General features: G+C 37.1%; 7 protein-coding genes across 18 annotated transcripts in view; 1 reads left to right on the top strand and 6 right to left on the bottom strand.

The window, feature by feature from the left end:
• Positions 1-19,346: 19,346 nt before the first annotated feature.
• Positions 19,347-21,783, bottom strand: LOC135789038 (transcription elongation factor A N-terminal and central domain-containing protein). The gene has a single exon (XM_065298613.1). It carries the CDS (start codon positions 21,574-21,576, stop codon positions 20,500-20,502), a length of 1,077 nt encoding a protein of 358 aa, XP_065154685.1. The 5' UTR covers positions 21,577-21,783; the 3' UTR covers positions 19,347-20,499.
• Positions 21,784-22,190: 407 nt separating this feature from the next.
• Positions 22,191-34,982, top strand: pwp2h (PWP2 small subunit processome component). Its single transcript, XM_065298544.2, has 21 exons — positions 22,191-22,333; positions 22,541-22,653; positions 22,769-22,863; positions 23,001-23,100; positions 23,189-23,332; positions 23,504-23,639; positions 23,882-24,153; positions 24,694-24,837; positions 24,971-25,041; positions 25,130-25,266; positions 25,341-25,489; positions 27,977-28,124; positions 28,278-28,428; positions 28,528-28,708; positions 29,622-29,769; positions 30,233-30,341; positions 30,487-30,552; positions 32,471-32,689; positions 32,775-32,925; positions 34,507-34,581; positions 34,781-34,982. The coding sequence occupies exons 1-21, from the start codon at positions 22,316-22,318 to the stop codon at positions 34,962-34,964; spliced, it is 2,811 nt and encodes a 936-aa protein (XP_065154616.1). The 5' UTR covers positions 22,191-22,315; the 3' UTR covers positions 34,965-34,982.
• A 1,817-nt stretch (positions 34,983-36,799) lies between these two features.
• Positions 36,800-37,983, bottom strand: LOC135789029 (nicotinamide N-methyltransferase-like). The gene is made up of 3 exons (XM_065298601.2): positions 37,756-37,983; positions 37,480-37,687; positions 36,800-37,329 (listed from the first exon to the last, which is right to left on the bottom strand). Exons 1-3 carry the CDS (start codon positions 37,910-37,912, stop codon positions 36,891-36,893), a joined length of 804 nt encoding a protein of 267 aa, XP_065154673.1. The 5' UTR covers positions 37,913-37,983; the 3' UTR covers positions 36,800-36,890.
• A 6,747-nt stretch (positions 37,984-44,730) lies between these two features.
• LOC135746070 (nicotinamide N-methyltransferase-like) lies at positions 44,731-47,585 on the bottom strand. Its single transcript, XM_073815178.1, has 4 exons — positions 47,382-47,585; positions 47,101-47,308; positions 46,369-46,922; positions 44,731-44,958 (listed from the first exon to the last, which is right to left on the bottom strand). Exons 1-3 carry the CDS (start codon positions 47,536-47,538, stop codon positions 46,481-46,483), a joined length of 807 nt encoding a protein of 268 aa, XP_073671279.1. The 5' UTR covers positions 47,539-47,585; the 3' UTR covers positions 44,731-44,958; positions 46,369-46,480.
• Positions 47,586-49,983: 2,398 nt separating this feature from the next.
• On the bottom strand, positions 49,984-53,075 carry LOC135789019 (nicotinamide N-methyltransferase-like). Its single transcript, XM_065298590.2, has 3 exons — positions 52,816-53,075; positions 52,523-52,730; positions 49,984-52,387 (listed from the first exon to the last, which is right to left on the bottom strand). The coding sequence occupies exons 1-3, from the start codon at positions 52,973-52,975 to the stop codon at positions 51,949-51,951; spliced, it is 807 nt and encodes a 268-aa protein (XP_065154662.1). The 5' UTR covers positions 52,976-53,075; the 3' UTR covers positions 49,984-51,948.
• A 3,228-nt stretch (positions 53,076-56,303) lies between these two features.
• On the bottom strand, positions 56,304-75,285 carry LOC135746105 (glycerol kinase). Of its 4 annotated transcripts, XM_065264604.2 has the most exons (21): positions 75,000-75,285; positions 74,091-74,164; positions 73,725-73,831; positions 73,547-73,624; positions 73,037-73,116; positions 70,869-71,006; positions 70,680-70,789; positions 69,937-70,003; positions 69,196-69,213; positions 68,149-68,184; positions 66,255-66,322; positions 66,058-66,100; positions 65,888-65,968; positions 63,914-63,992; positions 63,728-63,824; positions 63,405-63,489; positions 62,996-63,116; positions 62,721-62,864; positions 62,192-62,278; positions 58,420-58,506; positions 56,304-57,804 (listed from the first exon to the last, which is right to left on the bottom strand). In XM_065264604.2, the coding sequence occupies exons 1-21, from the start codon at positions 75,090-75,092 to the stop codon at positions 57,794-57,796; spliced, it is 1,704 nt and encodes a 567-aa protein (XP_065120676.1). In that variant the 5' UTR covers positions 75,093-75,285; the 3' UTR covers positions 56,304-57,793. The 4 variants fall into 4 exon arrangements, with proteins under 4 accessions (XP_065120676.1, XP_065120677.1, XP_065120678.1 ...); XM_065264605.2 differs by lacking the exon at positions 69,196-69,213 and having other exon boundaries at positions 75,000-75,284; XM_065264606.2 differs by lacking the exon at positions 58,420-58,506 and having other exon boundaries at positions 75,000-75,283.
• Positions 75,286-80,144: 4,859 nt separating this feature from the next.
• Positions 80,145-144,179, bottom strand: part of mast2 (microtubule associated serine/threonine kinase 2) — a 185,850-nt gene continuing 121,815 nt past the window's right edge. For 2 of the 9 annotated variants that reach the window (XM_065264987.2, XM_065264992.2), the window contains 27 exons: positions 142,978-143,009; positions 116,798-116,889; positions 109,155-109,230; positions 107,730-107,750; positions 107,056-107,134; positions 106,112-106,266; positions 101,769-101,844; positions 100,272-100,481; positions 97,538-97,639; positions 95,798-95,930; positions 94,570-94,637; positions 93,764-93,867; positions 93,455-93,663; positions 93,234-93,372; positions 92,945-93,077; positions 92,673-92,838; positions 92,290-92,391; positions 92,038-92,160; positions 87,909-88,018; positions 87,615-87,769; positions 87,217-87,509; positions 86,857-87,063; positions 86,327-86,553; positions 86,119-86,241; positions 85,903-86,039; positions 85,627-85,811; positions 80,145-85,469 (listed from right to left, as the gene is read on the bottom strand). In XM_065264987.2, the coding sequence (XP_065121059.2) occupies positions 83,515-85,469; positions 85,627-85,811; positions 85,903-86,039; positions 86,119-86,241; positions 86,327-86,553; positions 86,857-87,063; positions 87,217-87,509; positions 87,615-87,769; positions 87,909-88,018; positions 92,038-92,160; positions 92,290-92,391; positions 92,673-92,838; positions 92,945-93,077; positions 93,234-93,372; positions 93,455-93,663; positions 93,764-93,867; positions 94,570-94,637; positions 95,798-95,930; positions 97,538-97,639; positions 100,272-100,481; positions 101,769-101,844; positions 106,112-106,266; positions 107,056-107,134; positions 107,730-107,750; positions 109,155-109,230; positions 116,798-116,889; positions 142,978-143,009 (5,412 nt within the window). In that variant the 3' untranslated portion in view covers positions 80,145-83,514. Of the gene's footprint in view, positions 85,470-85,626; positions 85,812-85,902; positions 86,040-86,118; positions 86,242-86,326; positions 86,554-86,856; positions 87,064-87,216; positions 87,510-87,614; positions 87,770-87,908; positions 88,019-92,037; positions 92,161-92,289; positions 92,392-92,672; positions 92,839-92,944; positions 93,078-93,233; positions 93,373-93,454; positions 93,664-93,763; positions 93,868-94,569; positions 94,638-95,797; positions 95,931-97,537; positions 97,640-100,271; positions 100,482-101,768; positions 101,845-106,111; positions 106,267-107,055; positions 107,135-107,729; positions 107,751-109,154; positions 109,231-116,797; positions 116,890-130,532; positions 130,677-138,090; positions 138,262-139,460; positions 140,004-142,977; positions 143,010-144,179 lie in introns of those variants that run through there. The other 7 variants (XR_012336970.1, XM_073815180.1, XM_073815179.1 and 4 more) reach the window with 7 other exon arrangements.

Genomic DNA, 144,179 nt, shown 5'->3' on the forward strand with positions numbered 1-144,179 from the left:
AATATACGGTATGAGGAAAATCATGTGGTTTTTTAACCCTAAACCACACAAACATATTACATTACAACAAATATACAAAATAGCATTATTTTTTGCAACGTAATAGGAGCTTTTTAAACACACTGTAAATGATTCATTAGCAATTTGAGGCTACTTTAATTCACCCAAAAATAATGGTAACCACACAGTTGACGGTACCCACTGACTTCCATAGTAGGAAAAACAAATAAAGTCAACTGTGTGCATCATTTCTTAAAATATCTTCTTTATTGTTAAACTGAATACAGAAACTCATATAGGTTTAGAAAGACATGAGGATGAGTAAATGCTGACAGAATTTTTTGGATGAATATACCTTTTAAAAACGCTAATATGGCATATAGTTTTGATTACATTTTTGGCCACTACATAACTCTCATACATCATAAACGTAACATTACTATTATTCTTAAATAAGTAGACGTAAAGGTATTACAGCGCAAGAATTGTCTTAGCAAAGTACATGCGTGCCATGTCCAAAGGTAGAGCTAAAATGTGTTTCAGCACATCCACCTCCTTAAGACACACAAATGGCTCAAGTACAGTTTAGTCTTAACCTTTTAGTACCATACTAACATCCTAAAATTACTAGTTAAGACGTATGCACCCTCCAAAAGCCTGTTTTTTTCAGTAAAGTAAAAGGCAAGTGAATGGTGACTTGTGGTACCATCCACAAGCGGCAACAAGTCACTCTCACACACCATTACCTTGATCATGATATGGACGGATATATGGAGGATCCATCACGGTTGATATATTTGAATACATTTAACAAAACATCATTACTGTAAAACACTTTTAACTCTTTAGGTTTTACACAACATGTAGCATAACAGTGCTGTACATACTTTTTATTGCAGTAGTCACCTGATTCACAGAGAGCAGCAAACCAAAGAACTGTAAAACATATACTATACCAATCCATTATATAACCATTCATAACGTTTGTTCTGTGCTTACTCAGGCGTATTCGTGTCATGGTGTCACTATGAGGTATTAGGGGTGTATTGTGCTCACATGAAGCAGAACAGGTTAACAGCTCATTTCCTCTCTCAGCTGCTGGTCCTCCATCAATGCAGAGTCCTGCTGTTCTGTATGAAAATCACAGGGGCTTTTGTGTTTGCATAAGACTATTGTTGTGTACGGTAAATTATAAAATGACCTAATAACAAGCTGTCACAACAAACTGTATTGCAACAAAACATCAAAAATTGAACACACAGTGCTTTTTGTAGTTTTGAAATGTGGCTTGTATCACCCTACACATTTCCTCCAGCAGATTTAGCTTTTTTATTCGCTTCATATCAAGCATGTGCTTCATTAGCTAAAGCTCAGAACAATGCCAGGCATTTCAGATCAAAGCCTATCAGTGCTTGCTGGACACTCCAGCTGATGGGCAGGTCGGGCAGTGATTATCATTAGCTTCTTTACCAGCTGGGTGGCAAACATCACCTCCCCACTTTGAGCACTCATGAGCCTAAAAACAAACAGAAAAGACAATGTATATATTTATACAGTATTAAAACCATATTACGTATCCAATCCTATACAGTATTTCCAGATGTGTTGAATATCATGTCCCACAAACCAATGCGTCATTTTGAACTTTCAGTTATTGTTTAAATAACCGTGATTAGTAACATTGATTCTTGGTTCATCATTTGATATACTGGAAAAAGTTATGGCAAATTTAAAAATTAAAAATATTTATTACTATTTCAGAGATGTTGATGTGACAACATCATGCAATTTATCAATGCATAAACAATTTCTATTAAAATACAACATAAATAAATAAATGATGATATACAGCCACAGAGTTTTTTTAAAGACCATTTCAATGGCCTATTCAGTTTTTCTAGATTTACTATTAATATGAATGTGTTTAAAGGTGCAGTTTGTAGAATCCACCGTTAGAGGGCGCATAATCAAAACAATAACAATGACGTAGATTAATGACGCTCTGAAGCAGTGTGTAATGACAGGATTTGTTGTCTTTAACTCAACTGCTGATGGCCATCAATCAGACGGGAACGAGAAATCACGTTGACGGGTGAAGTAAAGTAATTAAGTTTTATAAATGTTTTACAACAGTTGTCCATGAAACTGTTGTCATGTGGTTTTAACGTCAGTAAAGGTGGAAACAAAGGGTCACGTGCATATTAACGTCATTGACAGGCGACTGCACTGCCCTGTGTCACTGTTTAGAATGGCAATTTTCTCACGATTTACAAGTAGTTGGAGATATTGTAAGTAATCAGCTGACCAAAATATATAACACTGGACTAGTGATTTTTGGATATTTTACTGTAAATATCTTACAAATTTCAAATTATTTTTAAGTTTTGTTTCATTCTGTCAACTGCAAACCAACATTTCTGAAAAATTATTAATAAAAATTATGTTTTCATTTGCATTTGTTTACTGAAAATTGAAATGGGGAAAACATGGTCAATATAACAAAGAGAGATGCAGCATTTTCCGATCTTCAATACTACAGAGAAAACAAGTTCAATTCATTTCAATTTAATTATGCTGCACATTTCAAGGCAATTCGGGCATTTAAGCCAAGTCAATCAGTCTACAAAAATATGATTTCATCCCTGTTTTTATGTGGATTTTAAAGTACTGCATGAGTAATTGTGAATAATTGGAGTTGGAAACTAAAGCCCTTTTCACACAGACATTCCGTAAAATACACGGGAAAGGCATTCTGGATTTTTCCGGGATTGTTAGATTTTTTGTTCATTCACACTGCCAAGATTACCCGGGATCTGATGGTCCCGGAAAGACACGTAACCTGGGGCACGTTCAATCTCACACCGGTGCGCAACGTTTTGCTACGGTTTCCGGGTTGAACGACATGTTTCCTGGAAACGGTGTGCAACGGAATGCAACAGGTTTTAGAAGCAATTTCTCTTGTTTGGTGGGTGTGTCAGAAATGTCAGCCCAATCAGTGGCAAGATGTATAAAACCACGCGGTAGTAAAGAGACAGCTCGCTCAATGGGTTCAAGTTGGAATGTTGTCTTTCATTCTGGACGGCAAGGTCAGTGACTGTAACATCGAGGGTATTTTACAGTATTAAACACACATTTATAACGATTTCATCAGGCTTCAGAAACATTTAAAAAAGAACACAAAGAATGGCCTCTCAGCTACCGTAGTTGCAACTCTTGCGTCATCACAACAGGGTGTTCAATGCATCACCGTTTCTGTTTAATAAACGTTGTGCAACGTTTTGTCGGGGCTGAACGCTGCCCTGTTGAAAGTCCCGCCCTCTCTTCTACGCAGTGTCTGAAGTTTGCAAATTATTTATTATTTCTCTCTCCAGAAACCACTCGTGTGCATTTTTGTTTATGATAAGACTATGAAGGAGCGCATGAACGCACAGTTCTATGCTGGTGAATGATCTCAGCTTCTGAGTGGATATTTGACGAGCTCCCTGATCTCTGCTTTGATACAGTTTTCAGACATTTCTCATCATGATTGTTTATATGCATTTAAAACCGGCATTTTGAGGAGCTGAACGATATATCTTGTTGGGATGACGTGCGGGTATTTTCGTTTATTATAGCTCAAATGAGCATGTGACGCGATATTCTTTTATGCTGCTGCAATGATGTCCGTTTCCACGCAGTAAGTGACGAGCTAACTTACCTGATATCTGCTTCAGTCCAGTTTGCTGACATTTATCGTCGTGAATGTTGTAAATCCCTCATTGGTTGAACCAACTTCATGTTGCCATGACACGCGCGTCCTCACTACGACACGTGCGTCATTGTTTATGCGTCTCATTAATCATTTCCTGATAACTGTTTCAATCTAGTTTGCAACATTTCTCGTGGTGAATGTTTATATGCATGTTATATCTCATTGTAAGGAGCTAAACCATAACTTGTGTTGTGATGACGCGACACGTCCATTCTTTCGGCTTCTTGTTCACACAGAGGGTTATCCGTGTATCTGACTAGGTCCTCTTTCCGGCAACGATCCCAGAAGATTAATGGACGAGTTTGTGTTCACACAGACGCTTGTCTGGCAATTTTACGGGTATTTTCTGGGACCAAAGGTCTGTGTGAATGGGGTTTAAAACTCCGAAGTAGGGAACATAAAACCCATGTTGCTACATCGCTGGCTCAACAGTTCAAGGTATTCACTTGTTTTGTTACTGTTGGATACTAGGTTATCAATACCATTGTGATCCGCTCTAAGGAAATGCACCTTTTGGAAACTTTGAAAAGATTTGCTTCACGTTTGTATGGAAACTAATGATGCCATGCCATTTAACGTTGTTTTATTAATGTATTTCGGGAGGAGCAAGTCAAATAAGCCACTCAAGTATCACCAGCTGTCTACATTTTTGGTGGCGTGGGGTGGTTCGGCTCTCCTGATTTTGCCAAGTGGTTGATGTTTTGACATTATGTTGACCCTGGGACAACATTTCAATCAACCAATCAGATTTGAGAATTAAGTTTAGAGTTTGTTTTAAGTTTAAGCTTACAACCAGGATTAGCTGTTTCTAGACCATTGTTTTTCACTTATCATGTCCCTCTGATTTTAGGGTTTGGTTATGGTTGGGGTTTGAGGTGGGTTTAGGTTTTATTTAGAAAAATGTTGCCCTGAGGACATCTCTCACTTGGCAAAATCTGTTCGAGCCTCTACCTTCAGGCCAATTACCAAGCTCAGAGCCCTCTCCTCGGACAGCACGTCAAATTTGCTTACCAATTTAATCTATTAAAGCTATTTGTAAGTGTGAACTCGTGAATTAGTTTTTTGTATCCACAAACCAGCAAAAGTGCTTACAGAAAGTATAAAAAAGGACGAGTTTACACAGAGAGGACAGGAAAATGTAAGAATTCGTCAATGGAATAGAGAAGAGCTTAGAGTTTAAAGATGGTTTAACAGCTGGCTGACTGTAATAGAGTCGTCTTTGATAGACAGCATCAGTTTCCTCAGGGGAAGTCTAATCAACCTCTGAATAATTTATACAAGTAATGAAACCACCAGTGAACACCACACACACACACACACACACACACACACACACACACGCACACACACACACACACACACACACACACACACACACACACGCACGCACACAATAAATGCTCTACGCACGGAGTGAATATACTACTGACACACAGAATTTACAGAAGTGAGATGTAGGATTGGGGAGGGTCTGGGTTTAACATACCTTGCCTTAGAAGAAATCACAAACTGATGAGATGCCTGAAAGCATAAGGACCAGGCATCATGGTGACAGGTCACTTAAGTGACACAGGACTTGAGATTCACCCCTGATGAACAAAAATACAAATGAAAGGAAAAAGTTATTAAACTATAACATGATACAATATGAACTGAATTCTGATTTATTAGAGCCAGGAATTAAAAATAATTTAAAGTCAAATACAAAATCATATCTTGATAAAATGAATTCTAGTTTGTGAATTAGCATAACTTCCAAGTTACAGGAGCATAATCCTGTGTTTGATTGTTATGTTTTTGGACTACCAAAGTGCCCACATATTAACAAAATAAAATCCTATCTGCAGTATAAGACTATGAGCTTGACTCCATGCAAGCTTGCAAAATGCTGAGAAACTCAACGGTTGCTTCGCTCCCAGCGCTCTAAACTGTGCAATGTCCTATTTATTCACATTCAGACAGCTTTCATAGGCAGCGTAACGGAATTCTGTTTGAAATATAAACAGGGAATGTCTTTGTGGACCAGGCTCGACCAATCACATTCCCCACCCACGCATAAAATTGTGTGACGATGAAGGTATCAAATAACATTGTTTTCAACAATTAATAGGTGCTCTTTAAATAAGGAGACATCTAAAACTTTCTGAGAGGGGATACTCGGGGACCAGGATTGGGAAGCACTGTTCTATGGCATTTTGAGGCACCTTTATTTTTCATTTATTTTATTAGTGTATAGTACTCACATCCTGGTGCAGTTTCTCAAGGTTTTCCTGCAGTTTGTAGAAGGATTTATCCATGCAGTCACAGGACAGCTCCATGACCTGATGTTGAACTTGATTTCTCATATACAAATCTCTTTGAAAGATTTCTACACAGCTCTGCAGTCCGCAAATGAGATAGCGTTGTATTTCTAGTAGTAATAATGAGACCACTTTAAAGTCTTTTTGTATTTGTCATTACTGTTTTCGAGCTCACCTTGGGAAAACGCTGCTTGTAAACATGATTCATCATGACAATCTCATGGTCAAAGGATATGGGTTAGCGCCCAGGGCTGAAAAACAGAAGCACAAAGAAAAAAGAAGACATGGAGGAGGTTGCAGATATTGCAGAAGATGTTACAGTACCTGAAATATACTTTAGGAAGGTCAAACCTATAGATCATGTCATTTCAAAGGCTTTCTAGCAGAAATATTAAAGTACCCTATGATGTAATCTGAGTGACATGACCGATACGCCTGTTTTGAAATATCTAAGAAACATTGTGTGGTGTTTGTGTACGTTTGCTTGTTATAAAGGGAACCATATTACAGATGCAGCTATGACTGTATGAGTCACTCGAGTTAATAAAGGTAAACTGGTCACGTGACCCTATGGATGAGGTAATGGTGTAGTCATCAATCGAAGGCTCGTGCTCTCTATTAGCCCAACAGATTGAATGAACACATACACAGCAGGGTGCTGTTTAGCAATGTGCCAACAAACACACTAACTTGACTCATCTACAGGTGTGTCAATAACAAGAGACAGGGGAGAAAGTCAAATTTTTTACCTACTTGAGAGCCATTTCAATCAAAAATTACCAACATAGGTACACTAGGAAAAGGTTAACTGTGACAGAGATTGATTCACAGCCGAAGGGAGCTGCATTAACAATCACACTGAGAATATTTCTCCTGCTGAGTGAGCGACAGACAGAAGAGCAGATGAAATAAAACCAAGAAAATGCCTTGGAGCGATCCATCACTTTTATTAAGAATTTAGTCTGAGCAAAAAATCAACAGGAAACTCCTGCAGCGCAATAACATTCTGTATTCAGACAGATGAATATTAGCAAATGTAATTATTTTTCTCTGCATGCTTAAAACTGTAAACCGGCACATCACTTGACCTGCAGTGTTTCTGCTGTGGATATAAAAATATCTTAAGGCTAGTTGAATCAAGCAAATATACTTTTGCCTGCTAGATGATAATGATGTGATTAAGTGAGAAGTGATGCATACTTGCTAAATAATAAGCAATTATAAGTAAATATTGAATTTTTGTGTCCTAACCAGTTGCATTTTGTTGAAGTATAGCCATTTAAGAATAGCATCCTTCACTAAATATGGAATTGCTGTTTTGGAAATTAATGTTTTACCTGGCAGTTCATACTACTTATCAAAGTTTTGCAGCATTTCTTTAAATTTCTTTTACACTGTATTGAATGGCTTTGCAATGTATTGTATTACACTGTCAGTTAAGGAGCACCATCTGATACTGGCTGAATCCGAAATCGCATACTTACTGTGTAGGTACTGAATTTCACTGGGTACCTACTTAACGTGCGCTAAGGCAGTATGTACGTTCGCGTTAAGTATGGACAGAATTCACCATGTTGACGTTATCATGTGACATATGACGTAGTAGACTTGTTCGAGTTCATGCGGAGCCACAAGAACCCACAGGAGATTGACATCACAATACCGCGAGAGCAACTCGAAATCAGACTTCTCCGTATGATTTCTGGACTCGCTCTCACGGTACTTTGATGTCATCCAGCTGTTGGTTCTTACAGCGGTGCATAAACTCGAAAAAACCTAATAACAGACATGAAAACGTATGCGTGTGTATGAGGGGCAGGTGCACTAACACCTGATTGCATCAGTAACTTGACAACTCTACTACGGTCTCTGTCAGTGTTACAGATATATTACATAATTTTGTAGTGGACAAAAATAAGTAAAACAAGCAGATTGTCATTTTATATCTATTGTCACATGACAGCTGTGCTTGAATACAAACTAGACAATGCAGGCAATGTGATTATATACATTTTAGTGAAGCAATCTCTTGTATTTACTTAAAACAACAGGAAACATGAATAAAAAATGAATGAATAAAACCATCACAATAAATGAAAACGTATAGAAGTGAATCCCATATGAAACAAAACTTTATTCAAATGTATTTTTCTAACAAACCATCACATATTTACTGTCAGCTCAACACAGCTGTGACAATTCTACAGCTTTATTTTCATGAATCAGCTGAGCACTTTAATTGTGGTATATCCAGGGTCTGTGCGTGAAGTCTGGGTGCTGAGGAACAGCCCTGTGTGTGTATCGATCTCCGGTCGATTGCTTTGCTTTCCCGTGGCATCATGGGAAAGCTGGGATAGAACAGGGGGGCAGGGTTTCATATTTTATTGAAGCTTCCCCGGGCGCCGCCATTGCTTAGCGCACACCCACCTGCTGTTAGCATCCCATTGACTCCCATTCATTTTTGCTTCACTTTGACAGTGAATAACTTTACATCTGATGTGTTTAAAGACTCCAATTGTCCTTTAATTATTTCTAAAGAAACACGAAAATGTATAAAAGGCTCCATTACCTTGTATCTTACGTTATGTCCCAGTAGAAGCAGTTTTTGTAAAAATATGCTAACGATTGCGTCATAACCTGCGACTCTCTGTCGCACAGTAGAGAAATTACTGTATGGACAGGAGGAGAAGCTCGGAGGCAATCTTTTACTGTCTATGAGCCAATCGGGTGGACATGTAGGCATAAAATCAAGGGAGATTATTAATCAGAATACTTACCCAAATGTGTTCCTGTTCTTGCAAGATTCGACGGGTGATTCAGATTTCTCTTGGCACGGCTATTAGAGGACTTACAATTGTCACACAGGTTGCTCACGTGATATCTACGTCATCAAGCTCAGTTTGAGTCTGCGCAGTACGCTCGACACCCAGGAAGTGGGTGCTTCCAATTGACTTCACCATAGACAGTAAAAGAAATGGACACAGCAACCCCATTGGATTCAACGGAGACAAGTGAAGTCAATTAGAAGCACGCACTTCCTGGGTGTCGAGCGTACTGCGCAGACTCAAACTGAGCTCAATGACGTGGATGTCACGTGAGCAACCTGTCTGGCAATTGTAAGTCTTCTAATAGCCGTGCCACGGGAGATCTGAATCACCTACTGAATCTTGCAGAGACGGCGAGCGTGAACAGGAACACATTTTGGTTAGTATTCTGATTAGTAATCTCCCTTGACTTTATGCCTTCACGTCCACCCGATTGCCTCATAGTCAGTAAAAGATTGCCTGTGAGCTTCTCTCCAAGTCCATACGGTAATTTCTCTACTGTGCGACAGAAAGTCGCAGGTTATGACGCAATCGTTAGCCTATTTTTACAAAAACTGCTTCTACTGGGACATAACGTAAGATACATGGTAATGGAGCCTTTTATACATTTTCGTGTTTCTTTAGAAATAATTAATGGACAAATGGAGTCTTTAAACGCCTCAGATGTAAAGTTATTCGCTGTCAAAGTGACGCCAAAATGAATGGGAGTCAATGGGATGCTAACAGCAGATGGGTGTTCGCTAAGCAATGGCGGTGTCCAGGGAAGCTTCAATAAAATATGAAACCCTGCCCCCCTGGACTTCACTTGTCTCCGTTGAATTCAATGGGGTCGCTGTGTCCATTTTTCTTACTGTCTATGGGATAGAAGTGTCCATCCGATGCACGCTTCAGAATCTGGGCAGACTCAGTAGGGCATCCGGGGATTTCTCGCCTACTGATTTTATGGATACTGAGGATTCGGACGTACTACTCTGTTCACGTGCTGTTTCCCCTACTACATTTTCAGTAAGTAGGCGGTTTCGGACAATACTTAAGTACACGTGCCTCTGAATCTCGCGAGAAATAGTCCAAAATCCCGCTAATTCTCGCCTACCCTTTTACGTATACTGAGGTTTCGGCAGGGACGTGCACAGACATTTTGAGGGGCAGGGGCTCAAGTGAAATAAAGGGCACTTCTCATAATTATGTATATATTTTTCTTTTTTTTAAAACAAAAAGTATATATATTAACGCAATTCTGACTTCCTTTTTTAAAAAAAGATTAAAAAAGTTAATTAATTTTATCTTCCTCAAACTCACGCAGTGAGTTTAATTTTCAAAATATGTCTACAAAATAATCAGTTCACACAGACACCATGGTCTCCTTAGTAGTCTAGGTTTATAGAGCAGCAAAGGAAGCCAATGTGCATGTTTTGAAAACATTAAATTACACATTAATTACAAATTTGTTAAAATGCTAAAAACAAAGTTGTGACTGCTGAGTTTGCGCTACATTCCAATAAATGCTATATCATATGCTAGCGTTTAGCTGATTAGTTGTTACTCAAAATGTATTTTTGTCAAAATGTATTTTTTTGTTTTTCTAATAAGGGCTCAAAATATAAGGTCTGTTTACTAATGTGAGCTGGCATGAGCCTCAGGGCAGAGCAATCAGAGCAGAGCTCAACATTATTATTCATGACACTTTCAAATAGGGCAAAAATAGACCATTTAATTAACAAATTCTAGGGTTGTAAATAGACATGTAAAAACGTTTCTGGATAATTTTTGCACTTAATAAAGCAACATACCTTCTATGTAATTGTCAAAGAACAATTTAACTTATTATGACAACACATCCTATGGCACCTTTAATCTTAGGTTTCATATTTATTAGGGTTATACATGTCAGAAACATAGATTAGGCCTATTTTATTTGTATTTTATATTTTACTTTTTTGTGATGTCAGTGAAAATTGAGACTGGTCAAGTAAAATACTGAACCATCAGATTTCTTCCCAATCTACTCCAGCACTCCACTATATAACACATACTTATTTAACAGCCATTACAAAAAACGCAAACAAAAAAGCTTACTACTGCAGTTAGCAATTATTTTATTGTTTGTGCTTTATTATTTTCTGAGCAGTCTGTTTAAACAACAAACACTAAACGGATACAAGTTTGCAACTCTTCAGGTTAATATGGGATTGCCATGGAAAAAAATGTCCCTGAATCGTTATGTGTAACAACTTGTCCCATATTTTGTGCATAAAACTGTTAATATAAGAATGCTTTCTTCCTCACACACTTACCGGTAGCTGCCTGCATACATGATCGCGTCTCGTTCAGGCTGAGCTCTGGCGCTTGAAGGGCGAATTATGCAGCACAAGTGTAGACAAACCAATCATAAAGCGAAATAAGTTAGAGAGGCGGGACTAAGGAAAGGTGAAGCCAATCATATAAGCGATGTGAATTTTGGAGGCGGGACTTATCTGTTAACCGTTTGTGTGCCACAAATAGCGCTATTTTTCTTTATATAAGAGTTTAAATCTCATTTAAATGATTCCTGAATAAATTCATGTTAAATTAAATAAGCAACAAGTAAAAAAACACAAGAAACAGACAGACATCAGTTGTTATATGAATAAAGATCATATTATTATAATTTTTTTTTAAAAGCACCCCAGAAAAAAGGGCACTTTCTCTCCAGGAATAAAAAGGGCAGGTGCTCAAGCCCCCTTTGATGTCTATGTGTGCACGTGCCTGGGTTTCGGACATACTATTCGTTCGCCTACTGCTTTTTGCCTAAAGTTATTATTCAAAGTAATGCATTTCAATATTAAGTTACTCCCAAAATGCATTACAATATTAAGTTACTCCCAAAAAAGTAACTAATTGCATTATTACTTAGTTACTTTTCATGAAAAATAATGCTTACGTTTCTTTTGCGTTACTTTTTCTTGGCTGAGGTTTGATCTCTATCAGGCTTTGCAGGTGTTTTTTATGACTGATCAGTTCTGCATTCAGAAATTGCATATTTCATCACAAAAATGTCCAGCTCCAGTCTGCCATTTCAGTTTCTGACTCAAACTGTTCCCACACAGGCGTGTAGGCATAATGTGAATTTTAAGTTTAATTCTGTAGATAATTTTTTTATCAAATTAATTAAACTAAAAAAGTAACTTACTAAGTACGTTAGGTTACTTGTTGCTTTAGTAAAGTAATATTACGTAATGCATGTTACTTGTAATGCATTACCCCCAACACTGGAAATAATCGTGATGAGGTTAAACAATGGAGATGAGACAAATATTAAATTATTGTGACAGCTACTTACTAACCCAGATAATAGATGCGCATGCCCAGCTGACAGAGAAAAGATCTTAGAACGTTCTCTGAAAGTTCCCAATGTTCCCAAAAACTTTCTGCCAACATAAAAAGTGTGCCTTTTTTTAACATTTTAAGAATGTTTCTGAGTTGTCTGAATGTTAAAGGAATGTTACATTCCACCATTTTCAAATGTTACAACAATGTCACATTTTAATGTTCAAACAATGTTTAAAACAATTGTTTTCTATATTTACTTTTTGCTTGTTATGTAAATAATAGAGAAACATTGCATTTTATAATTTTTAAACTCTTATAAATGTTCGATAAAAATATTGTTGCAGAAAACTTTTGTGGAGTTTAGATGTTGATGTTTTGATTCATATAAAGTCATCATTGTGGCGATCAGTGTTTGTTTAAGTTGCACTCTTGACATTTTGTTTGTTAGTTTTCCCCTGGTTGCATTCACTTTGTGTGTCTAAGCACATTTCTTATGGTAATGTCAAGTTAATAGTGCAATTCTGTGGTTGTTTATACATAATAGTAAAGATCATCATCTAATTAATTGATATACTCACTCATCAAAAGTTTATTTTTTTGTCAAAATGAGATCCAGCACTTTCACAGCAGTTTGGATTTTTAGGAACTATGGACAAAAATTAACCGGTGGTGTGCACAAACATCTAGAATCAGAGTATGAATCTCAACAATGATGACAGTAAAATGAAAAGCTCCACGCTGCAATGGACTGCAGCATGGATAAATAATTAACTTTTTACAATTTTGTTTGTCACCATTGTTGAGATTCATACTCTGATTCTTGATGTTTGTGCGTCCCAAATACTTAAAAATCCAATGTAAGCATTACTTAGAAAATGATAATTGCTGATAATTATTTTCCAAGTAAATCCTACTCCGCAAACAGAAACACCACACACACATTTGTATGAGATCACCAACAAAGTGTAAGACAACAAAACATTCATTTCAGACATTCTGATTTCACATTCTTGATTTATTTGGTTGAGTCTTATCAACTCTTGGCTTGGATAGCCTAGAAAAATCCAGACTGTCTGTTTTATTTTAGCATTAAGCTCTTTGTTTGAATTATATTCTAATCTCCAGCTACCGCTACCATATGACTTGACATACGGATGATGGATGATGACCACTGTATGTTGTGCTCATTTTTCTTCATGTGTACGCATGTGTGAATTTAAGAGAGTTGGGACACTGAAAGGAAAAGAATGATGGAAAGCGTTCTGTGTCCGCTGCATGAAGCAACATCTCTGTCAATTCTCTCTGCATGTCTGCTTTCCAAGAGCATGAAATTAGCATAAAACCGCTCCATTTCCTCATGTCTAATTAACCAGCACGAGACTGAACTGCTGTTCATCCAAACCTCTTCCCTTTGTCCAGGCTCCCCTCATCCTTCTTTCTTTTTGTTCAGTAAAACATACGAATGGATCCTGCGAAGCTGTAAAAAATTGCCAACTGGGTTCTTTTCCTCATCCAATATTTATGGATCTAATTCGGAAGTGCTGAACCCCTACTGAGAGAGTCTAGATACAGAAAGTAAGGCCAGTGTTTCCTGAATAAGTCATCGTAACAGAGACAGAAAGGTATAGATGTGTTTACAGATAAGCAGCTCATATGGGAGGTAATTCACTTTCCTAGTGGTTGAGAAAAAATAAATCAGTCCGTCAGGTCAGGAGTGCAAGTGACTGCTGGAGTCATACAGCTCTGAGAGAGAGGATAAACCAGATGAGATAAAGACAGATGGGTAAATCTCTCAAGATCATGTCAAGGTCACGTATTACCTCTAAATTAAAAGAACTGAGAGGAATTTTATAATGAATTAAAATTTCCATGAAGAAAAAATGTATAATCTGAATAAAGAAGTTTTTTAAGAATTAAAATAAACATGACTTATAATAATTGAAATATGCAAAATGAACTACTATAAAAATATGACAATGATGTATAAAGCCATTTCAATATAAATTAAATATCAGTTTCACATTATTTAAAGGTAGGTTTGGAAAGTGTACCTGTCACTTAAATAATGCCAAAATCATAATGGCCCTAAATCTTTATTTTATGTAAGGAAAAGAGATATATTTTTAATCTGGGGATTAAATATGACAATGACATTTTACTGACAGGTTTTGTAAGAATCACTGTGATGGCAGAAGAGTGAAAAGGCATCAATGTGAAGGGCAACAGGCTGAATAATACGTCTGCTACCTCTGCCGATGGAGTCTAGAGAATAAGGTGTGTCAGTTTCCTGTCAGAGCTGAAGATTTGGCCTTTAAGAGGGAACGAGAGCCCGAGGGCCCAGCTGACATCACACACACTCACAACTTCTTATTCTGTTAAAGAACAACTTTTGATTGCTGTGAAATGGGCGCCGTGTACCTGAGACTCCGTGAGCGGGGCCGCATGGCTGGAGATCTCCTCCCGTCCTCATCCGTGATGCTCTCTGCGCTGAGGTGTTTGAAGATTAATGTGCAGCTCATCTGTGGTGGGCTAGAAGGGGAACTGGTGCAGCTTTACCTGAGATGAACATGATGACTGTGAGAACAGAGAACGAGGGGATTAGCAAACAGCACTCTTTACGTGAAAGTGACGTAATGGTCAGTTCAGATGTTCTTAAATAGATCTGACTGGTAACTCTGATGGATTGGATCATGAATGGAAGCAGACACAGGAAATGATGTCATGAAGTGGGATAATCATTGGCTGTCAGCCCTGCTGTGTACATGACTAAGGAAGAAAAAAGCATTAATAGAGTTTGTAAGTGCTGATCTCTCTTTTAAGCTTTCTCACTTTCTGTCTGACCTTTAGTTACATGCTGTGACAACCAGCCCACAGCACACACACACACATTCTGGTTTCCATGTTTTGTGGGGACATTCCATAGACGTAATGCATTTTATACCATACAAACTGTATATTCTTTTCCCTTACCTACCCCATTCCCTAACCCCAACCAACACAGAAACCCTTCTCCTACTTCACATTTTCAAGAAACATCAATCTGTTTGATTTATAAGCTTGTTTCCTCATGGGGACATCAAAATGTCCCCACAAGGTCACAAAAACACTGGTATTCCTATCTTTGTGGGGACAATTGGTCCCCATAACGTAATAATTACCAGGTACACACACACACACACACACACACACACACACACACACACACACACACACACACACACACACACACACACACACACACACACACACACACACACACACACACACACACACACACACACACACACTCATACATATCATTATCAAAGACCTAATTCATAACATCCTACTACACTGCAAAACATTATTTTCAAGAAAAAAAAAATATTAGTCTTGTCTTTCTCTTAGTCTTGTTTTCAGTAAAAATATCTAAAAAATGCTTAAATTAGGATGCTTTTTCTTGATGAGCAAAACAACCCAAGAAAATATGTCTAGTTTTTTTACTAAATTTTACTACATTTAAGTGATTTTGTGCATAAAATAAGCCAACAAATCTGCTAATGGGGTAAGCACATTTTTCTTGAATTTTCTTGAATTTAGTGTTTGAGAAAAATGTTCTAGATTTTTTTGCTAACCCTATTGGCAGATTGTTTTGCTTGTTTTATGCACAAAATCACTTAAATTTGATATCCATACATACCTTTCTCATCTTCACTTATTGGGAGCAGTTTACTAGCTGGAGACATTTACTTCCAGTCTTTGTGCTAAGCTAAGCTAGCGGCGGCTGCGTCAGACAGAGTTACAGCACGCACGGAGATGAGAAAGGTATGTATGGACTTATCTAACTCTGGGGGATACGGTGAATAAGCTTAATTCCCAAAATCTGGGCGTGTTCCTTTAAGTGAATGTGTGCTTAAAACAAGCAAATAATCTGCCAATGGGATGAAAAAAAAATTTTTTATTCAAAAAACCCTTAATTCAAGAAAAAAAATTCTCACCCCACTTGTAGACATTTTGCTTGTTTTAAGCACACATTAACTTAAATGTAATATTTTTTGTCTAAAGACTAGACTTATTTTTTAAGTCATTTTGTAAAATCCATCTTGATTTAAGAATTTTTATATATTTATACTGAAAACAAGACAAAAATACTAAATAAGAAAGTCAGTTGCAGTGTAGTGCTTACTTTACACAGAAAAAAATAAGACCATAAATGATGCTAAATACTGACAAAGGTTTGAATAAACTATTACTGTGGTACTGTTTGTCTTATATCTATACTGCTTTTTGTCCATTGGATGGCACTGTTGGTCCATGTCTGACTTGATAAGCATGAGGTCATCTTGTGTAAAATTATGTCATCGTTATAACGTATACTCGTATACTCACTCTCATGTTGTTACAAACCTGTATACAGATCTTTGTTCTGATGAACACGAAGGAAGATATTTTAAGGAATGTTTGTAACCAAACTGATCATGAGTCCCATTTACTTCCATTGTAGGCAAAAGCAATACTATGGAAGTGAATGGGGCTCACGAATGATTTGTTTACAAACATTGCTCAAAATATGTTTCTTTGTGTAGAATAAATAAATGTATAGAGGTTTGTAACCACATGAGAGACATTTTGGGTGAACTATCCCTTTAAAGCCAGATTTTGCTGCCTAATTACCAATGCAGATTCATTCATTAGCATTCTTTATGCCATTATTCATAGTCACGGTGAAGGATTATGGGATACTACGAACTAATTGAAAGCGGGGGGATTAATAAGCAACAGATGAGAAGCAAACTATGACAATTATACTCGCAGGAGTAAGATATTTTACTTGCTGTAGACATTTAGTATTACAATGAATTGAATGTATACTTGAAAGTTTATATCACAGATTTTTTTTTGTTATTTGTTTATTCCAGAACATTACAAACAAGTACACATTTTAATTTCAATCTATATAAATATACAGTACCTTATTGACCTATAATGCCATTTACCTGCTGCAAGCTGACACAAAAGAAAAGTGCAGCATTGTTTGGGGAAAACTTGTGTGTAGTCCAATGTACAGGATGATGTTTTCTTTATTGTATTTATCAAAGCCTTTCAAGATAACAAAACTCTTAAGGAGAGTGGGCTTGTTGGACAGGCTCTTTGAAACCAGAAATACAAAGAAAACATGCATGCTTTTTCTGTTCTTTAGTGTAGCTCTCTTAGAGACCCCTCTATCAAAAATGCCTATTGCATAACAATGAAATTTAATGATCTGTAGACCATGAAACAAATATCTTTTTATTAACTCAGGCTTAACATCAATGGATTTCGATTGACATTCATTATCAGTACTTCAATAAAATAAAGTACGTTACACAACCTGGGCCTTTCACATTGTGTACATCTTTACATCACAATTTAGCATAAATTATTTAAAGCATTATATATTATATTAAGATTAAGGGGACCATTACTGCTATAACTTGTGTTACTGCATTAAAGAGCAGGGATTCGGGCATCATCAATCAACTCAGTCTTTTTAAACAATGGGGAGCTCCTATCTGGACTATGTGGTATGGCCTGGGTCACAATCCCGCTATGTATTAATCATGCATTAATGCATTCGGCAAGCAGCCCGTGCCAAATCTTAAATATTAATGAGAGCATAACTCATTGTCAAGAAGTGCCTGTAAGAACAGCTGCGCACAGCTGGACTGGAGCACAGAACAGTGTGGATCCGTCACACACTGATGTAGAGGAAAATCCCATCACGGAGGGACTTGGAGAACATAGTAGCGAAAACAGTGTGTTACAAAGCAACACATTTGATTATTTTACATCAAAAAAGCTGTTGTGGTTGTGTGTGGCTGTACAAATCCACTGTATGTGTTTCTCTAAACATTTGAAATAATTTAGCCTGCTACTTCTGTGGTCACATTAAATTGTTGCTTATGACTTCAATGTGCTTAAAAATAAGGTGCCTTATGAGTTTTGTTCTCTTTTAGATTTGTTTATTTAAATAATGCAAAAATGTAACTTCCTAATTCCAGCTGACCTTTTAGCAGCATAACCAAAAACAAACACCTTATTTAAGCATCACAGGTGGAAAATACCCTCATAATTGCACAATATAAAGCAGGTTTTGAATTAAAAGTCTAGTGTCAAGAATTTGTTATTTATCCTGCAATGGATTTGGGCTGTCAAACTGAGCTACTACTTTCTTATGGCCTGTCTGTGTGCGCAAACTGATAATTTAGTCCATTAAAGTATAGTTAGGGTTGATAGACATCAATGCAGTATAATCTGTGTGCTGTTTGCACGCTCACATCCTAAACTCAGTTAAAAACAGATTCTGTTATCTTCTTAATCTCTCTCTCTACTACACACAGACACACTTTATCGAAAGGTTGATGGCTCTGAAAGAAGATCTCTTATTTCCTATTCATGCTACGTTTTGTCACAACAAAGTGGCACAAGCAAATTTTATTTAGTGTTTAATCATAAGCTTCAGCTTTATTAAAGCATTACTCTGACAACTGCAGTGATAGTGATTGATCATAACACTATTAACTTATTTTACTAAATGACATATCTCTGTGATATATATTAATGTGATAATTGTTTTAATGTGAGACATTAGAAAATATTCTAAAGAGAAACTAACAGGGTGTTTGAAGCACTATTCAATGCTATTTTTGTGTGTAAAAATATATCACATTTTTTGGTATCTGTATGTTACAGCTTCACATGCATTGTTCGGGTGTGATTTGGATTTATCATTTGTTTTATTTTGCTTAATCACATACAACTTTACGCCTTTAGTTTTAAACTAAACTGAAATCAAGGCACTAACTGGCATCATTTGAAAATAATAGCCCTTTTTTTTCCTCTTTAGCATCTAAATTTTTCCTGTGGAATCATCTTCCGATAAAATATTTATTCACGCTTCATTTTGTTAAAGAGCTGAAAGAAAAAATAAAGGTCAACTGTAAGGTAATTGTGTTGTTAAGTCTTTTGTCCTGGCAATTTAGTATTATTGTTTGCCTACTTCACATTTACACTGCAAATACACACGTCGATGCACAAATAAAAATCACTGATCTGCAGTAAAACATCAAGGTTATGCTACACTGCTATAGTCTGTGTTTGTATATGGGATGGTTTTGACTATTTGTGTCTTGAAGGGAAAGGTAAAGGGATTTTTTAGATGTATTTCAAATAAAATGGAAAGTACAAATCTGCTAATCCCTATGGTGGTACAATGGTATTACATTTTAACAATGTTAAACAAAAGTAAACAGTGAAAAGTTTTTAATTAAACTTTCCATAAAGGCAGGGTCCATGATTTTTGAAAGCCAATGTTGACATTTGAAATCACCTAAACAAACACGCCCCTACCCCAATAGAATCTGGACCTTCTGTTGATAGACCCGCCCCACACATACACAATCCAGACAACGATGTCAGTAGAAACGCCCCTTACTGCTGATTGGCTACAAGTGTGTTTTGGTAGTCGGCCTGACTGCCTTTTCCAAAGCGTTTTACAGAAATCATGCACCCCGCCTTTAATGCTTATAGGTTTACATTGCACTGTGTATCATAGTAAATAATAAATATTACACAACTGTTGCATTATATGAATCATTAAATCTTTATGATTTACGTTTTTAAATATAAATCTTTAACAATATACGTCTTTAATATACATCTTTTGAAAAAATATTAAGCAGCAAAACTTTTTCCAACATTAATAATCAGCATATTCAATATTAGATTTCTAAAGGATTGTGTGACACTGAAAAAGCTGCTTTGCATGACAGAAATAAATTATATTTTAAAGTATATTAAAATAGAAAACTATCATTTTAAATTGTAACAATATTTTACAATATTGTCTGTATTTTTAATCAAATAAATGCAGAGTTGAAAAGCACAGCTCTTTAAAAACTTTACAAATAGTAATGTGTAACTTTTGGGTGATACTGTAGACATTCATATATGTTTATCAGCTAAATCCAGTCCCAAAAGATATAAAAAAAGAGGCTGAAAATATTTTACAAATGCATTTTTGAAAAAAATATATAACTTAGAAGTCTGACTCTGCATAACATCATGTGTAAAGCCTGGGTCAAAATGTGTCATCTTAAAATTTATTTTGTGTATTTTAATAGTCCTGTGGATCATGTACTAAAAACTATGCATTAAAAACACATATCTTTCATGTCAAAACCACCCTGAATGCATTATGAAGGTTTATTGCACAACCATAAGAAATTTAATCTGATTGAAAAATTTGTATGTGTGAATTATTACACAGTTATCATCAATATACGTAAACACTTGCTCAAAGGCAAACCCAGCTACTGTGGTACCACTGCTCTCCACAATTAGCACAAGTCATAAAGGTCATCGAATCATCATCCGTACTGCCACTCCGTACCCATGACGGCAAGAAGAGCATTCCTCTTGAGATCTGTGTCACCCTGCAGTCCACACCATCACAGCGTCTGCAGCTAACTTTGTTGGTTGTTGTCCCTTCAACCACCTGTGGTAACTGATGCTCACTGATGCCCAAAGTGGTGTATGTTTCCCTGATCTGTCGAAGTTCAGCCCCTGCCATTTCCTCTGAAGACATGCGGGCAAATGCATCTGGAGTCAGGTGTCCTGACATAAGCCCTTGGCGTAGATGAGGGTTTTTTGGGTTCTTTAGGTTGGCCACCTTGCTCCTGATGCAGGACTTGTACTTAAACAGATTAGATCCGTGAAGACCATGGACGTGTGCTTCAATGCCCTGGGCAAGGGCTTTGTGTTTGTCCATATGATCCAAGCCTACTTGTTGATTTGGGGTAACATTAAGAGCCTGGAGAATCAGCTGGACACATTTGGTTCTTAGCTCCATGGAGCCAGAAGAAGTGCTGTAAGTACTTGGAAGAGGAAGTACGGAGGAAATATCTACACTACTGACTTCACATTTGTCTGGTTTTGCATCCTTTTTTATATCGTGTTGCTGTGTGCTGCATGTAAATGCCTCATTCTCATTCCCATTTAAGCATTGAGATCCACTGGTTACTGAGGGAATTTCCAAGGACACATCAACGTCAGGCAGGTTATGTGTCTCTAGTTCTTTGCCCTCACATTCGTCTATGTTGTTACTTTTCAGCACAGGTGACAACTTGTACAACTTCTTCCATTTTGAGAGCAAGCTCTTTGCTATCGTTTTAGCACTTACGACTGGACAGAACTTCAGGAGCTTATAAAGGACCCTGACAATTTCTGTGGTCTGAATCTGTTCTGACGTGACAGACGTTTTATTCAGATCTGTCAGTAATGATACAATATCTTCATAACTGCCATCGTTTTGCAACTTTTCTATCTGTGTGGCATAATGAATGATCTCTTTGGTGTCCATGGCCTTATACATTAATAATAATCGTTGCCTTCAACAGCGTTTAGCCTACATGGCACATTCGTTTATGAGAATAAATTGCTGCAAAATATAAATTAAATCCCTGACTAACGCAACGCCGTTACCTTCAAACAAACACGTGTCTTTTCGGTGAAACATTCATGAGTAACAGCCTGTTTTTAAAGAAACAATTGCGCTCCTACAGCCGCCGCCATGTCTGAAATAATCCAATGCATTGTAATGTAAACATAACAAACTGTCCTATAGAGGGCGTAGTTGTATCTTTATATAAAAGTCACATTCAACTGGACATTCTTCAAGTTATTAAGATCGATTTTCTACGTTTTTACTGTACATTTATAACACTAGATTGTATCCGTTGTTTTAGTTTACGTACATTGGCATTTGCTTACCCAAGTAGTCTAATGAAACAGTGCTGTGAATGAGTTTCTTCAACTTCGCACGAAAATGCATATTTTACGTAAAGTGTGTTTTTGATATACTAACCATAGTTAAACCATGCTAATTGTAGCTTTACGAACTTTAGCATTTTTACTATTATATGGCTATGACTTCTTGACAAATTTGTGTATAATTTTGGGGACTTTTATGTTCTACTTTAGGGGGCTTTTAGTTTGTAGTAACCCGGAAGTGACTGTAAACACGTGTGCTCATGTATTTAGAGTTTCTCACGTGTGGAACGATGGATTTTTGATGCTTACTGGATAGTTTATAACATAACATCTCAGAAAACATGAAGTTTGCATACAAGGTATGATGAAAGCTATTTTACTCTTGATGTTATTCTGAATACTTGCATTGTTTTTCCTTAAACATTTAACTTAAGTGAGATATTGCCTGTTGGATTAGAAGAAGGTCTAAGTTATATCAAATAAAATAACTAAACAATACATTTAATGGTTTATTCTGTGCGTTTGATATATAACGTTTGAATTGAAGTTGTTTATATTTCTTTTAGTTTTCCAACTTATTAGGGGCATTTTATCGCCACGGGAACCTGTCTTTCTCTAAGGATGGAAATTCTGTCATCAGTCCAGTCGGGAACCGCATCTCTGTCTTTGATCTGAAAAAGTACGAGTCTCTATATTTTATAATCTCCAATCAGAATGTTTTTAAAGCCAGTCTTAATTTCCAAGTGAAAGATTGCTGATTTTAGTTAAGGAATGTTTTTTTCTTTTTCCTGTAGTAACAAATCAGAAACTTTACCAGTGTCAACCACAAAGAACATCACTTGTTTTGGAATCTCTCCAGATGGGAATCTTGCCATACTTATAGATGAAGGTATTGAAAAGTCCACCATTCTCCATGCATATTTTTTTCTGTCAAGTCATGTGGGGTGTTCAAAACTTAATAATAATTTCAAACTTTGAAAAAGTCTTTTGCAAAGAAATGTTTTTTACACATAATGTTTAATTCAGATGGAGCAGCCGTTCTCATCAGCTTGGTCACTCGGGCAGTACTTCACCATCATCACTTCCATAGTCCCGTTCACAGTGTGTCCTTCTCTCCTGATGGAAGGTCAGTTATAACACACAGATCTTTATCATCTTCATAACATGACTTTGCTCTTTTGACATTTTCCTTTTTCATGTTTCTGTATTTAAAGGAAATTTGTAATAACAAAGGAAAATGTGGCTCTTATGTACCACGCACCTGGAAAAAACCGAGAGTTTAACGCATTTCCGTTAGACAAGAGTTATTATGGACCGTTTGATGAGACGACTTGTATCGACTGGACAGATGATTCCAAGTGTGTAAAAGCTTTACTCTATATTCTTTCATTTGATGTACTGTATTTTTCACAGTGCTTCTTTCATTTGAAGCGTTAACTTAAGTATGAATCAAACAACTAAAATTTGTTGAACTGTAATTTAACACTATTTAACCAGTTACACACTCACTTTTCTTCGGTGGTAACTAGGTGCTTTGCTGTTGGAAGCAAGGACATGACCACTTGGATCTTTGGGGCAGAGAGATGGGCAAATCTCATCTACTACTCGCTTGGTGGACATAAGGACATCATAGTGGGCTGTTTCTTTGAAAAGGACAGCTTGGATGTAAGTTTGTATAAAGTCTGATGTATTTTTGCAGAATGGGGGTAAATTAAATATTAGACAGGATATTTTAGAGCAGTTGACACCAACATGGTGCCCGTGGGCACAAGGTTGCCCACGTGGAGTCTGTGATTTGCCCGCCAAAGAAGCCAAGCTACTATAAATAATCTGTTATACTTATAAAATTAAGGCTATTAATAGAATGACATCTCTATGTTTTTACCTTTAATATTTTGCTTTTGCAGATGTACACAGTGAGCCAGGAGGGCACTTTGTGTGTATGGGAAAGTGACACCGAGCTCGAGGACTTACGGAAGGGACCAAAATACTCTGAGAGAAAGAAGATGCAGGAGGAGAAAAAAAGAAGAGATGAAGAAGAGGAGGCAAATGAAGATGCTGATATTGTGGAAAATATAGGCGAGGATGGAGAGTCCAGAGGAGATGTGATTAAAGGAAGTGCAGATGCACCCAAAGAAGTGGAAGGCATCAAAAATGTCCGCTACTCGCAGAGGAGCAAGTGAGTTTGTTTCATTTCATTTCAGGGGATATTTGAGGCATGTTCACACCATGACAAATGTTCGGTTAAGTGCTGTAAGCATTTTCATTTCAATAATGGTGGTTTATTCTGTGCAAACGAATACATAGATTTTTATAATGCAATTGCAATAACTGTATTTGTGATATTTAGTCGTATTTGCACTTGCGCAGGGCTGCCCTTGTGTGTTTTTTCTTTTCAAATTTTGAACAATGAACATGATTATGATAAACACCAGTCAATGCAAATGAAATAATTTATGAAAATTGGTAAAAATGAAATTGTGTTAGCATGTTGACAAGCAAATAATATACCATGGCACTGCTGCTGTATTTCTGTGTGTCCATAAGCACCATCTACTGTAAGAGAGGGATTTAAGACAAATTGTCTGGAAAACCGGGCTGAACTTGCATATTGAACCTGTGTGCACATGCCTTTAAACTGATTATATAGCATGATAAAAGCTTTCATATGTTAATAATAATAACACACACATGTGTATTTCTTGTTGTGTTCAAACAGACACTATTTTAACAAAGAAGGAGATTTTAATAAGTTGACAGCTGCTGCCTTCCACAAGAAAACGCGCATCCTTGTGACAGGCTTCGCATCTGGAGCTTTCCACCTGCATGAGCTGCCAGAATTTGACCTCATTCACTCACTCAGGTGTGCTATGTTTTATCATGAAAATCTGACTTTTTCCATGTTTAAGTGCTATAATTGGGTCCAGTGCTTCTATCAACCTAGAAAATGTGAAAAAGATCAACCCGGTAACTTATACGTATATTATAACATCTAGTATTTCAGATCAGAGGATTTCTGCTATTGCTATGAATCCCACTGGTGACTGGATTGGATTTGGCTGTTCAGGTATTATTCTCAGCCACGATTTTTTTTTGTTAAAGCACAACCATGTGCTATACTCTGCTGTAATTTCTTACTCTGTCCTTTGTTAAAGGTTTGGGACAGCTGCTGGTTTGGGAATGGCAGAGTGAGTCTTATGTGTTTAAACAGCAAGGACACTTTAACAATATGAACTCTTTGGCTTATTCACCCGATGGTCAATATCTTGTTACCGGAGGAGATGATGGGAAGGTGAGTTCTCTGACGCTAAAGTTTTGTTTAGGAAATAAAAAAGTAAGAGATTAAGTGAAACTGCTGCTTTGCAGGTAAAAGTGTGGAACACCAACAGTGGCCTCTGTTTCGTGACGTTCACTGAACACACCAGCTGTGTCACCAATGTCGCTTTCACCTCCAGTGGCTTTGTGATCGTCACTGCATCTCTAGATGGCACTGTTAGAGCGTTTGACCTGCACAGGTATCACATTAATCATTTTGAACTACACTCATTGTGCAATGCCTGCTTTTTGGATTCCCCTATAATATTTGTTACTTTTAACCTTTAAGGAAAACACCACCGTTTTTCAAAATATTTTATTATGTTCGTACCTCAACTAAGATAAATGAATACATACCTATCTTTTATCAATGCATACACATAATCATTGTACAGTGCGTCATGAATGTGTTAGCATTAAGCCTAGCCCCATTCATTTCTTAAGATCCAAACAGGGATGAATTTAGAAGCCACCAAACACTTCCATGTTTTCCCAATTTAAAGACTGTTACATGAGTAGTTCCATGAGTAAGTATGGTGGCACAAAAGAAAACTTGAAGAGTTTTTTTTTAAGCGGATAAAAATATTGTATGGCGGAGAAGCGCTTAGTTTGCAGCACTTCAAACTCTGAAGAAGTAATATTGACGGAAATTTAAGCGAGAGGGGGAATAGTCAGGAGTAGAGGTCGACCGATTTATCGGCCGTGCTGATAATTTGGCAGATTTAAAAAAATCTGATTTGGCCAATTTTGCGGCAAAATTAGGCCAATTAATAGGCAGACGCATCTGCGGGTACCTAAGCGTTACTGTAGAACTCGTGACGCCGCCTCCTGCTGCAGCTTGCTAAAGGCTGTGTGTTAAAGACTCTGCAGACATGCCTTGTTCACAAACAGCTGTAGTAAACGATGGCGGGATCGCGCGAATTAAGCACCCAGTACAACAGCGCGACGTGCAGTCACAAAGATTAGGCTCATTTCATGTGATTAATAAGTGATGATCTTTGTTTGCGTGACCGAGTGAGCAGGCTGCGCGCGCACCCTTTCTGTCTTCAAACTGTCTCTCTGCTCTCTCCCTCGCGCATATTACTCAAAACAAAAGGTCGGAAAACCAAATTATATCCAGCGAGGAAATCGTGTTGTTACAGTAACACTTTGTTTACAGTTTTGCGCTGCTCAGCCTGGATTAGCACACAATGCGTCCGATTAGCGAACTGACTCCTTTGAACCAATTCGTTTGAATAAACGGTTGAAACAACAGTGAACTCACAAGACGTCACTGTCAGCACATCAGTCATTGTAGCGCCTCAGAAATGAGAAAGTAAATGTGTTTAGAAAGATTTGCCCTAAATAACAACCTAAACTAAAAAACTTAAGACGTTTACTATGTTAACTTTACGATTATTAATAATTTATCGGGTCTGACAAAGAAGGATTTTATCCTACAAAGCTATAAAAGCCATGGTAAAAAACTGATCAAAGAGCAAGAAATGAAGACAACAGAGTGTCAGGTAGTTTCTGTATCTGTATAAAAAAATGTTGCCAGCCAAGCGCCAGTATTTTTTATGATTTTCACAAAAGTTTTATGCCTTCCAGAAAATTTTCTTTTTTAAATATATACACATACAATAAAAGAACAGACCCTCTGCTTTCAAACAAAATAACTTTTAATTGTTCTCTTTTCATCACCTCTCAAATATGGATAGATTTCTTCAAAAATGTCATATTTTAAGAAAAAAGCTGAGAGAATTGCATTTTTGTAAAGGAATTTTGTTAGAGATCAGATTCAGGGAAATGATACACATACACAGAGTTTAAACTATTGAAAATGTAGTTTTTTAATATATTACTTACTTTTAACGTACAGACATCTATTCAGCCTGCTATTCTGTGCTATTGTTTAGTTGAATAACTTGCCTTTCCAGATGAAATGTCTGTTCTTTGGCTTGGATTTTGTGAAATAATTTTCTAAATAAACGCGACGTAAAGTCCACTGTGACTTATATATGTTATTTCATCTTAATGACGCATTTTTAAATGATGCAGTTTATATTCCCGTATGGTTTATAGTATGGTTTTAAGTATGGTATTTTTTAATAAATTGGGTAAGAGCAATTACATATTACCGTAAAAACTCGCCAGGGGCAGGGAAATGTTTACCCTTAATTGACAAAATATCTCGTCAGTGGCGTGGAAAGAGTTAAGAGTGCCATATAAATAGTATATGCATTGTTTTGATGGATTAATCAAGAGATACGTCACAGGCTTGCCTTCTCGGATATAATTGCCACGAGGTCAGTCATTTTCGGATGCGGAGCCCTGCGTGTGCGCTCCGCTTTGACGTCATTTTTGCTGCGCATGCCAATGCGCTCATGCGTACGTGTTGAGTATAAACAAGGCTTTAGGAAGAGCAACACGATTCATATATGTCGTGTTGATGTGAAACTGAATTTCCGCGAACATGCTTTGGATACTATTACTTTGTACATAAATGACGATGTGTAATTAATGACTGTATTTTCAGTTTTGCGTGAATTAACCCATTAAACATTATTTTTGTGCACCTACCATCCAATAATCACAATTTACTGTGTTATTTTTGATATGAGATATTAGATTACCTGTAAAGATGTCAATCTGAAGATAATGTTACCTATACTGCTCTGCACTACTGACTCTCTCTGTTCTCTCAGATACCGAAACTTCCGTACCATGACATCACCACGACCGGCCCAATTCTCCTCACTTGCGGTAGACAATAGTGGGGAGTTGGTGTGTGCAGGTTCTCAGGACTCCTTTGAAATCTTCCTATGGTCCATGCAGACTGGACGACTGCTAGAGGTCAGAAACCACTGAATTTAGTGTGATGTGATAAATGCATGTCCTTTTGTCTATATAGTTGTCAATAAACAGAAATTTGTTAAATAATACTGTAGTTACTGGCTGCATCACTTTGTGTAATTCAGTTCTTTGTAACGCTTTACTGTCGAGCAGGTGCTCAGTGGTCATGAGGGTCCAGTCAGTAATTTGTGCTTCAGCCCAGTCCAGTCAGTGCTTGCCAGCGTGTCATGGGACAAAACTGTCCGGCTGTGGGACATGCTAGACAGCTGGCAGACCAAAGAGACTTTGCGGCTCACCTCTGATGGCAAGTTGACGTTTAACTATTCACAGAGAAATAAACTGATTGGATTGGAAAGAATATGATGTGTTATTTTAAGATGTCTCTGCACCTTTGCTCATTCAGGACTCGCTGTTACATATCGTCCTGATGGTCAGGAGTTGGCAGTGGCCTCTCTGGATGGGACGATCACATTCTGGAACCCTCAGACTGGAGGACAGACTGGCTCTATTGTTGGCCGCCATGACCTGCAGGTGGGACGTAAAGAGACTGACAAGATCACCGCTAAACAGTCTGCCAAGGGAAAGTAAGTATCAGTGAGTAGCAAAGAGGTTGGAAATGAAAGAATTAAAGGAAAACACCACCGCTTTTCAATATTTTACTATGTTCTTACCTCAACTTAGATGAATGAATACATGCTTATCTTTTTTCAATGCGTGCACTTAATCTTTGTACGGCGCATTGTGAATGTGTTAGCATTTAGCCTAGCCCATTCATTCCTTAGGATCCAAACAAGGATGAATTTAGAAGCCACCAAACATTTTCATGTTTTCCCTATTTAAGGACTGTTACATGGGTAGTTACATGAGTAAGTATGGTGCCACAAAATAAAAAGTAGCGATTTTTTTAAGTGGATAAAAATGAGAACTATATTGTATGGAGGAAGAGCACGGAAGAGTTCACAGGAGTGATGATGTTACTGCACCAGAGGTCGAAGTGCTGCAAACTAAGTGCTCTTCCGCCATACAATATAGTTCTCATTTTTATCCACTTTAAATCACCACGCTTTAAACCTGGCTTCTTTGGTGGCTTTTAAATTCATCCCTGTTTGGATCCTAAGGAATGAATGGGGCTAGGCTAAATGCTAACACATTCACAACGCACTGTATAAAGATTAAGTGCACGCATTGAAAAAAGATAGATATGTATTAATTCATCTAAGTTGAGGTAAGAACATAGTAAAATATTGAAAAACAGTGGTGTTCTCCTTTAAGGCTGGGGGAGGATATCATTTACTGATGCAAAATTGAAAAGCAATGGCACATGTCTACTACATACAGACAGAGTCACCTTACATTGTTGCTAAAAAATAAATGTTGGCATTTTTGGTAGTTGCTTTGCCTCACTGAAATGACAACAGAATGAATTTAAAATATTTTATACCTGCTATACCTAGGTGAATGTAGAAATGGCATTAATCACTTATTTTCACTTTGTAGTTCCTTCACGTCCTTGTGCTACTCAGCGGATGGCGAATCGATCCTTGCAGGTGGGCAGTCGAAGTTCGTGTGCATTTATAACATCAAGGAGCAAGTCCTGATGAAGAAGTTTGAGATCTCTTGCAATCTCTCTCTGGACGCTATGGAGGTACACATTTGACAGTTTTGCTTGAAACGACATTGACAAAAATCCCATTTTGATCATATTGTTAGGATTTTTTAATAGTAAATAAGTTCAATAATAGTTGAATATAATGTCATTAACTCATCTTTTGTCAAAATAGATCATTGTGTCAGGTTTCTTTAACATAATTGAGATGAATACATAGATTAAAACCTGCTTCATTCATCATTTCCTTGTTAACACGCCCATTGATGCATTAGTGAAGTGACAGGCAGGTGAAATGTAAACCGTGCACTAAAAAGAACATTACTTTTTTGGGTTTTATGGCAGGTCTAAAATCTTATTTATTAATATGTGTATATATATTCATACAGTTATTTTGTAAAGTCGCTGGCTTTTATAAAATTTTAAGCAATGGGAATATATCCAAGTATTTTATAATCAACACTTTTAAGAATGAGTTCATGTCACGTTCTTGTGTTTTCAGGAGTTCCTCGACAGGCGTAAGATGACAGAGTTTGGTAATCTGTCTTTAGTGGATGAAGGTGCAGGGGATGGAGACGGTATACAGCTCAGTCTTCCCGGAGTCAAGAGAGGCGAGTCCACACCTCATTTATCAATGTTCACTTTCCCATCAGTTTAGCTAAGCTTTATGCTTTAAAGAGCATTGAAGGTACAATTGAATATAATGTTACTGACTTTTGCTTACATCTCTCATTCCTTTCTCTCCTCATCTCTTAGGTGATATGAGCTCCAGACACTTCAAACCTGAGATCCGGGTTAGCTCTCTCTGCTTCTCACCTACCGGTATAGTTTTTGTTTATACAGCACAACACATTAAAGTCTTGATAAAGTCAGATATAAAAAGTGTTCTGAGTTTGAAAAATTAAAAAACATGAAATCAAATTTGAAAGATGGAAAAAAACAAGTAAATTAAATAAATTATCTAAATCTTCCCAAAAATATTCAGCTCACTCTCTGCTCACAAGTGGTGGGGGCGTGTCCTCTGTCTGTGCTGAAACCACGCCCACTTGTGAAAGCTGCCGTATCTCTCAACTTTCAAATATCACTAGAACTTGAATGGATGCTCGCGATTGTGTTAGGGGTGGGGCCACGATGGTGGCTCAAGTTAAGCATTGAGCCACTGTTTTAGGCTCGCCCTAAAAAATTCGGAACTTAGTAATGGTGAAAAACTGTTTAATGATCTAACTCTGCAATACAGTACTACATAGTTTACAGTATTTGTGGTGTGTTTTAGCAATACATTTCTAACCTTTATAAAAACATTTTTTAACCCTTTAACTACCTCTCAACCAAATGGTTGAGCACATTTTTAGGCAAAATATTTTATTGAAAGGAGTACCTAAGCTGGTTGAGCTATCTCTACCATTTGCCTGAGGTATGTTTTGCCAAAAACTCTACTAGATGTCAATCAACATTTCTTCTTAGATGGATGTCAGAGACACAGAAATCACTCATGCCATGTGAACTGTTCTTGGTGAAATTTTGCAAGGAAAGCATATTTTTTGACATATTACACTGTAAGAGCCCTAACTTTACAAAATTGTTACTTGATGCCATAAAGAAACTTTAGTATGTTCTTAATAATTTTTAAAAAACACAGTTGATTTGTCACTTTATGGTAAAAGTCGAGAGCTAAGCTAATGTCTTTAAATCATCCATTTCTGTAGTCAGAATGTACTATTTATAATATTCACCCAGCTCTACGTATCCACTAAACCCACTGCATCCCTCACTCCCACTTTTCTATCAAATAGTCTTCAGGAAATTAGATCCTGGTTCTCTCAAAATTTTCTCAAGCTTAATAATGATTAAATTGAACTCCTCCTTATTGGCATAAAATCCATTCTTTCTAAAATAAATGACCTTTTATCTCTATCAAAAGTTCATCTGTGTCCCCCCTTCCCCACAGGTTAGGAGTCTGGGTGTCATCCCAGATAGCACTTTGTTGTTCCAGTCTCATATTAATAACATTTACTAGGTCACCATATTTCTATTCTCTCGTCTATGTCCATCTCTCTCCCCAAACAGTGACGAAATTCTGGTTCATACCCTGGTCACCTCCCGCGTAGATTATTGCAATTCTCTTCTCTATGGTTTACCTGACGACATCCATTCATAAATTACAACTAGTTCAAAACTCTGCTGCCCGCATCATTGCCAGAACCCCCTCTATCGGTCATATTACACTTGTGCTGCACCAACTTCATTGGCTCCCCATCAAATACCGTATTATTTACAAGATCCTTCTCCTTACATTCAAAGCTATTAATAATCTTGCCCTTCAGTATCTCACCGAGTTCATACATATCAAGACACCCTCCCGTTCTCTCAGGTCTTCTTCCCCTATCCAGCTCATTCTTTCACCTACAGTTCTCGTCTGGTTACTATAGGGGTCTAGAGCTTTCAGTCGCCTCTCTGCGCAACTACATTCAACACGCTACACTCTTTACTGATTGTTTGTTGGAATCTGTGTTTTATTGTTGATTTTGTAACGTGACCTTGAGTGTTGAGAAAGGCACCCATAAATAAAATGCATTATTATTATTATTTGCTGAGAAATAGACATTTCTGATCATTCATAGCTCTGAATATGAAACCCAGGCAGTTAAAGGGTTAATGTTGACTTCAGAGGGACTTTAACAGAGATATACTTTCATTAAATAATGAACGGCGTGAAGTTTTGGGATTCTTTTCCATTCAGGGCGCAGTTGGGCAGCAGCTTCCACTGAAGGTTTGCTTATCTACTCTCTTGATGCTTCACTCGTCTTTGACCCCTGTGATCTGGATATGGATGTCACACCAAAAAGCATCCGGCGACAGGTGAAGAAAAAAGAGTGGGCATCTGCAATTTTGCTGTCTTTTCGCCTGAATGAAATGCCACTCATAAGAGAGGTCCTGGAAGCAGTCCCTTATGACCAAAGTATGACACTTTTGAAAATTATTCCACTTTGTCACATTCAAAGCACAACATTTTCTTTATATATTATTGTGTGTTGCTTCTACAGTTACAGTGATATGTAGCTCACTCCCAGATGTGTATGTGGATAAGCTTTTAAACTTTGTGGCCACAACATTGGAGAAGTCCAACCACCTGCAGTTCTACCTCACCTGGGCGCAGTGTCTGCTCACCTTACATGGACAAAAGCTCAAGAGTCGGTCAGTACGATAAGTCATATATTTTACTACAGTTTAGACAATTATTACTTAAAGGGATAGTTCGGCCAAAAATGATATTAAACCCATGATTTACTCACCCCCAAGCTGTCTGAGTTGCATATGTCCATCGTTTTTCAGACTAACACATTTTCGGATATTTTAGAAAATGTTTTAGATCTTTCAGTTGATTAAATGTAATGTTACAGGGTCCACCCATTGTCCACGACCTTCAAGTCCAAAAAAAGTGTGTCCATCCTTCACAAAATAAATCCAAACGGCTCCAGGATTATAAACAAAGGTCTTCTGATGGTAATCCGCGCGGTGTTGTTGTAGAAATATCCATATTTAAAACTTTATTAATGAAAATAAATACCTTCCGGTAGCGCCGCCATCTTAGTCGCGTCCGCATTCAGGATTGAGAGCTTACGCAGCCTACGGAGGCTACTCTGCTCCGTGCCCCCGCAATCCGAATTTGTCATACGTCACTAAGAAAAGTGCGTACATTACGCTAATACTCTCTCCTGAATACAGGGGAGTCTAAGATGGCTACCGGAAGGTATTTATTTTCGTTAATAAAGTTTTAAATATGGACATTTCTACAACAACACCGCGCTGATTACCCTCAAAAGACCTTTGCTTATCATCCTGGAGCCGTTTGGATTTAATTTGTGAAGGATGGACGCACTTTTTTTGGACTTGAAGGTCATGGACTATGGGTGGACCCCGTAACATTACATTTAATCAACTGAAAAATATCCGAAAATGTGTTTGTCTGAAAAACGATGGACATATGCAAGTTGGACAGCTTGGGGGTGAGTAAATCATGGGTTTAATATCATTTTTGGCCGAACTATCCCTTTAAAATTAGATTTTTACTACAGATAACTAAACCAACAAATATTTATTTACTAATGGCAGGAAGATAGAAATCTCTTTTATTTTCATAAACTGTTGTTATTCTTTAAATCTGTTATTTCAGGTTATATTTGAGAAGCTCAGATCCAAAAACTGTTAAATGCCACCTCTTTCAAAAATGAGAGAATAATATTAACCAAAATGCTCTGCACAGTTTATATGTTTATCAAATACTGGTTTGTTAGCATTTAAAAGTCCATTAAGAGTCTGATAAAAAATGCTTATTTACAAGATAACATGTTATACACACTCATCCGACCACACACACAGTAAGACTGTTAAAGGTGCTCTAAGCGAATTGAAGCGTTTTAGACCATAAAACATTTTTTGTTACATACCGGAAACATCTCCTCACTATCTGCTTGCTGCCTGTCCGCTGATCAAACTGTAAAAAAACGCGATCTCTGTAGACAGCCCAGGCTTCACAAACGGCAATATCAACAAATGGCCAAACCTAGCAGCACAAAACAAAACAAACTATTCCAGCCAATAAATGACAAGAAGGATTTGGGGGTGGGGGTTGGGCGCGTTCATGAAAGCACGGAAGGGAGGGGGAGGGGGAGGAGTTAGCTACGCTCCGTCTGTTTGAAAACAGTTTCAAACGTCAACAATAACTAACGTCTCGCAGATTCGCTTAGAGAGCCTTTAATGTATCTCTTTTTTCAGATCTGGAGCAGTACTGCCTACTGTACAGCAGCTATTAAAGAGCATCCAAAAACACAGTGATGATATGTCCAAACTGTAAGCTTGTCCATATTTAATATTTTTCCCATACATTTACTGGTTAAACATTTTTCATGTTTTTTTATTGCAAACAGATGCATGCATTTCGTTTTCTTTTATAAGTAATTTTGTACCATATAAACAGTGGTTATTTTATTTTTTAACAAAACTATTACATTTATTGCAATATTACAAAACAATTTTCTTTACTTCCCAGTTGTGACTGGAACATTTACAACATTCGCTACGCTGCTGCTCTGTCCAAACAGAGTGGGATGAAAAAAATAGTAACAGAGGTCCACAGTGATGAAGAAGAGGAAGAGGAGTCATCATCAGAGGAAATGGACTCTGAGGATGATGATGAGGAGAATATGGATGAGTCTATAATAGTGGAAAACTGAAATGTAGATTCGGATGAACCCTTTTAATGAAACTTTACAGAGCAAGCACAGCACCCGAATAAATGGAAAGCAGATCAGGGCCAGAACAAGGAGCGTTGCTTACTGCAACACCACGCATCCTGAGGATTACTGTTGGTGACATGGAAGTGTGAGGCCCATCTTACCCCCAAAGCATCATGGGAAAAGTTATTTGCTTATTTAATACTGATGTTATGCATGGACACTTCACCAAGTACTATACTGTTATTGATTTATACGCCCCAAAAATACACACAGCTGTATATGATGGTCCATTTGTAAATATATGGTGACATATAGGTTTTCTATATTATTGAGGTGACTCGTCTTGCCCTTGTTTTATTAAGTTTTCAAGTTAAGTCTTCAATTTGCACTGCTTAATATGGAATTATATTCTGAGCATCTATAGCTTGTAAATTTGCAATATGTCAATATGATGGTTAATAATTAAAGGGAGGTCTTGTATACCAAGCTTTATAGGTCATACTTTCAAATAACCATCTAATCATAGTTTTCACTATTGTCTGTCACCAAAAGACTCCTCAAATCATTTCACTTGTGTTTTTGTTATTTCCCATATGTTTTGGCCTTCTGTTATTAAAATTAGTGTAATGCTTGAAAAAGTTCTGCATAGTCTCCAAAGCTTCCTTTTATAAGTGTTATTTAAAGGGGATAAATCATGAAAATCTGATTTTTCATGTTTAAGTGCTCCCCAGTGCTTCTATCTACCTAGAAAATTTGAAAAAGATCAACCCAGTAACTTAGTTTTGTTCTTTGCAATCACGTAAAAGATTAGGTCATTGAAATTTGGCTCCCCTTGTGATGTCAGAAGGGGATAATACTTATTATGCCGCCCCTTAAAACCATGCGCTGCCATTTAGTGCAGAGAGAAAGAGACAGAAAATTAAATTTTAACAAACCACTATCATTGTGATCAGTGTTTAAGTTTCATCAGCTCATTAGCATTTTAAAGGACACACCCGAAAACGGCACATTTTTGCTCACACATACAATGTGGCAATTTTAACATGTTATAGTAAATTATCTGTGGGGTATTTTAAAGCTCACATACGCATTCTAGGGACAGTTAAAGACTTATTTTACATCTTTAAAAACAAGTCTTGTGACATGTCCACTTTAAAAAAAATATATATGTAAATGTATTTCACAGTAATGTTTATTACTTTCCAAATGTTTATTTACATAGTGCATTTAAGAAGAAACTGGCTTAAACCATTTTATTTCAAAACCATAATAAAAAGCAGTTATTGAGCAGATAACATCTCTACAGAGTTTTCCTGAATAGCTGTTTCATACCGCCATGCTTTATTTTATTTAAAAAAAAATTAATGTGTGATTGCGAGATAGAATTTGAACATTTCGGGAGCCCCATTTACTTCTAAAATAGGAAAAAGTATACCATCATGTAAATGGGGCTCATGAACGGTTTGGTTACAAACATTTCTCAAAATATCTTCCTTCGTGTTCATCAGAACAAAGACATTTATACAGGTTTGTAACAACATGAGAGGGAGGAAATGACATAATTTTAATTTGGGGTGAACTATCCCTTTAAGTAGCTGCTAAATTATTTCTTGTATATGGTAAAAATTAGTCTGTTAGTAAAAATGGGATATATTATTTTACTTTTTGATATTGATATGATATCTTAATTTTTTTAAATGAGGTTTTAAACCTACTTTGGTTTTACCGGTAGCATTTTTACATATTAACTAGTTAAAGATCTTTGGGCTCGAAATTCATATGGCTGGGTACCCTACTTTTTACTGTGTGTATGTAAACGATTGTAACCACCACCTATTTTTGATCCAGGAAAACCCTGAACTAAAGTGCTGCTAATTTAAGTTAAGCATGCTACGCTGATTTTGTTCTGTTTTGTTAGTTTCTCTATTTGGTTTGCAATTTAGAAGATTTGTTTGCCACAAGATAAAAAACAGCCTCAAAGTCAGACACAGAGTTGCTTTTTGGGTCTTCTGCAGGCAGTATGTTAAACTCATGGATAGAGAAGCCTGCACCTCTAAGTGCTTCCTCAATATCACACTGACTCAATTTAAGACAGGAAAAGGACTGTTCATTCACCTTGTAGAAGGTTTCACCCAAAACACCTATCATGACGAGAAGTCCACCAGGACGCAGGAGCTTGCTCAGCCCATGTAAAGCGTGACGGTATACCTGAATGTCTTTACATGCTGCTTCCAGGCACAGGGATGTAATGACACAGTCAGCTGGTTCCAGTGTGTGCGGATAGAACGGATTCTCCAACCGCACATCACATTTTAAGACTTTTTTGACTCGTTGCCTCAGTAAAGCCTCCAAATCAGACGGGCTGTATAAATGAATTGAAAGCGATATGAATAAATTCTATCAAAATGCCAGGAAATATGGCTCATTGTTATTTTGCCAAGACTTGTTTAAAGACGAGAACGATTTTTTATAAACTGCCCATGGAGAATAAACACACCAAATATAGGCTCACCTTTCACCATCCAGTTCACAGACGTGCTGTAAAATAGGTGTCCAGTCTAAACAGCCGTCTTGATTTTCCAACCATTTTTCGATTTCTCTACGATTATTATCGACGAAATCAGACAATACAATCTCGTCATAATGTTGAGACGCGCTCAAGACGCTGTATATATTTGGCCCGCTACCAACATCAATCAGCCTCTGGCCTTTATGTTCTCCTATAGAACAAACAATTGCCTAGTAACAAATTTTATAGCGGTTTAATTGACTAGGATTGCTTGCTTACCTGCTGAGAAAATTCTGCTAAGGCTTCTCAAAACGAAACTAAGGAAATTTTCCTCAGAGTGACCGCGGGGGCAGGAATAGAAATTCTTAACATATGCACGTGAGTCAAAATGCACCTCATAAAACTCTCCCTCAGTAAAGCTCAGGCATTCACTCATTATTACCAAAACGTATGTGATGACTTCTTTTGTTGTTTATTAAAGCAACTGGGATTTCCGAAAGTCCAGACTTGCGCAACTGACACACACTGAGTGAGAGGCTGGATCCGTACACTAACCAATGAGAATTACAGATCAAAATAGAATTTGCTTAAGATCATTTTACTCAATCATTAATAACAAGTCTCTCTCTGTTATTTGTGTGTCACGTTGTCGTGTCAGTGATTCTTGGGAATTTGGATAAAACAGGTTTAAAGAGTAACTAAACCCCAAACCAACATTTTTTAGTTAATGATCTGTAATGATGCTTTATTAGTGCTGTTCATTGATTTTAGTAAGTTTTTTGACATTTGGATATAAAGTGTTTCAATACAATATATGGTGTAAAAACGTCTGAGTGCTGCCCTCTTGAGGTTGAACAGTGGCTACTGCAGTTGAATTTTCCTATTGGATGTTGGGTCCAAGAAATGACTCGTGACGTAAGCAGGTTCAAGCTCACCACGCCCTTGTTACGATCTCACCACACACTTAGTTCGTCCCCTATCTCCGTTGGGATCTGCCCACTTTTCTTGCATTTTTCAAATATTGCAGTGGGTGGAGTCAGGCTCTGACCAGGGGTTTAGTTACACTTTAAAATTTGAAAAAAAAGTTAGTTAAATTACAAAATCTGAAGGTAGGCCTATATCATTATAGACCAAAGTCTTGGCTGTTCAGCAATTTACCGGTGCAACCTCCCCTATTTGTGTTTTTTTTTTATAAAATAGACTTTTATTACGGTGGCCGACAGGGGTTGCTGCACTGCAACGAAAGAAAACACATGCAAATAGAAAAAACACCAGCAAATCAAGAAAACATCTTCATCAGTTTGACAACACATACGCTGCAGATCTCGCAACACATCCAAATACAGAAACGCATTGCAAATATCACAACACAAACAAAAACAGAAACGGGTTCCAAATCTCACAACACGAACAATAACAGAAACGCGCTGCAAATTTCTCAAAACACGACCAATAACAGAAACGCGCTGCATTAACAGAAACGCACTGCAAGTAGTTCAAACGACAACGGAAGTGTTTCAGGGGGGGTCACAAAAAGTGATGCACCGGTCTGAGAAGTGTTTTCGGTTTACATTCAATTCGTCCGTGGAGCTTTTGTGAGTTTACATCGATCAAATGTAAGTTTTTCTTGTTTATTTTAATATCCTAATCGCATATTTGTTTTAGCCTTTCCATTATTATTAGACTATAGACTTAAATAATTTGACGAAATACATAATAAATTGTGAAATGTTGTGTTAGCTAAGGTTGGCTTAGTTACACAAATGTCACTAGATAGTGTTCTAGGAGGACAATAAATACCACATTCTTCATTAAAGGCGCTCTAAGCGAATAATGTGCGACGTCACTTCCTGTTGATGTTTGAACTGTTTTCAAACAGACAGAGCGTAGCTAACTCCTCCCCCTCCCCCTCCCTTCCGTGCTTTCATGAACGCGCCCAACCCCCACCCCCAAATCCTTCTTGTCATTTATTGGCTGGAATACTTTGTTTTGTTTTGTGCTGCTAGGTTTGGCCATTTGTTGATATTGCCGTTTGTGAAGCCTGGGCTGTCTACAGAGATCGCGTTTTTTTACAGTTTGATCAGCGGACAGGCAGCAAGCAGATAGTGAGGAGATGTTTCCGGTATGTAACAAAAAATGTTTTATGGTCTAAAACGCTTCAATTCGCTTAGAGCACCTTTAAAACAAGTAAAAATAAAAACAAGTAAAAATAACGTGTGTGTGTGTGTGTGTGTGTGTTTCTATGTGAGGTTTTTGTGCTAATAATAGCTTATAGAACGTCTAACCGAACGTCCAACCAAACGTTCTATGTGTGTGTGTTATTTTCAGGCAGCAAACATACTATTTATAACTATATACAATAGTGTTAATTCAAGTTTTTTTCATATTTTATTAGTTTTATATAATCTTTTTTATAAACTCTTTTATTATGTCTCAAACTTGTTCAATTTATATTGTGTGCTATGTGTTTTACAAATAGTGTTCCCCTCAGTAGTCTTTCTCCCTCTCTACAGGCTCTTGCAGTTCAATTCTATGGTGCTACCATATCACACTATGCATCTGGTTGCTCTCAATGTAATAACAGGTCCTTTAGCTTTCCTAGAAGAATAAAAAGACAAAATACAGAATAATTATGTTAAATCTCATTTACCAGCCCAGAGAATATGCCTAGCATAAGGCTGGAGACATAATAATTGTAAAAATGAACAAAGCATTTACTGAATAATCTGAACAGCGACTTTCTCAGTGTTCCTATACCATGCAAAGTTAATGTACAATTAATGACATTATGGTCCCATGACATAAAAGACTTCGAAAACTATTTGTAAAACACATAGCACACAATATAAATTGAACAAGTTTGAGACATAATAAAAGAGTTTATAAAAAAAGATTATATAAAACTAATAAAATATAAAAAACAACTTGAATTAACACTATTGTATATAGTTATAAACAGTATGTTTGCTGCCTGAAAATAACACAAACACACAACGTTTGGTTAGACGTTCGGTTAGACGTTCTATAAGCTATTATTAGCACAAAAACCTCACATAGAAACATGCGTGTACACACACACACACACACACACACACACACACACACACACACACACACACACACACACACACACACACACACACACACACACACACACACACACACACACACACGTTATTTTTACTTGTTTTTATTTTTACTTGTTTTAATGAAGAATGTGGTATTTATTGTCCTCCTAGAACACTATCTAGTGACATTTGTGTAATTAAGCCAGCTAACACAACGTTTCACAGTTTATTATGTATTTCGTCAAATTATTTAAGTCTATAGTCTAATAATAATGGAAAGGCTAAAACAAATATGCGATTAGGATATTAAAATAAACAAGAAAAACTTACATTTGATCGATGTAAACTCACAAAAGCTCCACGGACGAATTGGATGTAAACCGAAAACACTTCTCAGACCGGTGCATCACTTTTTGTGACCCCCCTGAAACACTTCCGTTGTCGTTTGAACTACTTGCAGTGCGTTTCTGTTATTGGTCGTGTTTTGAGAAATTTGCAGCGCGTTTCTGTTATTGTTCATGTTGTGAGATTTGGAACGCATTTCTGTTTTTGTTCGTGTTGTGATATTTGCAACGAGTTTCTGTATTTGGATGTGTTGCGAGATCTGCAGCGTATGTGTTGTCAAACTGATGAAGATGTTTTCTTGATTTGCTGGTGTTTTTTCTATTTGCATGTGTTTTCTTTCGTTGCAGTGCAGCGACCCCTGTCGGCCACCGTAGAGTTATTACTCAAACAAAAGCCTAAGCCTAAATAGAAAAAGTAATGATTTTTTTATTTAATAAAAATATTTTTGTATTAAGAGAGACTATTACTTTAATAACTCAACAGCACTGAAGAAACATATTGTAAGAATATTCATTTAAAACAAATAAAACTCCGTCTGACAGTGGTGACACTAATCTGACAGTGACAGTGGCCTCATTACAACATACAATTCCAAAATGTATACCACTCAAGTCAATGGCTTCTTGCTTAAACTTTATGTAAATATTTGGTCCAAAAAATAACAATCCTGAGCACTGTGATGAACAAATATCAAATCATACATTCTTAAAATATATAAAACCTGACAGAAGAGACAAAAAACCTGACGGTGGTGACATCTGACGGTGGTGCCAATAACCTACTCTTTCACATGAAATAGATGAGTTGTTCACATTAGCCATCTTGTTTCTCCTCTGTTGCTAGCTACTTCAGACCTCTTCTTAAAAATTATACATTTATTTCATAATCTAATCTTATATTTTTTTATACAAAGATGACGGTGTTGACAGCCAACATTGCAAGGTGGGGCCCATGTGGGCCTCATATGGGCTTCCTATGTGGGCCCTATGGGTTTGTCCATGGGTTCCACTATGGCCCCGCCTGGGTTGCCCACATGAATTTGATATAGAAACTGAGTGGGGCTAATGTGGGGCCAAGCTGGACAACACACATGGGGCCCATATTGGCCCCACCTAATGAAGCCCACATTATTTACAAGGGCCCAGTATGGGTTTTTAATACTGGACTGGTCCCATATTATGTAATAATTTAATGCTTAATTGTAATTTGCTTAAATAATATATCTGTTTTAAATTGAAAATCGATTAAAGCAAAAAAAAATTCAGTTCGGTAAATATCAGTTTTCAGCATAAATATTTAACAGTTCATTCATCTGTAACATCAAAAAACATGAAGAAGGTGCAATATGAGAAATCAAATAAAAAAACTGTAAAGGTTCAATATATCAAAATACTTTATTGTCAATTTATAACAATACAATGCTAAAATAATCATGAACATTTCAAAACTGCTAAGGCAGGTAATGACTAACAATTTAACATTACACTTTAAATAAGCATTAAAGAAGTCAAACTCTTAAAATACTTGAGACTCAAAAACAACACAAATATTGCTCACTGTTCTAGAAATGCTCTTAATTCCGATCATCAATTTATCTCTACTCAACAGTTTTATGAGATCGTAGATCGTAATGAGGTCTCCTTATACGAAACACCTGACTCCACTCATCAGGCTTCTTTCAGAATGTTTGAAACATTTCTTTAATTAACACACTGATGAACTTCATGATGACATTTCTTATTTTCACTCATGCTCAGTTTTAAAATTAATAATTGGCAGGTAAACATTATAAATATCACAATTAAATGTAAAAAATAATGCATTTTTATTTGAAATGTTTTATACGGATCAGATCCTATCTGTGATATTATTTGTTCTTTGTATAAAAGTGCCAATCAACCAAAAGTTATTATTTTAAGATTTTAAATGTATTAAGATGTATTTCAAGCATAAAAATGTTTTGCCCACATAGGTGCCATTAGGGCCCCACATTGCCCATGTGAAGCCCATGCCCACATGTAACCCATGCTGCCTAGATGGGACCCACGTGGGGCCCACATATCAATGTTGGCTGGGGTTATGGTTGTCACAGTAGCAGTGTCCAAACATATGAACAAGTTTAAGAGAAAATAGCAAACATACAGGAGCTTGAGTGATCTTGAAGCATGCAGTAGAGCTGAAGGTTTGAAAATGGGGTCCTCAGGAATGCAGTTGACCCTGTAGTTGTCTGATTTTATTGCTTTTTATAAATATCTGACTGTGGTGACGAATATGTGGGACACATTTTGAGCAATCACAAAATAATAGTAAATATTGTTCAAAACTCACTGTTTGTAGTTTTTAATACATATTACAATGTACTCTTTCATGTGGTAAATATATTATTCAATTCAATTATTACTTTCGGCTTTTTTAATCAAGTTGAAATGATTATCTCTTAACCGAGGACAGCTGATTTTGTAGGCAATGGGACAGCATATAATCATTAAATTAATAAAAAATAAAAATAAACCTATAAAAGAACCTTACATATGTGCAAAGGACCCCCAGATTATAACATTTATGCTTTTTCTTCATGAAAATGTTATTAATTTACAACAAAATTAGCACTTTTCTTAGTGGGACATGTTTTTGCCAAAGTTTCAAGAATCAGTGGTGTGTATGTATGTTATGTGTTGCTATGGTCCCCCCATCCCTTGTGGGTCTCGCTACACTGGGTGAATGGTTGCGGTGGGACTAATAATCCACTGTATATATATTGTAAGACTAGTCTGTATTGTAAGATATTGTGTGGGGTATTGTGTGGGGGGGGGCAAAAAAGCCACAAACACTGCAGAAAACAAATTAAGTTCAATACTGGCTACTTTTTTGTAAAACATTTTTTATGGTGCATTTCAAGCATTCATAAATACAAATCAAATGCAAATCAAGGAAGTACCTTTCAGAGTACATTATAAAAACAATTAAATTTGCAATTGCATTATTTCAAGTTTGTCAAATAAATTCATCATTTCCCCCTAATAAATTATTTCTGGCAATGGATCTTATGATATTTTACTATACAAATATTAAGTAGGAGAAAGAGAGAAAATCAGGTAACTGTTAAAATGTTGTTCAGTTAAAAGTAGATTTTTTTAACATCCATCATCATAACATGCGTAATTTCAGTGCCATGACCAAACATAAGACAAAAATGCTCTACAGTTAAAACCAAAACAGTATGTTTCTCCAAATAAGATGACACAAACCCTGTTTGTAATTCCTTCTATATTGACTCACTGCTCATGTGACGACATTTTTAATGGTCTTTCTCAAAGAAGTAAAAAAATACTGTCTAACCTATGCAGTAGTGCAACTTCTATTTAGCAGGGCCACAGTGTTTTGGACTAGTTAACTTGACTTTGATTTCTATTCACAGTATTTTTGTGAATAAAATGACAAACTTTTCCCACAAATAAATGTAAATGAAATTATTAAAGAGAAAAGACATTACACTATTTACATAAGATTGTACGGTTCCCTTACATTTCCCAGACAGGGTTTATATTAAACCAGGACTAGGCCTTGGTTATATTGGAATTTTTACAGATATACTTTACAAAAAGTTAATGGTGTATGTCTTGATAAAAAATATGGCACAGATATTATTTAAGATATGTCAGTGCAAGTTTTAGTTAGGACAACTCAAACAATACATTTTAGACTTGAACCGATCTTTTTAAAGTGGACTAAATTGTACTATTATTATGTCTTGCTCTTTTAAACTAAACTTAACTAAAATGTCATCGCCATGCACAGACACATCTGTGACTGTTACCACCACTGAAAAATTTTGGGGTGAACCATCCCTTTAAGTAGCTGCTATTTCTTGTATATGGTAAAAATTAGTCTGTTAGTAAAAATGGGATATTATTTTACTTGTTGATAATGATATGATATCTTAAATTTTTTTTAAAGGATTTTTTAAACCTACTTTGGTTTTACCCGTAGCATTTTTACATATTAACTAGTTAAAGATCTTTAGGCTCGAAATTCATATGGGTGGGTACCCTACTTTTTACTGTGTGTATGTAAACGATCAGTGGTGTAGTCTAGATTTTTGTAGTGAGTATACTGTGATTTTTCCCTCTCACCCTTATGCTTACTCGTCCTAGCGCGACACCTCATAAGGAACACCACACTCACAGATGCATACAGTATCATGTAACTGAGAGCATTCTGAAAGTGTACTCATAAACACATAAACTGAATGTGTTCTCTTTTTTAAGAAAAAAAAAGACTTTAGAGCCAATGGGTTTACAGCTGGGGAAACTGGACTGATTTTTAGACTGGTTTAGTGTTAATCAACATCTAACTCAGGGACAAAAGTTATTTAACTGTTGATTAAAATTAAATAAATCTTCAATCTGTGGCTAACACATGCATTGAACGAGAACAAAATATCCACTCTTTCAACAGCTATTATCTGACAACTATTGATAACATACCATGTGTAATTTAATGGTGTAAATGTTTTTAATTAATACACATTTAAGATGACCATGAATTAACTCTAATTTGCATAGTCATTGATATAAAAGCTTATTTTTGCATTTAATATAAGCATTGTCTAAAAATGAAAATAGGCTTATACTTAATTATTATTACAAGACCATCATGTAGCCTAATATTAGACACCCAAACCAAAGTGAAGAAAATGATATTTAATTTGCAAGTCTTAACTGAACATCAACGCAGAGATGAATTTCCTCACAGAAGTTTAAGATCATATACATCTTGAACGTAGATATAAATGAACACAGAGAAGGGAAGTTTAACACTGTGAAGCACAAGCAAACATAACTGAAGGCAGCTAAAAACCATCAGGATATTATCACGAGCTTATTTTATTGCATTTGGAGCCTTACCTCCAGATAAAGCAATAAACTGGACTGATGATATAAATGTTGTTTACTCACATGTGCGTTGTAAACTCTATGGATTTTATGTTGCAGCACTCGTTCACTTCTCTGGACTGTTTGTTTACAGTGTCGCGTGAGCAGCTACACTGCAGGTTCGACTTCATTTGGCGCTAAGCAGACCTCTTGGTGATGTCAAAGTACCGCGAGAGCGAGTCAAAGCAGATTTCTCCATGTGATAACTGGAGTCTCTCTCGCGGTACTTTGCTGTCACTCACCAGTCTGCTCCCCAGTTACTTTCGCGTCACTATAGTAATCTGATTTCATAGAAATTCATACGCCGATCGGATCGCGCAGTTCGGCATGAAGTATATAGCCTACTATGTATTTCAACCCGCTAAAGTAGCAAGTGTAGCATGCTATGGTCAATGCTTCACATCTATATTATGACTAAACTTTAAAAATGTCACAAAACCATGCTGTTACGCATCCTCGCGCTATTTTTAGTGGGTATACGCAAATCCTTGATAATTTCTAGTGGGTATACGGCGTATACCTGCGTATCACGTAGACTACACCACTGTAAACGATTGTAACCACCACCTATTTTTGATCCAGGAAAACCCTGAACTAAAGTGCCGCTAATGTAAGTTAAGCATGCTAAGCTGATTTTGTTCTGTTTTGTTAGTTTCTCTATTTGGTTTGCAATCCAGAAGATTTGTATGCTACAAGATCAAAAACAGCCTCAAAGTCAGAGACAGAGTTGCTTTTTGGGTCTTCTACTACAGGCAGCATATTAAACTCATGGATAGAGAAGCCTGCACCTCTAAGTGCTTCCTCAATATCACACTGACTCAGTGTAAGACAGGAAAAGGACTGTTCATTCACCTTGTAGAAGGTTTCACCCAAAACACCTATCATGACGAGAAGTCCACCAGGTCGCAGGAGCTTGGTCAGCCCATGTAAAGCGTGACGGTATGCTTGAATGTCTTTACATGCTCCTTCCAGGCACAGGGATGTAATGACACAGTCAGCTGGTTCCAGTGTGTGCGGATAGAACGGATTCTCTAACCGGACATCACATTTTAAAACCTTTTTGACTCGTTGCCTCAGTAAAGCCTCCAAATCAGACGGGCTGTATAAATGAATTGAAAGCAATATGAATAAATTCTAACAACATGCCATAAAGTATGGGTCATTGTTATTTTGCCAAGACATGTTTAAAGATGATGGTAACGTTAAGCAATCTGAGAACTATTTTTTATAGCTTATTAAAGCATAAACACACCAAATATAGGCTCAGTAAACCTCACCTTTTACCTTCCAGCTCACATACGTACTGTACAACAGCTGTCCAGTCTATACAGCCGTCTTGATTTTGCAACCATTTTTCGATTTCTCTACGATTATTATCGACGAAATCAGACAAGACAATCTCGTCATAATGTTGGCACGCGCTCAAGACGCTGTGGATATTTGGTCCGCTGCCAACATCAATCAGCCTCTGGCCTATATGTTCTCCTAAAGAACAAATATTTGCCTAGTTAGAAAATTTAAACCTAGCGGTTTAATAAACTAGTGGTTGCTTGCTTACCTGTTGAGAAAATTCTGCTAAAGCTTCTCAAAACGAAACTACGGAAATTCTCCAAAAATTGACCGCGAGGGCAGGTATAGTAATTCTTAACATATGCACGTGAATCAAAATGCACCTCATAGAACTCTCCCTCAGTAAAGCTCGCGCATTTACTCATAATTACAAAACGTATGTGATGACTGCGTTGTTTGTTAAAGCAAACTGCGCAATTGGGATTTCCGAGAGTCTATGCTTGCGCAACAGACTGAGAGGCTGGACCATTACACTAACCAATGATAAGATCAAAATAGAATTAGCTCAAGATCATTTTACTCAATCATTAAAAATACGTTCTTGTGTTTGTCAACAGTCTTGTCTATATATGTTTTGTGGTGCTGTGGCTCCCCTTGTGTGCCCGGGGTCTTGCTACACTGGGTCAATTGTTGCTGTGGGACAAATAGTGTGTATATATATATAACACAATAACACAAACACTGCGAAAAACAAATTAAGTTTAATACTGGCTAAATTTTTGCATTTCAAATATTCATAAATACCAAAAAACTACAAATCAATCAAGTACCTTTCAGAGTACTTTACAAAAACAATTAAATTAACAATTGCATTATTACAAGTTTGTCAAATAAACAAATGTACAATTTCCCCCTAATAAATTCTTCCTGACTATGGATCTTATGATATTTTGTTATACATATAGTGGAAAACTGAAATGTAGATTCGGATGAACACTCCTAATGAAACTTTACAGAGCCAGCACAGCACCCATCAATGGAAAGCCGGTCAGGGCCAGAACAAGGAGTGTTGCGCACTGCAACACCACACATCCCGAAGATTACTGTTGCTTACATCTCTATGGAAGTGTGAGGCAAGTTGTGCCACTTTTTCTTGACCTCTAGCCATGTCACCCCCCCCAAGCATCATGGGAAAAGTTATTCACTTATTTAATACTGATGTAATGCATGGGCATTTCACAAAGTATTAAACTATTATTAAAAAAGATTTGTACGCTCAGACAAATACACACAGCTGTATATGATGGTCCATTTGTAAATACATGGTGATGGTTTCCTATATTATCGAGTTGACTCGTCTAGTTCTATTAAGTTTTTAAGTTAAGTCTTCCATTTGGACTGCTTAAAATGAATCATATTTTGAGCAGCTATAGTTTGTAAAATTGCAAAATGATAATATGATGATTAATAATAAATGAAAACTACATACCAAGCTTTATAGGTTATACTTTCAACTAACTCAGATAACCATCTAATCATAGTGTTCCCTATTGTCTGTCAACAAAAGACTCCTCAAATCATTTCACTTGTGTTTTTGTTATTTCCCATATGTTTTGGCCTTCTGTTATTAAAATGAGTTTAATTCTTGAATGAGTTCTGTATATTCCCCAAAGCTTCATTTTATAAGTGTTATTTAAAGGGGGCATATCTTGAAAATCTGTAAGTGCTATAATTGGGTCCCCACTCCCCAGTGCTTGTATCAACCTAGAAAATGTAAAAAAGATCAACCCAGTAACTTAGTTTTAGTAAAACATTCTCTGCAAGCATGTGAAACAATAGGTCATTAAAACTGGGTTCCCCTTGTGATGTCAAAAGGGGATCTTATTATAATAATACCGCCCCTTAATCTCCACTATTCAACCATGTCGCTGCCATTTAATGCAGAGAGAAAGAGACAGTTAAAGGACACACCCAAAAACAGCACATTTGTGCTCACACCTACAAAGTGGCAACTTAAACATGCTATAATAAATTGTGTTGGGTATTTGGGGCTAAAACTTCACATATGGACTCTGGGGACACCAGACATATTTTACCTCATAAAAAGTCTTGTGAAATGTCCCCTTTAAATAACATAAATTTGGAAATTTATTACGCAGCAAAGTTTATTACTTTCCAAATGTTTATTTACTTAGTGCATTTAAAGAAGCAAACAGCTTAAATTTTATTTCATTTTTATTTCAAAACCATAATAAAAAGCAGTAATTTGAACAGATATCAGGGTTTTCTTGCATTGCTTTTTTATTCTGCCATGCTGTATTTGAACATTTAATGTGTGATTGCGGGAGAGGGGGTGTGCATAGAGTCCGATTCACAACTTAATGACTCATTTGAACTGATTCATTTGAACTGATTCATTTTAATGAACGGTTGACTGATCGATTCAACACCAAACTCATGAGACGTCACTGCCAAATAACAAATCAGTAACTCAGAGCACCTCAAAAATTAGAACGTAAGTGTGCTTCACACATTTAGCATAAGCATTAGGTAAGATTTAACCTAAATAATCCACAGTATTTACGACATTGTGTAGTAAATTGCATATAAAACTGTTTAGTTTATAGTACAGTTAGGAAAAACAGAACAAAGCTTAAGTTGTTAAAGGGAAAGTTCACCCAAAAATAAAAATTCTGTCATTATTTTATCACTCTTATGTTGTAACAAATCTATATAAATATCCCTGTTCTGATGAACACGAAAGAAGATATTTAGAGGAATGTTTGTAACCAAACCATTTAGGAGCTCCATTTACTTCCAAAGTAGAAAAAAGAATACTATAGAAGTGAATGGGGCCCATCAACGGTTTGGTTACAAACATTCCTCAAAATATCTTCCTTCGTGTTCATCAGAACAAAGAAATTTATACAGGTTTGTAAAAACATGAGAGTGAGAAAATGACAGAATTTAAATTTTTGGACGAACTATCCCTTTAACTAGCTGCTAAATTATTTCTTGTATATGGTAAAAATTAGACTGTTAGTTAAAATAAACAGTATTATTTTACTTTTTGATATTGATATGATATCTTCTTTGGTTTTACCGGTGGCATTTTTACATATTAAATAGTTAAAGATCTTTGGGATTGCAATTCATAAGGGTGGGTACCCTACTTTTTAACTGTGTGAATGGAAAAGTTTGTCGCCACCACCTAAAACCATTTTCAATCCAGTAAAACTTATCTGATCTAGTGGCCACTTAATAATGTGATTTAACTCTTTCCCTGACACTGACAAGTTTTCACTCACCCAATTTATGAAAAACTGAAGCCGAAACGTTATTTACTAATTTTAAACTCTGTGTATGTTTTGATAATCATTCTCTGATCTCTAACAAAATTCCTTCACAAAAAAGCAATTATAAATACTTTTTTAAGAAAAATACACATTTTTAAGAGTTTATAAGCATAGAAAAAAATATAGATAGGATTAAAAGTTTTTTCCCCGTTTTGTTTAATGTTTGAGTCATTCTACAGAAACGTCCACTTTTGGCAAGGCAAGATGTCTTAAAATGTATTTCTTTTTCTAACATTTAAACCTAGACCACATTATTAGATTACTCTTTGACTTTATAAGTACACATAAATGACAGCTTAATGATTTTTTTATTTTTTGTGCATGTACTCCAAGACTGCATAGACCTTTTTTGTCACTGGTGTTAGCTTACTTCTTTAGCAAAATTAAAAGGCGTTTATGAAGGTGTTAAAGCTTAATGTGTAGCAGAATTCAATGAATTAAAAATTATCATTATGTCACAGTATTTAATGTGAAAGAAAAAAAACACAGTAACACCAGTGACACAACAAATCACCAGTCACTGGTGTTACTGATCTTCACTGCTGTTACCCATAAGGAAGGTAACACCGGTGACAGTAACACCAGTGACAATTTTCATGAAAACTGCATTTTACTAAATTTCTGCTGCAAAGTATCAAACCACATGTTGACAATCATTGTATATTCACTAAATTAAGTAGTTTAATCCATTTGTATTCTAGTTTTTTGCAATTCCCAAACAATAAGGGAGGTCATACCAGTAACTAAAAGCTTCATATGAAATCATGAGATAAATGAGAAGATTTCTGATAACTGAAAAGAGACAGTGGACTTATGTGGGCGTCTCTTCATAGATCTCCAGGAAATTGAAAGAAGGAAGTCAAGTGATGTCATCAGTGTGATTTTGATTTTTTTTTTGTTAAACGGTAACACCAGTGACACAACTCCAGGGGACCACTACTTTCTTTATATTTTATTTAGCATTTTGTCTTTTAATGTAATTTACATCATATATTTGATAGTAATGGACACATTATTGTATTTTAAATGGAAGAAAAGACTGTTCTTGATCTCAAAATAAAGCATTTTCCCTCTGTACATGACTGTGGGGAAGAGCACTTCTATGGTGCTTGGAATTCTAATTAATTAATACAAATCAAATATTGCTACATTGATGGCTCAAGAAAGTGTAATTGTTCAAATAACAGTTTCATTTTAAAATATAAAAAATTGTAACCCTAAAGGGTGTTTCAAGTGTAATATTTCTGTAGGGACAGAAAAATTGACATTTCCGTAGAATGACCCGTTTGTTTGAAAGCAGAGGGTCTGTTCTTTCATTTGATATATTTGTATGTTTATATATTCTTAAAAGAAAAATTTCCTGGAAGGCATTTTGTGAAACTTTTGTGAAAATCACAAAAAATGCTGGCAGCCAACTTTTTCAAGAAATGGCTGCCGGGGAATGATTTTCGCTGATTTTGTTGCGTTTTGTTAGTTTCTCTATTTGGTCTGTAATTCAGAAGATTTGTTTGCCACAAGATGAAAAACAGCCTCAAAGTCAGACACAGAGTTGCTTTTGGGGTCTTCTGGAGGCAGTATATTAAACTCATGGATGGAGAAGCCTGCACCTCCGAGTGCTTCCTCAATATCACACTGACTCAATTTAAGACAGGAAAAGGACTGTTCATTCACCTTGTAGAAGGTTTCACCCAAAACACCTATCATGACGAGAAGTCCACCAGGACGCAGGAGCTTGCTCAGCCCATGTAAAGCGTGACGGTATACCTGAATGTCTTTACATGCTCCTTCCAGGCACAGGGATGTAATGACACAGTCAGCTGCATCCAATGTGTGCGGATAGAACGGATTCTCTAACCGGACATCACATTTTAAAACCTTTTGGATTCGTTGCCTCAGTAAAGCCTCCAAATCAGACGGGCTGTATAGATCAATTAAAAGCCATAATAATATATAAATAAATCATAACAAAATGTTATTAAGTATGGGTCTTGGTTATACACTTGAGCACGAGTTTATTTACTAAACTGAAAAAAAAACCCAAATATAGGCTCACCTTTTCCCATCCAGTTCACAGACGTGCTGTAAAATAGGTGTCCAGTCTAAACAGCCTTCTTGATTTTTCAACCATTTTTCGATTTCTCTTCGATTATTATCGGCGAAATCAGACAAGACAATCTCGTCATAATGTTCGCACGCGCTCAAGACGCTGTGGATATTTGGTCCGCTGCCAACCTCAATCAGCAGCTGGCCTTTATGTTCTCCTAAAAAACAAACATGTGTGTCTCAACCTAACATATATGAAAAAGTACCAAATTTAGACCTAGCGGTTTAACTAGGATTGCTTACCTGTTGAGAAAACTCTGCTAAGGCTTCTCAAAACGAAAGTAAGGAAATCTTTCTCGTCAGAGTGACCGCGAGGGCAAGAATAGAAATTCTTAACATATGCACGTGAGTCAAAATGCACCTCATAAAACTCTCCCTCGGTAAAGTTCACGCTTTCACTCATAATTACAACACGAATGTGATGACTGCTATTGTTGTTTATTAAAGCAATCTGTACAGAATAACAGAGCGCAATTGGGGTTTCCAGACTTGCGCAACTGACGCTGTGTGAGAGGCGTGAACCGTACAGAATCGCAATTACGTAGTCTAGACTTGCGCAACTAATGAGAGGTGCGATGATGATTAAAATACTAGCCTATTTAATTACATATTTTTTCAGAATTTAAACAAGAAATTGTTCAGTAGATACAGATGAAATTTACAATGTGAAAATATCAGTAGGGCAAGGTATTTTTTACACTAACTGTTTATTATTGTGCAAATAGTAGACCTAGCAGATATTTTATTAGCAAGGTGTGTTTGTGTTTGATTAGGAAAAAACAGGGTTTCTAAACACTGTAAGGAACAGCTGATACATCACGTTATCTATTAACATGTGTAGGCTACATGATCAAATATTAAAATATTGACAAAAGTTAATTTCAGCATTTAAACTAGAAGTATTATACATTACACCATGAGAAGATAAATAGCAATGCCATCAAGATTTTTTTTTAAAGCAGTTAGTTCCTTTCAGAGATACATATCAGATGCAGTAGTGGGAACTGGTGGCCAAAATTACACCTTACAGATCTGAAAATATTGATTTTTTTTACTCCAAAACATGATTTTTAATGCTGAGCACTACAAATATCAGATAAAGTAAGTCTTACTGTTTTATACTGTTTTAACTTTAATATTTGGTATGTCCACCTTTTGCACCAATAACATAAGCACATCTCTCTCAATATACACTCACCTAAAGGATTATTAGGAACACCATACTAATACTGTGTTTGACCCCCTTTCGCCTTCAGAACTGCCTTAAAGGAATATTCCATTTTCTTAAAAGAAAAATCCAGAAAATTTACTCCCCACCATGTCATCCAAAATGTTGATGTCTTTCTTTGTTCAGTCGAGAAGAAATTATGTTTTTTGAGGAAAACATTGCAGGATTTTTCTAATTTTAATGGACTTTAATAGAGCCCAACATTTAATACTTAACTCAACACTTAACAGTTTTTTTCAATGGAGTTTCAAAGGACTCTAAATGATCCCAAACGAGGCATAAGGGTCTTATCTAGCAAAACGATTGTCATTTTTGACAATAAAAATAACAAATAAACACTTTTAAAGCACAACTTCTCGTTTAGATCTGGTCGTGATGTGCCAACGTGACCCCACGCAATACGTCATGACGTCAAGAGGTCACAGAGGACGAACGCGAAACTCCACCCCAGTGCTTACAAGTCTTGAGAACGAGGACCGTTCCTACCTTGTTGTATGTCAACTGATACTAATTAATGTCTTTGTGTCAGTTTATTGTTTACAATGGTCCGCAAATGTGCGTTTTATATATGTAACACGTGACCTCCCTACGTCACTACCTATTTACTCTAGGTCGCGCTGGACCGGATTTAGACGAGAAGTTGTGCTTTAAAAGTGTATATTTGTTATTTTTATTGTCAAAAATGACAAACATTTTGCTAGATAAGACCCTTATGCCTCGTTTGGGATCGTTTAGAGTCCTTTGAAACTCTGTTAAAAAAATTTTTTAAGTGTTGAGTTAAGTGTTAAGTGTTGGGCTCTATTAAAGTCCATTAAAATTAGAAAAATCCTGCAATGTTTTCCTCAAAAAACATAATGTCTTCTCGACTGAACAAATTAAGACATCAACATTTTGGATGACATGGTGGTGAGTAAATTATCTGGATTTTTCTTTTAAGAAAATTGAATATTCCTATAATTCTATGTGGCATTGATTCAACAAGGTGCTAAAAGCATTCTTTAGAAATGTTGGCTCATATTGATAGGATGGCATCTTGCAGTTGATGGAGATTTGTGGGATGCACATTCAGTGCACGAAGCTCCCGTTCCCCCACATCCCAAAGATGCTCTATTGGGTTGAGATCTGGTGACTGTGGGGGCCATTTTAGTACAGTGAACTCATTGTCATGTTCGAGAAACCAATTTGAAATGATTCAAGCTTTGTGACATGGTGCATTATCCTGCTGGAAGTAGCCATCAGAGGATGGGTACATGGTGGTCGTTAAGGGATGGACATGGTCAGAAACAATGCTCAGGTAGGCAATGGTATTTAAACGATGGCCAATTGGCACTAAGGGGCCTAAAGTGTGCCAAGAAAACATCCCCCACAGTGGTAACAAGGCATAATGGATCCATGTTCTCAATCGGTTTACACCAAATTCTGACTCCACCATCTGAATGTCTCAACAGAAATGTCTCAGCATACTATAATAATCTAATGAGACTGGCTAATAATATAGTTACTGATCCTAATCATGTTCTGCACAATGAATTTGAATTACTACCATCAAACCGAAGATACAGAAATTTAACAAAGTGAAGCTGAAAAATTCTTTTGTGTATCAGGCAACCCTAGAACTGAATAAGACGCTTAACCAAAAGTCAAGAGTACTGTGAATGTGATGTAATTGGAGAAGGGTATGTAATGTAAAATGTTTCTTGTGTCTCTGTGAAGTGTATGTCATTGTTTAACGAATGTTAATTGTTGTAAACCTGGATACTGTGATGCAAGAAAAATTTCAGATTTGTCTGACAATAAAGTACCATATCATATCATATCATATCATATCAAATCGAGACTTACCAGACCAGGCAAATTTTTTCAGTCTTCTCTGTAAACCCTAGAAATGGTTCTACACAATAACTGAGCAGATTGTGAAATATTCAGACCGGCCCGTCTGGCACAATCAACCATGCCATGTTCAAAATTGCTTAAATCACCTTTCTTTCCCATTCTGACATTCTGTTTGGAGTTTAGGAGATTGTCTTGACCAATACCACATCCCTAAATGCATTGAAGCAACTGCCATGTGATTGGTTGATTAGATTATTGCATTAATGAGAAATTGAACAGGTGTTCCTAATAATCCTTTAGGTGAGTGTATTTTCCTCAGAACTTAATCAGTAATATTATCCCATGCCTTCTGCAACTCAAGCCAAAGGCTTTCCTTTGAATATAAAAGTGCAGTTTTATCAACTCGCCTCAATATGGAAAATGCTCCTTAAAAGCTTTGGCTGAATGTTACCAAAAGGCAACTCACAGTTTAAGTTGGACAAGTCACGGTTTTATTTTTTGAAGTGAGGGGATTACACTTTTACGCAGGCCAATAACTTCATGTATTTTGAAGATTTTCATTTTGACTAATCTGACTTGAAAAATTTGAAATGCCAAACGTCCTAATGTCACATTTAAGATCTTCATTTTTTTTTTTTTGCAAATGTTCAACAATCAAAGCCACAAACACTGCGGAAAACAAATGAAGTTTAATACTGTGTACGTTTTTGTAAAACAACATTTTTGTTATGGTGCATTTCAAATATTCATAAATACAAATCAAATGCAAATCAAGGAAGTACCTTTCAGAGTACATTATAAAAATGCTCACAAAACAATTAAATTGGCAATTGCATTATTAGAAGTTTGTCAAATAAACACATGTACAATTCATCATTTCCCCCTAATAAATTCTTCCTGGTTATGGATCGTATGAGATTTGATTATACAAAATTAAGTCGGAGAAAGAGAAAATCGGGGAACTTTTAATTTTTTTTAATATTTTTTAACATCCTTCATCACAGCTTCCTTGAGCGGCACAGTAGTGTAAATAACATGCGCAATTTCAGTGCCATGACCAAACATAAGACAAAATGCTTTACAGTTAAAACCAAAACAGTATGTTTCTCCAAATAAGATGACACAAACCCTGTTTGTAATTCTTTCTTCATGGACTCACTGCTTATGTGGCATAATTTTTAATGGTCTCTCTCATAGAAGTAAAAAAACGGCTAAACTAAGCAGTAGTGCAACATCTATTTAGCGGGGCCACAGTGTTTTGGACTAGTTAACTTGACTTTGATTTCTATTCACAGTATTTTTGCGAATAAAATGACAAACCTTTCCCACAAATAAATGTAAATTAAATTATTAAAGAGAAACGACATTACACTATTTACATAAGATTGTACTGTCCCATACCCAGACAGGGTTTATATTAAACCAGGACTAGGCCTTGGTTATATTCGAATTTTTACAGATATACTTTACAAAAACGTTAATGGTGTACGTCTTGATAAAAAAATATGGCACAGATATTATTTAAAGGAGTAGTCCACTATAAAGATGGGGTCCATTGACTTGTCATTGTAGGGGAAAAAAATATAAAAAAAATACTATGGTAAGTCAATGTGCCCCATCTTTAATGTGGACTACTCCTTTAAGATATGTCAGTGCAAGCCGTTTTTACTTACGATATTTTACAAACATACATTTTAGACTTGGAAACCGACCTATTTAAAGTGCACTAAATAGTACTATTATGACTGTTACCATTACTGAAAAAAATAAAATTTGACTAAGTAAGCAGCTCTCAGTTGTGCAAATTAATTTATCAACGACAATTCCATTAGAATTAGAAACTGTACAGACAATATACTAGAAAAAACTTTACATTTTAAAGTGTAAAGTTCCTTCTGGTAAGAAGTGTGGGGATACTACAGTAATGCTGTACAGGTGACTCATGCTCATCGTCCTTATATCAAATATGGTCAATAAAACATCCTGCTAAAAAGCCAGAAAAGACACCATGCCTGCGGGAAACATTAACAACCTCTGTTTCAGCTGGAATGCATTTCAACCCAGACGAAGTCTCCCAAAGTCACGGCACATCTCGAGTTTGAAGGGGTAAGCCATGGACCCTCTTTTGTTCTTCTGACTTCATCTCCCAAGGGTTCAAGTCTACTTCTGCCCTGTTATAGCAAAAAGTTAGAAGAGCAAAAACTTTGTTATACTCAACCAATAGTACAAAAAGGTCAAATATATCAACATGCTTGCAAATATTGAAGATAGCCTGACAGATGAAGATAAAGAGACGAACGGGGACTGTGAAGAAGTGAAAACCAATACTGAATAGAAGTGATAGTGACAGCAAAAGCAAATTTGGGACAGACAGGGAGATACTTAGAACAGGTACCTTTTTTCACCGAACCAAGCTACGTATTTACAGCCATCATAGCATTCTCCAATTGATTAAAAAATGGGAACTGTGAAATGTTTATTTTCCGGCTGCCGTAAGTATATCCCACCACACGTGAACGGGACCTGTTCTATAATTTCCTCCTTACAGACCCAAAAGAACTGAAGTGCTACTGTAGTCTATGCCATTCATTCATAATAAAAGACATCTACCACAGCACATAAAGGGAACTAATGCGTGTTGTTATCCTGAAACATTACAATGTGACGTTTGCTCATGTTCACCACCACTCTCGCTCAGACCGATGGACTTTAAACAAAAGGTCACAAAAACATGCAACTATCTCTTTCACCATCTCGCAGTCACTCCCATACACTCACACACTGACCTGCAATGTACTTTGCTCCAATTAACATAAACATGCTACCCAGAATGTAAAAGCCCAAGGGTACACTACTGAAGATACTAGTCTCCTCTGTTGGTTGTCCGGGTCCGTGCCACGCAAGATAGAGTGAAAAGAAAAAGAAAACAAGTGGTACAATTAAGTAACTACTGATTTTGTGAAACAATAAAAAAACTTGAGATCTGCCGTTATTGCAAAGTTTAGTTGTACCTGAACCAGGTAATCAGTAACTTTACAATAAAGTAGATCTCCAGGAGGAAGACTTTGTACCCTGCTGCTGAAAAAACCCGACAAGCTTTGTGTTCTTGTAATCAATTTTTTCTGACCATGGACATTCTGGGTCAATACCTCTGGTTATCGATTACTACAAAATTTGCATCAATCTGTAACTACTGTTGTGGACCTGGTTGTAATTGTGGTCTTTTTTCTTTTAGACATGACACTAACCTGGATGATTGTGTAAAAAAGCTGTAAATTAACATCAAATTACCAGAACGCCTTTACCAGTAAATAAACAAATGTGCTGTCCACACACACAACAATGTTTTTACCATTAACGGAGCTGTATGTAGGTTTTGACATTACTAAATAAATTAATAAATACTATAATATATTTGTATTCGATATTAAGGAATGCTGTTTTCTAGGAGTCTAACAACGTCGATATGGATCGATACGTTGATTTTATTTCTAAAGATCCGATGCCACACATAAAAAAAAAACGATTTAAGGTACCTTTATTTTTACAATCTCCACGTCCTCATTCCTTGACATAACGTCCATCTATGCATTTCCGCCAAAGTTGTTTTTTTGGTTTATTTTCATCTGTTAGCGTCAGCAAGTGAATGCGTGGTTGTAGCAGCGAAAACACAGCGAAAGAGACAAAAGACGAGCGTGTGTTTAGCACTAAAGGTGATATTGTCTCCTCCTGACATGTTGATCAGTTGATTTTTTTTTTTTTTTAAGAAAAACCTCTCAAGAGAGATCACTGCAGCACTTGTTTGAATAATAGAGCTGATGTTGTGTGACAGATCAAATGCTTAAGTTTAACAGCTTTATTTTTTATATAAATTTCATTTGAATTTAACTGATAAACTACCTCAGTAATCGTCACTTTTGCACATTTTGGCACAAAATACTAAAAAAGACTGACTGTTGCCATCATAGCCTTGATTTTGTGTGACATTCTGATGTGACTTATTCTATTTTTATTTAATTAATTTTTTATTTTTGTCAGTTTGTTGTTGTAAATGTTCCAACTGGAACAGAAATTGTGCCATTATCAGAAAGTTAAATGTTCATGTTATATATTTTGGTTGCATTTGTAAGTAGGCACCTATATAAAATAAATTAATTAATCGTATCGGATCGTATTGAAGAAGCGATCGATGTATCGGCAAAAATTGAATCATTGGCGGAAAAACTAATTTTGTATTGAATCGTAATAAACTGTCACAGTATCGATGAACAGTATCGTTTTTTTTGGTGTTCTGTTCTCCACAAACCCACAACAATAAAAAAACGAAAACATTCAGTCCCAGTTTTTTAATTCATATATAATAACAAATAAGATGATTTGACCAAAATCTGGTCACCCAAGTGTATTTTGATATAGCGTTCTGCACAAGCCCTGAAAAGTGAAGCCAAAATGTCTCGCTGCCCCCCAGTGACTGGTCCTAGTATAGGTTATAAACCCTGCTTTCCTTATATTATTCAATGGGTCTTAAGCAAGCGTGCGGCACAAGCCCTGAAAAGTGAAGCCAAAACGTCTCGATCGCCCCCCAGTGACTGGTCCCAGTATAGGTCATAAAGCCCGCCTCCCCATGTTATTCAATGGGACTTGAGACCAACTAAAAAAATGAATTACACTTACAGCTGGTTTCTATCATTTACTGTAGTTTTTATCGTGCTGATGTAAATTCAAATGTTTGTTTTTAAAATAAGTTTGTGTTTAGTTAGTTATTTAATGATATAAAAACGGTGGTGTCACGTCATGATTGATAGCTGTGATATCGTGTGATTCTGCGATAGCGAGGGCGGGGTCTCGATTTCGTGGCTTTACTTCCTGCTCACTACTGCGCAGGACTGGTCCTGAAATCGCTACTGCGCAGACTCAAGACCTAAGATGTCAGTGCCATATCGAGACACTGGCGGCTTCACTTTTCACCAATGGAAGAGAGCGAACAGGCGTCGTCCATCTTTTTTTACAGTCTATGGTCTTAAGACAAACTGAACATTTTAATTACACTTCAATTATCTTTTTTTTCTCCTATGCTAGTTTCTGTCATAATTTTTATCACGCTGATGTAAAGTGTTTGTTTTTAAAATAAGTTTGTTTTTAGTTAGTTATTTAATGCTATAAAAATGGTGCTGTGACGTCATGATTGACAGCTGTGATATGTGCATTCTGTGAGAGCGAGGGCGGAGCCTTGAGTTTACTTCCTGCTCACTACTGCGCAGGACTGGTCCCGAAATCGCTACTGCGCAGACTCAAGATCGCACAGGCCCTTAAATGCAACCTCCGGTGGACGCAACCACCCAAATAAGACGTAGATTGAGTTTTAAAAAATTAGTGGGCTTGTAATTTGTGGAAAACAAAAAACATTGCAAAGTGAAAATGAGCAGATAAACTCATGTCAGTCACGCTCCTAAATGTGTCCGTGTTATAAATTTAGACTGTGGTACCAAGGTCAACAGCTAGAAGTCAATGTTACATACAGCTCCTTTAAGACACCATTCACACATAACTATAAAAATACTAGTTTCCTTCAAAAGGCCATGCGGCAGAGTCAGTGTTGTGTTTGTAAAGAATGGCAGGTTGAGTTTATACACTAATCTATGCTGCCTGTATCTTTGTTAATGTTTTTAATTCTGTGGCAATCGCTGACAATCATTCAGTTGCCGTTTAGCCAGCATTGGATTAGACTACTTCAAACTAAACTGTAGGGAGAAATGCAGAGATGCTACCTGCGGCTAAAACAACATTCAATACACATATGGCTTCACAGAGACCGCGAAGGGACACGTGCATGGTAAAAGGTTTTTTTAAACAGATGTGGCTGATCATTTTGGGTGGGGTCGACTTTAAGCAGTGCTACACAGAAAGATTTACATTTGAAAGCAGACAACTCAGTACTTTGATGTCATAAAATGATCGGTCTGACCACCATCACAAGTCGAATACACCTTTTCACATGTGGAGAGAAACCAATCCTGAATATGTGCCACTAGAGAGCCATGTTTGCAACAACTCCATGCAGTTATTTCAGTTATATCCTATCTACAGTACTTGAATGGAGGAAGACGGATATTTCTTGAATCACGTTCTGAAATCAACAATTAAACCTGATATATTAACTGTACCATAACTCTTGTTTCTTAAACTTTTTGTTTCTTAAATTGTGCAAAAATCTGTATAGACCCCTCCCCCCAAAGAATCATCTCTCTTTATTAATTGATGATTGGCTCTTTTTACTGGGAGGCGGGACAAGAGCGGCCATATTAGCCTTTGCAATGTCCTCCATTCATAGCAATAGCAGTTACGCATTTTGTTAATAATAAATATCTTTGCTGAAAGCTACAATTAAAACATACAATCCAAGCAAAAGAGATCAGTTCATTTTCCAGATTTTCCAAAAGCTGCCATGCATTTTACTCATTTAGATACAACACAACTTTTTTGTTACTGATTGAAATTTTTAGTAGGTTGAGGAAATTGACAATTGAGTCAAAAGAAAGAAAGAAAATCCACACGCACCATTTCCATTGCAGACTGGCTCTGTGGTCTCCCAGTTCATAGCCCTCTGAACAGCTTTTTTCCAGCGAGCATATCGCAGTTCACTCTCTGTGTATAAAAAAAGTCAAAATAGTTGGCGCTAATCCAACTCTTATCCAACTAGTAGTTCTGTAGATCTTTGCACACTGTTGTACGTAATTTGCCTATGCGTTTTTTTTTTGTATTCGTATCCTACAAATTCATCATCCACACAAATCTTGCACACTGTATACGATGCGTATTAATTCATCCATGGGGCAGTGTGTAATCATTATTGACACAAGATGAGGTCGTATTAATTTTTCAACGTGCAAACATTACAGACGTGTATTTTGAACACAACGTGCAAAGATCTTTACACACATCAACACAATGTTAATGCCTGGAAGATTCCAAAAGGTCAGTATTACACTAAACCCTGTTATAAATGATTTAAGTTACAAATCACGGTATATTACAACAATTTACATTAGATATGAGCTGCATTGTGGTGGATTTTAGTTTCCTTTACCCTCTGGGTTGATCTGGGGTTCAAATTTTTCTGAAGTGACCTCTGTGAGATCTTCTGGGTTCAGGCTCCACACATTAACCCCTTCAGCTGCTCCTGCCGCCATGGCAGCCCCCAGAGCTGTGGTTTCAGGCATGGACGGCTTTACTGTAAATAAATAATTTATATCCTATATCTGCCATTTTCCAAGCAAAAGTAAATGTACAAATGTACACCTTCATTTACAAATGTATATTCATTTATTTAATAATACTGTGTCCTTTCTAAGCGCCTCTTACCAACTGGGATACACAGTATGTCGGCCTGTAGCTGCATCAGTAAACGGTTGGATGTCATCCCTCCATCAACCTGGAGCTGAGACAGGTCAATACCACTGTCCTGGTTCATTGCATCCAGAATCTGAAACAAATGTAACTTTTATTACCACTGATTTATTCATGCCATACACAATTTTAGAAAGGCACCTGTATCATTAAGACTCCAAAATATGGAGCATTGCGATTTCCCCTATTTATAGCAATAGCAGTGACGCATCTTGTTAATATTAAAATATCTTTGTGTACAGTGAAATAAACCCTATAAAATACACCTCAACAGGGTGGTCAGGAAATGAAGTCAGTGGCTAACTATAATCCACTTTGAACAATAAACCAATAAGAGCATATCATGTAGACATAGAAATTATACCTCTCGAGTCTGGAAGCAGACAGCTTCAAGTGCTGCAAAAGCCAAATGACTCCTATTGGTGAACTGTGTTAGACCACAGATGATTCTGTTGTAAGTAAGAGGCATAGGTTCAATGTTAATTTCATATCTATTAACATACAGCATTCCAAGTGGACTTAGAGGAAGAAAAATGTATTAATATCACATTCTCGTGTGATAAAATGTGCGATGGGACTTTTTAAATAAAACTATAATGCAATGCTTTTTCTACTCATGCTTTAGTGTTTTTATGTTACTTACAGAGGTCAGCTGAAAATGATCTTTTAAATGGATCAGGTACTCACCCTCTGGCACTTGGTTCCCAGTACGGTGCATATAGTCCAGAGAACGCAGGGACAAAATAACAGCCATATGATGTGCCAACATCAGCAGCCAATTTTTCTGGGGTGAAAGAGTTTATAAATAATGTATTATTTTAAAACTGGGTTAATGATTTTGTATTGGGTATAAATTATTTAAAAAAAACACACCTAGTTCTGCAGAGGTCTGGATAATTCCAAGGTTATCCTTTAGCCAGCGCACAACTGCCCCTGCAATGGCAACAGAGCCCTAGAAAAGAACATTGTTTAATGTTTAAGTGTCAAAGATTTGATACAGAATATTAACTCTAATCTCATCAATAGGCTTTATGCCCAGCTGCACTACTTCCTGAACTTCAGCCAGCTCCTTGTTTCCTGTCTGCCATTATTGGACAAACTGATTAATCCAGGTGTGTCTGATTATTGTTGTTGTGACTACTGAGGTCAGGCACAGCTGGATTAATCAGTTTGTTTGTGACTACTGAGATCAGGCACACCTGGATTAATCAGTTTGTCCAATAATGGCAGACAGGAAACAAGGAGCTGGCTGAAGTTCAGGAAGTAGTGCAGCTTGGCATAAAACATTTGCATGAAAAAACGTGCTCCTGATGAGTTTTTATGGTTATCTGTAATATCGCGATTATCCACTAGATTGTGCACTTACACAATTTATAAAAAACTGAAGCCAAAAATTATTTATTACTTTTAAACTCCGTTTATGTTTTGATAATCGTTCTGAATCTGATAGCTAACTAAATTCCTTCATAAAAATGCAATTATATCAGCTTTTTGCTAAACATTTTTTTTTTTTTACAAAAAATACCCATATTTAAAAGTTTATAAGAAGAGAAAAAAATATGTTTGTTTGTTAGTTTGTTTGAAAGCAGAGGGTCTGTTCTTTCATTTGATATATGTATATGTTTATATACGTTTAGAAGAAAACTTTCCTGGAAGGCATTTTGTGAAAAATCACAAAAATGCTGGCAGTTAAAAATTTGATTATGAAAAATTGAATCACATTTTCTGTGTTTTTAGAGGTGGAATGAAAACAATGCCAGTTCTAACAACAGTATTGCCATGTAAAAAACAGGGATACTCAGCACCAGAATCAGCTATGCTGCATTTTTTGCAGAACCGGATAATAGGACAGAGCCAAATCCGATACAGTGTGTGTTAAAGGAGCAATGATTAACTTTTACAAGGATCTCTTGACAGAAATACAATATAATATACAAAACTGCTTCATAAAGACCTTACTTAGAACTTAGATTTAGTCCTGACTTAATCTACACCCATTCCCCTTACGTTTATGAAAACTCTTCCCCCTTTGCTGCGGCTGTCAGTCACACCATTCAAGATTCAAACAGTGTGCTGCATTTGCACACAACAGCCCAGAAAAACTCTCTCCATGATAGTTCAATGTTCATATTATTATACATCATCTGTAGATAAGGTTCTGTGGTGGACTTTATCAACCGTCAGCCCATTAATACTCTCTCCAAGATAATTCAGTTTTAATATGATTTTAAACGACCTGTAGATAAGATTCTGTGGAGGACTTTGTCTTGCTGGAGTTTATTGATTTTTTAAAATAAGATAGCACTTAGTTGTTACCAGGTGTCTGTTAAATCACAGTGAAGTAGAGAGGACTATGCATCATTGACATCACTAACACTTTGACCCTTATCATTGCTCCAGCGCATCATTGTGCACCCGGATGTGCATAAGCAGTTTGTGCTGCTCTGCACTCGAGCTTTTTAAAATGGTGACACTTTTGTGACAGATTATTAACAGCCTTGTCCTGTCATATCTATCATATGTTATTGCCCCATTAAAAAGTTGTTTCTCACAAATGTATTAATAAGAATACAAACCTTAAGTTTACTTTTATTATTTCCGCACTAAAGGGGGCCGAAATTTTTTCTAAAAATATTTTGCTGCTGAATTATCCTCTCGCCTATATATTTTTATTCATTTGTCGTCTTTATGTGTCAAACACTAAATACACAATAGTTTATTATAAAGAGGTATAGATATTCTATCAAGTTCATGATCAAGAAAAAACACACTGGTATAGGATCAGTATATGTACAATAAATTACAATTATGTTATGTAAAAACAGTGCCAACATTTAACAACATTACCTCTAGTGCATAGCAGGCTGGCTTGTCACGCCCTAGTTTATATGCGATGGTTGTCAAAAGTCCATGGTCCGACATTACAGGCTTCATAAAAGAAAAGAAAACAACGGTAGGTTAAATAAAAAAAAAACACACAAACAATGCATTTTGTGAGCTGTGTGTAAATCGAATACCTTTGTTCCTACATTCTTCAGTAGGAAACATCCAGTCCCATAACTGTAAAAAAGGTAATATCAAAAAACTAAATATATAACCATCTCAAAAATTCTGTCTCAATTAACATTTTAGTATGTAGACACATTAGATGTTAAAAAGCGACAGAATCTACGTATGAAACATATAGAAGACAGATTAGCAAAACTATACATACGTATTTTTGGCTTGTCCATCATTGAAGCACATCTGTCCAACCAGTGCAGCAGACTGGTCACCAAGACACTGTAAACAGATGTAAAGGTAATTTAAAACGACTACAGAGAGCAGTTGTGAATTTCTGTGAGGACTTAAAGACAGGTCAACTTAACGGTCAATATCGACAAAATAAATATCATGACACAATAGGGGCATTCAAACTTTAGTTCTGGAACTTGGGAATGATTTTAGTTCAGAAACACAGTTTGACGGGACTAAATTCACTCTTCTGAGCAGGGTCTAACCCAGCAGAAGAGGATCTGTGATGTAAGCAAACACTCAAGTGGCCGAATGCAAGCAATTCGAACGACACTGTCATTTTTAAAGGGGCCATTGCATGAAAATGTTAGCATTGCCACTTTGTAAACAACAGACCCTTGGTAATGATATCCACACTACTTGTTTTACTTCTGAGTAATTGACTCATTTATTAAAAGGGCTGTGATCAAAATAATAGCAGTGTGAAGTTTCATTAGAAAATGAGTTCATTCTGTGGAAAAAATCTTGTCATTTATTAAGAAAGAGGGGAAGCAAATGTTTCACATATTGTTATGAAATATATCTGCTGCTGAATTTCTAAGAAAAATGAGCCATCCCAATTATTGGCCGGTGGAACAACGTAATTTGATTAAAAAGTTGATTTGGGAGGGGAAAATGTATAAAAAAATGCTGCAAAGTTTAGGATGCTCAGCTAAAATCATATCAAATGCCTTAATGGCAACAAAAACCCGAAACACATGGGAGAAAACAAGCAACTATGGTTAATACCGATTGAGTAATAGTCAGGATTCAGCCATTTATCATCTCTAAAAAAATCAAAGATGATCTGAAATGATCTGAAAGTACTGTGAGAATCAGTTTGCAAGAAACACCAGTGTTAAAAAAGGCATGTGCAGAATCACATCAACTGGCCCAAAGAAACATGCTGTAACATTTTGTGGCCTAATGAGAATAAAATTGTTTTTTGGGGGTCATGGTTATCGACAGAACCTCAGGCGACCCCCAGGTACTGAATTCAAGCCACATTACACTGTAAAGACAGTTAAGCATGATGGTGCAAAAATAATTTTTTCATACTAGCGTGTTGGGCCTATGTATCGTATACAAGGGAGCATGGATCAGTTTGAATACATCAGAATACTTGAAGAGATTATGTTGCACTTGAATGCCCCCTAAAATGGGTGTTTAAACAAGACAACAAGCCCAAACACACAAGCAAGAGGGCAAAGTCTTGATTCCAGACAGAAAGGATTAAGGTTATGGAGTATCCAGCTCAATTCCCTGATCTCTACTCAATTGAAAACTTGTGGCGTGACATTAAAAATGTAGTTTCTGAAACAAAACCTAAAAATTTACAAACTGTGGATCCTGGGCTGAAATATCCTTTTCTAGGTGCCAGAATGTGCACAGATTTAACACAGATGTGCAGCAGTAATCAACAACACAGTTATGCAACTATATAAATAAATAATTCAATAGTTTGAAGTGAAGTTAAATCTTATTTTTTTTTTTTCATTTTTAAGTGTCTAAAGAGAAATATGTTGACACTTTAAAAAAAAAACAATGATTAATCATTTTCTTTGCTTCCCTTTTAAAGAACAAGACTTTGTAAATTTGTAAATGCTTTGATATGGAATTGAATGTGTAACGTTTTCAATTCATTTGAAATAAGGAAATAAAATCTATTTATATTTCTGCAATTTTCTTCACTTTTATTAGCATACTGCTATTTTTTTAACACAATTGCATTTCTGCTCAGCTGTATACTAGTATATATATAACTTAACACACAATTTAAAATGTTATGAGACATTGGCTAAATAAAAGAAAGACAGTAAGAAACAGTAACTTACCCCTGATATGGGGACACCACTTAAAGGCCCAGATTTCTGTAAAAAATAAAATCAGAATATTAAAAAGTAAATCATTAGCCGACGAATTTAATCATATACAAATGAATTTAATAATATTTAACATGCATTATACATCCCTCAGCTTAATGCCAAAACTCAAATACTTGAGTCAGATTAATAATAATAATAATAATTCTTTCTAGTGGATATGAGCATCTTTGGCATGTCAAAATCATCTTCTGCAGTGTTGTAAAATATCTTTTCTATACATACCCTAGAAATTGCTTAAGTCACACACAGGAAATAATACCCTACAAGTGTGTCAACAACAAAGTAACTATGCATAGTCATTTTCATTATTGCAACTCAAGATGGTGCATCATCAGCCATAAAGAACAAAAAGTGGCAACAAAGAAGAGAACCATAGACGGTTTCAATGAACGCATGCGCAGTGCCGCTGCTATGGGCCTTGAACTTATTTAACTTCCAGTCTGTGCTTGTTTAGCTAGTGACTAAATACCTGGTGAAAAATAAAATGTTTCCAAAAGACGAGAGGAGATGGCAAACATGGATCACTGTTAAGAGGAGAGGTGTTGCAGCCAGGCAAAAAATCAAGGATCTGTGGCTGACATTGTATACATTAACTTTATACAGTAACGTTAGCTCAGTGTAGTAGCTGATACACATTAGATATGATATGAATAAAGATAATTTACTTGTCATTTATGTTGCTTGTTATCAGAAATAAACTACTGAAAAAGGACTCTACCGGAAGTTACGTTTGGTCCACAAAAGCGGTGGTGTTGCTGCTGAAACCGTCTATAATAAGAAACTTGTTGGAAAGGATAGGCAGCACACCGGGTGTCAAGCCAAAACACAGTGAAAAACAATAAGCCAAGAGCAACATCCGGTACATCTCCAATAACACCCATTTACAACCAAAACACTAAAAACATGTTAACTCTATATTGGAAATGTACCAACTTCTGTGATGACAGCATGACACAGCAGAGTTGTCCCAGACAAGGACAGCTAGAGAATACTCACCAGACTAGAGCTGATTTTCTACCAGTCAGCCCAAAGAAATGACAGGACACAAAATATAATCAGGGACATACTAAAATCTCCAAAGGGTGCTGCACAGCAAAGTACAAATTTGGATGCAAAGCATTTTTTCACATTGGAAATTCTGTGTATGTAGCATTGGTGGCCATGACGGCTCGTCACAACATGTATTCAGCACGTCATGTCAAAATATGTGTTCAGCCCGTTTGGTAAACCTGTGTGCATTACGCGTCAGGTCAAAATACATGCAGACAGTTTGAAGGGTTTTATGATAAGAGAGACGCTCATGCTTGCCAGATACTCAATCTCATGTGTAATCGGAGTTTAGTCTTGCATGTATTTTGTGAACGTGAGCGTCTCTTTTAATATAAACCCTTTTGATGCATTTGCAGCAGGCATGTATTTTGACATGACGCATGATGCACATAGGTTCACATGACACACTGAGCACATATTTTGAATTTAAGCCTCTACGCTTCTCGGAAGAGAAGTCACTGGCCGCCACTGGTATGTACATCTACCAATGTTCAATGGATAAACGGTTACTGTTTGACAAACACAGCTCTGGAGCAAAGATCATTTCTCTCTTCCACGGCAACCAAAAAAATGTATTGCAGCCAAGTAGGACTTCACATTTTACTGCAGTGTGACACAGAATTATTACAACAGAATCCTAACAGTGAATTACGTAAATTTATTTTCTCTTAGGAGTAAAACACTTACCATCAATCCATAAATTTCTGAAGAGCTTCTCACTTTGGGCAGAATTTCCATTGGTATATCAAAATACCTATTTAAGAAATATATGTTACAAATATACAAATATATCTTAAGAAACAGGAAAGGCTGGAATTCACTACATTGATGTTGAAGTTATACGCTCACTGTATATGTATATATAACCATATACAAGTCGACAAGTGTTCAGATTTTAAAAGTTGTGTGGTGTATTCTAGCCATAAAAAAAACTCTCCCTAATAAACCATTGCTTCCAGAAGCGGTCATATACGTTCACGTTAAAATCAAAACTATGTTTGATTTTTGAGTAATTATTAAACGTGCTGTATACATTTTGTATACAGATCATTATTTTGCTGAATTTAGTATGATGCCTGCCTCAAATTTTGGGTTTCTCAGAGTCTGAAAAAGAGTAGCTTGTCTTTTTTGACATTCAGCTGTTGCAAATATGTTGACTTTTGGAAATTAATTTTTTGGTTGTTTTTATTGTCTCATATAACAAAAAATATATTTATTTAGACCCATGAAAGTGCAGTAAAAAAAGAGTGAACAATCACTTTCTGAAATCTATTATTTCAACTAAAAAAATCTTGTTTGTGTTTAAAATAATATACATACATGGCATAAGGGTGAATTAATGATAAGAATGAAGTAACTTCAAATGAGAGTTAGCTTTTCTCCCGAAAGATTTATTCATATATACTCTATGTATGCAAATAGGTATTTACTTGCAGAGCTCAGGATCCCAATCTAATGTGTGAATATTGAAGAGCATGGTCCTGCTGGCATTGGTCACATCTGTGCAGTGAACACCTCCCTTCTTCCCACCTGTCAGGCACTACAAGTAAGATGTTATAATAATGATAGTATAATAATATGTTATAATGATAGTTAATGATCACTTTACTGCCACTTACCCAGATAAGCCATGAGTCAACCGTTCCAAACATTGCCCTGTGGGAGAGCACAGCTTCATGGACCTTTTCCACATTATCCATCAACCATCGTAACTTCACTGCGCTGAAGTATGTGCTGATGGGGAGACCAGTCTTGTGCTTTGTTAGGGAAAGGAGTAGTAACAGGTATTAGTTGATTTTGCCAACTTTGAGTAAGATATGATAAATTGTGCCCAGTTACAAGTAGACTTAAAAGTTGTATTAAAATGAAAGGTAATATATCTCCTTTAGATGTAGCAAAAAACTGGCTAACAATTTATTGGATAGTCCACTTTAGACATTTCACTAAAAAGTAAAAGTTGGATCAACTTATATATATATTTTTTTTAATTTGTAACGTCTAAAAATCTCTATCTATCTCTCTATCCAGGGTTTCCCGCAGAAAATTTGTTAGTTAAGGTGGTAGTGTTGTGCAGGTGGGCGGGCCGGGGGTGTGGCAATCAAAAGGGGCGGGGCGTACGCATCACAATGAAAATATTTTTATTTAAAACACTCAAATAAAACTCAATTTTGAAGAAACTATGACAGAAAATGAACACATACTAGATTATTAATGAATTAAATGTTTTATCAACAGGCTAGTTATCCTCCAGACATTGACGGACCATGTCTTTCTCTCATTTCGGCCATGTGGATCGAGCCCGCTTGCAGTGTGAAGTGCGTCCACGCTATTCTCTGAGATGCACTTGACGGCCTTTTGTGCAGCAAATTTTTTTTGGGACGACCTTGTTAAAGGCGCTCTAAGCGAATCTGCGAGACATTAGTTTTTGTTGACGTTTGAATTGTTTTCAAACAGACGGAGCGTAGCTAACTCCTCCCCCTCCCTTCCGTGCTTTCGGGGCTGTCCACACAGAGACTCGTATCACTGTATACGTATAAATTTGTTATCGTATTGGCGTTTCATCCACACGGATCCGGCGTTTTGGGAGACTGAATCCGCTATTTTTTGAAACCAGGTCCTAAAGTGGATAAATCTGAAACCGACACCTTTGCGGTTTCGTCTGTACAGCCCATCCGTATATTTTGTGAAGCGAAAATGTCATCACATCACGTGTCGGAAGCGTCACACGTAACAGCAAAAACAATAACGGCGGACTACGTGATTGTGTTCGTGCTACAGAAGCTACTACAGCCTACTAGCTTTATTACAGCAAAATCTATTGCTTCTATGCAATTGTGGTGACCAACAAGCGATAATGGACAACACCATACGTTGGTTATGCGCATGCTCAAAGTCTTCTTCTCCTCCGTGTATAGTGTATATCTGTGGCAGAATTACAGCGCCCCATACTGGTCCGGCATATATACTACACCGCTTTCAGTCGGTTTCAGTGGTTTCGTGTTTATGGATTATTTTTTTAGAGCAAGGAAAAAAAATGATCGGATAGGGAATGCACCGGCTTCGTGTGGACATAGCCTTCATGAACGCACCCAACCCCCACCCCCAAAACCTTTGTGTCGTTTCTTGGCTGGAACACTTTGGCCGTTTCTCAAAACCAAGTACGCCGAACTCGGACTTGTGTCCTTCGTAGTTCGAACTTGCAAGTTCAGACTCGGAAGAACGAACTCCTGACGCGAAATGCATTCTGGGAAACTTTGCTGTCATAAGTCCACACAAGTCTCCTCTGATGCATCCTCGATAAAATGGGCGGATCAAGAACACATCCAGGGATTTTATGTGAACTTGGGCTTGATGCGAACTTTGAATTGGAACAGTACATGGACCGCGACTGATGACGTTTCACAAGTCCACAAGAACACAAGTACAGACAAGAACGCATATTGAGAAACGGCTTTTGTTTTGTTTTGTTTGTGGTGCTAGGTTTGGCCAATATGTTGTTATTGCCGTTTGTGAAGCCTGGGCTGTCTACAGAGATCGCCTTTTTTTACAGTTTGACCAGCGGACAGGCAGCAAGCAGATAGTGAGGAGATGTTTGCTGTATGTAACAAAAAAAATGTTATGGTCTAAAACGCGTCAATTCGCTTAGAGCGCCTTTAAGGTGGTAGGGTATCCCAGCTTAGGTGGGCCGCCCGAACTGAAAAGTGCTGCGGGAAACACTGCTATCCATCTATCTATCTATACACTTATATACAGTCCTGTTTACAAGGAGACACTGACACTGGCTTACCTTAAGGTGGTTTTTGTTCCTGCCTGGAGTTTTGTCGATGAGTCTTTCTACTGTTGACTGGGTCCGGAGATCAAGCCAGACTAAAATCATCCAAATAAAGTGTGAATTATTTGGTTCTTTTTTATATAATGCAGATTCTGAGTAGGGATGCATAACAATTAATTGCAATTAATCTATAGTAGAATATAAGTTTTTGTTTACATCATATATGTGTGTGTGAACTTTGTATAGATACATGGACACACGTGTTTACATGTGTATATATACATTTGTATATTAAAATATAATTATTTATAATTAGAAATTATATACATATACATAAATATATAAATATATTTTTTACGCATGTGTATATATTTATAAATACATAATTATTATATACAGTTCACACACATAGGCTATATGATGTAAACAAAAACGTTATTATGCTATAGATTAATCGCAATTAATAGTTATGCATCCCTAATTCTCAGTGTTATTTATTTATACAGAAGAGACAAAGTTCCTTACGTATAGCATTGTAAAGTGGCTCCCCTGTTTCCTTGTCCCAAACAAGGGTGGTTTCCCTCTGATTTGTCACCCCAATGGCTACAGCCAAAATAAAATACGTAAAGTGAAGAAATGAAAATAAACAACCACAAAAGTTTATCAGCAGAAGCAAAAGAGAAATATCAGTTTGTCCTGGTACCTTTTATGTTTGAGATATCAATGTTGAGCTGGGACAGCTTCTCACAGGTCCTGTCCATACACTCATACACAGACTGAAGAATCTCTTTTGGATCCTCCTCCACCCACCTGAGGACAGACAATTAATCATTTTGTAACGTTCTCAGTCAGACCAGACACATCAAATTGGCATGAATCCTAAATACAGCACAGTGCGTACAGCTGACATTATCATCATCCAAGTGAATGGAAAAAATCCTATTCAGCTCATCCATTCAGTATGAACTTGATATTTAAATCACGAGTTGTACTATTACTGTATTGCATAATGCAATGCCCCATTGGACCAGCACGTGTTATCTCAGGTCAGAAGGGACACAGTACTCACCCCTCTCTAGGAAAGCTCTGTTTAATCTCAACCTGGTGATGGCTGAGAAGCTCCGCTGTTTTTGCATTAAAAACCTACAATTAAAAGAAGAAAGAAAGGAATGCTTGTGCATCTAGTATTTTTTATGTGCCCTTAATCACAAACTCTCTGTTGTTTAAAGACATTAGAGTCAGTTATGTAGGCATCTTTGCAGATGGTCTGACCAATGAATATTTGCTTCTAAACTCCCCCGTTTAACTTTTGTAGAAAGACCGCAATCACAGATACATAAACGTAATGTTTTAGAGACAAAATACCAAAACACAGGACCTAATATGTAACTGCTATATTTCACTGTACTATTACAGTCGTCTTATAGTGATGGTGAAAGCTCGAACTTCCAGCTATTACACAAGTTTTTAGTCACTCCCGCCACAACATTTTAACAATACGAGGAATGTTTGTTACGCGGTGTAATGTCAAACACACCCTCTTTAAATATGAAGACACATTCATATTCAACTTTGTCATCTAATGGACACAATCTAAACCAAATCTGACTGAGTAAAACGTACATTATTAGCTAGTTACATATATAAAAGAGAAAAACAAACACTATCTGAACGTGATCACTCGCCCGCCTAGTGTGAAAATATCCTGTCAGTTGAGGTCACATAAACACTTTCTAGCAATAAGTAAACCAGAAAGCTAATGTTCAGTCATCGTACGAAAGACTGAGCAGAATCAGAAACTATCAATTTGAACGGCTGATTAATAACTCCTGTTGAACCGGCTCCCCTCCTGTGTCTTTATCCGCACGTTTGGTGGCAAGGGCATGGAGGACTCTTCGATTTCTGTCTCTCTACGACCAAACGTTAGTACTGTAAGCTACAGCACAACTAGATAACATGTCCTCAAGATGCAACTTACCAGAAACCTTGTGGAACTCGTGCCTTGGTCGATAGCAGCTACGAGGGGGCCTAGCGTGATCCTGTTGACCGATGCAGCCATTGTACCGTTCATTGAATCAATGAGTGACCACGGGAGCCAGAAATATAAGACTGGACACGTGCTAGTGGTTGGCGCTTTCGCAACACTGCTTCATGAAGCTTTGAAACCTGAAGGAATCTTTTGGTTCAAAACAGTGGTTCGGAACTTCGGAGCGCTTGTCAAATCAATGGATAGCTACCGGTGTGGGAGAATAGGGGCGTAACGAAAGGCGGTGGCGTGCCGCAAGGTTCCTCATTGGTCAAAGAGACGCCTTACTGGCAACTGCGTGGGCCAATCAGCGTTAACCAAACAGAAACGTCATTCGTTTAAACCGGAAGGTAGCGGACGTTAAAAGTAAAAATGTAAAAAAAAATAATGATCTGATTAGCCTTAGATACAATTAAAAACACACACATTACAAACAATTATATTTAATAGTTAATTGGGTTAAATTGATTAAAATAAATAAATAAGAGAAAACATTTGTACATTTCGATCTTGTAGGTGTCGCTACCATAGATATGTATATAAAGGCTAGATGGCTCAAGGCGGAGTCAGCTGTGTCGTCACTTGGCGGCCATCTTAGGTCAGTGCTGCCATAGTGCTGCTCCCTGCTGCTGTGGACGGAAGGTGAGTGACATACGCCGACAAAAATGCTCGTAACTTGCTGAATTCTTGACGGATTTACAAACGGTTTGGTTTTTTACAAACGTTATTAACGTGGCTATAATTCTGGATGCTTTAACATGTTTCATGAATTTTTTATTTATTTTTAGTATACGTATTCAGTGTCATAAGTACATCTTTGACGTTTATAACAAACCAATCCGTTTGAAAATCGGTAAAAAATTAAGCAAGTTATGGTCATTTAAAAGTACCTGCATCATTAAAACTCAATGCTACGAGTGAGCGAGCGCCCTGTCCTAAGATGGCCGCCAAAATGCGGACGTTCCACTCAATTGGCCATCAGCGCGGACGAGCCATCTAGCCTTTATATACATATCTATGGTCGCTACCATGCATTGTTTCACCACTGTGAATCACTTAGCTTCAAATCGATTTGATTTTGCTTCGCGTCTTTCATTACTGCCACTGCCTCAATTTTTCATTCAGTGCTCCTTCGGCGACCACTAAAATGTCAACGTCCACTGTTTGCCACACAATGGTTTCGTGGCTCCATCTAGTGGTGGAGGACCCAACTTCAGTAATTCACTTATACCGAAATAATTTATCGTGTAAAATAAGACGCATTGCCCAAGTTTTGCTTGAACAAGTCGATTAAAATGTCTTTATCAAAAGGTCAGTGGTTACCTTTAAAAGCCAATAAGTAAATGCGTAAATGTTGAATCATATTCTAAATGCATCAATTGTGTAACTGATTTTTAAAACACTTAGGTTATTCAAAGTTGTTTTTATATTGTCTGAATCAAAGAAACAAAACAATCAAATTATAAATCAATAAACAAAGTATATATTTTCATAGTATAAAAACTACTTTTATTAGTAATGATTAACTGACTAGTCTGAAAAGCTGTTGGTCTTACATGAAAAAAATATCTGAACATTTTAAATCTACTGACAGACAATTATCTACTTGACATATTTAACATTTCAGTGTCCCGTTGGCTCTATTTTGTAACATAAATATTTTTACTTTACAGGAACAATTGTGTCTTTTTTATTTAAAGGGAATATATCATGAAAATCCTTGTTTAAGTGCTAAAATTGGATCCCCAGTGTTTCTATCAACCTAGAAAATGTGAAAAGATCAAACCAGTAACTTAGTTAAACCATTCTCTGCAAGCATGTGAAAAAATAGGTCATTGAAATTTGTTTACCATTGTGATGTCAAAAGGGGATCTTATTATAATAACACCGCCCCATAATCTACACTATCCAACCTCGTCGCTGCCATTTAGTGCAGAGAGAAAGAGACAGAAAAAAATTATTTGACAGCACAATTTCAGCAAATCAACATCATGGCGATCAGTGTTTGCATTTTATCATCTCATTTGCATTTTATAGGATTTTTTGCTTGCACCTACAAAGTGGCAATTTTAATGATTTGTATGTTATTTTGAGATAAAACTTCACATACGCACCTCTGGGGACAGCAAAAACTTTTTACATTTTTAAAAGTCTTGTGAAATGTCCCCTTTATCATTCAAATCATGGGTGGTTTCAGTGATGATGTGAAGAGAGCATTGTGATTTTTTGTAAATTAGGATGAGAATGACTATATAAATAGAATTTATATATTACCCTCCCATTTAGCTCCAAACCTTCATTAAATAGCGTTTAATAAAGCATTGTATATCTATCTATAAAAAAACAAACATGTCTTTAAATGTAATTAAGGTCTATATGTGTTTGTATGATTTGGGTGTGTGGTATATAACAATTTTACGATATCATCATTCATATTAGCCAGTATTAACTGTTAGCTAGATAAAGACAAATCATTTGTAGCACTAGCAGAGCTCAAATCTATTTGCCTGGCAGGCAACATCAAGTTTCCACACTGCACAGGTTATGGGTGTCTGTGCACATTTATCACTGAGAATAAGGCTCATTACACCTGGCACGTGGTACCACAGAGAGCAATTAGACCATAATGCAACTTCCACCTGCCATTCTTCTATGCCATACTATAACCAGGTACATCTAATTGCAACAGCTAATATCAAATGGAAAAACTGATGACAAGATTTATAATGTATCCCGTTATCTACTGCACTAGATTATGATGTCAATTTCGAAGATTAATGTTCAACATGTGATGCATTCTCATAAGATCAGATGATTAATGCACCCGCCTTTTAAAGGTGTCACATTTAAATGGAATCAATAGTTTAAGGCACTGAACTCTGTTCACTTATCTCTGATGTCTTCGAGAAAACTTCAAAGTGAGAAGATCAGGAGAAATTAAATTCTGAAATGGGGGAGAACTTATTGCCCCCCTGAGGCTCTTCTCTCCATCGCTTTTTTACTGAAATCCATTTTGCCTGGTACCCCATTAGGCTTGGCTGTCAGGCGGTGGAAGCCGGGATGGGCGGCTGTGTAGAGAGAGGCAGGAATGAAATAAATTTACCCGGTCATGTAGAGCGGGTGTCAGAGACAGACTCAACTGGCAATCCATCAGTGCCCCCGGCTGCCTGTCAGAGAAGGGGAGGGGGAACAGACACATTGGGTCATCAGAGCATCTCCATCCTTCAGTGGCTTGTGAACTATAGGGAGATTGTAAATTGATCTGGAGAGGAAACGTAAAACTTCATAAACATTTTTGTCATGTATATCGTCATAATGGGAAAAGAGGTGGGGGTGGGTTTTCTTTCACAAACTTTCTATCTTTTTCTCTCTGGATACTGGCTGGTAAATGAAGCCAGGAGTACAATTATCCCCATTGCGGGTGCCTTTGGAGAAGGTTAGGTAAACTCTGACCCCCATGTATTTGCTCCAGAGCATACGACTCTTCAACAAAAGCTCAGCTGGTTTGAAAGACAGCAGATACAGTAGTTTTTAATGGCCTTTATACCAACTGTTAGCATGCTGTGTCAATTAAGGGGGTGTAGACATCTTGTGTGTCTTCATGCTTATGACCAGTGGGTGAGCAAACACCTAAATATCCATTCATTAGAGATACATTTAACATGGTAAATGAACAGACAAATGGACCTGAAAGAGAATTCCTCAGGTGTACAGACGATTTAATTAAAATGTTCCCTTGCACATTGAGCAACATTTAACAGATTCACAGGTGATATACTATCAAGGTAAAACATCACTTTGTTATACCAGAACAGCTTCACTAGATTTTTTATTTTAAGTGATTAGAAAAACAGTTTTTTTTATAGTAAAATAAATAAATACATATTCGGTTTTTAACTTCTACTCTATCTGTATATTATTCTTGTAATATTTTAGCACTGATAATATTGTTGGGTGATTCTCACGAAATCCAGATTTAGAAGGTGTCCAGCATCAGAATTTTTAAAAAGCCCTTGAAGCCATTTTTTTTTTTTTGCACATATAAGATTAGGTCTGAACTTACTATAACCATTATTTTTAGAGGATTTAAAAAAATTGAACTTACTATAACCATTATTTTTAGAGGATTTAAAAAAATATTTCCTATAGAATTACCTTTTTTTTAAATTATCATTACTGCAACATGATATTACATTAAATATATGCATTTACAAACTCATGTTTCGGTAATGAGAACTAAAAAGTTGTCTTGGTGCTATGACAAAAAAAAATTCAACTTTTATCTGGAGAGAAAAATAAGAACTGCTTACCTGGTAGCAATCTTGAGTGTCACAGTCAATTATGTCCCTTCCAACAATTTTTTTGTGTGAAAATTTTAGTTCCTTGAGGGCTTAAACAATAATTGAAAATTGTTGCGGAGGATGAGAAAATTGGTCTTGGACACATTTATATTCCTTATTATTGTATCTACATTTACCAATGATCACCAAATACCACATGTTTCTTTACTGTAAATGTTTATAAGTATAACATGGACTGAAGCTTTTAATTTTTTATATTTTTTAATTATAAATATTTCCATGTCAAAGAACTCAAATACAGTCATGGACATGTTGCAGTAATGAAAATTTTCCCCTTAAATGTGGAAAAAAATAGGTTTGTATGATGTCCTTTTAAATGCAAAATATTACATGAAGAGATGTTTGGTGCTTCTTATTTTGATACTTTGCATTTACTTTTTAATCAAAATGTTCCCTGACACATCATAAGTCTAATTTCGCGAGAATCACCCTGTTACCTTTAAACATGACGCAGTGAAAGGTTATAATTTGCTCCACTTTACAATTTTAAGTACTTCAATCTTGGTCTGTGTTGATAGTCTTTTCAAACCACTATTTCTGCTTTGGTTAAATTTACAATTTTACTTATACAGTAAATATGTAATACAAAGTAACAGGTCATAAACAGCATTTTATAAATATAAAAAATGCATTCATTTTTTAAAGAAATAATCAGTTCAATAAACATCTTTGCAATATCTTATTATGCACATCAAGTGACTTGCACTTTGCAAATAAATACAAACATCATGTTAAGTTACTTAAAAAAAATCTTTATTATTCATAAGGTAGGATTAACAACAAACATGCGTATTACCACAATAGAAAATTGTAAGATATTGCACTGGTTTAACTCTAGCGATTTTTTCTTTGCTCATTTCTATCTGTTCAACCACACGGTCACCTTAAGCCTTACAGGACAAAGCATGATGGACACACTGGCGATCCATAATACAACTGTATCACCACTGGCTCTCTGGTAACTTTGAGCATCAGCTCTTACAATACAAATATATCTATTTTCCCATACCAGCTACGTGTCATGTCTAAGGCAGTGGCCAATTCACACCAAATAACTTCAATTCTTTTCATATTAAAGACACTCAGAATACAATACTTTAAAATATTTACAATAAAGTGAGCCATCTGTGCCGACATTCAGCTCTGACATACACACAGAAGTGTTGAGAGGGCAGTGGTTGGACATAGTGGTTGTTGCGGGACGATGTAATTAGTGAGGGGTGGGGGTGTGTGTTCTCTAAGGTTTCTATTTGTAAAGTACTGATCCCATGCCAGAGGTGAGAGGTAGCAGGTGGACAATGTGTGTAAGGTTACAGTTCACTATAGTGCGTGTATGGTGTGGATGCCGGACATTGATGGATAACCACCTCAGGCATTCTGACACCTGACTTCACCTCAACAAATAGCCCAAACATCATCACCACCCCCGTCACGTATGTGAGAAGGCAGTTAGTGCTCACTTTCGGCTTGCGACTTTAGCAAAGGGAGCAGAGATGCATTCAATGCATTCACATAATTACAATGTTTTCCTTTCTTTGTTAAAAGCCCAGAGACTACATGTAAACAAAAAGTAACACTAGGCTTAAATTCTGAGTCTTATTCACACCCTGTACATTTCTAGTGCATCCCCGCCAGAAATTGTAATCTAGACGACAATATGTGCCTGGACACGGACTCTACTACGATATGCAACTACACCACACATTTACGAATCCTGCTTACAAATGACCTCTCCAGTTGTACCGCATGTAAACATTTAAGCTCCCAAAATTGGTGTAAATGGAAATTTTCAAGTATGCTGTGAATGAATGGGTATGCGAATGTTACCCATGTAGTGGGATTTAGTGGTAAGTGATCTCTTCAAGACATAGATACGATTTTGTCTTTTTATAAGGGCACAAACTATGCACAACTGGGGTGTAAGATTGGTGCACACGCTATTGTAAACCTGACTGCCAATGGATGCATTACCAATTTCAACCAATTGCCATTCATTTCACAAGTGCATCATTCTCGTTGATTAGGAATTAAGCTTCAGGCTGCACCGCTATCAACAGCTCGATTCCTTTGGGTTTCAAAAAGACGCCTAAATGTGCAAGACATCCATTCAGATTTCTTATAGACAAAACATGAATAAGATTATAATATATCATAACTGTACATACCATCATCACGTGACTCTAGTCACTATCTGTCATATAAATGAACAATACAGATTTTTAATATGAGCAAGACCTAGCACTGGAGCCCTTCACTGACTTGCCCTATGCAACAAGATCCCCTTTGTAGCATGTAAGCATGTGTTGAATGTTAAGCAATGAGCAGAGATTATTAACACAATAATCAGGATTGATTAAAAATGCGGTGAAAATTTGAATGAACACATGAAATGAATACATTATGGTGTTAACACATCTGTACGCCAAAGTAATACTACAAGGTACTGCAGTCTCTCATATCGCTTAAAGACCCCAACCAAACTTGGGATCTAATTGGATACTGTATTTATTGGTATTCATATTAATGACGAACAAAATAAAAAGGGTTTGTGCAAATACAGCCTTGCATGGATTTGACAAAGAGCTAAATCAAACACAGCGTATACGGCAAAGATTCGAAAACACACTTTCATCCTGTAGGGCATAAAACTGACAAAGAACATTTTTTTTTAAATATTCATTGTGTAAGAACCCACACAAACCCACACGCAGACATGCTTTTATATACACAGGCACACGCACGCTCTCACACAATCTAGAGTCTGTCTAAAATAAACCAAATATACAGAAACAGGAAATTGGTCCAGATAATAAAATAAGCGAGCGGGTAAAAAAAAACAATGGTCCGCTTAAAATGTCGAACATTTCTGATCCCCCAAACTGAAAATGTTCATTTTCAAATAATGATGTGCAATTTACTTGCTTTTTAGGCAAAATCAGACATGTACATTGATACAAATTGACCACATTACGCATCCAATTTTTAGTTGGCATAAACTGGTAGCTGTGAGGGGGATTACATTAGCATCTGAACGCTGTTCGGCACACCTGAAAACCGACAAGTGCAAGAATTTGAAAATGAAGTTTGGTTTTCTTAACATATAACAGCTGTGACTATACTGTGCTCTGCATACTCTTATTGCTGCAAAATGTCTTCCTCTAAAGCAGCGTTTCTCAAATTCAGTCCTCACCCCCCGTCCCAGAATGGTTAAGATGTCTCCCTGTTTAGAAAAACATCTGATTCAACTAATCAGCCCTTTCCCATAAAGCAGGGGTGGGGAACCCTGGTCCTGGAGGGCCACTGTCCTGCAGAGCTTAGTTCCAACCCTAATTAAATACACCTGAAAAATCAAATTCAAGTCTTCAGGATTACTTGGAAATGAAATTCAGGTGTGTTTGATTAAGGTTGGAACTAAACTCTGCAGGACAGTGGCCCTCCAGGACCCAGGGTTCCCCATTCCTGCCATAAAGGCTTGATCGACCTCATGCAGCACTGCACAGAACAATCACCCTGTGACATCACAGTACTGCAAGTTTTATTTACGAGCATAGAGAGTCATTTACTCTTAAATCTCTCTTGCTGTACTGTGATGTCATGCGACGATTGGGCAGCGCAGCACTACATAGTCGAACAAGCGTATTGTTGTCGATGTCTTGTCCTTAACACACAAACAAGAAGATGAGTTGAATCTTATGGAAGGCTGGAATTGAGAAACATTGCTCTAAAGATGAACAAGTAGAAAGACGTACAAGTAAAATTTTGAGGTGTTTCTTTAAGGCACAGCTATACCTACTACAGAGACTTTCAAAAGAATTTTGAGATCATATAAAAGAGGTCACATATGATCCTGTATGTGGGTATGGTTTTTGTCTCCTTAAACCAAGTATTTCTCCAAGTTTTTAGAACTGATAAGAAAAATGGTTTAAAACAATATTGTGTGAATGGCGAAGCATAAAACATTTTGAAATGAAGCATTTAGGCTCACAACATTACTTACTTGTCTTATCTTTCCACTCTTTTCATTTTAAACAGGTCAACTACCTCAATGTTTTTCGGTTAATAGGAAAGCTAAATTAGTTACAGCTGGAGAAACATCGCTTTATCTGCTACGTTGTTTTATTGGATTTATCTCGTGACATTGTGGAACTTGGCTTGGCCTGGGTCTGCGATTGTGCTTCAGACCTAGACCTTGGTGTGGTACCACTTCGTGGTGTCCCTGATCTGTCCTGTTGTTCTTCGACACCTTGGGAGTTTGGAGGAGTTGGCTTTTTAGAAGTCCCTGGAGCCTCTACAGATCTTTGAGAAGAAGACGTTGGCTCAGATTTGGTTGATGTTTGTTTAGAGGGAGATTCAGTCAGCCGTGGAGAACGAGAGCCAGAACCACTCGTGCAGTCAGGAGAATTTGGATGCTCCTGTCGGCGTTCTTTTATCTTTGGGTGGCTAACATCTGATTGGGGACACTGGTCCTTTGATCGGTCCAGGGCCTCTTTAGTTCCTGGTATGTTGAGTTTGACAGGACCCAGCACGCTCTTAGCCACAGTGGCCAGCTGAGAAACGACTTTGTCCATTCCACTTTCGGAGGGAGTGGATGCAGAAGATGCAGAAGCGGCGGCGGCGGCAGCTTGCCTGCGATTGTCAGCTTCCTTCATCTCCTTTGTGATACCTCCAGTTGGTGTGGTAGCAAGAGGAGTGTCTCTGGATACCACAGAAGCAGTGGTTGAATCTAGCCTGCTACTGGGTTTGGACCTGGGCTCAGAGGTTTTGGAGGTCCTTCGATCCAGTGGGGGTGGGGATGGTTTGACAAACGTGTCTTTGATAACAGAGGTAAAGGCGCTGCCATGTGTGGAAAAGGTGCTGGACAAAGGACTGGGCTGAAGTGGAGAAGGCTTAGCAGGGGACTGAGAGTCCTGTTCCCTTGACTCTAACTTTGTTGAATCATCAGCTAGTGTTAAACTGGAGTCTTGGGACACAGTAGAGGTCAGGGGTGTTGTGAGAATCTGTTCTGAGGGTTTGGCTGCAGCTTGCATTGTTTGTAAGGTTGAAGTTTGCATCTGCGACTGAGTGGTAACTTGGGTTGGTACATGCAGTCCTCGGCTGGTTTGAGGTGAGCCTGGGGGTGCAACTGTAGAGGATGTCAGACCCAATGTTGGTGGAGCCGCAGGTCCCAATCTGATAGTATGGGGTAAGGCAATTACAGTAGAAGGCCGCAGGATATGGCTAGGAGGAACATAGCATGGTCGACGTCCATCCTGGCTATCTTCCGATCCTTCATCTGTCTCATCCTCCGAGGAGTCCACCTCATGGATAGCATCCTGCTTCTGCAGAGACTCGCGGCGTTCGGCACGATCTTGTCGTATTGCGGACAACTTGTCTTTTAGTTTACTCTTCCCAGGAACAAGTCCCAGACTTACAGTTCCAGACTCGGGACCTTCTTGCCGTCCCAACTTGCGAACCGAACTCTTCTGTAGACTGCCCTTTTCTGCCGGAGACACTCGTCCACCTAGCAGAGTCTCACTGGCTGACTCCTGCAGGCTTTGTAAACTAGGGTCTCTCTGCAGCATCTCCTTTTTAAACTCTGAATGCGAGGTATCAAGACTGTGTTTGCGGCTGCCGCCGACCGGCAGCTTTTTATCAACAGTGGATGAAGGAGAAGATGATGATGAAGAAAGAGAAGCTGCAAGTTTCTCTGCGGACTGGACACGTTTGAGTAAAGGAGAACGTGGAGGGTCTGCACTCTTCGGGCGGGATATCTGTCGTACCAGCGGAGGAGAAGAATGGAGTTTTACAGGAAAGGACTGGCCTATTGATGATGTGATAAGGCCGTGGCTTGGTAGAGGTGAAGGGGAGCGCTGGGGGGAGGTGCTCTGAGGGGTGGGAGATGGTGTGCGGGCAAGTGGGGATAAGGGGATGTTGCCTGCAGATTTGCGTCGGGGAGAGCGGTACTGCCTCTGCAGTTTAGGGGCAAGACCGTGCAGGGAACTGGGTCTAATCTGACCAGAACTAGCAGGAGAGTTTGGCACACTGGAACTCGGTGAACTACTCTGAGATGAGTTCCCACCGACTGCATAAAAGAAAAGAAGATATTTGGTTAATGATTTACCCTTTTTTATCCTTATTTTTCTATATTCAATACTTGTTTTAGACAACAAATACAAAAAAGCATTAGTTGGTCTTGATTTTTTTTTACTGTTAGTGTAAGAAGTGTTAAAAGGCTGCACCTGAGTGGGCAGAGTCAGGTGTGGAACGACAGCCCTGTGTGGGTGAACGTGGAGACATGTGCGTTGGAGACCCTGGTACACTCTCACCAGACGAAACAGAGCGATTAAGAGAAGACAAACTGCGACTAGTGTGAAGGAGAGTCACCTGCTTAGTGATCTTACGGAACAGAGAGTTTTTCTTCTTACTGCAATGGACAAAAACATGCATTTTATTAAAAACCGGAAGTAGAATAACTGTGTAGACATATAAATGTATGACTGTAATGCAGGACTCACCTGTCCTGTCCTTCTCTGGTTTTGTTTTTCTTATTGCGCCGAGCCATTTTGGACTTAGAACTGGTTTTGCGTGCAGGGCCAACCTTAATGGATGTATTCTCAAAGGGCGTAGCAGAGATTGACACTTTACTGCCACTCTACAACATAAAACAGAAATTAATTCTTTGAACATCCACAATCACAAAAAATCAAGGTGCGTCAGACTCGTAAATGTACCTTCAAAATGAGTTCTACAACTTCTGTGTGCACCAGTCCATGGACTGGCTCTCCATTAACATGTGTGATAAGATCTCCTTCTCTCAGTCCAGCCTCATGAGCAGGTCCTCCATCTTCCACGTGCTACAAAGCAACATATTAGAGCATCTATAAATGCATATTGACGTCGTTTTAAAAGTAACCGCAATAACGGGGCCACTATACTTACCCAGACCATGTGATGCACGGTATAAATGTCTGTGTCTCCCATGTAAACCCTGATGGCACGCAAGGTAAAGCCATACTTCTTGCCAGCTCGGTGAATGACTATGGCAGGTTTAATACTGCTGATAGCCGGGGACAGATCTCGGCTGGGAGAGGAGTCACGGGATGATGGATTAGATGAGAGAGAGTGAGGGGACATGGGGCTGGCCAAAGGAGAGACACCATGGTGATCTGAAAGAAAAGAAGAATACAGTTCTGAAACTTATAAAGGGTTAATGAACATGACAGACAATCCAATGCAGCATCTACTTTTTCCAAGAAGATCCTGGTCCTGCTACATTTTATCGATGATTTTGTTTTGGAACAATGAGATTTCACTGTGAATGGGTTAACCCAGCACAATGCTATGTGCCAAGTTAGGACTAGACAGAGTTAAGGATAGGATTAAGACTTTGTCTCTTTGACAGAACACAATCCGAAGATACTAATCCAGCAAATCTACATGCACTCCATATGCACTCTTACTGTACTTACCAGAAGGGATCATGAGTGACAGGGTGGTGGCAGATGCTGACTTGATGACTTTGTTGAGTGGGCGTGATGTGTGTTTCTCAGTGTCTCCTGACAGCAGTCTGTGACGAGCTCTGCGGGCAGCCAGATCACTGATGGCTTTAGGAGTGGAGTTATCAGAGCTTTCGGCACTGCGAGTGACCCGTTCCAACACATCACCAGAACTCCCCGCTAAAAACATACCCATACTGTTAGTATGTTGGTTATGACGTGTACATGCAGAATGCCAAACTATGACAGAATTTGGTATCACTGCAAAATAAGAGATAATTTAATCTAAAAAAGAACCGATGCTAGTCTTTAAAATATTTGAGAAGGACTGACGTGTGGGTGTGGATTGGCTGATTTGGCTCAATGTGGAGCCCGGTGTTGTGGGGGATTCATCCAGTCTCAGCTCTCTCTCGACAGGGAGCTCCGGTATTGACTGGGGCAGATCTTCTCCACGGGGACCCCTCACAGGGGTCTTTCGGCCTCCCACACCCCCATCCTCTTCGCTGGAGATGGCAAATCGAGGCATTTCGATGATAGCCGAGCAGCAGCGCCGCCGTACGGTCAGAGGCGGGCTGGAGTCGCTCTCAGTGTGAGAGGATTCGGAAACAGAGAGACGCTTTCTCAGGCTGCAAGACATCAATGATAGTCATTTACATATTTTTTTACATTTTAGAAGAACTTTTTTAAACAATTGAACCACCGAACAACAGCAGTATAATAAATTCACTCACATCTCAGGTGAGCCCACCAGCCAGCTCCGATCTCTGGACTTTAACCCGCTGAGACTATCGATCCGCTCTCCTCCCTCTTCACTCAGACTGCGCTTAGTAGGAGGAGGAGTGCGCTTCTCCTCGTGCAAGGACAGACGCTCCATACTACTGTACACCTGAAAGTGGAAGATCAATATTGAACTTTGTAAAATGATGAAATGTTTATTTGACTATTATTCATACATGTGACTATTTACTGAACATTTGTGTGTTTATTATATAGTTTTTGATGTGGTTGTACGTGTTGCTCCACACCTTGCTGAATCGTGGAGAGCATGAAGAGAACTGTCGGATTTCCAGATGATCATCATCATTTGTGTCATCCTCCTCTTCTGAGTCCACATGATGATACCGATCTGATCGTGCTAGAGGGTCAAAAAGAAAGTGAGATCTCAGATTTTTTTAAAGAAATGGTTCCTAACGTATGGATTGGTTTTGTGCTGTGAATTATTGACTGATAAGCGCATAACATTCATAATTTTTTTTTTATTTAGCTACCAAAAAAATCTATGGGGCTGTTTACACTAGGGCTGTCAAATTTTAATTCGAATTTCGAATATTCGTCGAATGTAAAAAAAATATGCATATTCGAACGTAAAACTTTGCATTCGAATTTTACCTGTGTCAGGAAGCCCACGCAACGTGATGATGACGTTACTGACGCGGATTGTTATACAGAGCGTTAGCGGCTCAGCCAACTATGCGGAGCAAGCCAGCGTTATTCATTTGAAAAATAGCAAGAAAAGACAGTGGGGATTACGAGTCGGACAGAATACATATTAAAAGGGTTGTGTGATGCTTCTTTGGTTTTTGGAGCATCAACTGGAATTCATCCGCAAAGTGAAACTAGCTGAGATGACAGAATTAGTGTCGTCTGCTTTTAAATGCCGTTTTAAAGTTTAAAATAACTGATCAACAACAAAGTGCCATAATGCGGCTTGTTTAGCAACATTAAAACCATATGTGCATCTACAGAGTCCACACCGCATATGAGAGAGTTGCAATGTAACGCTGCGGTGGCTTTATTTTTATAACTGACTGGAAACTTGACTGTCACGTGGACATTTGATATGCAAGTTTTTCATCAACATTATCTGCGTGAAATATAAACATGATGATCATCTGCCAACTCGACTGTTTCAGCACGTCCTCTATTAATTACGGAGAGTCTGCTTTATTAACGGCTTCGCTCTGCGCGTAAGTTAAACATTTCTGTTCTGTACTTTATTACTCGCATATATTTCTACATATTTTCAACCAAGGAACACACAAAATATAATATAAGTTGTTGTGAATAGCGTTTAAGCTTGACAAAATGTAAATGACTAATGATCTTTCCCACTTATTTTGGCTTAAATAAAGATTCATTCGTTTTCATACTTTATTAGAAACACGTACATTTATCTACTTATATATTATATAAAGTGCCCTATATTAATATGCGTTGTCTATGTATGGCATTCGTTTTGTACATTTACAGGTGCACAAATATACTGGTTAATTTTGATTTCATTAAGACACCGTGTGTTCTGTATTGACTGAGGCTCTGTACATTTTTTTGAAAATTTAATTAATGTATGGTACATAAAATTATTTGTAAATGTATTCATGGATAGTTTCTTGACTATGTTTGTGTTAATAGCCTACACACGCTGGCTGCTGAGGCATTTTGCACTTTTGTTCCTTTGCATATGAATTTAAGAAATTATGTTTAATTTATTAGTGTTTTTAACATTCGTTTTAACAAAAAATATGCTGTGCATAATTTGTTTATATTATTGGGGCTTTGTGCTGCGCCCTCTTGTGGGCTTCAAGGAGAATTTTCTCCAAGATAAAGTAGGTCTTTATAATTCGAATATAATTCGAATTTTATTATTTTTCAAGGACGAATTTCGAATGTACTTGTTCAGCCATTTTGACAGCCCTAGTTTACACTTGGTATTAAGATGTGTTTTCATCAATCGGATCACAAGTGGACGAGAGAGACACATTACGTTTACACCTGGTATTTAAATCCGTCTCTTTTGTCCACTTTCGACCACTTCTGTCCTGAATACTGTGAGGGGACGGTCCGTGAGACGGTGGGCGAGTCTCTCTGCTGTCATTCAAACACGAGCGGGAGTAATGATGAGTTTATATGGACGCGAACTAATATTATGTCAGAGTCCACTGCTTGTTTAGCAAGTAAACATGCTGCACAGAGTTTTGTACGTGTTTAAGTTAGAGCTTTCTCTGAATTTTCAGCTCAATTGATGAAATAGGATTGCGCAACTTTCACGCTTTCAAAACGAAACTACGGACATCAGACGCTTTAGTTTTATCAATGAAAGGCTAAAAATAGCGCTGTTCACCGTATGTTCACGCCAGAAGTCAAAAATGATGTAAAACTTGTGTTTAATACCTCAGATTAGATAAATGGGTGGAGAGAAAATCACAACTTTTAATTTTCCATCTGTATTAGCACACAATGTAACTACAGAATAGTCAAATTTTAAATAGGAAAAATATTGAAAATGTATTGGGTATTTTTGAGCGCGATGCTAAATGGTATAATCAGATTCAATGGATTATGCTAAGCTATGCTAAAAGTGGTTTCGCCAGCTTGGAGATCGGCTGAAAGGATTCCAAAACTGTAAAAATCAAATGTTTAACTCTAGGGGAGCTGGAAAATTAGCATATTTTCAAAAAAAAGTGGAGTGTCTCTTTAAAATAGACCTGATTCCTGTGAATACAGTTTGAGACAATAGTATATCGCTATTGAGACATGGCAGACAGCATACAACTCGCTAAGGGCGGAAACTATGGTAATGCAGGACTGTCAGTAAGTGGCCGTGGGCGGGGCTTTATCAGTGTGACGTCACATTAACAACAAAAAATCAAAACAGCATGTTTAATGAATGAGACTGCTTTGGTTTGGGGATTAAAAAAGAAGGAGTGGTTAGATTTTTGTCATTAAAGGGTGGTTGTTCCAACACACATTTATGTCCAAACACCTTATGAAAGTGGATTTTGCATAATAGGTGCCCTGATGCTGTGTTGGGTCTTTACTTTCTCCGATGTAAAATCTAGATGCCAATCTCAATGTCCAATGTAAAATCCTTAACCAAAACCAGCTGAGAACTTCTTGAAAGTACATAATCCCATGTGGTGCATGTCTGCACTGCAGGTAAAGTAGAAAGCAATGAGGTGTGCATTGTAGGGATGGGCATTCGATTAAGTTTTCTTTGTCGATCGTCGGGAGAATTAACGATCGACTATCGATTAATCATTAATATTTTTATAATAAAATTTGTTATTTAACTTTTATACTTAAAAAATTTACTATGGTCTCCAACTCCACAATATACCATAACCATGGTATTTGTAGTAAAATTGCGGAAATACAAATCGTTTTTAATCTGCAAAAAAAAAAACATTTTCACAATGATAAAATCATGGCTAATTTTCCTAAGGTAGTAATTACAAAATTATATATGTTTGAAAGACGGAGATGCGCACCTGTCAATCTATTACATAACAGAGCGAGGCCAGAGACAAACGTGCTCATAAACGGGAGTAATATGGAATAATGTGTGCATCTTTGAATAACTGTAAGTATACATTTCTTTAAAATATATTTTGTCATATAAAGTTTTGAGACATGGCCTAATAATGTTTGTTTCACTTGTATTGCTCATTTAGACTTATTGTGCGGGTAACAGCGTTTTTGACGTATATTTTACCTCAGAGGTTATTTTAGCAATATTGCTTTTTTCCGGTAATAATAATACAATTTATATTTCAATCCTGTTTCATTGTCTGTTTATTCATTTCATTATGCTGTTATGTTAATGTGAGGATATTTATTTGCCATATGAGACGTGCCGTTATATGAATACTTTTGTATAATATTTAAATATATGCGGAATAATGTGCCCATCTTTGAATAACTGTAGGAATACAGTTGCTTATTTTTGTCATAAAGTTTTGAGAAATAATAATATTGTGAGGATTTATTTCCATATGAGACGCTTTTTTGTCGTTGAATACTCTCGTTTATTATTTGGAAATCATATACATACATAGTAGGAAATATATAATGTGGAAGGGTAGACTTGCAAAGTTACTCTGCTTATTTTTATTTATGATATATGTGGAGATAAATAAAGCATTGCAAAACTGCAACGGGTGCTTGATGGATTCGCCGCACACGTACGCAAACGCACTGCATACGGAGTATTTGTGAAACAGGAGTTAGATAAAAAAAATGCATTCAATTAATTGATAACAAATTAACGTTATCGACGAAATTCTTAACAATCAATTATCGATCGTCGATTAATTATGCCCATCCCTAGTGCATTGTTAACATTTTTACTTCAGTCCCTGGTCTCTGTTAACATACTGTCAAAGTAGCTTGTGTCATCTTCTGACTCCAGCTGAGGGATGAACTCGGCTTTCTGCCTCAGGAGACTGTTCCAGTCCAGATCACTGAAGAAGCGGTGCTGTTTCACTTCAAATGCACTCCCTGTCAAACAGAGAGATATCTCCTTAAAGATTTCTGAGAGAACAGAGCTGTAGGATAACTTTAAAAAACGAACATAAGATCAAAGGGATAAGGATCAAGGATGAGTGAGATTATATAAGGCAAGAGGACCTGTCCCCAGACGCTCCAGAGGGTTTTGCCGCAGTAGTTTGGAGATGAGATCTTGAGCATCATGAGGTAAAGCTTCATCACCCTCTGGCCAGATTATCTCATCTATAAAATCAAATACATTGATTAGATCTAGAACTACAAAGAGAACTCTATACAACACAATAATGTTTTCCTTTATTATAATTTTTGAAGACCTTTTCAAATGATGCTTTATGCTTAAATTAAATGTATGCTACTTGATGGTGACCGCCTATTTTACAGCCACTAAACAACTCTTACACCTCTATTTGTGTCAATTCGTAAACTTAACATTACTACTATTCTAAAATAAGCTAAGTGTTATTAAACACAAGGCAAGCCTTTTATTTTAATATCACACTAACCACTGATGACTTGTCCAAACAGTTCTTCAGGTGTATCTCCAAAGAAAGGAGCACAGCCCACCAGAAACTCATACAAGATGACTCCCATGGCCCACCAGTCCACTGGTTTACCATACCCCTGCCTCAAAATGACCTCTGGTGCAATGTATTCAGGAGTACCACACACCTTACAAATAGAAGCAGATGTTAATTCAAGAAGTTCTTTTTTTTAAATAAAAACAGTAATGTAAACACAGACAAGAATATACAGTACTACTATGGGACACCTGTACCTGTTTGTCCAAGAATTCCCGTGTGTCTTTTTCGATGTGGCCCTCATACAGATTGGTTGTTAAGCTCATTAAACCGATCTTGGACAACCCAAAATCTGTCAGTTTGATGTGTCCCATTGATGTAATGAGAAGACTGAAAAAAGAAAAGTTATTGCTTAGATTCATTCAGTCACTCATTTATATAAAAAAAGTGTATTTTGTTGCATTCCCTAATTACACATCTAAAATTAAGAATAGGAGGACAACTGCAAGTACAGCAAACATGCAGATTTGGGATAAGGGTGCTTACTTGTCTGGTTTGAGGTCTCTGTGCACAATGCCATAGTTGTGAAGGTATTCCAGCGCTAGGACTGTCTCAGCAAAGTACATGCGTGCCATGTCCACAGGTAGAGCTCCAATGTGCTTCAGCAGAGTGGCACAGTCACCCCCTTCAGACACACAAATAGCTCAGTTACAGTTCAGACTTTACTTATAAGCTAACATCCTTGACAAAGATGATTGTTTTTTTACCTTCCACATACTCCATAACCATGCAAAGGTGTCTCCTTGTTTCAAATGAGCAGAACATGCTAACAACAAAAGGGTTTTCGGCAAATGTAAGTATGTCTCTTTCTACAAAGGCCTGCTGGATCTGGTTCCTCAGGATTAGGTTCTGTTTGTTGATCTTCTTCATGGCAAAGCGCTGACGGGTCTCCTTATGTCTCACCAGAAACACAGCTCTGAATGGAAACAGATGGGCATCAGTGCTTACCTTCTAAATGTCCCATTACTCGATACGTTTACAATCATTCCTGAGGTGGTGTGATCATGTTGTCTTACCCATAAGCTCCATTACTGATGAGTTTAATGGTCTCAAAGTCTTCTTCACGAGGAGTTTTAGTTTTGGGCTGTGGCTGCGGAGTCTGTACAGCGGCTCCTCGACCCTGTAAACGAATACAGGCATGTGCTTGAAAGGCTGGATTACAAGACATTAATTTAAAGGAAAACGTCACCGTTTTTCAATATTTTACGATGTTCTTACCTCAACTTAGACAAATTAATACATCCCTGTCTTTTTTCAATATGTGCACTTCATCTTTGCACAGCGTGTCATGAATGTGTTAGCATTTAGCCTAGCCCCATTCATTCCTTAGGATCCAAACAGGGCGCAGTGATGATGTTACTACGCCCGAGGTCGAAGTGCTGCAAACTAAGTGCTCTTCCGCCATACAATATAGTTCTCATTTTTTATCCGCTTAAAAAATGGCCATGTTTTATTTTGTGCCACCATACTTACTCAAGTAACTACTCATGTAACAGTCTTTAAATAGGAAAAACATGATGTTTGGTGGCTTCTAGAGAAATGAATGGGGCTAGGCTAAATGCCAACACATTCATGACGCGCTTTACAAAGATGTACTGCACGCATTGTTAAAAGGTAGGTATGTATTAATTGGTTGGGGTAAGAACATAGTAAAATATTGAAAAAGATGGTGTTTTCCTTTAAAATGTAAACAGATTTCAGTGTATTAGCAATAGCATGTATCTGCTAACTTGTTAAATGACTATGGAAAAAATGTAATCCACCCTTTGGTTGAATATTGTTGATGAAAAGTCAATGAACACAAATTATTTCCATTACTCACATCTGTGGAGTCTTCTGTCTCTGGTGTTTCAGGGTTACCGCTATCATAGCTGCTCAGCTGGGCCATTTCTAAAAAAATAAAAAAATAAACACAAACTCTTTCTCTCTTAACAGGTATTGTTTTGAAATTATGAAAACTAGTAACTTCGTATAAGCAATTATTGTATCACTGCCACCCTATGACAAATCACCTTTATTGTTTTGTAAGTCACTTTGGATAAAAGCATCTGCTACATGCTTAAAGGAATATTCCATTTTCTTAAAAGAAAAATCCAGATAATTTACTCACCACAATGTCATCCAAAATGATGTCTTTCTTTGTTCAGTCGAGAAGAAATTATGTTTTTTGAGGAAAACATTGCAGGATTTTTCTCATTTTAATGGACTTTAATAGACACCAACACTTAACACTTAACTCAACACGTAACAGTTTTTTTCAACGTAGTTTCAAAGGACTATAAACGATCCCAAACGAGGCATAAGGGTCTTAACTAGCGAAACGATTGTCATTTTTGACAATAAAAATAACAAATATACACTTTAAAGCACAACTTCTTGTCCAGATCCGGTCGTGATGCGTCAGCGTGACCCCACGCAATACGTCATGACGTCAAGAGGTCACAGAGGACGAACGCGAAACTCCGCCCCAGTGTTTACAAGTGTTGAAAATGAGGACCGTTCCTATGTTGTTGTATGTCAACTGATACTAATTAATGTCTTTGTGTCAGTTTATTGTTTACAATGGTCCGCAAATGTGCGTTTTATATATGTAACACGTGACCTCCCTACGTCACTACGCATTTACGTTAGGTCGCGCTGGACCGGATCTGGACGAGAAGTTGTGCTTTAAAAGTGTATATTTGTTATTTTTATTGTCAAAAATGACAATCGTTTTGCTAGATAAGACCGTTATGCCTCGTTTGGGATCGTTTAGAGTCCTTTGAAACTCCGTTGAAAAAAAAATGTTACGTGTTGAGTTAAGTGTTAATTGTTGGTGTCTATTAAAGTCCATTAAAATGAGAAAAATCTTGCAATGTTTTCCTCAAAAAACATAATGTCTCGACTGACCAAAGAAAGACATCAACATTTTGAAAGACATGGTGGTGAGTAAATTATCTGGATTATTATGCTGTGTATAAAATACTGTATATTATACACAATAATTGTAGTTGCAGTACTAAAAATCTATGATTTAGTGACCTTTACTGATATTATCTAAACGCTCTTACCCTCGAGGGGGTCCCTAGTGAGACCCAGCTGACTGATGATGTATCGAGGGATGTCAGATTTGATTCCCTGACCCTCTTTAGCATGACCCTCAGCAGCCTCTAACAGGTGGTAAAATTCCTCTGGGTCAAACTCCTGCAACACACAAACACATATGAAGATTTAGTTTCTGAATGAAATGTAAAATTCAAGTTAGTTACTAACCACCTGCTCATTATATATCCATCCACTTATATTCTTAACCATGTAAGACAGTGGTTCTCAACCTTTTTCACTTCAAGTCCCACTTTTTGCCCAAACAACATTTGAAGGCTCCCATACTTACACAATTTCTACCCAATAGAATATTCTAGAGCTTGGCATGAAAAGACAGGTGTATATTCATTACAAAACTAACCAAACAATAAGAAATATAAAACAAGTAAGAATGTATATATCTTATTTGAATGCTTTATTGTCTTATTTTAAAATAATTTTACATCATCTTAAGAAAATCTGTTGAGGTCCCCCTGGGGCAACCAGCCCCCTGTTTGAGAAACACTGGTGTAGGATCTATCATAGTCAATTAATATATTTAAAAATAAAACCTGACAACTTTAAATTGTAACTAAACCCCTGGTCAGAGCCTGACTCCACCCACTGGCAATTTTGAAAAATACAAGAAAAGTGGGCAGATCCCAAGTAGATAGAGGGGACGAACTAAGTGTGTGGTGAGATCGTAACAAGGGCGTGGTGATCTTGAACCTGCTTACGTCACGAGTCATTTTTTGGACCCAACATCCAATAGGAAAATGCAACTGCAGTAGCCACCGTTCAACCTGAAGAGGGCAGCACTCAGACGTTTTTACACCATATATTGCAGTATTGAAACACTTTATATCCAAATGTCAAAAAACTTACTAAAATCAATGAACAGCACTAATAAAGCCCCATTCTTACAGATCATTAACTAAAAAAAGTTGGTTTAGGGTTTAGTTACTCTTTAAATAATTTATTTCAGGCTGTTACAAGTCATATGGTATAATAGTGCTGTGATGTACCCATGTACTGCACTGTAGTATTCACATACAGTAGTACACTTTTTGTATCAGACAGCAATACAAAGGTACTCTAAAACATTTACAAATGAATGCTATGGAATATATAAATGAATAAAAACATGCTAGAAAGCTAAAAAGTTCAGAAATCACTCATTCATGGTATTTTTCCTGTGCTTACTCAGGCACATTTGTGTCATGGTGTCACTATGCGGTATCAGGGATGTATTGTTCTCACATGAAGCAGAACAGGTTAACAGCTAATTTCCTTTCTCAGCTGCTGGTCCTCCATCAATGCAACGCTGCACTGCATGTTGTCACACTATTGACTGTACCAGATTACTCAAAATACACATGTGGCCACAATTAGAGTCCTGCTGTTCTGTATGGAAATCACAGGGGCATTTTTTTGTTTTTTGGTGTATTGTTAATTGTCCAAAATGGTCTAAAAACACTTTCACAGAAAACTATATTTCACCCATAAATCTAACACACTCAATTAAACCAATCACAATGGATTTTGAAGTTTGAAAATGTGGCCTAGTTTCACCCAACACGTTTCCCCCAGCAGATTTAGTTTTTTAATTGCTTCGTATAAAGCATGTGCTTCATTAACTATGGAAAGCAGTTTACTCGGAAGCATTTCTGAGGCATTTCAGATGCCAGGCATTTCAGATCAAAGCCATTTTAGATATCAGTGCTTACCAGACACTCCAGCAGACGGGCCGGTCGGGCGATGATTATCATTAGCTTCTTTACCAGCTGGGTGACAAAAGTCACCTCCCCACTTTCTGAGCGCTCATGAGCCTAAAAACAAACAGAAAAGACAATGTATATATTAAAGATGACTAAATATTATAATACTTATCCTATGTTTGATGTATGCAGCATGAATGCACTGAATATCCAGATGAACGGAATATTAAATCCCACAATTTCAACTTTCAATTAGCTGTGATTTTAAAAAATCTTTTTCTGGACTGCAAAACGTTATGGCGTTTAGAAAACTAGATTCAAGTATGATTAAGTTCTTCATACTTACTTATTCCATAGATTTCAACTTAATGCCAATAAGCTTATTGCAATCTTATAAGGCTATGTGACTGAATGTAAACATCAATGGGTAAATCGCAATAAATAAATCATTTATAAATAATAATAAATATCAAACAATATTCTTTACAGTATGCACTATATAGCATTCCAAACAAAGCACTTTTTATTTTTAATGCTTTAAAGTCAAAGCATCATTACATCATTTTGCATTCATCTTTTGTATCTACTAAGCACTAAAAGAAAATTTTAGTTAATGAAATGCTCAGAGAAAGTACATGAAGGGAAGTGTTTATAAGGAGGGCAAAGGAGAGTTCATCAATGGGATAGAGATGAGCTGTTTAGAGTAGATGGTTTAACAGCCGGCTGACAGTAATAGAGTCGTTTTTGATAGACAGCACCAGTTTCCTCAGGGGAAGTCTAATCAACCTCTGAATAATTTATATAAGTAATGAAACCACCAGTGAACCACACACACACACACACACACAGACAATTAATAAAGGCTCTCCGCACTGAGTAAATATTAAATAGACAGAAAGAAGTTACGGGAGTGAGATGTAGGACAATTAATGGATTGGGTCTAACATACCCTGCCTGAGAGGAAATCACAGGAAATGAGACACCTGGACGCAAGGTCAGTTTCTTTGAGGACCAGGCATCATGGTGACAGGTCACTTGAGTGACCCAGGACTTGAGATTGGCCCCTGTGGTTTTTAATGATGCAACCATGGGAGACTGAATGGTATAGACCGATCATTTGTAAAAAGATGCAACCAGTCTGGCCTTAAGACAAATGTCCAGGCTATTAACTAGGACAAAGATGAATTGCAAGAATGGATTTTTGAAAAGTCCACGTCAACAGACCCATAAAGGGAAAAGAAAACTGATAAACAAAAGTACTAGTGTGTGCAAAAAGATGTTCAATGAAACGGTTACTATAACAATATGAACTTAATTCATAAAATCATAAATAATAAGTCGGAGAATCAAAATCTAAGTTGATGAAATGTATCCTAGTTGGTGAATTAGCACCAACAAAACAAATTCCTTGCTACGAGTCCAATGTTTTCAAATAACCTGTGTGCCAACATATCAATAAAATAAAATCCTATCCAACAGACTATGAGCTTGAGTCCATGCAACCCTACAAAGTAAAAACAACGAGAAACTCAACTGTTAAGTCCTCATGGTTTCTGAGCGTGCTTGGCTCCCATCGCTCTAAAATGTGCTGAAGAACTTGCTCTTCCTCCAGTCTCCTCTGCCACGAAACGTAGGACATCCTTTGGCCAAACGAGGAATCGTTAAATGCAGAAGTCTGGATTGCGTGCTTTCCGGGGCGCACCTGCTGAAGATGCGATTTATATTCCGATCCCCGTCTGGACCACCTGTCACCATCAGCGCCCAAACTAAAACAGCCAATTATCACGGTCTGGATGATGTCATCCCTACTCGCCTGAATGCGGTATGTTCATGATAGCCTGCGTGAAAACCTTGCGATTGTGGCACCCACACGCACAATTTCGATTCGGACAGGAAACGGCGATGGGAGGGTTACGGACAACCAACCAAAAAAGGGAAAGCCTGGTCTGATCCCTCCTTCCATGCTTACCCCCCTTCTCTCTCCCTCTCTCTCCCCGCACCCTCCTCTTTGGTGTCTGGGATACTCATCCGTCACCAGCGGTGGTTACTGGGGTGTGAAATTAAAATCAGGAAGGTGCTGCACCCCCTTCACGGCCATACAAGACACAATAAACACGCATATATTCCAACACACACAAACAAACACCCACAAGATTTGTAGGTCTCGAATGGGACCTCTGGGAGTCATAATGCTGGTTAATGCCTATGGGGTACTGTGACTGAGCTAATTAAGACATCAGCAACCTGTCCATCCTTCTGACTAATGCAGAGGTGACAGGTGACCAAAGACGTGACAGAGACAGGGAACTGCTTGGGATTGACGTGTTTATGAAAGCCCAGCTGTCCATAGATGACCTCTGCCCTGCTGCGATGACATCACCACTATGACATATACATAGAAACATGGATTTATGGATAAATATAAAGACTCTCTCTCTCTCTCTCTCTCTCTCTCTCTCTCTCACACACACACACACACACACACAAAATGGAGATACAGCACACCATACTGTAGTCAATCATAATTTGGAAACACCCATTCATTCTTATTTGACAAATAATATGTTAGGAGAGGACAGGAAAGTACATGGTGGATAGAGGGGTATGGGATTGGCAAAGTACCTCCGGACAGGAATAGAACTCGGGTCGCAGCAACCAATTTCACCCACTGCAACTGGTGTTTAAGCTTTTGAACGGTTGCGTATATAACAGTGTGCACACACAAATGTCTTTGTATACTCACATCTTGATGCAGTTTCTCAAGGTTCTCCTGTAGTTCGTAGAAGTAACGGGAGGTGATAAGACCCTCACGGGATTTATCCAGGCAGTCACGGGACAGCTCAATGACCTGGTGGTGGATGAAGCTCAGGACGCCGTCAGCTAAAGGCATGACATTGTCAGGAGCTGAGGAGGATATGAATTCAGCCAGACGTTCCTCCATTTGAGCAGTCGCCTGTTGTAGAGAGGATACAAACAGGAGTTTAACATGCATTTAAGTGTATGGGAACAAGTCCAGGTAGTGGAGTCATGTAGTAAGGTAGAGGAATAGTTGCTTGTAATGCGTTTGACAGTACAACTCTTTAAATACATTTATAATCCTTTTTTGTGGTGAAGTTTGTTTTGCATTAAACTAACTTCTATTATTATGATTTTCACCAATTTGACATTATGATGATCCTCTTGTGAGAATCTTTTATATTCATTAGATTAAATCTCTTTATTCGACGGGCCTGTTGAATGCTTCATTCTGATTGGTTGAGAAATGTTCCATGGGTGTTGATTATTTTTCTGTAAACCACACACCTAACCGGTTAAATGTCTTAAAATAACCACCAGAGCAATGTCTGTGGTAACCATGGTATAAGCAGAATTGACTCTGGTGCTTTGAATTCTTTGAAAACAATGCACACCTGTGGTGAAATAGCACTCCGCTCCACATTATTTCTGAATAATTAAATGGCCCGTCGTCAATTATTTCTTACTTAAAACATTTCTACACAACTGATTACTATAGACTTGTAAACAATTCCTTGACTATATCTTTACAAATCATTTCAACTTTCTGAACTATTGATGAGTTGCTATAAATAAAAAAAGTTGAATTGGCTTAAATTGCACAAGGCAAAAAACCGACTTTCTTAATTAGTATTTTTGTCTTGTTTTCAGTAAAAATATAAAAAAATTCTAAAAATTAAGATGTATTTTCTTGAAAAGCAAAATGACCTAGGCAAATAAGTCTAGTTTTCAGACAAAACATATAAAATTTAAATTAATTAGTGCTTAAAACATGCAAAAAAAATCTTCTTGAAATAAGATTACTTTTTTCATATACACTTAACATTTTTTTTTATTCCATTGGCAGATTTGTTTTTGCTTGTTTTAAGCACAAATTCACTTAAATTTTATATTTTTTTTCTAAAAACTAGACTTATTTTCCTGGGTCATTTTGCTCATTGCTTTAGATATTTTTACTGAAAACAAGACAAAAACACTTTTTTTTCCAGTGCAGTATTTCAACTTTATTTTTATAATTTATTGCAACTTCTCACTAGTCAAATAAGTTGAAATGAATTGTGAATTAAAGTTGATTAAACTTAATAATTCAAGTGCATTTTTTTACAGTGCACATATGAGATAAAGTATAATTTCTTTATCCATCAAGCAATAGGGAGTGATAATGAGACCACTTTAAAATCCAATAAACAGCACTTTGGATTTGCATCTTTGTTTCAGAGCTCACCTTGGGAAAACGCTCCTTGTAAACATGGTTCATCATGACGATCTCATGGTCAAAGGTTATGGGAGAGCGTCCAGGGCTGAAGAACAGAAGCATAAAGAGAAAAGTATAAGAAGTTGCAGATATTGCAAATCATTTTTATTTAACAAATGTCAAGCCTATTAATAATTTTAACCCCCTTATAGCATTTAACTACCCTATACCTGTGAGCTAATCTGAATGACATGACTGATACACCTGTATAGATAAACAGTATCTAATCTCATTCATGTCAAAGCAGAATCATTATCAGTTGACATAGGGGATAAAGTAAAACCGCTAATGATAAACAGAGAATATTGAGATATTGACGGCAAAGTGATTGTGTATTTTTTTATACAGGGGAACCATATTACAGATGCAGCTGTGACTGTATGAGTCACTCGAGTTAGTAAAGGTAAACTGGTCACATGACCCTATGGATGAGGTAATGGTGTAGTCATCAATCGAAGGCTTGCGCTCTCTATTAGCCCGGCAGATTGAATGAACACATACACACCAGGGTGCTGTTTAGCAATGTGCCAACAAACACACTAAATTGGCTCATCTACAGGTGTGTCAATAACAATAAGAGACGAGGGAGAAATATTTTAGGCAAATTTTTAACTTGCTTGAGAGCCATTTCAATTAAAATTACCAACACAGGTGCACTAAGAAAAGGTTAACTGTGACAGAGATTGATTCAGAGCCGAAGGGAGCTGCATTAACAATCACACTGAGAATATTTCTCCTGCTGAGAGTGAGCGACAGACAAAAGAGCAGATGAGATAAAAGCAAGAAAATGCCTCAGAGCGATCCCTAACTTTTATATAATAAAGAATTTAGTCTGAGCAAAGAATCAACATGAAACTCCTGCAGCGCAATAACAATCTTTATTCAGACAGACGATTGTTAGCAAAAACAATTATTTTTCATGACGAATGACCTAGAAAAATATGCTTACTAGAGTTTTAAGCCAAATGGTTTTTAATGAAGATGCAGTAAGATTATGGACATAATGGAAGATATAATGAAATGACAGCATTATTCATGCAATCTGCTACAAGAGAGAAACCTGTTGATCATTTGGGCGTATTAACCAGATTTAAAAAAGAAAATACAGTATAGAGAAAGTATCAAACAACATACAACCAAGACCTGTGCTTGTGTGGCTTAGAGATATTAACAAATTGTATAAACTGTATTAGCACATCATTCGATCTGAAAGGTGCGCTTAAACTTTTCCATGTAAATGGACTTTCTCCTACTAGATAATAAAACACGCATATCTGATCCGCTGAAGGGACATGCAATACAATATGGCTCAGTAATAAAAATACAATATTGAGGTTTTTTCCTAAACAGCCACATTATGTTGATTTCTTGGTTCTATGCAATACTTTTAAATTCATTATGGATACGTTTATCATGGCTGGTAATCTTTTTAACACTGTATGAGCATCAGATTTTTACAACTTCAGACCTGGGATGTAATAGTTATGCATTTATGACAGTCAAAGTTATCTCAAAGGATTCTCATCGTACGAGTAGACTAATAGAGCGAGATGCTAGAACAATAGAAAAAGAAGAGGAGGGGCTCCCAGAGAGATAGAGAGAGGAGGGGATGAGGGTGTGTTAATGTGTCACAACTGAGCGCAAAAATGACCTCTAAATCTATCCGAGGAGCAGGAGACCAGGGAAATCAGCTAGTTAATTGACCGTGACAGAGTGGTCTGCACTAAAGCAAACACGCGCACACACACACAATCGTATGAGATCACCAACAAAGCCACAAAAACCAAAACTAATTTCTGATTTCACATCTTGGTTCAGTTTAATCAACTCTGACATGTTAATTTCAAGAGAAAAGCTTGACTTGGTTAGCCGAAAGAAATTCAAACTGTGTGCTTATTTTAGCATGGGTTTCTTTGTTAGAATAACAATTTAATCTTTATCTACCACATTACTTGACATATGGATGATGGATGATGACCACTGTATGTTGTGCTCATTTTTCATCTGAAAGGAAAAGAATGATGGAAAACGTTCTGTGTCCGCTGCATGAAGCAACATCTCTGTCAATTCTCTCTGCATGTCTGCTTTCCAAGAGCATGAAATTAGCATAAAACCGCTCCATTTCCTCATGTATAATTAACCAGCACGAGACTAAACTGCTGTTCACCCAAACCTCCTCCCCCTTTGTCCAGGTCTTTTCTCTTTTTCTTCAGTAGAGCTGTAAAATGGATAATCACGGGAAGCTGTAATCTGTAAAAATGTGGCAATACCATCTTTTCTCATCCAATATTTATGGATCTAATTCTGGAATGCTGAACCCCTACTGGGAGAGTCCAGATACTGAAGGAAGTAAGGTCAGTGTTTCCTGAATAAGTCATCTTGACAGAGAAAGAAAAGGATAGATGTGTTTACAGATAAGCAGCAGGTAATTCACTTTCCTAGTGGTTGAGAAAAAATAAATCGATTTGTCCGTCATATAGTGACACGTCGCATAGCTGGTCCATAGGAAATATCTTTAAAAAACATCATAATATTTATGCATACATTTAGTGCCAATACAGTGGTGTGAAATACTGTTGGCCACCTTCCTGACTTTTTTTTGCATGTTTGTCACCCTTTAATGTTTCAGATCATGTAACAAATTTAAATATTAATCAAAGCTAACCTTTGAGGTACTAATATGAACTCATTTACTTCATTTAGGAACACCATACAAATACTGTGTTTGACCCTCTTTCGCCGTCATAACTGCCTTAATTCTACGTGGCATTGATTCAACAAGGTGCTGAAAGCATTCTTTAGAAATGTTGGCCCATATTGATAAGATAGCATCTTGCAGTTGATGGAGATTTGTGGGATGCACATCCAGGGCACGAAGCTCCTGTTCCACCACATCCCAAAAATGCTCTTTTGGGTTGAGATCTGGTGACTGTGGGGGCCATTTTAGTACAGTGAACTCATTGTCGTGTTCAAGAAACCAATTTGAAATGATTCGATCTTTGTGACATGGTGCATTATCCTGCTGGAAGTAGCCATCAGAGGATGGGTACACGGTGGTCATAAAGGGATGGGCATGGTCAGAAATGATGCTCAGGTAGGCTGTGGCATTTAAACAATGCCCAATTGGCACTAAGGGGCCTAAAGTGTGCCAAGAAAACATCCCCACACCATTACACCACCACCAAAACCAGCCTGCACAGTGGTAACAAGGCATGATGGATCCATGTTCTCATTCTGTTTATGCCAAATTCTGACTCTACCATCTGAATGTCTCAACAGAAATCAAGTCTCATCAGAAAAGGCGAAATTTTCCCAGTCTTCTACTATCCAATTTTGGTGAGCTTGTGCAAATTGTAACCTCTTTTTCCTATTTGTAGTTGAGATGAATGGTACCCGGTTGGGTCTTCTGCTGTTGTAGCCCATCCGCCTCAAGGTTGTGTGTGTTGTGGCTTCACAAATGCTTTGCTGCATACCTCGGTTGTAACGAGTGGTTATTTCAGTCAAAGTTGCTCTTCTATCAGCTTGAAACAGTCGGCCCATTCTCCTCTGACCTCTATTATCAACAAGGCATTTTCGCCCACATGAAATGGGCGAAATTATAACCCTAGAAATTATTGTATGTGAAAATCCCAGTAACTGAGCAGATTGTGAAATACTCAGACCAGCCCATCTGGCACCAACAACCATGCCACTCTCAAAATTGCTTAAATCAACTTTCTTTCCCATTCTGACATTGAGTTTGGAGTTCAAGAGATTGTCTTGACCAGGACCACACCCCTAAATGCATTGAAGCAACTGCCATGTAATTGGTTGATTAGATAATTGCCTTAATGAGAAATTGAACAGGTGTTCCTAATAATCCTTTAGGTGAGTGTATAAATGTAAATGAAACATCAGTTTCACATTATTATATGCAAGGAAATTAAAATGTGCTTGCCACGAAAATAATGTTAAATACCAATGGTCCTAAAAATGTGTTTTCTTTATGAAACTTTATATTTCTTTCACTTGATGTGGGAAATAAATATGACCCTGGCATTTTACTGACAAGTTTTGTAAGAATCACTCAGAAAGACTGTGATGACAGAAGACTGAAGAGACATCAATGTGAAGGGCAACAGGCTGAATAATACGTCTGCTACCTCTGCAGATGGAGTCTAGAGAATAAGGTGCGTCAGTTTCCTGTCAGAGCTGAAGATTTGGCCTTTAAGAGGGAACGAGAGCCCGAGGGCCCAGCTGACATCACACACACTCACAACTTCTTATTCTGTTAAAGAACAACTTTTGATTGCTGTGAAATGGGCGCTGTGTACCTGAGACTCCGTGAGCGGGGCCGCATGGCTGGAGATCTCCTCCCGTCCTCATCCGTGATGCTCTCCGAGCTGAAGTGTTTGGTGAGGAAGTGCAGCTCATCTGCAGTGGGCTGGAAGGGCAACTGGTGCAGCTTTTCCTGAGATGAACATGATGACTGTGAGAAGCAGAGAGGGAGGGGATTACAAGGATAGAAGGCATTGCATAGGCTGCCCTTACTGTCAATAAAATGCCTTCATCAATAAAGTGATGTTGATTAATAATGGGAGCATTGTGGGAGTCTTTTAAAACTTAAAATCTAATGTTACCATTTCAAAGGGGTAAACATCACAAATTAGTGTCAAAAAGGTCATTATACTATAAAATAAATTAGACTTTGCCTTTATTTAGGACTACTAAGATATTATTTCAATAAAATTAAGCATTATTATTACTAATTATTACTTATTTTAATTATCTAAAAAGTAGGGTTGAATTTTTCAGACAAAATACATCTTTTATTTATTAATTTCTTGGGATTAGTTTGATTCATCCAATTAAAATGGTGACATAATTCTGCTTTAAAGGTACAGACTAGCATTTGGTCTCTTGTATTTCGAGTAGTCTATTCAAAGTTCTTAGGTTTCAGAAGATATTCATCTTCACTGAAAAATGTCTTTTCATCTTTGTGCGAAGACTACCATGGATGGGGAAGTGCGGTTTGAACTGATTCCCTCACGCAAGCAACAACCTCACTGAGTTTCAGCCAAATTTTTAGTATTCTTTTAGGAATTCTTTTGAAATGATCACATCAGCATAAGGCCACTGACTCCGATTGTAGAGTTTTATCCTACTGCAGGATCTTTAGGAAACTTTCTTAATATTTGGGATCAAATGCAATACCACAACAACAGTAATGTCTACTGTATATGTAAAGATTTGCAAAAGACAGGGGTCTTACACTCACCGAGACTGTTGAGCTAGGGGTGTTTGTTCCATATCCGGAGGACGGCAAAGAGGCAAGAGACCACCGGCGCCCATCCGTCCTAAAGGATTAAATAAGGTTCAAGTTAAAAATCTCTGCTTGGCTCATATAGCAAATAGCATAGCAAATCACTGCTGATACACTTTTTTTTACAGTTGTAGGACCAGCAGAACTAAACAGCATTCAGACCAACATTCAAATAGAGCAGACTGGAGCATCATAGCAAATTCAGCAACATGATGAACGATGACAATGATGATGAGCGTGCAGTTCATTGAGATTTGCATACAGACATACAGTAAGCATACATGATAAGGGCTAGGCCACATGTACAGCACAGTACATACCACATACATATGCCATTTCATTCAGACCTATGATTGCATAGTGATTATAAAGAATGTAATCTTTAATCATTTTAATACAATTATATTTCACTAGAAAAAATATAGATGCATTTTTCTCCCTAAGCCAAACATCTTAAATGCAATTATTCATACACCAAAGCACAGAGGTGAGAGCAAACAATCTTCAGTAATTTGGACAGTCAAGCTGGATATGCTGCTCTTAAACAGATTTGACTGGTAACACGGTATGGGTAGCCATGCTAGAAGCAGACACTGGAAATGATGTCATAAAGGTGGGGTGATCATTACCTGTCAGCCCTGTGTCCATGGCTATGGGAGAAAATAAAGCATTAACAGGGATGCTACTATACGTATGTGAGTGCTGATCTCTCTTTTAAGCTCCCTCCCTTCAATTACAAAAATCCAATTTACAGCCACTACAGCTTCCATCATATTTTCTACTTTGTTTTTACTTCTCACATGATTTTAAATACTAAATGGCAGACTATTAAATGAACTAGTACACTGCTTGTGTAAGTGTTCTGCTTTTTGTCCATTGGATGGCACTGTTGATCCATGAGCAATTGCCTGACATTCAAATGAATCTCTTTCATTAAACCTGAGGTCATCAGCTTTGTGTGTTCTCCTCCAGTTGTTAAAGCATTACCATCTTTTGCTGCTTAATTACCAATGCAGATTCACTCATTAGCATTCTTTATGCCATTATTCATAGTCACAGTGAAGGATTATGGGATACTACAAATTAATTGAAAGCGGGGGGATTAATAAGCAACAGATGAGAAGCAAACTATGACAATTATACTCGCAGGAGTAAGATATTTCACTTGTTAAATTCATAATACTTCAAACTTTATGTCGACAAGTTATTTCTTGATTCATTTATTCTATAACATTTGAATGGATGAACACCAATACATTTTTGTCCTCTCACCCCCTCTGCTCCAAATTCAACTCTCATAAATGGGTCAGTGACATGACATTAATTATTTTGTGTCCGAATTAAATGTAAAATGGTAAAAATTTCAAAATAAATTTGCAGATACTTGCATACATCCGCTTTTTTTAGGACCAAGTCTAAAATTTCTGGTTTTATTTCATTTTTAAAAGAATATTTGGGGGATAATTACAAAAATGTCAATGTGGGGTAACCGGTCTGTGTCAATTGGTGAAACTAGGTTTTTTTTATAAATGAAAATATAAATATATATTCATTAAAGAATGTGAAATAAAATATAATCATCTAGTTTAGTGTAAAAGGATTTTTTTACACACATTTTTACATCATTTTTCAAAGATTATTTGAAAACAGAGTTTTTTCAGCATATTTCAGGAATTCAAGTATTACAAAAAAGCATTAAAATTTACATTTAGAAATAACTAATGAAATTATATTTTAATTTTTTTTTTTTGATGATTACGCTTACATGCCATCAAGGTGGTAAAATATTTAATATTTCTCATTCTTTGGCGCAATTTGCACCATTTGACATTTTCAGGTCCATTCAGTCTTAACTTTCATAAAAATGGTGCAAATGTAATTTTTTATTCCATAAATTAACATAAATACACTATGTGCATTAAAATAAACCTGATGCATGCTTTCAAAACAAGTTTATAAAAAAGATTTTTGAATTTCTCATCTTGCCAAAACGTTTTTGTCACTGACCCAAATGCACTTGTAAATTATGACCATTGACCTATAATGCTACTCACCTGCGAGCTGGCACAAAGGAGAAGTGGGCAGCGGTGTTTGGGGAAAAATTACGTGGACTGTCCAATGGACTGCTTCCTGAAAGCAAAAGCAAAAATAGAAGTTTAGGAGATAATGTACAACTCCTAAACATTTACATATAGTTTCAGTTATTTATTATCAGATTAGAATCTCAAATACAGGAATCTTCATACTATAAAAGATGGCAACCTAACCAACCTGTCTAAATAGGCAAATCACACATTGGCTGTTCACTTTAGTAAACACAACTGCCCTTCTGGCCTCACCTCTTTTTCTTCTGTCAATCTTTTATTTTATCATCAAAGCCCTTTTCAAGCAAAAACCCTTAAGGAAGTGGGCAGGCTCATTAAGACCAGAGGTACAGTGATAAATACACTTTGATCACGAACCTTTTCTCTTCTCCTGTGTAGCTCTTTGAGAATAGATTAGCGTTTAGAAACCGAAGCACTCATACGCTGTTTAAGTGCTCTAGGAGACACAGCCCTCTCTATCAAAAATGCCTCAAATAGAGCGATGTTGCATAATGATAAAATTTAATGATCTGAGACCATCTTAACTCAAGCCGTAATTCATATTCAATGGATTTTGTTAAGTACTCACATTCATTATCAGTACTTTGCATCACAAATATGAATGAATTATACAAATAATTATATAAACTTTACATATAATATAAAGATTAAGGGGACCATTACTGCTAAAACTTGTATTACTGTACATAAAAAAGTCATTTGTGAATTAAAGAGCAGGGATCCAGGCATCATCAATCAAAGCAGTCATTTTGAGCACCTATCTGGACTATGTGGTATGGCCTGGGTCGCAATCCCCCTATGTATTTATCATGCATTCGGCAAGCGACCCGTGCCAAACTTTAAATATTAATGAGAGCATAATTCATTGTCAGGAAGTGACTGTAAGAACAGCTGCGCACAGCTGGATTGGAGCACAGAACAGTGTGGATCCGTCACGCAGAAGCATTCATGTGGAAGAAAATCCCGTCACGGAGGGACTGGGAGAACATGGTAGATAACTCAGAAGGCATGATAGTGTGTTACACAGCAAGGCACCTGCTTATTTTTCATCAAAACAACTGTTGTGGATAAAGAAGGGTTGGATAAAGTGGTGTAGGCACTCTTTCATATAATATTCAGCTATAGAGATGCTGGCAAAGAAAAATGGCAATATGCTTTTTTTGGAATTGCATGCGTTACATTCATACCGCAGGTGAATGTGATATAGACCTGTTTTCGGATGACAGTGTGAATAGCAAAAAACACATTGAATGTGATTTTCCAGCTGGGACTCTTTCGAATCTAGAAATACATTTCAGATCAGATTTTTATAAAGTATAAGTGACTAGCATAAACAGTCAAGCATTATTCTAACATCTGTCATAATTAAATGCTCAATTAACTGTTGACATGGCTCATAAAATATCTGATGAACTAGAACTTATCTGATGATATTTATTCAATTTTTAGATCATGTTATGATGAACATGGTTCAGTAGGCAGTTCACCAATTTATAAGTTCATGCAAATATCAAACAAAATCGAATTTTAGTTGAAAATCAGACTTTTGAATGGTTGTGAATCAAGAAATGGAAAAAAAATAAGGCAAGACTGAGAGTTGGAACAAACAAAGACTATTTCGATAAACGCCAAGGTTTGCAAATATAATCAAATAGAAGGAAAGCTATAAACAGCAAAACAAGAACAAATGAAGAGTTTGGCCCCAAAGCGCGATAATTTTCGTTTCGATTAATGCCATTAATGTTTTTTTAATCAATGTATACCACTAGTCAACTAAATGAACATAACATGGCAAAGATGAATGCACATTTATATATTGATTCAATAGATTTATTGCATTTTGCGGAAAAAATTCATTATTTTTTCATAATAAATCTTTGAAAATTAAATTATGGATTTGAATTTTTTATGTTATTATAACCTAAAGATGCTATGTGAAAGATTTAACAGAAAATAGTGGTTTTCATCTTGTCACTATTTTTGTAACATTTTTACCCAAATTTGTCAAAATGGATTTATTGCGTTTTGGAACCAAACTCTTCATAAAAATATGCAGTGAAACATCGAATCAGCCAACCCAGAGATCTATTGCTTTATTGAATATACTGCAGAATTCTATTGCTTTTTTGCTTATCGAAACAGCAGTACCACATTAGCAGTAAAACACTGATTCTTTCAGTGTTCATTGCATCTATAGTGCAGTGACAGTTCACTGAAATCTGCAGTATTTATTTGTGTTTTCGGTGTCATAATCTGGCAAACAGCTTCCTGAAACAGGCTGCATTCAGTGTAGCGTGGCAGTACAAACCCCCTGTTAGTTTTTGTACTTTATACTTGAAATAATTTAGCCTTTGCTGCTTCTGTTTGCAGTCACATTAAAATGCTGCTAAAGGCTTTGATGTGTTTCCAGTGAAGGTGCATTTATATTCCCTTTCAGATTTGTTTGTTTATATACTGCAAGTGTGTAACTTCCACCGATGCAAACCAAATCACTTTGACGCAGCATAAGCAAAAACGTATTTTAGGTAGCACACATGTGTATAATTTTGAGAACTGACCCCATCCAGGATCTAAATCAAGTCTAAACCCTATATCGTACAGTTAAATGCAGGGTTTCGTTGCTTCCAGAATATAAAATCAGAGTGTCAAGAATATGTTATTTATCCTATGATGTATGTGTGCTGTCTAACTGGGCTATTGGTTTTTTAATGGTCTGTCTGTGTGTGCAAACCAACCATTTAGTCTAAAAAGTAGTTAGTAGTTAGGGTTGACAGACATTAATGCAGCAGTGCAGTATGATCTGTGCGCTGTATGCATGCTCACATCCTAAGCTCCCTAAAAACAGATTCTGTTATCTCCTTAATCTCTCTACGCACATAAGGCTATTGAAGGCTCTCTTATTTCCTATTCATTTCATTTTTGTCACAAGGAAGAAGTGACATGAGTGATTTTATTTAGTGTTTAATCACAAGCTTCAGCTTCATTAAAGCATTACTCTGACAACTGCATTGATGCGGAGTGCTTAATAAAGTTATTACACTATTAACCTGTCTTGTTGTTTAAATGACAAATCTCTGTGATATTTTGATTTGTTAAATTTTTTAATGCGAGACATTTAAAAAATATTCTAAAGAAAAACAAGAATGTGTTGGATGGAGAACACCATTCAATGCCTATTGTTATGTGTAAAAACTTTTTTTTATTTTTTATTTAGCATAATCACATAATACTTTATCAACACCTATTTTTTTTCTACAATACCCAAATACTACCTTATTCTAAACTAAACAAATATCATGGTTCTGACTAGTCAATTAAAAAAAAATCACCTTTTTTTAGCTAATTTTGATTTAATATGACCATAAAATGTATTTCTTACCCAAAGCTGTGTCATTATTATAGTTTTATGGTATTTATGGATAATACAATATCTTGTTTTAACCATCCATATTATCCTTTTCTTATTATTTTTACTTTATCTGTAATGTGTTTGGACATTGGACATCTTTGGGATGCTCTTTCATTTATTTTTACCTTAAAGGTGCCAAAGAAAAGAATGCATTGATACAATAAGTTACATTGTTTTCTGAAATCTACATATAAGGTATGTGGCTTTATTAAGTAAAAAAATTATCCAGAGGCAGGTTTACATGTCCATTTACAACCCTAGGATTTGCTCCAGAATGAAATTGTCTATTATTACCTTATTTGAAAGAGTCATGAATAATAATGTTGAGCTCTGCTCCGATTGGCTGTTTCTCAGAGCAGCTCTTTTGAGTAGCTCTGTATGTGTGTAAACAAACCTTTATGAGCCTGTATCAGATGAAGATATGGAATTTGAGGAATAATCAATTTTTTGGAGATTGTTAATGGACGTTTCTGAATGATAAGTTTGTGTTTTTTTAGTATGAACTAGGGCCGGGACTCGATTAAAAAAATTAATCTAATTAATTAGAGGCTTTGTAATTAATTAATCTAAATTAATCGCATTTTAATCACATATAAATATTTGACCTGAGAACATTAAGAAGTAATTTTTTTACATGGATTTTTAGTATACACTCTTAGAAATGATGTGTTAATTTTATACACATCATTGTGCGGTAAGCTTTTAACACATTATGTGTAATTTTAAGACATTATGTGTCATTTTGTGTTGATTTTGTGTTCAAGTATAAAACATGTTGTGTTAAAAGTAACACAAAATGTGTTGTTTCAATAATAACACAGAGATGGGTGGATTCCAGGATGACGCAGTTTGTTGTCCCAGAATCAACACTAATGTGTTGTTTTGACTGTCTGTGTTCCGGTACCTATTTGCGCGGATCCCCCACCTCACGTATAAAAACAACAAAACATAATATACTATATAGCCTATATTAAAATTAAAATATAAAAAATATATTATGCACATTTTTAAGTTGCACATCGTTTATAGTTTTCTTAAGTGGGATTCAGATGTGAAAAGCGCTGCGTAATGTACGCGCTTTTAGTCTTACCATTGAAACTTAACAAAATTAAAAAATAAGAGGTGATATATAGCTTTAGCCTACATAAATGCTTGTTTCTTTAATGTTGCAAGATCCTCTTCAGGTTTTCTTGCTGTTATGTTTATAATAGTTCATTGTTCAGAGTTCATATTGATGATCTTATAGTCCATTTAAAAATGTTCTTACAAACTGACTCTATTCGTCAGAAAAACACCATTTAACTTTTTTCCTTTACCTGCCGTCGCTATTCTCTGTGCGTGTCCTCCGTCAAAGTAGCCTATTAAAATTAATATGAAGTTGATTTTTGAAAGTCTTAAGCACACCGCAAATCAAACGTGCTGCTATATGCTCTAAATGCGCGTGTAAATGTAATTTCTGGGGACTGCCAAGCTGATTTTTAAGTGATATAGGCTACTCATTGCATGTTTTGGCATTCGGTAGCATATGCATCAATGAGATGCACGGTGTTGCTTTTAATGTTCTTTTTAATTTATATTCACAAAACCTAACAACAAAACATTGTTTATAATTAGTAGACAAATTATTTGAAACGAAATTCATTTTAAAGTAGCAAACAAAACTTAAATTAAACTCGCAATAAGCTAATTAAATTGAAACAAAACAACATTACAACAATATTTAAACCCAGCAATACTCAAACATTAACATATAACAGACATTAGGATACATGTTAAAATAATCTGTAGTTTGTTGGTAGATGTTTATTGGGCAAAACCTCCGTTGCAAACCTCCATTTACCAGAATAAATAATTTTTACTTTGAAACTGATGCGTTGTCCCGTTAAAATCAGCTGTTCGTTTAGGTTCCGTCTACTTTTATTTAAACTGCAGCACAACTCCGGAGTTCTCGAACTAAAACAGGGTCTGCAGCATTTACGAATGACTCCGTTAATAAGTGCGATTAAAATGCGTTAAAATGTTTAACGCGTTATTTTTTGTGTAATTAATTAATCTTAATTAACGCGTTAAAGTCCCGGCCCTAGTATGAACATAAAATTGTAATTAATTTAATGTGTAATTTAATGTTGGGGCGTACATCGCAACTGTAACGCCACAGTGAGTGTTACTGGTCTGTGTTTTGCATGCACAAGGTTTACATAAGGAGGAGGAAACAATAGTGTTTGATGCTCACAAAATGTCATTACCAGAAACTCTTACTATTCATCTATGCCTAGGTAAATACAGTTTTCTATTCTACAGCACCTTTAACTGTGGGTGAATTATCCAGAAACAATGCTACTGTAGTTATTTTATTGATTTAATAGAGGCCAGCTAAAGGTCATTTTGTTCTTATTTGTCATTTGTGTTTCTGTAAAATCACTAAATCCCTGCGATCACATTTACACCACAAATACACAACCCACACACACCACCCAAAATCACTATTCTGCTGAACACATCAAACTATGTTATGCTCATACAAACACTGCTACTACCTACAGTACACACTACTACTGTAAAGTATGTACACAGCATGGCTTTGCCTATGACTCATGTCTTACTGGGAAAGGTTAATAAGAATTTTAAAGAAGGATTCTGAAGATGACAGAAAGTACAAATCTGCTAATCCTTATGGAGGCACACAGAGAAATTGCTTTAGCAAATGTCAACTGTCAATCCATTCATAATGCCTGTGAATTAGATGAGAAATCATGACATCACTTTAAAGGGATAGTTAAAAAAAAAACGTATCCTCATGTTGTTCTAAGCCTGCAGGAGTTTCTTTATTCTGTTAAAGGAATATTCCATTTTCTTAAAAGAAAAATCCAGATAATTTACTCACCACCATGTCATCCAAAATGTTGATGTCTTTCTTTGTTCAGTCGAAATGAAATTATGTTTTTTGAGGAAAACATTGCAGGATTTTTCTCATTTTAATGGACTTTAATAGACACCAACAATTAACACTTAACTCAACACGTAACAGTTTTTTTCAACGGAGTTTCAAAGGACTCTAAACAATCCCAAACGAGGCATAAGGGTCTTATCTAGCAAAACAATTGTCATTTTTGACAATAAAAATAACAAATATACACTTTTAAACCACAACTTCTCGTTTAGATCCGGTCGTGATGCGCCAACGTGACCCCACACAATACGTCATGACGTGAAGAGGTCACAGAGGACGAACGCGAAACTCCGCCCCAGTGTTTACAAGTGTGTTGAAAGAGGACCGTTCTGACGTTGTTGTATGTCAACTGATACTAATTAATGTCTTTGTGTCAGTTTATTGTTTACAATGGTCCACAAATGTGCGTTTTATATATGTAACACGTGACCTCCCTACGTCACTACGCATTTACGTTAGGTCGCGCTGGACCGGATCTAGACGAGAAGTTGTGCTTTAAAAGTGTATATTTGTTATTTTTATTGTCAAAAATGACAATCGTTTTGCTAGATAAGACCCTTATGCCTCTTTGGGTTCATTTATAGTCCTTTGAAACTCCGTTGAAAAAAACTGTTAAGTGTTGAGTTAAGTATCAATTGTTGGTGTCTATTAAAGTCCATTCAAATGAGAAAAATCCTGCAATGTTTTCCTCAAAAAACATAATTTCTTCTCGACTGAACAAAGAAAGACAACAACATTTTGGATGACATGGTGGTGAGTAAATTATCTGGATTTTTCTTTTAAGAAAATGGAATATTCCTTTAAATAAACAAAAAACAAGATCGATATTTTAATAAATGATGGTAAGCACACAGTTGACGGTATTTGTATTTCCTGCTATGGAAGACGATGGGTATAGTCAACTGTGTGGTTACCATAATTTTTCAAAATATCTTGGTTTGTGAGTAAATGATAACAGAATTGTCATTTTTGGGTCAATTAGAGAGATGGCAGCTTTCCCGTGAGTGGGCGTGGTTTCAGTGCTAACAGTGGACACGCCTCCAGCTTTGGAGAATAGAGAATCCTGTGAATTTTTCCAAGATTTTGATAATTCCTTCATCATTCAAATTTGGCTGGGTGGTTAATAACACATTTTTCTTTGTTGTGACAAGCTTCACACTGACTTAAAAAATGCAATCTGTGTTGTAACATCAAAAGGATTTGAAACAGATCCTGTACATAATAGACGTTTACCTGGGTGTCCGTGTAGTGGTGAGTGAGGGCGAGGCAAAGTGGGAGAAGTGCTGGATGTCACTATCAAACTCTTCCGGTTGCTGGTCCGACAGCTGTACAAAAAAAAAACACCAAACACATAATTTAGTATGATCTTATGTCATGCGCAGTTGCGCACACATGCATGAAGCCCATATAATTACCCAATGACTTAAAGTGCCAAAGTTTTCTAAAGAAGACTTTTTGGTAGATTAAACCAAATCTAAAAATATACTAAAATATACAGTATTAAATCCAAATGCATGCCCATTCAGAAAGATTATAGCTTGTCAGTAGCTGTAGAGTACTTGGAGGTAGAGTAGGCATACTCTAACTCTAAATAGCAGTGTAGTCTAAACTGTCACTTTCTTATTCAGGTCACACAAGCCTGCCTCATTTTACAAGTTTGAAAGAGCACAGTAATATCTGTCTTCTCTCTCTCTCTCTCTTTCTGGCTTAAATGCTAAAAGCTTCCAGCTAGAGCTGACAGGGTGAAAATGTCCACCTACAGCTCAGAGCTCAGCTCAAATGAACCTTGAGACCTCCAGCTACAACAATATTGCCTACCGCTTCAGTGCAGATAGAAGATGATCAGACTATAGAACAAGCTTTCAAACCGTAACAGGCAGTAAGGGATGAGTGCTCCTTTATTCAATGTGAGCAGAATATTGACACACACACACTAAAATACAACTACCGAGTGACCAGATAGCAGAGACCAGCTGTGAACGACATGAGACATCACGCATTGCTGGAGAGCTGTCAGTGGATGGCCTTGTTCTTTTCGGGCCGTGATAATGTCATTAAAAGTGCTTGGTAATTTTCTGGACGATTGCACGAATGGATCTCGGTCCAAACAAGAAAAAATAACTATTGCAAACAGAGACCTGCACCATTTTCCCAGTCCAGCCATCACTCAAGTGTGTGTAATGGAGGTTTAGAAGCAAGTACAGTCACAGCGGGAGAGATGGAGAGAGAAAAAAGGAGAGCGAGGGGTGGGAGAAAGAAGAAAAGAGAGAAAGCGGGAGAAAATCGATGACTCACGAGCTAACAGTGCCACATTAATACTTAAAGAAAGGCCTTTCGTCTGAAGTGGCTGATAAGAAAAGATTTCTTCTGGTGCTTGCTTAAAATGAGGCATCCTTTGGAGAAAGATGTTAGCTGTATGAAAAAAATGAACTTTTTGTGTTACTATATGCCACGTTTACACTGACCAGAAGGTCCATGTAATGGTTAAGATCAAAAGTGAGCACTTACACCAAGTAACAAATGTGAGAAAAAGATTTGTTGGCAAGAAAATAAACATAAAATAATAATAAAAATAATCAGAATTGCAAGAATTACTAAATAAAAAATTTTCCCCACATACTTGTTTACTTTAACTGCCTTCTAACAGTTTATCATTGATACCAGTTTTGTTTGACAGAAATCTGTACTTTATACTTGAAGATATTAAAAACCACATTAAAAATCACACAACCGTATCATGAAAAATACTTTTCCCCCAAAACCTTTTAAAGGGGAAAGAGAATTAAAAAAACCATTTTTACCTTGTCTTTGTTGAATAATGGTAGTCTACACGCATTCACGAACATACAAAAAGTGCTAGACATGCTAAACATCTCAGTCTCATAGAAATTCCTCTTTTAGAAATGTCAGCCAGAAAACGGCCCTATCTGAAAAACTGATGCTTATGACATCACAGGCATCTAACTGCCCCTCCACTTTAAAATAATTGGCTACATTTTTTGAGTGGCAGCAAAGTCAGCCAATCAGTAATGAGATTGCAAATTAAGCCAGTAGGGGGAGCCAAATAGGTGCAAAACCACTTGTTTAAAATCCCCCACCCTAATAGAGCTATCTGAGAGAGGTTTTTAGGAAGCTTCTTAGGCATTACAGACCCCCCCCCAAAAAAAATTGTCTACATGTCACATCACAGAACAAGGATAAATACCCCGTTCAATCATTCTATGTCACCTTTAATCATACTGATAATCTCAGATGTCAATATTTAGTGGCTTAAAGGAAAACACCACAGTTTTTCAATATTTTACTAAGTTTTTACCTCAACAAATTAATACATATCTATATTTTTTCAATGTGTGCACTTAAACTTTACAGTATACGTAGTAACTGTGTTAGCATTTAGCCTAGCCCCATTCATTCCTTAGGATCCAAACAGGGATGAATTTAGAAGCCACCAAACACTTTGATGTTTTCCCTATTTAAAGACACGAGTAAGTATGGTTGCAAACAATAAAACGTGGCGATTTTTTAAGTGGATAAAAAATACGAAACTATATCGTATTGAAATCCTTTCTCCATTAGTTGAATTCAATTTTGCTTGTGCATTTTAATTCACTGAATTCCTACAAGGTATTTGTCTCCCAAAAACGTTTTTTGTTATTTTTTGTCACATCCATAGAGAGCCCCTAAGGGGACATGGAGCAAAAATTAAATAAAGTTTAGTTTCATGTGCTCACGCAAAACTTTCATGTGCTCACGCGAAACCTTCATGTGCTCACGCGAAACCTTCATGTGCTCACGCGAAACCTTAATGTGCAGAATTTTTTTTAAGTTTAGTTTTGCGTGCTCACGTGAAGCTATCGCGCAAGCACGTGAAACTATCGTGTGCTCACCTGAAACTATCGCGCGCGCATGTGAAAGTTTCACGTGAGCACATGAAAGTTTCACGTGAGCACATGAAAGTTTCAGGTGAGCACATGAAACTAAACTTTAGATTTTTTTTTACTCCAATGTCACCTTAGGGGCTCGGTACATCCATAACACTAGGGCTGGGTATTGACAAGGGCCACAAGATACGATACATATCACGATACATGGGCCATGGTGCGATGTCTCGCGATACGATACAATGCTGTGCATTTCATGTTGCGATACATTGCAATACTTTTTCTTTTTTTATCAAAAATAAAAAACATATCAAAACTTTTTTTTTCTTTTTTTTAAAGCCAAAGCGCTTCCACACGTCAGCTTTGAAGGCTGCAGGCGTTTTTAAATTTTCTGCCATTTTCTCACTTCTGAGACATTGGCCGAATGGCTGTATATGACAGACAACTGGACCGTGACAACTAAAGCAGCGGCAGAGGAGGTCATTTGAAGCACACAGAGGGATTTGATGGGCTTTTAAAAATATCAATAGTAGATTGAAATACCGATACACTATCGGGGAAAAATGTATCACGATAGTTAGCTGTATCGATATTTTTGCACAGCCCTACATAACACATGCACATTTTCTATTATACAATAAAAAACATGAGTACAAAGTGATATTTTTCTGACCTCTGGACTCTATCATCAGGGGTTAAGGAAAATAGGTTCAATGTATTGGTAATAAATACATTCTCTGAGAAATTATGTTTCAATTTTTGGTTGAAAATGTCACATTTATAACGCTGGAATTGCTCACATCCTACAGTACTCACAAAGGGAGACTATACTGCATCTATTTACCCTTTACAACAAAGCTCTTACTGCAATGAGAACTCATTGAGCAGTCTGTCTGTGTTAGCAGTACTTGGCAATTACATCTGCAATATTAACAAGTCTCCAATGGCTCGATAAACCACAGCTTCTGTAAAGATACTCAGAGTCTTGTAATTATGTGTGAATGTAATCCTGTTTCAAGGTATATCGTACGGTCTTTAGAATCAGTTACTTTGCACCGATTACTGCACACTGTACTGCTCCAATCAAGCTGACTTGATGTTTAGCCTTCCACCATGGTAGATACACAAACCTGATAGCGTTTTCTGGAAAATGTGGAATAGCCTTTAAATGTGTTCAAATTCAGTTTTGAAGAAAACTCATGGTCCAAGGTGACATTTGTCTTGGAAATCACCCAAAAACTGTCTTAGAAATCACCTACAAACACAGCTGCCATGTCAGCTTAACACATCAGAACACAACCTGACATGAGACAGGGTGATATTATCAAGAATGGTTATTCGAATCCCTGCTAAAAAGGCATATAGGTGGCTATCATGTTGACATTAATTGGCAAAAAAAAGAAAACATAACACACATTTGGCTTAAATGTAGAATTCCAGAAGGTGCACAGTCAATGGATAGAGACACACATACTCATTAAAACATCATTCCTTCATTGAAAAACTAGGAGGGGGCACATTGCAGCAAAAAGCCCTAGTACAATTTACATGTTAATAACATGAGCAGCTGTGGAGGGTTCACGGGTGTGAAAGGAAATTTATCCCTTAATTACAGTAATTGGGGTAGAGAATTGCTTCCCAATGACTTCTAAACACGAAGAAATGTCAATTTTATTTGCGAGCAAACCTGCTTGTTTACATTGTCGTCTGGGTTCATTTGAGTTTGTTTGAGTTTATTAAGCTTGATTGAACTCATTTGAGTGTGACTAGATTTGTTTTGGGCTGTTGAATGATGTTATAGAGTTTGTTTAGATTTGGATACAATTAAAGGATTACTCTACATTCTTTAAAAAATCCAGATAATTTACTCATGCTCATGTCATCCAAAATGTTGATGTCTTTCTTTGTTCAGTCGAATAGAAATTAAGTTTTTAAAGAAAAACATTCCAGGATTTTTCTCATTTTAATAGACCTTATTAGACCCTAACAATTTGTAGTAAATTGTTTAAACCATCCCAAATGAGGTATAGTCAAATGAGGTAAAATGATTGTAATTTTTGGCAAGAAAAATAAAAATATGCACTTTTAAACCACACCTTTTTGTCTTGCACCAGCCGTGTGATGCGCCAGCGTGACCTCACGTAATGCATAATGCCGTGGAAAGGTCACACGCTACAAATGTGAAATGCACAATTGCGGACCATTTTCAACAATAAACTGACACAAAGACATTAATTAGTATCAATCCACATACAACAACGTCACTGGGGCGGTAGTTTCGCATACGTCATGCATATCCTTTTGACGTGATAACGCATTACGTGAGGCCGCACTGTCGCCTCACATGGCTGGTGCAAGACGAGAAGTTGTGGTTTAAAAGTACTTTATTTCTTGCCAAAAATCATGATGGTTTTGCTGGATAATAAGCTTATGCCTCGTTTGGGATCGTTTTGAATCAAGAGTTAAAACTGCAATTTTAAACTTCATTGAAACTGTAAACTGTTGGGGTCCAAAACAATAAATTAAATTGAGAAAAATCCAGGAATGTTTTCCTCAAAAAACTTACTTTTTCTCGACTGAACAAAGAAAGACATCAACATTTTGGGATGACATGGGGGTGAATAAATTATCAGGATTTTCTTAAGAAAATAAAGAAATCCTTTAACAACTATGAAAACAAAGCATAGATATTTATTGATCAGTTACCAGCAATCTTTAAAAGTTCAAAAGCTTGTTCAGGGAAATGTCATTGCATGTTGTTATTAAGTCATGGTAAAGAGAGAAAGTGGGATTTTTTAGATTTTCGCTTAGTTCGTGTCAGTATCAAAGCTCTCTGAAAGTCGGCCACTGAAAATCTACTGCTACACTCATTAATCCTGGATTACATTTTCATTAGTTTAGACACGACAGCATAAATACTCCAGTGAAACAGCCTTAAAGAAGACACTCAAATCATAAGGATAAGAGATGAATTGGTTCACATTGGTTCTCAATATATGTGTTTGTGAGAGATTATTACTCTTGTCAATCACTCAGACACTTACTTCACAAAAATTGTGCTTGAAAATTCCACTTGATTTGTTTTAGCTTTGTTATGAGCAACAGAAGATTTTTTTAGTCAAAACAATTATTAAAGTAGATAGTAGAACAGGAAGTACATGTGAACAGCTGCCTATGTGCATCTGCATAATCATTTTGCACAGAGACGTGGAGACTGAGGTGAATCATCAGGCTAGAATTATGACTGGAAATCCTTTGTGATATTACAATGCGATGTCACAAATGTGCCTTCTAATGTTATAACAAATATAGAAAGACTATGCTGTTAAATGTAACTACACCTACTGTATATCCACAGATTGATATCCATCAACAGATGGTAAAAATAATAAACAATTGCATAGAAATGCATACACGAACATGCATAATCAGAGAAAGCTACAACAAAGTGGACATTTCCAGTGTCATTTTTGCTTTTCAGGGTGTCAAACGATTATCCACTTTGTGGCCTGAGGAAACGGCGCTTTTCTAGGACTCACGCTGCCAAATGCCATGAGCTGAACGGTGTAATTACCATGAACAGATGTAAGACGACTATTAATACTGAACACTGCAATTAGATGCAGACACCTGCTAGCCTGGTGCTCCACCCAACTCAACACTGTGGATAGGTTGAAAGAGAAAATTAGAAAATAAACAAATACATTGAGGTTAAGATATTTTTTTAAGTCTGGCAAAGCCGAAATCCTAAAATACACTACCATTTAAACGTTTTATAACACTTATTTGATTGATTAGTTATATTTTTCATTTACATTTAAGAATAGTAACAATAGTTTTTTACAATAGTAAACTCATCAAATATATGGCATAACACAACTGTAACTATATGGGAACATGTTAGGACTAAAATCATCCAAAACATATCAAAACTATATTTTAACATCTTCAGTGAAGTCACCCTTTGTCCAAAAATTAATAAAAAATTTATTTTGGCATTTTATCAAGCAACTTATTGTGTTCTCACCATCTTCTTTATTCAGTCCAAGTCATTCAAATATTTGTAATTTTTGTAATATTTTTATATTTTTCCCCCCAAAGATTTAGGGAAACACCTTCAGAATTAATTTTTTAGGATCATTAGAAACATTTAATTGAAAAACTTTTAAATGATAGTGTACATCAAACATAAGCATCATCTAGAGTCATCAAAATATTTATTCCAGATTATAATCATTATTTCACTAAACCACTATTATACACATTATACAAAACTGTACCTTTTCTGTCACTGGGGTAGTAACATAGATATGTATAAAGGCTAGATGTCTCGCCCTCGCTGCTGGCCAATTGAGTGGAACGTCCGCATTTTGGCGGCCATCTTACCACAGGGCGCTCGCACACTCGTAGCATTACGTTTTATGGTCTCTTTTAAATGACCATAACTTGCTTAATTTTTTACAGATTTTCAAACGGTTTGGTTTGTTATAAAGACACTGCATACTTATACTAAAAAAAATAAAATTAAATGAAACTAAAATAAAATTCATGAAACATGTTAAAGCATCCAGAATTATAGCCACGTTAACTCTTTAACCGCCATTGACGAGATATCTCGTCAATTAAGAGAGAACGCTTTAACGGCCAATGACGAGATTTTCCGTCTTTCCACAATACCGCTATTATCCACCAGGTGGCGCACTTCCGCAACTTATACAACCTGGAAGTAGTGCCTCACGTGAAAGAGAAAGAACTCCGTGTATGTTTTAAAGATCGCTCTGCATCTGATCTCTATCAAAAGTCCTTCGCAAAAATTGAATTATCTCAGCTTTTTGCTCAAAATTGGGTGTTTTTGAAGAAACCTACCCATGTTTGAGAGGTGATTACAAGAGAACTAATGAAGGTAGGATGAAACGTTTTTTTTTTTTTTTTTAAGCAGAGGGTCTGTTCTTTCATCTGATTAGCCGTTAGAGACTCCGCCGTAAGACATCTAGCCTTTATACATATCTATGGGTAGTACCAGGGTGCGATTTGTGAAAAAAACAGAGGGGGGGATGTTTTCATAGGCGTCGAGTTATTTTGTACCCACCACTAGTTTTTACTTTTTTGACTGTTTTCAGTGGTTATGAAGAGCAATATGAGAGAGAAATTTGGTAATTATTGTCTGACCTAACAAAAATCCATTATAATATTATTATTATTTTTTATATATTTCTAATTAAAATATTTCTAATATTCAGAAATGCGCTCTCCGCTCACGAGCTCTGATCGGAACAAACCCGAACCTCACTGTCTGCTGAACTTGCGCAGAAACATCAAAATATAACCAGCTTTTTAAAATGGTTTTAAAACTTAACATTTAGACTATTTTAGCCCAAATTATGAGCTTATTGACGATTTTTTATCATTCTTGACATAATGCGTCTCTGTCCACAGCACATTTCAAAACATTTTAATTCATAAAAATAAATAATGAGAACATGAACTCATCACTGCATTTGCAGGAATTGTAAAATCTTTTTTCTTATTAACTCATGAAGCAGCCTTACGCAATATTTTTATTCTAATAGCTTATCTTTCCCCACACATATGAGCTGTGATCATGCACAACGAAAAAACACGCAAGAATTAAATCTTGAATGGCAAAACTGTATGGCACAATGTAGTGTCAACTTAAACATAAATATGAACAATGTATTTATTGCAAAGTTAAACCATTACAGTAGAAACAGTTTTACTGCTGCTTTTAAAGTAATAATATTAACTTTACACCGCAATGCGGAGCTACAGTGAAATGATAGAAAAGACAGATGCATTATGTGTTAGTCACTTAGCCTCATTTGCGCAAACTGGACGCGCCCGCGCCTCGCTAAACACCTCATCTGCGTGTAACTTCGGCCATTCTCAGTGGTGTGACTGGGACACTAACTCTGCTTGTCATCATAAACAGATAATCAGATTGTGATGTTTATTCCCGCTTTATTAATATGCGGATGAATATGCTGCCTTCCACCGTTTCGACACACAGCTCCATAACCATCTCGCATGTGTTGATAGGCTACTCGTGAGGTGTAACCGGGTCTGTAACCAATCAGATAGCGCCGTGGGCCGGACATTGAGCAAGTCTGCAGAGTGGTGAATACAGAGAGGCTGCGCGCGGCAGCTGTATCAGAGCCAGCCAAAGCAGCGCATTTTAAAACAAAATTGACTTTAATCAAACCACGGATCAGTGATATGTTTTGTGATCCGTCTCGCCACTAGTGTAGTAGCACTGATCACTTTGAGGGGGGGATAAATTTATCCCCACCGGGGATAAAAATAATTAAGCAGAGGCAGGGATACATTGACCAGAAAGGGGGAAATCCCACGCATCCCCCCCGGCAAATCGCACCCTGGGTAGTACCCTCAGAGGTTCATTTTTGTATCTTCATGTGTATACAACAAACTGAAATGTTGTACCTTTTGGGGTAAAATATTATACCATAAGGATCTATGTACAGTAATTTTTCTATCAAACAAAGGGCATTAAAAGGTTCATGTCTTTTTGATCTCCTCATGAGCTCTACATTTTTTCTTAAGTCCACATAGTGAAAAGATGATGGCATGACTGCAAACAGAAATTCATGCGGAGGAGATGATTTATCCTCAAGTATATGTTATCAAGATAGCGCCAAAATGCATTGGCTCTTCTGTAATTGACTTAACCTGATTTAATGTTTGGCAGCCATATGCTAAAACAAAGAAAGCAGTGGTTTCAAGGGATGCAAACCGGTCAGACAGGGTCAGCGCTATAGTCAGAAAGCCAATTACGGATTGTTTAGTCAATAATGAGCCCAAATTGCTACTGCCTTGAGTTTTAAAGACAAACCTTCTTCCTGTAATCAAAGAGCTATCAATATTGTGCACACCTGTTCTCTATATTAACAACAGTAAACTTCTATTTAAATAAGACCAATTTTCTTCTGAAATGATGAAAATATGCCTTTCACACTTATGTGTTGCATTGCCTGTAGTTTTTAGTATAATGACGAATTAAAATTGAGACAAACCTTAACCATTACATCACTGCTCAATGAATCAATGATTAAGACTTTCTACAAGCTAAGTGGTTATATTGAGTTTCAACAGAGCAGAGAAAGATGAAAATGAGAAAAAGAAATCAATCGCTTGTTTTATATCATCAGGGAAGAGGACAATCAAACCGGCTAAATGTTTTGGAATCGGTCCTGTTAAATGTTTCGTGAGAGTTTCAAAGAGAGTTTTTCTACAAACGCACACACACACACATGCACGCACACACACACACACACACACACACACACACACACACACACACACACACACACACACACACACACACACACACACACAATTAGTGTCCTGTGAAGTCACTGTAATGAAAATGCTTGGGGGAAGCTGAACACTATGCACAGAAGATGAGGCAGATAGAGACACAGGCTTTAAAACATGCACACAAGTTTTCCCAGCCTTTACATTGCTATACAGTAAGTTTACTTTGCGACATGTCATGCAGATCACCCCTAAAATAAGAACGCCTTTGGGAAATTTTTTTGTGGATTTGTGTGGGATGTTGACGTGATGCTAGTTGACATGGTGTTAAGACTGCGAAAAGCTGGTTCAGCATCCCCCCAGAGAGAGTGGCAGGAGAGTAGCTGAGTTATTGCGGCTTTACACACACACACACACACACACACACACACACACGCACGCACGCACGCACACACACACACACACACAGCACTAAGTGAGATCTAAAAGACTCTTTTAACAATTAATAGGAAAGTTCACACAAAAATGAAAATTCTGTCATCATGTATTCACTCTCATGTTTTTACACACCTGTATAAATGTCTTTGTTCTGATGAACACAAAGATATTTTAAGGAACCAAAGCCTTATTTATTTCCATAGTATTCTTTCTTCCTTTTATGGAAGTCAATGGGGCTTTTGATTGGTTTGGTTACAAAGGATGACAGAATTTTTATTTTTGCGTGAACTATCCCTTTAAATATGTACCACTACTATAGAGACGCCTCAGGAATTAATAACAAATAGATTAACACAGAGACATCTCTTAACTTTGATTTTATTGGTATGTGGGCATGCATGAATGCAAAGTAGGTTCAGATCAAAAAATGACTGCAACAGGTGGTGTTTTCACAGGGGGTGTGGCGACACACAACACACTCAGTTGATAAATCTATGGCGTATTAATAATGCAGAACCCTCATCTGCTCATGAAGGCAGGTGGGTCATTAAAAGAATGGGGGGTCAAGGAGGTTTGAGCTCAGTTCATTATACTGCAGGTAGAAATTTAGACTATAATAAATTGCAAAGCGGCTGTAATACCAGAAGGACTTTTTAAAAAACATGCACACATATAAAGCTGCAACTCACACAACAAAAAGTTGAAGATGGTTATGATAGACCAATTTATTTGGACCTGGTTTTGCTGGTCCACCAATGTATTATAGTGAACAGCGACAAAGTATTACAGTGATTTTAATACAATAAACACTTACACTGAGCCTGCCCTTGAGCAGCATATTGGTTTTTTAAACTGCCGACAACAACTTATTTACGAAAAACTCCAATATTTAATATACTGTTATATTTACTAATATAGGAATAAACACAAATTAAAAATTCATTATCCTTACTATGTTAACTATAAGCTGTTTGTGGCTGTTAAAGGTGCGTATGTGTGGAGCGGGTCTATCAAAAGAAGGTCCAGATTCTATAGGGGCGCGTTTGTTAAGGTGATTTCAAATATCAACATTGTCCTTCAGAGATTATGCACCCCGCCTTTAAGCAATGTAGCAACTTGGTGCATTTTCATGAAATGTGCAATCACAGCTGAGTGGATATTTTCAGTTTATGTCACAACTTTAAACTCGCGCTCCTTCATCCTCCAGCCAGTGACCCTGAAACCGATCAATGCAAGCTTGTAGGACATCTCAATTCTTTAACTGTAACATGCAAAGGCGTGGAACGAAGAATAAGGAGGTTCCTGAGGAGTCATGAGCAAGTTAATATTGAATATGTAGAAACATCATATTCATTTTAAAGCATTTTTAAAGGGGTCATATTATGAGATTTTTTTAAAAGATGTAAAATAAATATTTGGTGTCCCTAGAGTGTGTATATAAAGTTTTAGCTCAAAATACCCCACAGATAATTTATTATAGCATGTTAAAATTGGAACTCGGAGTAAAAGTGTGCCGTTTTTGGGTGTGTCATTTAAAATTCAAATGAGCAAATGAAATGCATACACTGATCACAATGATGGTGTTTTTTTGTTATTGAAACTCAATGATGTTCTTTCTCTCTCTCTCTTTCTCTGTCCACTAAATGGCAGTGCCGTGGTTGGATAGTGCAGATTAACTCTTTCGCCGCCAGCGTTTTTAAAAAAAGTTGCCTGCCAACACCAGCGTTTTTCATGATTTTCACAAAAGTTTAATGCCTTCACGAAAATGTTCTTCTTTAAATATATAAACATACAATATACCAAATTAAAGAACAGGCCATCTGCTTTCAAACAAAAAAAAAAAACGTTTCATCCTACTTCAGTAGTTCTTTTGTAGTCAGCTTTTTTAATATGGGTAGGTTTCTGCCAAAACACCACATTTTGAGCAAAAAGCAGAGATAATTAAATTTTTGTGACAGACTTTTCATAGAGTTCCAATTCAGAGCGATCTTTAAAACAGACACGGACATGCAGCTGCTTGCCATAGGGCAATACTTCCGGGTTTAAAAAGTTGGTGGATAATAGCGGTATTGCGGAAAGCAGGAAATACTCGTCATTGGCGAGGAAACGTTTTCTCTTGATTGACAAGATATCTCGTCAATGGCGGCAAAAGAGTTAAGGGGTGGTTTTATTGTAATTCACCTTGCTACCTACCTCACAAAACAGGCGAAATCTGAACAACCAAATTTTTCACATACTTGCAGAAAATGGCTTACCAAAACAAAGTTACTTGGTTGATATTTTTCACGTTTTCTAGGTTGATAGAAGCACAGGGGACCCAATTATAGCACTTAAATATGAAAAAAGTCAGATTTTCATGCTATGACCCCTTTAAGAGTGTCTCATTATGATCTAGTCTGGCTATGAAGTTTAACTTCAGTATGCGTTTGACTTTATTTTTATCGCTTACAATTTTTTGTGTTTAATGCAGTTAATATTTGATAATATAAAATGAACTTTATATAGTGTGTAAGGTCTTTTCTTTCCGACCTTGCAACCTTCCTCACATCCTAAGATGGGGAGCTAAGGAAACGAGGTTGCACACATAAGAAATGAGAAGCACCCGGGCACATTCAGTCAAAATTATACATTACGAGTTATACATTTATACCACACAAACTTGTAACTTACTTTGAGCAAAAGTAACACTGACATTTGTCTTAAGGAAAAGCCATAAAAATAAGACTGACATGACTCCATACAGCACAATGCTGCAACCTCACGACTACATAATGATTCAGGCATTTAGCATCACTGTGTGAATGACACTACCTCAAAACCAAAGAGTAGAAAGAGGCAAATCACTCTACAATCTCAACTCTGTTGCTATGCAAGTACCGTGCCCATCCCTCATCTGTCTCTTTGGGCAACAGGATAACCACACGCGGAGAAGGATGGAGACTGATTAAAGACGCTATCTCTGTGCATCTGCAGCTCTCTATCTACATTATGTGAGTCAGAGAAGACTAAACTTAAATCATCTGTTTGCATGTATATGTGTCTTGCAACGTCATAATTTGCACCCATGGATAAAGAAATGACTTTGATACACACTGACTGAAAGATATTAACATTGCACGCAGTGCATACTGAGCATGTAAACAACATAATTTGGAACGTACACAGACATCAGTACAAAAAATAAAATCACTAACCCACTTATAGTACACACACATGCACAATGAAAACCTCAAGACCGTTTGCAGCATGCCATCAATTACAGCTCATATGACCAAAAAAAAATCAAATTATCCGGCTACCACAAGAGAAACAGTTGGAGAGAAAAAACAGATGCATAAAGATCAGAGATGCTGTACCTCTTGGAACGACGGAGCATGCTTCTTTCCGGCAGGGAGAAATTGGAAAGCACGGTCCAGAATGAGTCAGACATGATATCGGTGCTCTAACATAGATGTCATCCAGAGATCAAATGCAGAAAATCATGGGAGAACAAAGAACATCTGGCTAAGCAAGTGTGTTTTCTCTGATAGCATGCACTAGGATGATGTCCCTACTGTAACTGTCGGCAACCTGTGACATTGCTAGAGCTACTGTGAGAAGCTGTCATGTGCTTGTGCTTTCCCTTTCCCTCCCTCTCTCTCTCTCAACCACCCAATCTCCAATCTACCATTCCCTCTAATACATACATAAATGAATTGATCAACTAGGTGATTAGTGAGGTTGATTTTACCCAAGTAAGTTTGGAAATGTTAACCATGCTGTGCTTCAACTGTTGGTCGGTTTGTATGCGAAAACAACCCCCATCCTTGAAACACTCCTGTTTTACAATTGCCAACAATTTCCCAAATTGTTTCATACAAAACATATATACAGTAGGGCTGTCACTTTTGAGAAAAATCAAATTCGAACGGATTTCGAATATCATGCAATGTATCCGAATATATTCAATCTATTTTATCAAGATAAAAACAGAAAATACAGGAAATATGTAAAAAAAAACCACTAAATGTCTTCTTTAGGCATCGTCGGTGTTCAGTGTGACCTCTCTTGGCACTAAGCACATCTTAAGCGTTTTTGAGCAGAGTGAAGTAAAAATACTAATTTCTTTAAAGGTGACATAGAATGATTGAACGGGGTATTTATCCTTGTTCTGTGATGCGACATGTAGACAAAACATTTTTTGTTTGGGTCTGTAATGCCTTAGAAGCTTCCTAAAAACCTCTCTCAGATAGCTCTATTAGGGTGGGGGATTTTAAACAAGTGGTTTTGCACCTATTTGGCTCCCCCTACCGGCTTAACTTGCAATCTCCTTACTGATTGGCTGACTTTGCTGCCACTCAAAAAATGTAGCCAATTATTTTAAAGTGGAGGGGCAGTTAGATGCCTGTGATGTCATAAGCATCAGTTTTTCAGATTGGGCTGTTTTCTGGCTGACATTTCTAAAAGAGGAATTTCTATGATACTGAAATGTTTAGCATGTCTAGCACTTTTTGTATGTGCGTGAATGCGGGTAGACTACCATTATTCAACAAAGACAAGGTAAAAATGGTTTTTCATTCTCTGTCCCCCTTAAAATTAGGATTTAGTTTTATTTTTAAGTTTAAGAGATCCTGCAGTTTCCTGCTATTGCTCAAGTGGAAGGGGAGTTTACCCTAAAAACTTGACACATTAGTTTACCTTTTCATACAGTTTTTAATAATATATAGATATTTCTTTCATTTTCTGGATGTATTCTATCAAAGAGACTGAGAAACAATTATATATGATCATTATAACATTGCAAAAACAACAAATCTTTATTATTATACCCCAACGCAAGTGAAGTTTAAAGTTTAAGGACTCAAAGTATGCTATTGTCGTGTAAACAGATTCAAAACACCAAATAAGAGCCTGGGGAGAACGAAAAAACATCGGCTCCCCCTTTACAATCGGCAATATCTTCTCTATTTAATTTGACATGTTTTTGTGAATAATGATAACCGTGTTTAGCCTATCTGCTCTGGTGAAAGTTCTTCATTCTACAATAATGCCAGCTGCGAAGAAAACTTTGCTCTGTGATTATCCGGTAAGAAGTAAGAACAACAGATGAATCAAACAAGAATAACTGAATTAAACATTATTTTACAAATAACGTAAGCGGAGTTGATACCTTACTGCTGACTGTGCAAAGTTACAAGCTTAATTTTACAACACTTCACAAAGACAAAGCTATTGCTGTCAAGCTGCCATCTGCAGATCCGGTTCATTTGCCACAGAGCACCTCTTATAATAAATGCTTTCTGTTTTGTTTCATTCTGCATGTCGGTCTCATTTAGCTCTGTATTAACAAAATAAAGTCTGCTATATAAAAGGAAGCTAACCAATCTCTCACGATGCGTTGTAGAGCAGGTATAAAAAACACGTGAGCTGAGGCACAAAAACAAACAACCCGGTGTTAAAACTTTAAATTAGTCTGCAATCTGAATTGCCAAAACAATTATTGATATGTATTAATTAATTTTTATGAATATTTTACATTAAAGTCTGTAAAATACAGTATATGTAAAGTGAAAAAGCAAAAATGAGCAGTAGCCTTAATCCTGCGGTGGCGCATTTAAAACTAACAAACATACACTTGAATAGCATTTTTCTATACAAATTAGTATTGCAGATCGAATATTCGACCATTCGTGCACATCCCTACAGTCCACCAATAAGTATAATTAAAAAATAGTTTTGCAGTATCTCTACAGTATGCAGATAGATAGATCTGCAAAATGAGAATCCTATAGACTACCAATGGATGATAAACTGCAACAACTGGTAAAAAAATTGAGAGAAATAGTAATACATTTTAATGCTGGACGATCTGTCAGCCAGAACTGTCTGGATTTGACAAGACCATTCAATATATCGTCTCTCGAGAAAGTGACAGAATGACAGGGGATTAAAGTGCACGCACTCATAAATGTTGAAATATTCTGCTAAAGTCAACTGGAACGGGGACAAAATCTGAGATATTTTTCTATCTGGTTCAAACGGTTTTCATTCAAAAATTCTACTCCAATATTATTCCAACGAGTCAAGGAGGAAATAACAAAGAATAGGAAATCAAAAAGATAAACATGCCTGTCTGTTTCTGTGCATGTGTGTGAAGAGTTTTAGATGCAGACAGGCATTGCAGCACTGTTTCACCTTGAGCCAACCTACACCAGAGGCTCAATCGCTCTCGACACACATCAAAGAACAAACAGCTATAGAGAGAAAACACCTCCACCCAATACCGCACACATTTATATTCAGCAAACAAACATAACCGCAGGTAATCTCAGGAGTTCTTAATAATGTGGTCAGTGGTGAAAAGATATGGATGTTTAGAACAGAGTGGGGATCAAAAGCCAGAGAGTCAGGGATTTAAAATCTGATTTGAAACTTAAAGTTGCCATGAAAAGGAGGTAGCGATTGTCTTCTTTTCACTGTCGTGATATACATCCGAGAAAAAAAAAGTAAAATATTTATCTGAAATATGAAAAAAATCTAGAGCGGGATTTCATCAATCCAAAACTGATTGGATCATGGGAAGTTGGCCTGCGATCCTTCTCCGATAGCCCCGCCTCATGCCATTCCTCATCTTTTTGATTAAAGATATTGTCATCTTTTCACTGTCGTGACATATCTCCGAGTTAAACGGCATCTGGAATATGAAGAAATTTAGAGCGGGACTTGATTTCATCAACTAAAAACTGATCGGATCGTTGGAAGTTGGCCTGCGATCTTTCTCCAATAGCCCCGCCCTCACACCATTCCTCATGGCAGCAAGTAAAGAGAGGTAATTTCAAGGAGGGGAGGAGATTAACTCTTTCACCGCCATTGACGAGATATCTCCTCAATTAAGAGAAAACGCTTCCCCGCCAATGACGTCTTTCCGCAATACCGCTATTATCCACCAGGTGGCGCACTTCCGCAACTTATACAACCCGAAAGTAGCGCATCTCATGAAAGAGAAAGAACTCCGTGTATGTTTTAAAGATCGCTCTGCATCTGATCTCTATCGAAAGTCCTTCGCAAAAATGGAATTATCTCAGCTTTTTGCTCAAAATTGGGTGTTTTTGAAGAAACCTACTCATGTTTGAGAGGTGATTACAAGAGAACTAATGAAGGTAGGATGAAACGTTATTTTTTTTTTGAAAGCAGAGGGTCTATTCTTTCATCTGATATATTGTTTGTTTATATATTTAAAGAAGAACATTTCTGGACGGCATTAAACTTTTGTGAAAATCATGAAAAATGCTGGTGCTGGCTGGCAACTTTTTTTTAAATGCTGGCGGGGAAAGAGTTAAGGTTTTTGATTATAAGATATTTAATCAATATTTAATTAAAGATAAAAATAATCACGTGCACAAGTTAATCATTTATAATAAATACTGCTATATTACATGAAAGAATAGGAATTGAACATTTTGATTTCCTGATGACTTTAAAAGAAAATTAAAGCTCTAAAATTTTGAAAAATAAAGTAATGGTTACAATTTAGTTCACAGCAAATGTGTGAAATTGTACTTCTAACATCTAAATTCTACTTTCTTCACTTGAAATGCACACTATAGTCTTTTAAACCTTCTTTTAAAAATTATGATGGCATAACACAGATTATTAGGTATCAAACTGTGGAGTTCATGCCACCTGGCTGGCATGCATGTTGTCATTACTGTTAACACAGGTGCATACCAAATAAGAAATTATGAAATTCTTGTGATATCAGACTTATATTAGACATTTTTATATTTTATTCGACACGGTTACTAAAAACACATTTTGATATTTACTTTTTTTGTTATATTTAAGAAGATATTAACTGACAGTATTCACCTATTGTCTGGGTTTTTATTAAAATTGACACAAATATAAATTCTATATCCTGTTTTCAAAATATGTATTACCAACAAAAGGCAATTTTGGGGTAAATTCACATGCAGGACCCTCTCTCATTCTAACTGAACAAAACACAACGATAAAACTCAAAATCCAGACATAACAAAAAGATGATTTCTCATTCAGGGACACAAAATTGGAAGGAACTAACAAAAATTGAGTTTAAGAGTATTGAAAAATCACTACTGAGTGTAGAAAGGGCACAAGAAGCTCCCTGCCTTTCCTTGGACACCCTGTTGATTTAAGCTCTGATACCTGCAGCTCTTAAAAGATTTAAGACTTGATTTCCTACAGCATCTCTGTTGGTTCAAACCTGCGGGGAACTACAAAAAAAACACCCATTCTGCTTCCAAGATAACATCAATTAGAAATAGAAAAAGGTGTCTGGCGCCTCAAGTCAATACACAGGGGAAATGAGCCTTCATACGAGAGGAAAATCATTTTGAACATATTTGCTATTATTGCGATCACAATCAATAAAGGATGGACAGATCACCAGCAACCCAGATAATAGATGAGCATGAATAAAACTGATTTCCTCAGGATGTGAATGCAAGATCTCTCTAAATGACACACGCATTCCATTAGCCATGTTGTTTATCTTTAAACGCCTAAAAAATTTAGACATTGTGCCTATACATTGCAAAGACAAATATACTTAACCCACAAGTAGAAGAACATCTGAGACCAAGCTGTGCACAGCAATTTGAGACATCAAACAAGGGATCAGAGAGGGATCGAAGTGAACACACACACAATTATAGCCAAATGGGACAGAACATAGCTGTTTTACATCATTTTGTGGCATCATGTTTCTACAGTAGCCTAAATGGACAAACTGCCTTAGGGGCGATTCACATTTCGCAACTTTTGCCTGCTCAAGTTCGTTATTTCAAATGTAGGCGAGCGATATGCACACTCATAATGGGGGCAACGCGGTCGCGACATGCAAGAGGTACTTCGCGCTCATTTTTTCCAGGGACACCCACACTGCATTGAGTTAAAAACATATCAAGTTTTCAGAATGTGACAAGAACCAACCAACGATCGTGTTTTCCGCCCGGTTTTAGACGCGAAATGTGAACCGCCTCTTACAGATGATTTCATCGGACAAGCGTGCGTTGTCGCGGTTACTCGTCTGGTCGGAACTTTACTTCCGGTTTCTGTTTGTTTAATGATCTAACAAATGGCTAAAATGAACTCTGGAACAAATACCTGAAGGGAGGTTTGGCAGCTGGTTTAACATTGTATACATAGTACACATTTTACACAGCAACGTTAGCGCAGTTTCGTTTTTTTTATGCTTTAGTTATCATATATTAACTAAGGTAATCTACTTGTTTTTATTTACACTGAAAAAATCCAACTTCAAAATGTTCTTTCAACAAATATAATTAAGTAACTTGAACAAAGATTTTTTGTTGAAGGGGGTCAATTCATTATCTTGTGTTCACTGAATGAAAAAAGCATAATTATTCAGCTAACAAATATTATTTTGTTGACTGGACTTAGATATGTCAGTTTTTGTCCAATACGTTCACTCCACTTGCCAAACTGAGTAATCTGAACAAGCAATTTAAAAAAGCAATGGTCGGAATGGCTCCCAGCATGCATTGCAAAATGTTCACTTATTTGGTCAATATTTACCAAACAAGATGACTGTTTTAATTTTTGCTGGCTTTATGTATCTTGTTATGTTGTTAATGTTAGTTATATATTGTATTTAGAGTCATTTTGAAAGAATGATGTTTGTTCATTGTTACCATGATTAAGAACTGTGTGTTCAGTGTAGAGGGCAGCACAGTGGGTCAGCGCGCATAATTGTTGCCTCACTTACAGTGAATTCAAAGCTAGACATTTTTATCACTTGTGTTCCCTGGGTTTAAACCCATGACCTTTTGTGCTGCAAAAACAATGTTCTACCACTGAGCTATACAGGAACACAAGAAATTACCATTTACCCAACTTATGTATGGATTAACTTTATGGATATATGCTGGAATGGTGTTCATACAGTCATAATAGTTGAGATGACTTAAGCCACTAGTTGAGTAAACTTAGAAATTTGCTAATAGCCTTATCAGTTTGAATTAGTTCAACTTGTTGATTTAAGTTGACATTGCTCAGCAAATTGAGGTCTAGATCGCGTTTTGTTACTACAGCCTCAGACATTGGCTACCATTGCCTTTACTATGTGTTTCAAAAAAAAAAAAAAGAGGTCCCCAGTGCTTGTATTAACCTAGAAAATGTTAAAAAGAATTTTTTGTTAAACCATTCTCTGCAAGCATGTGAAAAAATAGGTCATTGAACTTTGGCTCCCCTTGTGATGTCACAGGAGATCTTATTATTATTATAAAAATGCCCCCTTAATCTGCACAATCCAACCACGGCACTGCCATTTAGTGCAGAGATTTAGTGCAGCTCATTTGCTTTTACAGGGACATACCCAAAAATGGCACATTTTTGCTTACAACTACAAAGTGGCAATTTTAGCATGCTATAATTAATCATTTTTATTATATTTTGAGCTAGAACTTCACATATGTACTTTGTACACATTTATTTCACATCTTAAAAAAGTATTGTGAAATACCCCCTTTAATTCATACAATGTGATAAAACAAAAACATAAATATATTAAAAAGAAGCAAGACTCTAGCCCCACCCCTAAAACCAACATAACTAGGGTAAAAGTAGATCTTACAAAATCATTCAAAGCAGATTAGACAAATTCATACGAATTACTTCGTATAATAGTTACAAATTGCCATGTGATTGTATTGGTAAATGTATTACATGGACAATCCATCCCCCCTGCTCAAGTGTGCAAAAAATTAGGGCTTATGGCTCAAATGCACCAGGGACCAAACCAGTAACTTTCAGGTGCCAGTCCTGAGATGTATCCACTACACCCCACAAAAATGAAACATTAAAAGCTTCAGACGCACAGCAGAGTTCAAGCATGCCGTGGGTGAGAAAGGTTAGAGCATATCTTAACCTTACCTCCAGAAGAATGGGTTGGTGCTAGGGGAAAGCACAGGGGCAGAGGCAGGACCCTCGTGTCCACCAGGGGACGGAAGGAAGAGAGCAGAGGGTGAGCAGGAGGTAGGAGAGAGGAGATGATGCAGTAGGCTGCTGTTGCCATGACAACGGTACTGAGCAGTTGGCCAGATTCTTTTAAATGAACATGGCAGGAGAGGAAAGCAAGGAGCAATATGAATGAATAAAAATAAAAAAAGGTTTGAGAGTTTGTCCTCTTGTGTGTGTGTGTGTGTGAAGTGCATGGAACGCTAGTATGACCTACGGTTTATAAACATGACCACGTCAATAGCACAGTATGAGAATGTCGAAGTTTCCACTTTGATTTATATCCACACTTTAACTGGTCCTGCCTTCAAAAGTAAGCTCTAGTAAGACATGAGTGCAGGTGTGAGTAAACGTGAAAAACAAGATCCCGTTTGAGCTGTTTGACAGTCAGTTACCCTGGAATACTTTAGAGATGTTGGTGACAGTCAGTACTGCGCACACATGGACAAACAAAAACACTGGGCACACTAAAGCTAGTTGGCACTCAAGCTGGATTTTGAGGATTTTGCTAAAAAAAAATCAATGTGGCGTTTAGTGGATTCTGCTAATAAACCGAAACCAAAAGCTCATGCTCTTCAGTGCTTTATTTAGACAACTTCTAGTGAAGAAAACATTCTGTGATCTCAGGGGAGCTGCCCAGGGTCAAGTGTCTCTTCTTGCATAATGCTGGGCAAGACACCAGAGGCCAGGGGTCTGAAGCGGACAGAGCAAGAGAAGCTGACTGGGCAATGAGCTGGCATTTAACATGAATCATGCACAGACATAAAAAAACTCTGCTGAGGAAGGAATTTTCCTCGTTCGTATTTCCCTGACTCAATCTGGTTCTGGTTGTGTTTTGAAGCACGCTGAGCCACACACTGCGGCTGTCAATCAATTGGACTGAGAGATAGAAATTCAGCCACAACTAAGCGCATGAGGTTAAAGAAGGTATCGGGATAGACCGAGAAAAAGGCTTGAGAGAGAGAGAGAGAGAGAGAGAGAGAGAGAGAGAGAGAGAGAGAGAGAGAGAGAGAGAGAGAGAGAGACTCCTACTTTATTGCCAGGCAGGACATGGTCTGTGGTCTGTTTGTATAAAGCTAATGCTGTGGTCATGTTTAGAAACATCAAAAGCTAAATGTGCATCTCAGGTATTACAAAAATAAAAGACAACATGCCACCTGCTCTCAAGTTCAAGTATAAAACTGAAGAAAGAATTACAGTTCATCTGTCGACCACTTCATGTTTAGTTTGTAAGTTAACACGTTTCATGTATGATATGTACATTTGTGAGCTAAAGCAACTCTTACTTTAAATGTAGGTTTGGGGCTCCAAGTCTTTCCTTTCTTTTCTTCATTGTCACATTCACTGAAAACAGAGAGGGCACCAACTGGATGGATAAGATGGATTCGCTTTCACTCAGAGGTGAAACTCGTTGAACCTCCACAGTTTAACATTTTTGCAATATCACAAATACAATACAGCTCAAGTCAACCGCATGGCTACCAACTCTGATTCTGAAAGTTTCAGCATTTCCATCCATGCTTGCTTTCTCTTTAGCAAAAACCTCAACAGTCAGACTATGATGTGCCTTGATCCAACCGTACGAGTATCCATATCTGTGTGTCCGAGCTCATCATGGCATTCATAGTTAAATGCCAGTCCTTACAAAGTTATGTCGAGGGACGTTGTCTTTCTGAGCACCATGATGAACTATATCATCAGTCCGAAGAGAAGGAGTTATATAATATATCCATAGTGACGTGGGGCGAATCCAAATTTTAAGACAAATCAGACATCAACACTGACTTTAATGTGGCGGTAAGGCTTCATCCATCCAAACTCTGACTGGGTTGCCAACGAATTAGCAGCAGAGACGCATAAACACACCGAGCGGGCATTCTCATGATATCACAGGACCCTGAGGGAGGTGCAGCTGTTACCCCCCCCACCTCACCCTGGTCCATTTCCGTACACACACACACACACACACACACACACACACACAACCAAGAGAACATCAATGTTCTATCATTTGTTCCAGCTTTGACTAAATGTGGCCCCTAACACAAGCAAATAGAAGACAACAGGCCAGATCAAAGAGCAGAGGGCGACAAGACTGTATGCATAAGTGTAATTTATAGTCGTGCGTGAGTTCTACGCCGTTGCTACTGTGCATAGCCTGACGCACACCTCGCTAGGGATGTCCCGATCCCACTTTTTCATTTCCGATCCGATTCGGATACCAGAATTCCGTTTATCAGCCGATACCGATATCTGCCCGATCCTATTGTAATTAAATGTGTATAGTGCACCCTGCTACATCTTGTATCATTTTAAATGTTAAAATCAATTATTTAAAATGATTTACAAGTTACAGGAAACATTAGTGAATATTAATCATGACAGTGTTTAAGATAACATATAATAGGTACGTTTGATCAATTAAGTATGCTAAATATTTTTTTCTTAATTGCGTAAAACTTTCATAGTAAAAAGCTTTAGTGTGCAGATGGTTATTTTGGAAATTATGCGCTTGACCAGACTTTTTATGCACGTTCCAGGTGCAGAATTGATGCGCCTAGGTCATATACTGGGCATTCTGGTCGTTAATGGGCTTTCTGGGTGCAGACTTGAGGCCCTCATGGGAATCCTCGCACCGCAACGGAAAGTTTATAACTGTTAAAACACAAAGAGAAAGATGCATCGTGTGCATAACGCACATATTGGAATTGGATCGGTCATGTGGTCCGAAAAAGCCCGGATCGGACCCGATACCGTTCCAGCATATCGGATCGGGACATCCCTACACCTCGCCAAAATTTTTTCAACACTTCCAATTCTACACGGACGGCTAGTGCTGTGATTGGTCCACTGGAACTCCTCCTGTTAGGTCAAATAAACCTGCCTCGCATTTCTTCATAGGCATTTCCGTTGCGACGTAAGAACGTTGAGAAGTGACTTAACTCAAACTGCAACAAAAGTCGCTATCTATTTACTTCCATCACTGTTTGTCTTCTCAAACCATATACAACAAGATGATGTTGCTTCTTTGTTTGTGGGTTTACTGGCCAAATTGCTGCTTCTTTGGCTGTTACTACTTGATACTGCCTGCTTGTGGTCTGCATGTGTAATTGCACGTCGACGCGGACAACGACACAAAAGTATATATGGAAACCAATGCTTAGCCTTCGGCGTCGAGGCTTTGCCGTAGGACCTATGCACCACTATAATAAACCCTCAAACCTGAATAGTTCCAACACACATACACATAACAGGAAAGCGAAATTCAGTTACTGACCCATGATCCTCAGTTCTCTGTGTGTGTGCATGGCACACATGCTTAAGGTGATTGAAAATGAATATTCTGTCATCTTTTTCCAAAGGGGCTCAACATCAATTAAAAGTTGGGGTATGATAGCATTGGCCATTTGAGTCACAGAAACACAAAGCCTGTATACTTGAATACAAAGTAAGTTGTGTCTGCCAAAGACGTAAATGTAAACCTTATGTTTCAAATGTAATTAATAGGGGTGTCACGATTCTCGAAATCCTCGAGTCGATTACATTTTCCATCGCTTTTCCAAGATTTTTACATTTATTTTCATTATTCTCAGCCTGGGTAAAAAATAAATCATAAACTAAAAACTTAAAATGATATTTTCAGGTGCTCCATTTCTATTCAAAAAGGTAAGAGGAAAAATAAAGGGAGGTAAGGAGATGTCAGTCACTAAAACCCTAAACGAACGAGGGATAAAACGAAATCTCACCGACAAACAGTGTGGTTGAATAAAGGGCTTGATTTGATTAAGTCTCTTAATCCTGTGGCGGGTGAAATGAACTCGGTGAACCCTCACAATGGCAGGCATTCAGCCCACCCCTGCCAGTTAACAACAAAAAGAAAAACTCTGTGTGCACGTACAAAGAATACAACAACAGTATGCTTGTACACAATCTCAATATTAGGTTACCTGCATCCAAGGCTGATGCTTTCCTTTCTCATCATTGGCTGTAAAGAGCACATTCTTTACTGGCAGTCGGTTAAAAATAAACAGACATAAAGATATAGATAGGTGTGCGAGAACTGAGATGCTCAGCTGTTGGAAAAAGCCTTCAGTAATCTGCCCGTCTTTGCCCTATCGGTCACCTCTGACCCCCATGACCCTGTCCATGCACGAGAAACTGCGCCCCCGACGCTGTGATCTGGTAGGAATGCTATCTGAACTGATACAGTATGTGCCAAAGATATTAAACATACTTCTTTATCAGGCACAGGACAGGATTGCAAGATTAATGTCGGCTTAACATCCTGCCGCAATGAATGAGATCCTTTAATTTAACCCTTAATAACGTCATTCCTTAAACATAAATTTCTAATACAGCCTTTTACCGATTTACTTTCAATTTCATGTTGTAATTCATCAAAATTGTAATTTAGATAAAAATAATGAGAAAATACTTCTGGAACAAATGCTGCACTTTTATTGATACTGTATGTGAGGCAGCAATATGTACAGTAACTACCCAACTGACAACTGTGTGAATATCTGCCAAACAAATTATAGAAAATGAATTAATGAGCTCTTGTGTGTGGACTATAGTACAATAACAAAGCAGTTTCTCATTCGCTCCTTTAGTATCTGTATACATCCACAGCACATTAGCATGATGAAAGGGACTAAGCAGATCTTTGCTGAATGGGCATAACATTATCTTCAGATAATGCTTTATAAAAAAATTGTCTTTAGAATAGACAGCGTTGACAGGACATAAGGTCCCTCTTTATAAACAGATGAAAAATCTTTAAAAAAAAACAGGGGTACTTACAAACTGCCTCTTCTGGGAAGACTCAGCTCCTTCTGAAATAAATAAAGAAAACAATTAGGGCTTTCACAATGATAAAAATGATTGTTTGACCTCATCGGGATGATTTCAGATCACCGCAATGATTGCACATCTCTCTAAAAAATACAAGGGGGGGCTGCAGCAGCTGTATAAACGAGACAATATCAGATGGCACTCCTTAACTGACATTACAACGTTATACATGTGTACTAATTGTACTAATATGACCTTAGTAGGATTGGCTACTATTTAATGCCTGTTCTGGTATAGTCAGCTTATTTTTATTGCATTTTTATTTTTCAGACACTTTATTGTGCTTATTTCTTATAAAGAATTTTCAGTTTTTGAAAGATATATTTATTTGTGTGAAAAACAAGCAAAAAAAAAAAAAAAAAAAATGGCAAAGCAATCATTTATTAAACAATTAACCGTCAGCCAAATTTCTAAACCGTGACAACCCTAAAAACAATACAACATTACCACTGTGAATTACCCTGTGCCACAAATGTGATATAAACAGTAAAGTTATTTAAAATGAAATATGTTCAAGATTTCATGAAAACCTAAATGTGCTGGCATTACATCACCCACTAGGTGGCACAATCAACTCAGATCACAATATGAGAACACAATTTACACAATTAAACATTATTTTGTACAAATATTAAAGTAGTAGTTAAATTATTATACAGTTTTAAATTGTAGATTAAATAAAAAAATGGGAGAAATGGTGAACTGTATCTAGTGCTATAGTAGTTTTTCTGCCATACTGAATGCTTAGGTTATTGCATTATCGTGACATAAACAGTAACATGTTATTTGCATTTTTCTTACTAACACATACCTCTACCTCAATAAAATGTGCATGTGCATATTTGTGTATGTAAATAAATATTCATACTTGTAAGCAAGCAAGCAAACACACACATACAGTATTATACCGAGGCCACACCAACAGGAAATTGTTTTATATATATTGTGCTGTGTACATAAATATTTTTTAAAAACACATGCAAAAAAGGAACCACTAGATGGCAAAAGTGAACCAAATAACACACTCTTAGAGCAGTGCATGCATACTGTTAGCTGGACCACAAAAAGACAACTGATATGAGGTCCAGAGGACCCACAGGCCAGAGAGCACAGACACAAAACAAGGCCACTCCATCTGCTGTCATTCACAG

This window comes from Paramisgurnus dabryanus, chromosome 7, assembly GCF_030506205.2.
Source record: "Paramisgurnus dabryanus chromosome 7, PD_genome_1.1, whole genome shotgun sequence".
In the NCBI taxonomy this organism is placed as follows: Eukaryota; Metazoa; Chordata; class Actinopteri; order Cypriniformes; family Cobitidae; genus Paramisgurnus; species Paramisgurnus dabryanus.

Excerpts from the sequence above, each read along its gene's own strand:
- pwp2h (XM_065298544.2), top strand. Across the intron at positions 23,333-23,503 it reads GACTGGACAGATGATTCCAA|GTGCTTTGCTGTTGGAAGCA; the intron begins GTGTGTAAAAGC and ends GGTGGTAACTAG. Across the intron at positions 28,709-29,621 it reads AAACAGTCTGCCAAGGGAAA|TTCCTTCACGTCCTTGTGCT; the intron begins GTAAGTATCAGT and ends TTCACTTTGTAG.
- LOC135789019 (XM_065298590.2), bottom strand. The coding sequence starts at position 52,975 with ATGAGTGAAAGCGTGAACTTTACCGAGGGAGAGTTTTATGAGGTGCAT. Across the intron at positions 52,731-52,815 it reads TAGCAGAGTTTTCTCAACAG|GAGAACATAAAGGCCAGCTG; the intron begins GTAAGCAATCCT and ends TTTGTTTTTTAG. Across the intron at positions 52,388-52,522 it reads TGTGAACTGGATGGGAAAAG|CCCGTCTGATTTGGAGGCTT; the intron begins GTGAGCCTATAT and ends TGATCTATACAG.
- LOC135789029 (XM_065298601.2), bottom strand. The coding sequence starts at position 37,912 with ATGAGTGAATGCCTGAGCTTTACTGAGGGAGAGTTTTATGAGGTGCAT. Across the intron at positions 37,688-37,755 it reads TAGCAGAATTTTCTCAGCAG|GAGAACATAAAGGCCAGAGG; the intron begins GTAAGCAAGCAA and ends TTTGTTCTATAG. Across the intron at positions 37,330-37,479 it reads TGTGAACTGGATGGTGAAAG|CCCGTCTGATTTGGAGGCTT; the intron begins GTGAGCCTATAT and ends TCATTTATACAG.
- LOC135789038 (XM_065298613.1), bottom strand. The coding sequence starts at position 21,576 with ATGTATAAGGCCATGGACACCAAAGAGATCATTCATTATGCCACACAG.
- LOC135746105 (XM_065264604.2), bottom strand. The coding sequence starts at position 75,092 with ATGAACGGTACAATGGCTGCATCGGTCAACAGGATCACGCTAGGCCCC. Across the intron at positions 65,969-66,057 it reads TGAAGAATGTAGGAACAAAG|CCTGTAATGTCGGACCATGG; the intron begins GTATTCGATTTA and ends TCTTTTATGAAG. Across the intron at positions 62,865-62,995 it reads CATACTGTGTATCCCAGTTG|TAAAGCCGTCCATGCCTGAA; the intron begins GTAAGAGGCGCT and ends ATTTATTTACAG.
- LOC135746070 (XM_073815178.1), bottom strand. The coding sequence starts at position 47,538 with ATGAGTAAATGCGCGAGCTTTACTGAGGGAGAGTTCTATGAGGTGCAT. Across the intron at positions 47,309-47,381 it reads TAGCAGAATTTTCTCAACAG|GAGAACATATAGGCCAGAGG; the intron begins GTAAGCAAGCAA and ends TTTGTTCTTTAG. Across the intron at positions 46,923-47,100 it reads TGTGAGCTGGAAGGTAAAAG|CCCGTCTGATTTGGAGGCTT; the intron begins GTGAGGTTTACT and ends TCATTTATACAG.